This window comes from Hermetia illucens, chromosome 4 (assembly GCF_905115235.1).
Source record: "Hermetia illucens chromosome 4, iHerIll2.2.curated.20191125, whole genome shotgun sequence".
Lineage (NCBI taxonomy): Eukaryota > Metazoa > Arthropoda > Insecta > Diptera > Stratiomyidae > Hermetia > Hermetia illucens.
The window spans coordinates 43,395,312-43,539,490 of record NC_051852.1 but is presented as its reverse complement, the minus strand read 5'-3'; the positions used below and the strand labels follow the sequence as shown (position 1 = coordinate 43,539,490).

Genomic DNA, 144,179 nt, shown 5'->3' with positions numbered 1-144,179 from the left:
CTTATTTATAGGTCTCTACGTCCGTAGTGGGGACATTACAGGTTGATAAGTTTGCATGAATTGGAAACATTTTAAGGCAGCTTTAAGTGGGTTTCTGGAATTCACCATCAGATTTCGATCTTTGAGTATAAAGCCACAGGTGAAAACATACATTTTCGGAGGAATTTCACGAATGTGCTCAGAAAATCGTAGGATACCTTTTTAGAATGGTAGAGCTCGCCGAAACTTTGCGTAAGGATATTGCCAGTAACTCAGTACACCCCTGAGTTAAGGCAACTCGTGCAATGATAAAAAATCATGGCGACTGTTTGTCATCTTCTCATCATACCCCTTCTAGTATGGCGAAGAAGCCTGACGTTGTATTTATGAGAAAGCGGGATTTGGCATCGGAGGTAGCACATCATTGACAGAACTACTAGGAGGAACGCCTCAGCCTCCAATATGCATGCTGTGCATCAAACAATCTGGTAAACATGATTGGCGGAGACGCCAAAGGGGCGCACGAGGAGGGCAGATTACGCATAGTCATACTATCGTGTTAAGGAGACCCTACTCGTCGACTGTGACTAACTGCCAGTAAGGTTCGTATATGTATAAGAAATTTTCATATAGTAATTTTTTTTTCATATGCGGCGCACCTCTCTCACTTGAGGTGGAAGAAGTATAAGACAAGGACACGATCGGCCGTGGATCCCCTATCCATCGAACATGGAGTTCGGACTTTGGACGGAATCATTCACATTCATAGTCATTACACAGATTCTCAAATCGGACCGGAAGCATTACTACGGAAAGAAGAAGGAGGAAGCAGAGTGTCTCCACTCCTCGCGCTTTCCAAGTGGGTTCCGCCTCAGTCTTGCGTCAGTATTCCTCCGTCTTCAGAATCTCCCAGTTTTGAGATGTTACGCAAACCATGCATGGATGCACTTCCCAATATGGGAAGTCAATGTTTTCTCTTCTTCTAAATTGTGTATTTTTGTTATAGTGAAACCCTGCCTTGCATGCAGGTTTCTGAAAGCGCAGCATGGCTGAGCGATAGAACATGTTAACACTCTTGCTCTTTTGCGCTAGTGCTGTCTCCTAGACCGGTAACCAGTATAAAAGGATCATTCCATGAGTAATATGTACCTGTATTTTGAACCGCCAATATTGAGTATCATCCACGCAAATTAAATTTTTAATCCAGATGTTCTTTAGAATTGAGTTTTATAACCGCTTTTGAATGCAACAGGCGATCAAAACCGCCTTTATGCTTCGATCCGATAGCTCAAGATTGAACGCCTCCAATTACGTTTTTGTGGCTGATGATCTGCTTCGACATCTTCAGCTTGGTTGGCGACGACAACCACAGGCATTATCTGTGAAACCTTAGGTAAAAAAAGGGCGAAAAGCGCATTGCACGTCACGCTCTACATGAGAAGACTCAGCGTTAAGGCCTGTGAGACTTTTGTTGGGAAGGAGTATTTCTTAAGTTTTTCAGCTGTATTCTTTCGGAGAGTTAACCCTCGATTAGGAAAGTTAAGTAACTAGGGATAATCGCTTCAGCCAATGAGCTTTCAATTTAGCCTTAGTTGGCTGAATTGTATTCAGTTTTAGCATTCAACATCACTACGACAAAATCTTTGGTGGAGAAAGACATGCTTCCAGCTAGCTTTACTAGCACGTTTATGGTATTGACCATAGCGTGTCTAGCACTTTATATATTGTCCCTATAAGGTAGATTGGGTGGTAGATCTGCCGGTTGGTTATTGAGCTTCGGCAGTAAAACAAGTCTTTGCATTTTCCTTTGAGCGGAGATTACTTCTTCCACCATGCATGTCCAAATTGGGGTTTTATGGTTTTATGTTGTCAGCTAGGTCTGTCACTATCTTAATTATTTTCCACAATTTCCTTCTCAGTTATCAGGCCCAGTGCCGCTTTGTATTATTTGTGGCCTACTTTCTGTGGGGAAAAGGATCATCGTTACTATATTGAAAAGAAGATATGGGCAACTGAGTTGTGGCATTTTCTCCCCGTCCCTCAGGGATTCAAATTCGCCTCTCCACAAATTCCTTAGATTGTCTTAACTTTATTGGTGTTTGCTCCCTGCTTCTCGCTGAATTTCTCCGATCTTATCTTGGAATAGTTTGACAACCTATTTGTGAGTACCCATTGCCTAGCATGACAGAGTCATACGATCAGACTCGAGTTTGCAATGGGGCTTGTCTGAAGTGGTTCTTGAAGGAAGTCTCACCCTTAGATTTTCTGCTGGTGTGGGAACCGGGATGGCCTTCTGAGATCATATGCTCCGAGAGAATTCTTGGGGTATGTATTCTAAGCCCGGTTATTTGCGGTTGGCCCCCGTGTGGCACTTTCAAAAAGATTATGCCCATTTCTTGGGCAGAGGTCCTTATGGGCTCAAGCCTGGCTGTACAACTCGGGCGCCGTACCCCTTAGTTGCGAGAGAGGTCTTAGAAAGATCTCGTATCCACTGGTATGAATGTGGAGCCTGCACTATGTATAAACCAGTGCCGATGTGTCAGTTATGTGCCATGCCGTGCCGGCTCTGATTGTGGTCTCCAATTCAATTCATCTTCGAAGAGGACCGTTCCATTATGCCTACACAGCAAGTATTCTCGTTAAATCTATAGCACCTTCATTCCGTCAATATGTTGCTTTCTACACTTTTCTCAAATATCGCACCCGGTGGATAGGATTCCACAATAATGGTGGAAGACGTTTTCGATTTCAGCATCAAATATGTTTTAGGAATCTTTGATTTGATTGATGATTTCTACAAGCTCTACCAGCTCCAAATCGGACTTGATCTACTGAATAATATTAACATCCATTGAATTATTTTTCTTTTTGGTAATGATAACCAATTTTAGACGAAAGGTTCAAAACCTATTGCTGATATGGAGTGCGATGGAGTTATGTGAGACTCTTACTCACCAAAACCACCTTTTTCTCATAGCACTCTCCCCACGGGATTGTTATAAAGCATTGCATCGCGGGGTTGGATCCTTGTTGTTGACTCCAGCATGGACTCCACAATATTTTCGGGTATTAAGCGTCTGTCTGCGACTGCCTCCAGTCTAGTTCGGTACGCGGTAAACCTGGAACAATCAAATACAACATGCTCCGGATTCTCGACCACGTTACTACATCTTGTTCAACGACCATTTTGTGCCTCGTCTGATCTCTTTTGCTGTTTTGCAATGGATTCCCATCATACTAGTTGACGTCTGAATACGATAGACTCCGCGATTGTATACATTTTGTCGTAGAGACGCCGATCTTAATTCGTCAAGATGTCTTTGGTTACAGGAGCACTCAATGTGTCTTTTGATGTTGAGATTTTTGTCAAGTATTTAAGCAGACGTACAAACTGCCTTCATCCAGATCGAGCAGGCGGCGCAAGATCTTCGGCTGCACATCAATGAAGGCAAGGCGAAGTATATGGTGGAAACGTCAGCATCGAAAACCAACAACATCAAACCGCACTGGTCGAACAAAAGAATAAGGATAGGAGAATACAACTCTGAGACCGTTGACAATTTCTCCTATTTAGGGTCGAAAATCACAACCGATAACAGCTACGATGATGAAATCCGCGCACGGCTGTTGTCAGCCAACAGACCCTATTTCAGCTTACAAAAACTGTTGCGCTCGAAACGTCTCACCATAGGGTCAAAGCTCTTACTGTACAAGACAATGATCTTGCCAGTACTCATGTATTTTTCGGAAACTTGGGTTCTTAGCAAGAAAAATTGCGAACTCTTGGCCGCGTTCGAGAGAAGAATCTTCCGAAGAATTTTTGGCCCCCTACATGAGGATGGATATTCCGTAGTCTACCTAACGACGAAATCTATGAGCGGTACCATGACCGTCAGGTTGTGGATAAAATCCGGCTCAATCAGTTACGGTGGGCAGGTCACTTAATCCATATGGATGAGGATGATCCCACCTGGAAAGTCTATAAGGGCAATATCTATGATAGAAAAAGAAGACGAGGCAAACCCTGCCTAAGATGGAGTGATGGCGTAGGTTAGGTCGCCAGACAGTTTTTAGGGATATCGAATTGGTGGACGCGGGGAAGGATCAGTTACGAACTACGCCTCGAGTCGTTTTTTGTAACTTTCCTCCGAAGTTCCTCTTTGCTCATCAGATTGTGGATCGTCTTCATTAATTTTTCCATCACCTTCCAAGACGTTTCAGGGGCTAACATGTGCTCCACGGTATTTTCAGGTGTCAATCGTGCCCCGGCGTCAATTTCCGCCTCGCTCTGTGTGCGGCGAACCGCGGGCAGTTAAAAACAACATATTCTGCATCCTCCGGAATCATCACGCATGTCGGGTAATACGGGGAGTCGTCACGCTCGAAGTAATAAAGGTATGTACGGTATCCTCCGTGTCCGCTTAAGAATTGAGTTAGGTGGTAACTAACTTCACCGTGCCTTCGTTTGATCCATTTAGAGACATCTGGAATAATCCTTGGTGTCCCATCTTTTTTGCCATTCCAAAATGGATTGACTTCGTGCTAATTGCCGATGACAGGTATAGGACTCGCCGATTGCATATGATGGGTCATAGAGGCGTCGACGCTCGTTCGTCAAGATATCGATGGGGACCATGCCTGCTACCACATAGGCTTTCTTTGGCGATATCTGTTCTCGCAGTCGACAGCTGACCCAGCCGACGTAGAATGTGCCAGCAGAAATAGCCTTTTTCGCTGCTTCCAATGATAAGGCTATTGTGGCCGTCTGAATACGACCATGTGCATTACGGACCCTTATCACATTGGACTCAAGGATCGAATCAGGTCCGAGTTGAGTCTTTAAGGCCTCGCAGCTCTCCGCTTTTGGGGTGATCTCACCTTGGTCCATGCATTCAATCAGCATTGAATCCTGATTCACATTTACCTCCGCTGCTTTGCCCAGTGACGACTCGATCTTTTTATGTAAATTGTGGGACTTATTCTCCCCAGGCCTAAGCTCAAGGAGCAAATCGCCTTTCTGCGTGCGTCTTATCCGATTCACGTGTTTACCCAGTCCAGGAGGGAACTGTCTTTCTTCACTTTCCACAAGATTTCGCATATGTCATCTCGCTTGTTGATTTTATGATCAGTGCATCTGGCCACGACCTCTTTTGAGGCCTACCTTTCTTTTCTACTTTAGTCCAAGTAGAGTCACGGTAGACTTTCATCGGGTAAGTTTGCTGTTTGCATCTGTTGTGTTTTATCCTTCTTGCGCTTTGGAGTCCGCTCTTAGGATTCCCTATTAGTGTCTCTATGCCGTTTGTGGGGCTCTGCTTTTTCTTTTTCGTCACGAAGGCGATGATGTATTGATTTTGAGGACGTTTGTATTGCTACTTCTACTGTGGGTTTTTTTTAGAAAAGTGTAGCTCGTTTCGTGCCACGTACTTGGCTTTTTATTTCGCCGTGCACGTTGTGTCGGGGACTTACAAACCCCATCAGGTTCCCTTAACTTTGCAAATGCGGATTTGTCCTCACCATTCGCAACATTAACGCCGTTTGCCGCCGATTTCAGAAAAAATAACCCGGCTCAGTCTGTCACAAGCATATTTCTCAGAAATGGTTGCACCTTTGAACGCCCACGCATGCACTGATTTACATTCTTCTAAATTGAATTTAAGGGGCGTTCCCATACATACAAACGGGGGTGTAACATTTTTTTCCGCTGAATATAGTCATGTGGGGTATCAAATGAAAGGTTTAGATGAGTGCTTTCCTTAGTTTTGAAGCTAGATGCGAAACGGAGGAGTGAGGGGGTCATAGAGATGTTACTTAAATTAAGGGTTCATTGTCAGAAACTACCCTTCGAAAAAATCTGAAAAAAATCTTGATGATGCCTCTATTTGACATCTAGGCCCGAAATACCTTACATAACGATATCTGAATGAATGAATTGAATATTGGGTATATTCAACGGATATATGCTACGAGCTATAAATGAAACCATCGTGCACGGACATTTTTTTACATAAAATATCAACAAAACCTTTTATACCTGAAGCGCCTAGCTTCCGGTTTCCGACTTGTTTACACTTTCTTTCACTACTTTCCTACGAAGAAAATTGTTACTTTAAAAGGGTGTAGCACTTCATGTTTCTATGGTTTTATCATTTATTTCAGGGTCATTTGCTGCTAGCAACAGTATTATGGGGACAAAATTGCTTCAGTTTTATCGAGAACGGTTAAGTTGAAAAAGGTATTAAGTGGCCTCTCTATCGATTTATCGGAAGCTACATACCTTCGTCTGTAATACCGCTGATTAGAACTTATCAGTTCTTTAAAAGAAACCGATGAATTTCGCACATGTATCGTATTTTAGAAATAATAAAAATACAAATAGAACATGAATAATATACAAAGACTTCTATAAACAAATCGATACGATCACAATATGATTAATGTGATTCTGATAAAATCTTGTGTCGATAAAATATAGAAGTTATCGGGTGAGAGTTGTCGTTTTTTTTAGGAAGTAGCAACCTTTAAAGATACCAAACGTAACTGAGTGTGAATTTTAATGAATTTGAATTTTATTTGCGTGCTTTCTGGTGTCCCGAAGATAATAGTTAACAAACATCATGAAACATATTAAATAATACCGCGGTTTCCGAGCTGGATAATCCTGTAAGGACCTCACCAACACCCTTCAGATCATTCTGCCAAATTGTGCGGAGTTTTCCGCTGGTTTTCAAGCGTCCTAAAGGTATTGTTCACTTTTAACTTGATTAAAACTCAATCTCATATAGCAGGATAATCTCATGACTCTTGGCGAATTCCTTTTATGACGATATGCTATATTGACTAAATGTCCAACTGCACAACAAAAGCTTCTTCGAAATTAGCCGAGATAGGCAGCTAGAAATACCAAATTCTTTCAATCTACCTTTAATTCACATCCATACCGATTAAGTGACCGGCCCACAGTAACCTATTGAGCCGGATTTTATCCACAACCTGACGGTCATGGTATCGCTTATAGATTTCGTCGTTATGTACCGAGGAATACATGAGGACTGGCAAGATCATAGTCTTGTACAGTAAGAGCTTTGACCCTATGGTGAGATGTTTCGAGCGGAATAGTTTGTGTAAGCTGAAATAGGCTCTGTTGGCTGACAACAACCGTAAGCGAATTTCAACATTGCAGCTGTTATCGGCTGTGATTGTCGACCCTAGATAAGAGAAATTATCAACGGTTTCAAAGTTGTTTTTCCCTATCTTTATTCTTCCCATTTGACTGGTGCGGTTTGATGTTGTTGGTTGGTTGGTTTTCGGTGCTGACGTTGCCGTTGTATGCCTCGGGTCGTTCTTCCCATGATGTCGATATCGTCAGCATAGGCCAGTAGTTGCGTGGACTTAAAGAGGATCGTACCTCTCACATTTACCTCAGCATCACGGATCGCTTTCTCGAGGACCAGGTTAAAGAGAACGCATGATAAGGCATCCCCTTGTCGTATATCGTTGTTGATGTCGAATGGTCTTGAGAGTGATCCTCCTGCTTTTATCTGACTTCACACATTGGTCAGCGTCAGCCTAATCAGTCTTATCAATTTCGTCGGGATACCGAATTCTCTCATGGCTGTGTACAGCTTTACCATGACTATGCTATCATAGGCGGCTTTAAAGTCGATGAATAAATGGTGCAACTGATGTCCATATTCCAATAGTTTTTCCATCACTTGCCGCAGTGAAAATCTGATCTGTTGCTGATTTGCCTGGAGTGAAGCCACTTTGGTATGGGCCAATGATGTTCTGGGTGTATGGAGCTATCCGGCCTAGATAGATAGCGGAGAATATCTTATAGATGGTATTCAGCAACGTGATACCTCTATAATTGCTGCACGGTGTGATATCTCCTTTTTTGTATGAGACAGATGCCTCTTTGCCAATCGTCAGGCATTGATTCGCTGTCCCATACCTTGAGCAAAAGTTGATGAACCACTTGATGTAGTCGTCTCCATATTTAACTAATTCGGTTGTAATTCCATCGGCTCCTGGCGATAGATTTATTTAGCTACCGTTGGGTTTCTGATAGTCGTTGCAATGCCACCATAGGCAGGGCATTCACATTCATGTGGATGTGGATTCCGTTTCCTCATTACAGGATGGACACGTGACATCTTGTAGAAACCCTATTCTGACCATATATCCAGCGAATGAATTATGGCCAGCCAGAATGTCATGATACAGTTTGCAGTCTATTTGTTTGGTACTGCCTGGAAAACTTTGTTGGGTGTCTAGCAGCGTTAAGGCTATGCCACCTATTATTATAGGAAGCTTGTTCCAAGCTGGGACGTGAAGGAAATTCTACCTTCTTTTGCTAAGGAATCCGTATCTCCTTCCCCTTTACACCACAGTGACTATGTTCCCAGAGTAGTTTCACTGTATCGAATCTACAGGGTGCGGCAGCATAACTTCCTTTTTTAAAATGCGCGTCACTCAGTTAGTTGATGTCATAGCGGAGCGCTAGTGGTCTCGTTCAAGAGGGGATACTGTAAAGTTTTGTCCCGACATGGTTCAGCCGCCATTATGCGTTGGAATAGTGAGGAGCATGCCTTTGCCGTTGAGGTTTACTTTTCGAGCGGATGTTCGGTTATTGCAACACAGCGTGCATTTCGGAATCGCTTTAATTTAGCCCCGTTGGCTCCCGTCCCAGACCGCAAATCAATTATCACATTGGTCATTACATTCAGACAAACTGCAAGTGCGACAAAAGGAAGAACTGGAGTCCCTCGCCCGTTTGATCACCTGAGAATATTGAAGTAGTGAGAGCGTCAATGTTGCGATCGCCACGGCGTTCTGTGCGCAAACACGCATCTGCCCTTAGACTATCCGATCGTTCTGTGAGAAGAATTCTTCGTGATGATCTTCATTTTCATCCCTATAAGATGGCGATAGTGCAGGAACTTTCAGAACGTGACTTCAATTCTCGGATGAACGCGTGTGAGCTTCTTCTTGATGTCGTTCCCGAGGGTGCTATTGTTTTTTTTAGCGATGAGGCCCATTTTCATTTGTGTGGGTCGGTTAACAAACAAAACATGCGCTACTGGGCTGACACCAACCCTCGAGAATTGCATGAAAAGCCTTTGCATTCACCCAAAGTCACAGTGTTGTGTGCAACTTCCTCAGCTGGAATTATTGGTCCCTGGTTTTTTGAGGAAAATGAGGTTACAGTGACAGTGAATTCGGACCGGTATGTAAACATGCTACAGAGTTTTTTTTCCCACAGCTAGTAAATTTGGATTTGGGGGACACTTGGTTCCAACAAGACAACAAGACGGTGCAACAGCACACACTTCAAGAGCATCGATGGCTGTTTTGAGGGATCACTTTTCAGAGCGCCTTATCTCAATTAGAGGCGATTTGGAATGGCCGGCACGCTCTCCCGATCTGTCCCCTTGTGATTTGTTTCTATGGGGTTTTTTGAAATCCCGTGTTTATGTGAACCGTCCAAGAACCCTACAAGATTTGAAGACCAACATCCAAGAAGAAATTGCCAACATAACATCCGCTATGCTAACAAGAGTCATGACAAACGCCAGAAATCGGTTCACGCAATGTATGGAGAATGGGGGACGTCACCTAACAGATTTGATCTTCAAAACAATGTAAATAAAAACTTTAGACATGTACCTACATTATAAAAAATTAATAAATATTTTCCGATGCATACAATAGTTTTTATTGAGTTTTGAAAAAAGGAAGTTATGCTGCTGCACCCTGTAGAAATAGAGTTTAATCGGTTTTTACATTCCTGAAGGTTCTCAGTGTAGTTTGACGCTGATTGCTGCAGATTGCGATGTGCTTGAGGAGTGGTTCGTTAATCACCTAGGTTGCTACCCTAAGGATCGAACACACTTCAGCCTGAAAGATTGTTGCATCTTGTTCTAAGGGAAAAGCCCATTTCTTGTTTCTTTTCGGAAGGTTGGTTCTTGTTCCCGAACTATGTTCTGTTTTTGAGCCATCTGTGTAGAAGACGTCAATAATTTTGTGCCCTTCACTTCCGTTGCTTCCCCATAGATCTCGGGGGGGATCACAAACTTTTGATATATTTGATGCATACACTTAAAAGCGCCTTGACGTCCACGAACACCCCCATCGTGTACTCAACTTTCAAAGTTACATCCTGTATCTTTGAAACCAAAGAATAAAGAACACGGCCACAGGGCTTTCCAGGTTGGTAAGCGAGGGGAGATGAAGGAAATGATGTGTGATGTATGAAAGTATTATTTCCACAATTGCCATATTCCAGCAGATGGTTTTTTTTGTTGAAAAATCAGTTGAAGAGCATATTCCACATCCTTTCCAGTGAGGAGACTGTTTTAGTGAGCTAAAGGCAATAGACAGGTTACAATTTCCGAACACTCGTTCCGCGAGTATTATAGAATGCGGCCTAGCGTTATTGCGGAAACAGGAAGTACGTATGTTAGTACTGATTTGATTTGAATGACTGATAAAGGTGGTGAGGAAGACGGGGCAGCCACCTTGTCATCCAGACCAAAACCAAGTGGCCGAGGAGAACCTCCACGTGGTGACGCCGGGATATGCTGTATGCGCGTACCATGAGAACTGTGATAGCCCCTGAATTCATGAATGATCCAGGAGAATCGCTCATGTGCATTCAGCTCGATTATAGCCGCTGCCTACTAGGGGGAGTTTTATGGGCGTTGTGGTTACTTTCAAGCAAACAGAGACCTTCGGGCCGCAAACAGAAACCTCGAATGCCGTACTCTGTATTTCGGTAGAGATTTAGGTAGGTCTTGCATCCAATAATCTGAATAAATTGAGCCATGCACTCAGTATAGACTGGTACCGTTGTGCTTGTCCCAGCGGGGCTCTGATTTTTGCCGTAGCCAAGATTGAATGGGGAGAGAAAGATCGGAAAAGGTTTTCGCTAAAGAAAGTCTTTAGGTTGGACTAAACTGGAGGGACAATAGAGGGTCATTTGTTGAGCTGTGTTAAGATAAGGTACGGTATGTGTGGCAAGTAAAAGTAAAATAAAGTTTTATGGGAAGAAACAAAAACGGGTTAATTTTGTTACTTGCTCTCCGCTTCCCTGCATATACATATTTAGACTCAAAGATAGACAGAAGGTGACTTGGTTCCGTCCTTCTTTCTACGAAACCTCACGCCATGTAATGTGTAAATTAGTTCGGGAGCATAGTAAACATTTTTTCTTCAATGCTTATACAAACGGGATGGTGACTTTGTCTCCAAAGTGCTTTTTCGTCAACCTTCTCAGTTTATTCACTACGTCTCCCAGTTAGATATTCCGAACAGCGCTTTGCTGATGCCTTTCTAGGTCCATTTCCTTGGAAATTGTCTTTGAATGTGCTACCAGAGGTTTCCTTTGCCAGTAACCAGTTCATTGCAGTTTTCGTAGCTCCATGAAGATTCGTGAAAGTGGCTTATCTTGCAAATTGAAGACTTCAGCTCTGTTACCTATAATAAACTATGAGTTCTTTCTTATGGATCCTACATTTCGTTGTAAAATACGCCATTAAAATAGAGATTTTCCAAAGACTTTCACACCCATATATGTAGTAACACAGCAGCTAATGGCGTTTATAGGTTGGTACCATCAGTGTGCGGAAAGGCGCCCAATGTATGGTCATCCGCATAACTTTTTTCGTAGGTTCGGCCTACTTTGAGATAGCTTTATTTTCTGACTATAGGGAATCCTTAGTGGCTGACTTGACCATCGGATTCAGTTTTTCAAAGCCGGCATTTGTCCCAATTAGTCGTACTTCTAGGGCCTTGCGAAGATAATCAGTTATTAGAATCGGTGGCTATGGATGTCCTTAACAGAGCTTTCGAATTTGACTTGTGGCTTATATCGGTATACTGGGCATGTTTCCGTGATCAATATGTCGTCAGTAACTTTCTCCGGTATCTGAGAGATGATCCCCCACTTTCTAGGAAACATCTCAGATTTCACAGAATTTGGGCTAAGTAGAAGTGGAAGCTGCAGCCGCTGATAGAAAATTCCTCAGGGAGACCGTCAAGCTCGTTGGTTTTACTCCTCTGTTGGAAGGAAGAATCGGCATGTTACCATAACTAGTTATTTCATTTACGAGAGGTGGAATTTCAACGAATGTTGTATTATTCAGAATCATGGTAAAGTGATCCTTCTGCTTGTTAAGTTCACGTCATGGTGAATAATAATAATAATAATAATCGTTGGCACAACAATCCATATTGGATTAGGGCCTTGAAGTGTGTTAGAGCACTTCATTCAAGATTGTAACGGTACACTACAGTATACTATAGGAGGCAATGTGGTCAGCATTGCATGGTGAATGATCAGCGGTAACTACTGCCTTTTTGACCGACGAAACCGTATAATTGCACTTTACGTGGTTCGTCATAGAATCGTCCGCCTACATGGTCTCCTCAAGATATTTGCCCTGATCATGCGTCTTGTTTCTAAACTAGCGTGAGAGTAATCTTGCAGATTGGTATTGTGTTCTAGGAGGAGGAAATTAGACTTGGGGACTTGAGCCACAACAGGTCTACCAGATGTACACACCCTTGTGTGTATTTCAGGTGGGGAAGGGGCAAAGTCTCTGAGCACTCAGACTCTAATGGTCCATTGTACTCGATTGCCCTGTATAATGGAACATCTTGGTTTCGTTTATGTATCGCAGGATAGGCTAATTCTGGCCCGCACATGCCAGAAATTGAATTCCCTTTTGCTAAATTATCCGAGATTTCATTTCCTTCTACACCACAACGAGCAGGTACCCAGAGTAGTTTCACCGTATTCCTGAATGATTTTGGAAGTGATCAAAAGACTGTTCATCATCCTCATTGCAGCTTGACTATCGTCACAGATTGCGATACACCTGCCTTTCAACTGCTCGTTAATCAGCCAGATTGCCGCCCTTAGGATCGCATACACTTTAGCCTGAAAGACCGTTGCATATTGTCCCAAGGGAAAAGTTCACCTTTCGTTTTTATTCGAGAAGTAAGTTCAGGAGTAGGACTCTGTTCTGTTTGGAACCATTGGTGTAGAGGACGTCAGTATGTTTTCAGTCGCATTCTTTTGGTTTGTCCCAGTTTTCTCTTCGTTTCAAGATAACTTCATATCTTCTACCAAAATTAGAAGGCATTGCGAAAACGAAATTCAGTCCTCCCAATAACTCCATTGTTTCCCCATAGATTAAACCGAATTAGTCTATGAGTTACTCCCATTGCAGTGCTCTGAATAAACAAATCCAAGGGCTACAAATGGAGTAATGCATTTAGAGCTGCGTTGAATGTGGTGCTCTTGGTAATATCCAGACACACAGTTTTTTGCAGTGCGGCTAGTTTACAGCGAAAACTCTTTTGTTGCACCTTAACCCACTATACTTCGGATGCATAAACGAACATCGGCCTAATGACAGCAACATATATCCAGATTACTACCTGAGGACTAAATCTCCATATTCGCCGCTTGAGGGTGTAGTGGCAGATTCTAAAGATCGTATAGTAATGAGTCGATCAGCATACTACACGGAAGCGCAGATAGCACAATCCCTTTGGGGCAGTTCTTCGTTGCTTCGGTTGTTAGGTAGCGATCACTACCTGCTTCAGTATACAACAATCTCTGCGTTGGTATAGCAACACCATGCTCTTCGGCAGCATCACAGAGCTTTTGGCAAGGCGCAGAGTCGAACGTCAGTAGTATAAATATGTATGTTCTAATCCACTTTCATATAAAAATCTTGCGGTTTTGAGACGGCATGTATGTTCGAATCCAGTTTCATATGAAAATGTTGTGGTTAGGGGCGGCCGGTTTGGCGCGTGCCGGGGGCGACTTTTAGGGAAGCGTAGTTCGTAGGGCGTCGTCCGCGGGGGTTCGGGGAGCCTCGTTCCGGGCCGGGGCGGGGCGGGGTGGGGCGGGGCGGCGTGCGTTGTTGTTGGATGTCATGTGCGTATTGCTTGGGTGATGGGGAATTGCTTATCAGGTTGACGTATTTGGGAGTGAATATTAGACCGCGGGTAAATATGTAGTAAGTTTGAAAATGATGGTTTTTGTAGATTTTAAATGTACTTGGCTGATTTTGTTGTTGTTGTTGCTGAGGTTGCTGATAAGAGGCGATCGTTTGGGTGCCATGTGCTAATTGTTTGGGTGACTTGAAATCGCTTATCAAGTTGATATATGTTAGGGACTGTGTGAATATTAAACCGCAGGTGAATATATTGTAAGTTTGAAAGTGATGTTTGTCAGTTGTGAAGGAAAATTAGAAGTGTTAAGCGATAAGCCATGTTTTGGATTGAGCGGTTATCGCATAGAGATAAATATTGTATATGTGAACAAGTATGGAAGAGTTTTAAAATTATCAACGTGAAGATTGATTCGGGTTATCTGGAGGTTTATATGACACCTGAGGATGGTTCAAGGGTGCTTGTACTAAGCTTAAGGAATGGAGAGGATTGCAAACCTGGAAATTTCGATACGACATTTACATTTCAAATCTGGCAACATGTTAAGATTGAAGTATTTGGTGAGTGGGATGGTGATGAAGGGAATAGTGTATTTTTATTGCAATTTTGGTGTTGTTGTTTCAGGTAATGGCGAAATTACTATAATGGGAAAAGTGTTGCCAGGTTTGACTAGATGTAAGACGAAAAGCCGATATCTGAAGGGTTGTCCGTTCAACGACATAGATGGTGGTGATGATGTTGAATGGGTACAAAAATATGGAATAAATGAATTTGAAAAAGGGGAAGAGGAAAGAATTAAAGAGGTTCTTCGCCGAAATGGAAGTCATCATGATTATTATGGAGATGATATCATACGAATTCAGCGGGAGTTTGATCGATTGATTCGAAGAAAACAAAATAAAAAATCTTTATCGAGTAAAATTATTGCAAAAGAGGAGGGGGAGAATGGAAGATCTAAGAAAACGTTTCGCATAAGGAGTGGTTATCTGGAGGCTGTTGATGAGGGAAATCCTGAAGTTGATTTAGCTGAAAGAGAATTTTAAATAGTCAATGATAAATTTTGAAATGTGTGTATATCCAACCTGATTGTTTTTTTTTCTTGTAAATATTTGTTTATTGTTCATTCTTTTTCTTTATTATATAAGTTTGAAAGGCTTTCACTTGAGGATATTTATAGATGACATGACAATGTGGTTTTGAACAAAACCATCGAGACTTCAAAATGATTTTCACATTTTAATATAAGAATGGACGTAAACTAGAATAAAATGATTCATATGATAATAATCACATCCAGTAGACTAGGAAAAAAAAGTTTTCTTTCTCTCTCTTTTTTATGGAATAGAAGCAGCCGAAAGGGTAGGTAATTTCAATCGTTCAGAGTCGTATAAATAGATCTCATGACGGTAAATATACAATTAGTTGGTTTTCGCAAATCGATTGGAATAGAATGGAGTTTTTAAATATACTTCTTGTGTTAGGTTTTGGTGTGCCTTTTCTTTTAGGTAGCCCATTGCCAGTGGTTAATCTTAATACCAACGAAAGTACAAACAATTTAGCGTTTAATCTCGTGCTACCTGATAACAATACAGCGCAAGTGACATTATCTTTTCGACTTATGACTGTTAGTACAGTTTCAACAGAAACGAACACGTCGTTTCAAAATGATGCCGATGTTGCTATTTCATCATCATCATGGCTGACGTCGACGTCAACAACAACAACAATAACAGAACCGTCTAGAAGATATGTTACAGTCGATGAAGCAATAGAAGGATTTCGGCAAGCTTTGATTAAGAAGGAAATGGAAATAGCTGGAATTATCGAGAGCGAAAATATTTTTTACAGGCACTTTAAATTAGAGTTCGATGATGACAAAATTTTAACAGTTCGATGTACATATGATAGCAACTATTCCATGCGCTCACTGAAAATCGCATGTTATGAATACCATGAGTTCGAAACCGAAAGAATACTCAGTAATGGCGAGGTTGAGTATATAAAACAGGCAGATCCAGACTATAGGAGCAATATAGAATTTCTGGACTTGAAGAAAATGAAGCAAACCTATTCTATGAGTATTGCTTGAACCGCGAACCTGTGCACAACGAATTAAAAAAATGACGACGACGACGGCGAATAAAAACAACATCGATGTGGACGACGACCTTCAACGTTCTATTGAGGAGTTGAAACAATTTTTTTGTACCAAGAGATTGCTAATTCTTACGGAGCACTTTAACCAATTTATAAGCAGCTATACGTTTTTGAAACCATACGCTGAAATGTCGCAGAAAGTCAGCCAATTTGGAAAACATTACGTGAGCTGCCCGTGGGCATATGACGATGCAAAATGCGGACCAGACACTTGTGAATGTTATAGTGTTCGTAGGAGAATAAATGAAATGAAAAACCTTGTTCAGTTTTACAAAAGATTAAATAATAAATAAATTTGATTCTTCAATCAAAATTACAGTGTTTCATTGTGAATCTTAATATATCATATCCTTGGTATTTATCCAGGAATTGTGTTTCGTTGAGAACCCTAGCCACTTCACAAACGCTTGGTTACCATTCCTTTTCAATATTTTTTCCACAAGATAAATTGACGGATGCTCAGCTTTCAATAGTTCAGGCTCATAAAAACCACCTTCAATTTTATTTCCTTCGTAATCTTGTAATAGATATGTAACGGGATTGGTAATACGAATTTCGCGAATCTTGAAAATTTCCGTGGTCCAATTGGGTGTGTAGCCCTTTTCAAATACATGCTTGTATTTACTGATTCGAACATGATCACCCACATTATATTTAAATGGACCCATCACCTTAATGTTGTTGTATACGGTAGACAGGAGTAATTTTTCATTGGAACTATTCACAGCAGACGGAGCCATTTTAATTGTTCGGTGTTTTTTATTATTGTAGGCGTCAACTATATCATCGACTTGATTGATCCACTTGTAGTTTCCATTCATACTAAACTCTTTCCACATCATATTCTTTAGGGTACGATTGAATCGTTCAACAATTGATGCCTTAAGTGGACTATACGTGGAATAATGGTTTATTTGATATTTTGTCATAACATTTTTAAAATGTTTGTTGTAGAATTCTTTTCCGTCGTCTGTTTGTAGGTTTTTAGGAATGCGTCCTCGTTGGAGAATCTGTTCAATTGCTATAGCAACTTCTTTACCCGTTTTTGTTTTGATGGAAGCCGTCCACGCAAACTTGGAAAACGTGTCGATGATCGTAAGAAGGAAACGGAACCCCGTATTGTCGCTAACATATGCTCCCATTTCAACTAAATCGGCCTGCCACAAGTCATCCAAACCTTTAATTATGACTGATCGTCGGTTAAATTTTTTTCGAGCTGACCTATGTAATTCGTTGACTACTTGCCGTTTGCTCATTTTAGAATGAACTGAATTTCGTAATATGATTGATAGTTGTATTTGTTGTTTTTAAGGTATGACTTTGAACTGTCATCATCATTATAGTTTTGTAAGTTCGTCGATTTCAAGTTGAATTTGTCTGTCTATATATTCTTTGAGTTTCTCAATGTTAATATCAACGTAGTTCTTTGTAGAAGCATCAGCATCCTCAACGGGTTCTCCAAGATTCTTGAGTTGTTTGAATTTGATGTTGTAATCACCGCTTTCCGTTTTATTAAATCCCGCACCATGCAAACCTTGTAGACCATCCTTACCAGGTTTTCCTTCTGGACCTCGGGGACCCGAGGGCCCCTGCTGACCTATAGGACCTTGAGGACCTGGGGGTCCTTGAAGTCCTTGCAAACCACGTTTTCCTCCTCCAGTATCGTTTGAAAATCGACCAAATTTATCAACACCCATTTAATAAATGATGTGAGCTGCGTGTTTATTCTATTATTTATGATTCTTTCAATTCTTCAATGATTGATATAATTTCATTGTTATGATTATTGTGACCGGCTTGCTGTGACGCAATGAGTAACCGCAATCGACTTACTAGTTCATTGGGATCATCCCAATATATATAGTCAATTTGTTTGTTAGACGTTTCCATTAAATTAGGGTTTTTGCATTTAATATTAGGGGTTCGTGTTAACCCTTTTCCTTCTTTTCTATTTAACAATTTAGAAATTATTCTTGTATATTTAAAGCTTCGATTTCCATTGACTTGACTGCTACTGTCATAAGAACACCTGTGGGCATTAGAGTGTAGAAGAATACTTTTATAATTCTCTAAATCATCGTCGGAATATATTGTTTCATCTGGATACTTCATAAAAAGCAGTTCATATAAACCCCAACTTCCAATGTAAGCTTTTTCATCTACAATTATATGATTATCATCGATTGCGAAATCTGAATTTCCTATTTTCCACTGATTTCCATTATTGTCATCCCTATATACCCCATAAACACTGTCAATTACAGATGGTTGATTTACATAGATATCTAGATATTGCTTAGCAATATCTGAAAAATGATTTTGCTTCAGGTATTCTCCCAGATATTCTTGTCCTTCCGGAGTGGCAACATATTGGCGAACAGCTTTTGTAGAAGAAGAAGAAGTGTTGGTGAGGTTAAGTTTCCGGTTAAACTTTGACTTAGGAGTTTCAAAAATGTGTTCATTTTCTTCATAGACACGATCTCTCTTTAATTCCTCATCTTTACATTTAATACGAGCTGATGAAGACTCTTCTTTGATCTTTGGTTTTTTTATGTCTTGTTCCTGCAATACTTTAGCTTTTTTAACAAATTCTTTGAGGGGTTCCGTGATGGGCTTAAAGGTTTCTTCCAACTGAATCTCTGTTCCGGCTTTGTTAGCTTTCAGCTGTTGATATTTTTTCCTTATTGAATCGGTTGTCTTTACAATATCACTTAGCAACTGTTTGTCAAGCTTTGTTCTTTTCATTGTTTATGCAAACGGATGCAATCGGTCAAATTTCGAAATATATCTAAAATGTTTTGAAATATTCTTTCAATAGGTTCTAGTTTGATTTTGAACTGATTTTTGCAGCACCTAAATCGATTTGTTGTTTCTCTTTTGAATTGTTTGGAACTGTCCTCACTGTTGCTGCACTCAAACTGTATTGAACTGTTATCGAACTGTATTGAACAGCTATTGAGCTGCATCAAACTGGTCCTTTGAACTGAACTGCTTTGAACTGTTCGTGAACTGATTTTAACTGCTTTGAACTGCTCCTGGACTACTTTGAACTGCTTCTGAACTGCTTTGAACTGCTTTGAACTGCTCTGAACTGCTCCTGAACTGCTCCTGAACTGCTTTGAACTGCTCCTGAACTGCCAAGTTGGTAATGATGCTTTTAATAGATGTGGGGTTCTTTCCATACTGTGGATTTGCTTTTATAGTATTATGAATATATCGAATCCCTTTCGATATCGACCCTTCTCTAAAGAACTGTCTTTATCAATTACACAGAATCCATATTTATCATTCCAACATTCAGCACAAATGGTTCTAAACTGTTCGAAAGTCATATCGGTGTTTACGTGATCATTGTAAATGTGTCTTAAATTCATATCATCCTGTTTGAATATAATCAAAAAATTTGCGTTATCTCGAATAAGGTGTTTCGGTATTCTTGTATATGTTTGACACAGATAAAAGCTATCAATATTATGATGTCGTCCCATACAGAAATATGATCGAATATTCTCTTGTTTCTCGCTGGCAATATCATCGAAAATGAAAACAGAGTCAGATTTGGCTTCTTCAGGCGAAATCACTTCACTATTATTTGAGAATGTATGGAAGCCCAATCCGGAAATAGCTTTAACAGCCTGCTTCAAATGTTCATATTTGGGTTGATGTAATGATTTCGAGTAGATGTAAATATTTTCAAATTTTATACCATTTGGGTGCTTCAATAGAGAAAGCATAACGTTAGTTTTGCCGCAGTTAGAAGGACCCGTAATAATACCCCGAATATTATTAGGCAATAAATTGCTGTGTTTAGCTATACAGCTTTCATTTGTAATGTCAGTGTTTTCCACCACCAACCTTTGTTGTTGTTGTATAAACCGCATTATCAGTGCAACTAAACAACCAGACTGAAAGTAATTACGTTGTTGCAAAAAGTGTTATAGTCTGCGAGAGTTGTTGAACCGAGTAGGATTATACGCATACATAGACGCAAAGAGAACGGTCACTATAAAATGATTGATCATAAAAATAAATATACTAGTACAACACGAAAAGCGGTGAAAGGAAGAGGTGCGATTAATACCCTAATCAATAAACTTCCAATTGAACTACATCTACCTGGTTATCAATACTGTGGTCCTGGTACAAAACTAAGCGAGCGGCTTGCTAGAGGTGATCCAGGAATAAACTTATTGGATCAAGCCTGTAAAGAGCATGATATTGGATATTCAAAATTTAAAGAAACGGCTGATCGTCATATATTAGATAAAATATTAGCTGAAAAGGCATGGCAACGAGTCAGATCAGCAGACGCAGGATTGTCAGAACGAGCTAACGCACTACTTGTAACCAACATGATGAAAGCTAAAGTAAAATTAGGAATGGGAATGAAGAATAAACCGAAATTTGGAACAATTGTTTCCAAAGTCCGAAGGATTGTCAAAAGAAAGAAACCCGACACAATGAAAGCGAGTATTAAAGTAGCCTTAGCTGCTGCAAAGAATATAACAAAGGGACGGAAGAAGACTCTCAAGACTCCAAGGATAATACCCATTCCTAAAGTTGGTGGAGTTCTACCTTTTCTAGTTCCTCTTCTCGCAGGATTATCTGCTATTGGTGCTTTATCAGGTGGAGCTGCGGGAATAGCGAAAGCTGTTAATGATGCTACCAATGCCAAAAAGACCTTAGAAGAAAAACAGCGTCATAACCAGAAAATGGAGGAGATAACATTAGGCCGAGGATTGCATTTAAAACCGTACAGAAAAGGATTAGGGTTGTTTTTGAATCCTGCTTCAAAAAACTCGCCAGAGATTCGCCAGATTCTTGTCAAACTTCAGAGGAGTTTTCATGCGAAATAATTTACCGAGGGGAGCTGCAAAGCAAAACGAATGTGGTATTGTAAATCTGGATAATATGCAGGGTTCTGGTACTCATTGGGTAGCATACAAAAAACAGAATCGATATGTGGAATACTTTGATAGTTTTGGAAATTTACCTCCACCGAAAGAGCTAATAGATTATCTAGGTTCTAATATAAAATACAACTACAATGCATATCAAAGCTACGACTCATATAACTGTGGACATTTATGTTTGAAATTTTTTTACAATCTTTTGTAAATTTTCAATGCATCTATGTAAATATATATAAATACTTTTAAAATTGAAAATCAATCATTGTTTTATATACTGCCATGGCACTTACATTAACTCTAAGTGGAAATTCATCCATTCTTACAACTGAATATTTTCCACCAATCGATTTACAAGGTGGTTACGTATGCGGACTTGTTGATTTTCAAACATATAATTCTATACCTAACGTGGATGAAAAGAATAATTTATTTCACATTGGGAAGCACATCATAGAAATACCCATTGGATCGTACGAAATTGATGATATTGCCAACTATCTGTATAAAGAATTAGCGAAGATCAATGACAAAATAATTCTTTTAATACAGGCTAATAATAATACACTCAAAAGTGAAATAAAGTCAAATGCTCCAATTTACTTCAATGAAGAAAGATCCATTGGTCAATTGTTGGGATTCGCTAAACGAGAATTGAAAATCAATGAAAAACATACTTCTGATCTACCTGTGAGTATAAGTAAAGTGAACGTAATACGGATTGAGTGTAACATAGTTGGAAATTCTTACATCAACAATATTCCCTCACACACAATCCATGAATTCTCACCTGAAGTAGGACCAGGTTATAAAATAGTGGAGGTTCCTAGTAACGTCATTTATTTACCGGTAAGCCTTAAACGAATAAGCACGCTAACTCTTAAGCTGATTGATCAAAACGGAGATATAATAAACTTCAAAGGGGAAACAATAAAGATTAGACTTCATTTGAAGCCCCAGGATGCTGCTATATAACGATGATAAATACCTGCCCGATAATGTAGATAGAACCAGTTCAATCAGAAAAATCGAACGAGCTAGACCGCGATTAACATTGCAAAATAAACAGTATCTAAAGTTATTGGGATTCAAATTGAAACAAAAATAATGAGCGATATCCTGAACGTTACACGTAAAATCAGTTTTGATAATAGTATATCAAAAATCAAATACCATAGCTACTCTCCATTCTTATCATCATACAACTCCAGTGATGAAATCCGAATACCCATACAACAACAGGATTTGTGTATTTTGCCGAGTCAGAGTTTCATTTACATTGAAGGCGCCTTAACTAAAACAGATGGAACAATATCAGCACTAGCTAAATTGACGAATAATAGCGTAGCTTTCCTATTTGATGAGATAAGATATGAACTGAATGGAGTAGAAATCGATCGAAACAAAAATGTGGGAATAACATCGACGTTAAAAAATTATGTATCACTTAATGAAAACGAAAGTAAAATGCTTTATAATGCCGCTTGGTCACCGAACGAATCTATCACACCGTCAAGTGGTTACTTCAACTTTTCTATTCCGCTAAGAAAACTTTTGGGATTTGCCGAGGACTACAAGAAAATTATTGTAAACGCTAAACACGAGCTAATTTTGGTTCGCACAAGAAGCGATGAAAATGCATTTATTTCATCCACTGATAATGTACACATCAAAATTTTTAAACTACAGTGGAAGGTGCCCCATGTTAATCCCGATGGCGCTGAAAAATTGTCAATGTTGAAATATATTGAATCGGGACATCCGATTCAAATAAGCTTTCCAAATTGGGAACTGTACGAATATCCGGTTCTACCCACAACAACAGATCATGTGTGGAATGTGAAAACCACAGGTCAACTCGAAAAACCTCGATATGTTATTTTAGCTTTACAGACAAATCGAAAAAATCTCAAAGACAAAGATGCCAGCAAATTTGATCACTGTGATTTAACAAATATCAAAATACATTTAAACTCCGAATCGTATCCTTATGACGATATGAATATTAAATTTTCCCGTGATCGATTCGCTCTTCTCTATGATATGTACTGCAATTTTCAACAATCTTATTACGGTGTACAACCTCAGCCACTACTTTCACGAAGCGAATATAAGGAATCTGCACCAATTATAGTAATTGATTGTTCACGTCAAAATGAATCCATGAAATCTGGCTCAGTGGACATAAGGTTAGACATGAAAACATCTGTAGATGTGCCTGCCTTAACAACAGCTTACTGCTTGCTCCTACATGATCGTGTGATAGAGTACAACCCACTCACTTCTTCAGTTCAAAAACTTGTATAAAAACTATGGAAACCATAAATATTAATCCAGTATCACGTTTACATTCTGCGCGCAAGCAAACTGCACCATTTCATCACCATGACGACGATTTTCGTTATCGATATGCAAGGATTTAGAGGATGCAACAATACTTTCATCATCAAAGAGTTAGCTGTCGTAAATGTAAATGAAAATTTTCATCGACACTTTATACTGAAACCTCCCTTCAGTTTTTCAACACTATCAAGAGAGCTGCAATCCCAGGCACACTGGGTATACGAAAATCATCATGGATTGAAATGGGAAGGTGGACTAACAACATTTTGGGAAGTGAAAGAATATTTACTTCTAAACATGAAAAATACAACCATCTACGTCAAAGGAACAGAGAAGAAAAAATGGCTGGATGATTTGCTGGGAAATATTGCACTAGTATTCAATGTGGAAGATCACAGCTGTCCGAATCTAAAATCACTGAAACAAAATTATCCCGACATGTTACGCTGTAATGCCCACAGCGGATGTTGCGCGCTACAAAACGCATTCCTTCTGAAAAAATTTATAACTCAAAATAATAATAATCAAATGTAATAAAAAGAAGTTTTCATTGTAAATAATAAATTTTGTTTTTTTCTTTATTGTAAGTAATTTTTCTGTGAATAATAATAAATGTTCACATCTAAATCTACATTTTCATGGTTTATTATTATATATGAAGATGGAATTCCAAGTTTTTGGAATTGGCCACACCGCTGCAACTCAAGGACAACTTCCCTGTATTGAAGTCGTCTAACACATTATCGCTACATTTACTATAGCGCGAGGGTAAAAATAGCCGCATAGTACCCTCCAAATCCACGACGATAGTCTGTCCATATCTATAGAAAAAGCAATGAAAAAAAAGAACTTGTTAGCAGAAGAAAAGTTTAATTTTAAATTCTAACTTACCGTGTTTCCATTCTCTCGCCTCCAGTGATGTGGTACTGCTTTCCCACTTCCAACTCTGACGTTTTAATATAAATGAGCGGTTTGCAGCCCAATAATTCGTTAATCGAATCCATCCTCTACGGCAACTTTTCACTTATAACAAAATCTTTTCACAAATTCCACTATTTATATTAATTTGTCATCCAAACAATTAGCACATGGCACCCAAACGATCGCCTCTTATCAGCAACCTCAGCAAGAACAACAACAACAACAAAATCAGCCAAGTACATTTAAAATCTAGAAAAAACCATCATTTTCAAACTTACTACATATTCACCTGCGGTCTAATATTCACACGCTCCCAAATATGCCAACCTGATAAGCAATTCCCCATCACCCAAGCAATACGCACATGACATCCAACAACAACAAAAACGCACGCCGCTCCACCCCGCCCCGGCCCGGAACGAGGCTCCCCGAACCCCCGCGGACGACGCCCTACGAACTACGCTTCCCTAAAAGTCGCCCCCGGCACGCGCCAAACCGGCCGCCCCTAACCACAACATTTTCATATGAAACTGGATTCGAACATACATGCCGTCTCAAAACCGCAAGATTTTTATATGAAAGTGGATTAGAACATACATATTTATACTACTAACGTCCCTTTAATGTCCCTGAACACCCCCATCGCCTTTCAGAGTTGCGTCCTCCTTGAAATCAAAAAGTGAAGGACAGACTTACAGGACTTTTCACACTGGTAAACATGTTGGTTTTCATTTAGTGGGTGCGAACTTAGTGTCATCCCACGAATGTGACGCTCAACCAGCCTTTTCAGAAATTCCAGGGAAAATGATCTTAAACCAACTGATATTAAGTTCTTTGGACTTGAATAGTCAACTTTTCCTGGTATGAAGATTACTTTAACCTTCTACCAAAAGGTAGGTACCTAACCGAGAGCAAGACATCCTCGAAAAATATTTCTTATAAGCTGCTCTAAACCTTCCTTTAGTACCGGTGGGTAGATGCCATCCATGTCAGGTATTTTGAAGTGTTCAAATGAGAGTATAGCAGTTCTTGCCTGTTCATTGCGAACAACCACTCCCGCAGTGTCTCAATTTCTTTTGCAATACCTTCATGTTGAAAGGTGTACAGAAACCGCAATTCAGTCCCTCCGACTTCTGAGACCGGTTCTCCCGGGTGGTGTACTTTCAAGAGAGTCTGTATAGACTCAACTCTGGAATTCGTGAGAGTATCATCCGGTTTTCCAAGAGAGCCCAACTTCCCTAACTCATCCTTATCAAGGACTCTGCACAGTCTGGAAGCCTCCCTTTCACCTTCCAGCTCCTCATAGTATGCTCTAAATCAGACTCATTTCCGACGTTTTAGGAGCCTCTTATATTCTTACTGTGATTTCCAGGAGTTTAACCAGTTTTCGTCTATATTGGCAAGCACGATTTAGAAGTGGTCTGGTTGATTTCCTGAGTCTTTGCATTTCTATGTTCTACCATGGAATAATTTTCCCGCGTTGACGTCAGGAAATAGGGAAAGTTTCTTTAAAGCACTCAAAAAGTGTGCGATTTAGAGTTTTGAATTGGAGTCTTTAGTCACCTAGGGAGCTTCATTTTATTGCTAAGAAGTTTACTGAACTTTATTTAATACGTTTTCATAGGATTCCGTCTTTGTATTATAGACTGTTCACCTGCAATAGTCAGATTAAATTCTAAGTAATGGTGGTCTGAGAGTGAGACTTCATCTAGCACTCGCCAGTCTCTAATCAATTCTAACAACTTTGAAGTGCAGATTGTTAGGTCAATTACTTCACTTTCTCTTGGCTCCACGAACGTAAGGGCGCACTGTAAGTTTGCGATCATCAGCCCAGCTGAAGTGATCAAATCAAGCAGCTCCTCTCCTCTAGCATTGCATTTGCTACTAACCTAGCAAATATGCTGAGCGTTCACATCACAACCTATTAAGATTTCAAGGCCATTTGATTCTGCATACACTATCAAATCCCTTTGTTCTTGCGCCAGCCAAGGACACAAAGAATCACAGGGTTAGTAAGCAGAGGCAACTATGATGTGCCTCCTCTTGCCATTAACCTGGTATTGTAAGTTGACCGCGACTGGGTTCTGGGAACATAATTGTCTTAGCATGGTTGCCTCTAATAATTTTGGCATCAGCATGTAGGCGCTCGGTTTCGTGGATTTTTCATCGAAGAAGATCCTAGCTCCCTTGGCTGATCCAATAGAACAGATTTCGTTAAAACGAATCCATGGCTCTTGAACCAGGAATAAATAAGGACAGTTCTGAAACTTTGCTGGTCTTGCTGCCAGTAGATAGGAAGAGGCTTTGGCATGCTGCAGGTTAATTTGACTAACTCTTATGGTTGTAGACATAAGAGTAGTCTAAAGTAAAAACCGCCGCTAACTGAAGACTCTGCTGCATCCAGTGTCGGTCTCACTAGGGTTAGATTGGCCTCGACTTCAACCGAAAGTTCCCGTTTGTTGCGTCCATTTTCTTGGTTGTGTTGCACAAAACCCATGTCCTCATTCGCCTTGTTCCGCCGGGCCTTCCATTGTCGTCGGCTGGAGACCCTTCCAAGCTTCCGGTATTCGAGCTGCATGGATTCCTTTAGACATACCGGAATTAGACCAGTTGAGTCCACATCACCAGCTTTTTTTTCTTTCGCTTTTCTAAATAGACGTCGAAAAGAAGGTTCTGAGAGAAAAGTCTGTACTCCTTTCTCCTTTGCGGAGTTTGCTTCTGCCGAGCCTTACTCTCCCGTTTTGCGGAAGAGTTAATCAACGGTGTCACCGACAGGCTGACCGTACTATCCTTTCTGGCTGATCATGCCGTAGACACCTGGTACAGGTTTTCTATTGAAGTGGAGAGTCTGTCTTCCAAATTTCTTTCTTTAGAATCTTATGAGGCTTTCAAAATCCGTGCCTCGGCCAGTCGCGGATTCGAAGTCTGTGACTTCTTACTACTTGGAGAGTTGTTTTTGTTAATAGTAAACTACCACAGGTTCCCAGACCACAAGGAGGTGATGTCTGAGAAGAAGTGTGCTAATCCTTAATAAGGAACGCAACTAGGTACACATATTGTCGTCCTTTAAAAAGGGGGTCTTTTTAGGGCCAATAAAAAAAAATCGTGATCATCTTGGCTATATGCAGCCAATGTGAGAACAAGAAATATACCGCTCTGTATCTTATACGCGCCTTCCGGGCCTTCTCAGATTTTAGGTGAAAGTACTTTGGCAATGATTTCTTCAACGAAAAATTTCCGCATTCTCTACTTCTAGAAGAGTTTCTCAGATTTACTAAAGCTTGCGAAAGCCGCAGGCAGGAGGCCGTTGAGTAGGTGGTAGTACAATGGGCTTAATAAACTTCATGATTATTGATCCGCTCCGTAAAGTCTCTGAACCAGGGTGAAATATACATCACTCAGTCCCCCTCATTACCTTTTGAGGGGACCAGCTCGTTTTTGATGAAATCCTAAATTACGGAAGTGAAAATTGTTTTCCTCCGATGACTTCTGCACTGCATACGGCGCACCGTGTGTTCATCATCAAGTAACAGGTGAACACGTAAGAGAAATTCTAATATTTTCCTCTGTACAACTGAATATTTTTAAGACCCAAATCAGATAAGTAACCAAACAGTCACTACATAAATATTTCCATAGCGTGCATATTCTTAAACTACCTCGACAACCCTTTATCCATATATCCACATATCCACATTCTTCTATGAATGATTACAAACTCAGTAGATAGCAGGCACACTAGACTGAAATCACAAAGGTGTAATAAGATAACCGCAGGTTGTTTGTAATTTGCGTTAGTCATATGCCAAAATTCGTGAGCCAGTATCACTCTGGTTCGCAGCAGGTTCAGCATTATCTTATCATGTCCACAAACACACGAATCAAATTTGGTTCAACCTAAGCCTGATAAGAACTCTTGGAAATTAGCGCAGAAAGTTGCTGTTCACCTGAAACCCGTACCGAGTGCAATCCAAGCTAAGATCTCGATCGTGACCTCAATATGCAGCTAAGAACGATGCAATCTACTCGCGAGTGAATCTATTAGTGGGTGCTGTTAAGTGATAAGTGCTGCAGCCAAAATGCAGTCGGACAGAAAGCCTCGGAGCTTAATCGATAGTTTTAGAAACCGTTCAGGACATTCGCCGCATCCTGGGCCGCTCTCGGATGTTTTGCCACGAAATGTGATTCAACAATTTAACGCCCTAAAGGAGAGTGTATCCAAGCTGCAGGATGAAAACGAGGCTTTGAAGCTGCAGCTGAAGAACCTGCAAACGCTAGTTGCAGACATAAGTGCCAAACTGCAAGCCGTCGAGGAACGTCTCGACACCCCAAAACCGACCCTTTGGGAACGCTTGAAAGTCAGTTTACTGAACCGCCCGCCGATAGATGTATTGAAAAATCAGAAGATCTATAAGAGTAAGGCTAAACGATCGTGGTCTATATTAGGCATATTTTTCATCCCTTGTGATGACCTTAAACCTTTTCCAGACGAACCTTGTTTCAATACGGAGCTGCAAAATGTTCCCATGGACCCTGCGACGGGCGTTCCCCAGATAGTGGTGCTCTGTTGCTTCCTCATTGAGAAACATCTAATGGAATATAACACGCAAGTGAATGATTCAGAGGAAGATATTATGGAGGCGGCAAAGATTATCAGCGGAATCTATCGCGCACCTGGCGACTGTGTTGAGATACAGAAATTGAGGTTCAAAATTAACGATAATCGATACGATTGTCTGGAGTATGAGCGGAACGTCAACACGATAGCGAGTTTGCTGAAGTTGTTCTTTTTCGAATTAAAGACACCGCTGCTGAGGGATATCGATTTCCTCAAGTCCTTGGATGTCAATCCCCATATATTTGGTATTGGATCTTATGTAGTTTGGTCAGTCCAAGTTAGTTATTCATGAACGAATTTTTCAGGCACGCTAACTATGGATGGCAAAGTATCCGCCCTGAAGAATTTTATCGAACAAATTCCAGAGGAGAATTTCAGAACTCTGAAGCATTTTATACTACACTTGACCAGGTAAATTGCGCAAAATATGAGCATGTGAGTACGTAGTGAAGGTATGTCATTAAATTCTTTGTTAAGGATTTTTGCATATCTCAATTCGTGCTCCTCTGTTCCTACATGTAGTCATCAATAGTAATTGGAAAGCATTTGATAACGTCTTTCTGATTTCTTCCAGATTGACATTCACGTATAGTGACCTCATCACATCAAAAGGTCTTTCGATATCGATTGGGCCTTCGATAATTCGAATAGAACGCCATTTTGAGAACTTAGATCATCGAGCGGAACACTTTAGCATTATGAATAACTACTTAGACTATCTTATTCAATATAGCGACTACATTTTCCCCCAGATGGCGATTATATCCACAGAAGTGTGAAGGAAGACAAATAAATTTAAGTTTGATACGTTTTCGATGTGATTTGGCGTTACCATTATTGGTCGTGGCCGGACTTTTGCCGGAGGCTTGATACTTTGGAGGACGCTATCTTAGGCCCGGATGGGCGGATCGGGAGTGACTTCAATGCTAGGGCACTTGAATGGGGCATGCACAGATTCCAGAGGGAAACGAATTCTGGAAATGGCGGCGAGAACAGGACTGGTAGTTCTAAACACCGGATCCACCCCAACGTTCCGGCGCTCGGGCTGCATTCCAGACGTAACCTTTGCGTCGTAATCATTGGTGTCGCTGGTGGACGGGTGGCGAGTTCTGGAAGACTTCTCGACAAGTGACCACCAATACATTGCTTTCGAAGTGGTGGACACAAAATCTCGGTGTGCGCCACCCCAGCGATCTTTCTGTGCAGGGAACGTCGCGAAAGTGAACTCCGGGAAGTTTGTCGAAACTCTAGGAATAGGTGGGGCCACGCTGGAGGGTACTCCTATAGGCGGTGGCGCCGCAGCGGACACTGTCGTAAATTCAGTTATGAACCTGATAACGACAGTCTGCGGAGCCTCCATGCCCAGGCAGACATCGAGGCGCGACAAACCTTCCATGTATTGGTGGATAGTGGAAATTGCAGAGCTCCGGAACGAGTGTCACAGGCTCCGCCGCTTAACACAACGTCTAAGCGACCAGGAGGAGGCATGTACCATAACGATGGAGTACAAATCAGCCAAAAGGAGATTCCGCAGCGCAATAAACAGCAGCCAAGCTTGCTGCTGGCAAGATCTGGTTGACGAGGTGAATGGGGATCTGTGGGGACTCGGTTACAAACTGGTAACCCGAAAAATCGGGGTTCTGCGGAAACCCTGTTCACTTAAGGCCGAGTAGATGGATCGTATTGTAAGGGCACTATTCCCTGCACACCCCGTATGGGATAATGACGTCGGCGCGGAGAGCGGAGACGACTGTCCACTTTTCTCTATAAAAGGGTTGGAACAGACAGTCCTCTCTATGAAAAACAAGAAGGCGCCAGGATCCGATGGTATCCCAGCAGAGGTATATAAACTGGTATTCCAACACCGGCCAGACCTACTCCTCGGCGCATTCAACGCTTGCCTGAAAGAGGGCGTTTTCCCTGCTCGCTGGAAAGTTGCGAGGCTTGCGCTGATCCATAAAGGGAAAGGCGACCCCGAATTGCCGTCTTCATACCCCCCACTATGTATGCTGCTGGGAAAGTGCTCGAAAGGCTCATCAGAAGCAGACTCGCTGACGGAAATTTATCACCCTGGCAGTTTAGTTTTAGGGCAGGGAGATCCTCCATTGATGCTGTCATGCAACTCGTGAACGCCGTTCAACGAGCAGAGGCACTTAGCCGCCGAACTCGACGGGTGGTGCTCCTCGTAACGCTTGACGTCAGAAACGCCTTTAATTCCGTAAGATGGAAAGACATTCTAGGCACACTAGACAATACTTTCAACATGCCGAACTATCTCTTACGGATATTGAGGGACTATCTGAACAACCGCTCCCTGCTCTATGAAACACTAGAGGGTCAAAGGTGGATGGAGATCACGTCGGGGGTAGCACAGGGATCCATCCTAGGGCCGAACCTCTGGAACGCTACCTATGACAGTCTACTTAAACTCGGCATGCCAGAAGAGTCGCGCCTGGTCGGCTATGCAGATGATGTCGCAGCGCTCGTTGCTGGACGTACTGTCGAACAGACGCAAAGCAGACTCGGCATATTGATGCGACGGGTAAGTGGATGGATGACTACTCATGGTTTCAACCTTGCAAGGGAAAAAACCCGAAGTAGTCATCCTGACTAAAAAGAGAATTCCGACCCTGCGTCCCATATCGTTCGGCGAGTCGATAATCGAGTCAAAATCAGCGAGTTGACTCTTGACTCAAAGATGAGCTTTTCTGAGCAAATCCAAGCAGCAGCGAACAAGGCTGCGGCTGGAGTTTCGGCGTTAAGTAGGCTAATGGCAAACATTGGGGGTCCTACGTCTAGTAGGCGACGTCTTCTGATGAGCTCAACGCAGTCTGTCCTGGTCTACGGCGCAGAGGTATGGGCTGGCGCTCTTAAAAAGGAGGTATGTCGTAAACGCCTTGCGCAAGTACAGAGACGGGGAGCTTTACGGGTGGCGTCTGCGTACCGCACTGTCTCTGAACCGGCCGTGATGGTGATCGCGGGAGTTATCCCCGTTGCCCATCTTGGTAGAGAGCGTCAGGCCATATACAATCGCAAGGGAGATGAGCCAAGGGAGGTGGTTGCTCGCGAAGAACGCAACACACTCTGGACGAGTGGCAGCTCCCTTGGCAAAATGAAACTAGAGGCAGATGGACTGCGCGGCTCATCGGCAACTTAGGTGCGTGGCTGAATCGGAAGCATGGTGAGACTGACTATTTCCTTACCCAATTTTTAAGTGGGCATGGAAGTTTTCAGTCTTACCTGCACAAGATTGGAGAGGCGCGATCTCCGGATTGTGTGTTTTGCAATGGAGCTGTGGACGATGCCCACCACACTGCTGACAGGTGGAGCCGTGTTGCCCATTACGTTCGGGTCCTTCTCATTGCTAAGAAGATAGAACTCGACCGGTGGGCGAGCCGGATGGCAGGGGGTTCCTTGAACTGACAGTTTCCTTCCTCCTCTCCCTCCCGTTGGTGAAAGGAATTCCCTGATTTGAAGGTTCCGCAAGGCGGGAGAGTTCGGGGACTAGCCCGAAGTAATGTAACAAACGGTTCCAGGCTAGCTTTCTGACAATGGGGTGGTGTTTAGTTGGTAGTCCGACGACGTACCGAACCGGGAGTCCAACACTGTGCGCGTAAATGCATTCACCCACCCTACCCCAAAAAAAAAAAAAAATTGGTCGTGGCCGTTAACTTCCCTGTTGGAATTCAGGCAAGTTCAAGGATCCCTAAATAGTAGTCTGTGCTAGCGTCATTCATTTGCGTGTGCGTGTTCAGTTTAGTAGGAGCTAGGTGTTCAAGGAAAGGAGAAGCCTTGATGAGGTCGTCCTATAATGCTTTAGCAATAAATGACATTGGAGCTGCTGAGCAATTGAAGATATTTTCAACGTGGTGGGTGGTGCCATTGTACCCAGGGCAGGTATTTTGGAAGCTGCGGTCGATTGAGGACACATATGAGTTAAGGTGAGAGCACCGCCCCAATGGAAGCTAGACAAGAGTAGCTGTCGTTAATTGTAGTATGGTTTTCCAGTCTGGTGATATGGCAGGTACTTGTTCCGTTAGTAGATTAGTAGATTTGGTCTATTATTATTCTGTTAAGGGGGAGTCGCACCGCGTCCTTAAAGAACTATTGTGCCCCTGTCTTTTAACTACCTCAAGCAAGCCTATACGTGTATTCCTTACATTCAAATTTTTCAATCAAATCAACTTTGCATGTGGTATTAAATGTTCTCCCAGGTGCCTCGACCTACTTTGCACAATTACCGGACGCTGCCCCAGAACGTGTATTGAGATTACGCACAGAATCTGCAGGCAGTGTTTGTAGATATCCCTAGCTTCCCTAGGTGATAGTTCAGCCGGCAGTGACCAGTGAGAATTCCCACTGTGATTCGGAGGTTCTTTTTGATGAGGTTTAAACAGTCCTTTGTCTGCTTGGGTTCGTATTCCAAAATAAGCACCCTGGACTGCTCTATTCCTGGTAGATCCGTTCAGTATAATTCCCTCAGTCGTTCCTTTTAATTTTTTAATGTCGTAGTCATGAACCCGATTCCGATTCCACAGAAGGGTCCTGGCTTGTGTAAAGGTGTCCCTAGTCTGTTCTTGGCTAGTTCGTCTGCTGCCTTATTACCTTCCAACCCAACGTGGCCTGGAACTCAGAGTATCTAGACCTTATTGAGGGAGCCGAAGATATTCAGTCTCTCGAGGCATTCTCATATCAGTTTTAGAGTTCACCTGGTTGAACCTAGGTGCCTTGATGGCCGCTTGGCTGTCAGTCAGAATAGCAATGTCCCCCTGTAGTTCCTTTGGAGATAAAAGGAGGCACATCTGTCTATGGCGTATATTTCCGCCCATTGGTATTACTATTGCAGTGTAAATCCGAAGTAGTATCTTTGGGGCGCAACGCTATTTTTTTTCTGCTATAGACCTACAAGTCGTTAGAGCCCTTGTAGCTTTCCAACATGCGTCTTCAAGAGTGAGTAGTATTCATGACAAAAGAATTTGTATCTGTCGGTACTTCTATTTGCTCACTCTCTAACATTTTGCCCATCCAGAAAGCCAGTGTGTTTCCCACTCTCTTGCGGATCAGAACATCTTTTATCTCTATGTGTGATGTGTTATTGAATGCTCCTTCGATATGCAAAAACGCACACAGTGCTGTTTCTTTTATTTCTATGGCATCCTGTAGGACATCCGTCAGCTGATTCAGAGCAGTTTCGGTTGACTGTCCTGGGCGGTAAGCGTGTTGACACTGATATTGGGGACTAGAAAGTTTGTTCTAATATAGTTGTCTACGAAATTCTCCATCGTTTGGAGAACGAACGATGGTCAGGACAAATTTTTACCCGCTTTCGAAATAAAGTCCACTTTTGCCGCCCCCATGTCCTTGGTATACATTCCAGGGCTATACTGTCCCTTACCACCTACAGAAGAGACTCTAAGATGATTTCTTAGCCTCTCTGGATTAGTGTTGGGAAAGTGCCATCTACTCCGGGTGATTTCAGTGGTTTAAAACTTCTTACTGCCCATCTTACCCTAGCTTCCGAGTATACCTCTTTTGCCAGTTTCCAGTTCTTCTTTCTCAACCTTTAATTCGTTGTTGGGGTGGCAGAATTTGGTTGGGAAACTGAGCAGGCGATATTGTCGAGCGACTTAGATTTTCGAAGATCCCTATCGAAGTCTTTCATGATATGTCTGTTGCTACGAGAAGGTGGTGCTTTGTCCACTATTTAGTAGTTGAGGTGATCATTGGGCTTTTCATTGGTAGTGTTTTGGTCTCCTGAGCGACATGTTATTTAAATAGCATGCTGGTCCGAAGCCCAGATAGGAGGACGGTTTGAGGAAACGTACTTTCTACTATCCTGAGTAAAACAAAAAAAAAAAGAGATAAATTAAGTATAATTGGAGTGGAATGGAATACAATGTGCGAAACCCTACCTCCTTTCTCTTGGTGGCAGATCCAGTAAAAGGCCGATCAGGCAAATGAATCCAATGTCGTTAAAGACAAAATGATCGTGTTGAGAGAGGACGGGTCCCGGTCCTGTTGAGAAATGGGCAAGGGTTCTTGCCGCATTCAAGGCGTCAGGACGCAGGTTACCAAAATCGAATCGAATATCTGTCTGTACGCTAGATATTGATACTCTCACTGGAAAGACTGAAGAACTCGCAAGAGCCCTTCGGAAAAGTTGCATTGAAATTTGCGCTCTGCGAGAAATGCGATAGTCTAATGGCAAAAGCTGCAACACAAAAGGCGAACGCGATAAATATGGCTATACACTCTTCACTTTTGGTAGCCCACACACTCAATATGGTGTTGGCATTACCATCTCTGAGGGTATCCTTGCTACCAATGAAGACTTTGAGCGATTTGATAACCGGCTGATGAAGTTTACAGTTATATCAGCTGCTCGCAATACTCACTTCTTCATCGCATACGCACCGCAGATAAGTCGATCAGATACCAAGAAAGATGTCTTCTGACAACTTCTTTATACAAAGGCATGTAACGTTGTTAGTGCCTATATCGTCATTGCGGGTGATCTTAAATTTCATGTGGATGACAAGGCAAACAGCAATAGCTGCCATGGGAGAAAAGGGTTTAGAGTACACACTGAGGGTGACGAACGCATAATCAATTTTGCAGACAGCCATGATTTTGTACTTGCGAATACATGGTTCATCAAACGATTGTCTCATCTTCCTACATCTTCTTTCTATATTTTACATATTAGGCACTAGGAACAATTATGGAATCAAGTTAAAGACAAGATCCACAAAACGGTCTATACAACCCTTGGGGTCATCAAGCCAGGTAAGCGATTCATCAGCCGAGATACTTGGCCTGGAATGGCGATGTCTAAATGAAGATCTGTAAAAGGAAACTTTTTTACAAGTTACAAGTTTATCGACGTTCAAACGCTGGCAGTTGAGTGGACCCTCGGAGCCTGTCCCAAGTATGATATCAAAATCATACTTGGAGATTTCAACAGTCAAGTAGGGACGGAGCCCGTATTCAGGCGATACGTTGGCCCCCATAGCTTACATAGGGATACCAATGATAACGGACTGCGGTTTATTCACTTAGCAGTATTGCACGGAATGGTTGTTGGAAGTACCTGGTTTGCGCGAAAAGCGGTCCACAAACAAACGTGGGTCTCTCCAGACGGGACCACTTTCAACCAAATTGACTACGTGCTGATTGGACCTCGCCATTTCTCAGCCTTGATAAATGTCAGAACATATAGGTCAATATAGACTCGGACCACTATCTCGTTGGCATACTGATCCGAGCTCGAATTACGACACCACCTACAATCCCCTCTGACAATCAGGTGAGAGTCAATACCGAAGCCATTTACAACACAGCCCTCTGCAATACCTATAAGAGGGAAATGGATGCTCCAATAACCGCAGTCAACAGAGATCCTGGAGATGAAGCATCAACAACTGATCTTCACAACTATCTGAAGAACGTTATCATTGATTCGGCCACAAACATACTTGGCCCCAGCCGCAAGAAAAGTCGGGACGGCTGGTTTGACGATGAATGTAGCTAGCAACGGAACGGAAAAATGCTACATATCGAGTCATGTTGCATTCTCAAAGACCACGGGCACGTGCAGAGACTTATCAAGAACTCCGTCGAATGGAGAAGCGATATAACAACCAACAAATCTGTGAACTAGAAAAGTACAGGGAGTAACCGCACCAGGCGCGTAAGTTTTACAAACAAGTCAGCAGGATGAAGCCTTATACACTTAGATGCTCATCCTGTCAAGACAAAGAGGGAAATATGATTTCCGACAGAATGGGCATATTGGGCATTGAGCGATGGATTGAGTATTTTGATGAACTGCTCAACAATCAAATATAGAAGAAACAGTTTGTGGAATTCATAGACTTAAAAACCCTAAGTCGCCAGGAGCCGATGGAATTAGAGTCGAATTGGTTAAATATGGAGGAGACCAATTACACCAAGTGTTTCATCAACTGATGCTCAAAGTATGGGACAGCGAATTCATGCCTGACGGTGATAAAACTGTATACCGCCATGAGAGGATTCGGTATCCCGACGAAATTGATGAGGCTGACTAGGCTGACCCTAACCAACCTGGCCAGATAAAAGCAGCAGGATCACTCTCAAGACCATTCAACATCAACAACGGTCTAAGACAAGGGGATGCCCTATCATGCGTCCTCTCCAACTTGGCCCTGGAGAAAGTGATTCCCGATGTCGATGTAAATGCAAGAGGCACCACCCTCTTCAAGTCCACCCATCTACTGGCCTATCCTAACGATAGCAGCCGAGTAATGCTCGAGGAGTCGAAGTGAGAGTATTGTTAGATATCCACAGTTTAATCGATTCGTACGATTTTACTAGATGCGCCAGTTTATTTCAGCGGAGGTACTGAAGATACTGTAGGCTTGTCGATATTTTGGGCAGGATTCGAGCTCTTAGTTGACAGCAAAGTTTCAGAGCGAATACACCCCGAATAGTCTGAGCGAGGGTTTTTGTCATACTAAGGGAACGAAGATCTAACAACCAACCTCTATCAAGAGAGCGTTTGATTTAGACACGTGCAACTGCATACTGGATTATGGCGGTTTCCGTGGAGCAGCGGCAGCAGTCTTAGGACTTTGCGATATCGAAGTGGCACAAAACAGCGGTAATTGGGTGTTTGGAGCGGCCACTGACACTTAGTTACCCTGACGCTTATTAATTGTATGGTTTTCAAATTTGATTTTGAGAAAACATACTCTACTGGCATCACCGAAAGAGAAAAGTGGTCAACAAATGGCCACGGGTCTTTTCGGATTATAGGTATAGTAATCTTTACCGTTGGCTCAGTTATGGAAGATGGGTCGGATTAAGGGGCGTTTTTGGATAGTTCAATCCTGCAGCTGACCTAACTTTTTGGAAAAATGATGACCATATTCCACACTCAGTTAAATAAGCGATTTTAGTGGATAATAAAGTGGGCCTCAATTTTCCAACCGAACCTAACATTCTTGAGTTCCGAAATGAGGGAACGACATTTGAGTCGATACTTGGCCGTAGGCTGTCGTATCGGAAGGTTGCAGTTCAAATCTCACTGGTGGCAAGGGGATTTGCTATCGTGACTGGATGTCAAATACTAGTGGACTCAGCTGTGAATGAGTATCTGAGTCAAATCATGGTAATAATCTCGGGCGAGCGCAATGCTGACCACAATGCCTTCTACAGGGTGTTGTAATCCTGTAGTGCGCCGGTACGGTCTTGAATGAAGTGCTCTAATACACTTCAAGGCTCTGATCCAATATAGATGGTTGCTATATATATATTGAAAAGATGAACCACACTGAGAAGGACTGAAGCATAGTATTGATTGAGGATCTTCCTTTGAAAGAATGTAACGATCAAGCATCACGAATACCAGATCAAATAAAAAATAGCTGCGGGCACTTATCGCTTACGTACATATCTTAAATTTCTGAAGAAAAGTATGTTACATAAGAGAATAACTAAAAGTTGCGTACCTGATTGTCCAGCTCCCGGTTGGGGGTTGAATTTTTGGTTTCTCTTAACTCCACTCTAGCACATAAGGATGTCTAAGTTCTCGGTCGTCAGTGCTTGGTAAAGTTCAAATTGCTCGAATAATGCTCCAGGAAAAACCATACGCAACGCGGCCTTCATTCCGAGAACAAGGGATTATTTTTGAGTGACAAGACATCACTCCAGCAAAAATCAACCCATTCTCATTCAAAACATGCATTATTATTAAGCACAATATTTTTGTCACTATCTTATCTTTTTCGCTAACAAACACCCCTTGCCAGCAGCAGCGACCAGATACATATATCGATGACGCGCTTCCAAGCTCAATGAGTGAGTTTCGCGACAATTCACGAAACCCCGTGAAAAGTATCAAACGGTTTTGATATCTTTTTCGCGAAGAAGTAATTGTCCGACTGAGAGAATGTTCGTTGGCGGTGATAATGGAACATACACTCAATCTCCGCCAAAGTCTATTAAAGTAAAATAATGTTTTCCACAGTAAAAGTTCGGTGAAAACAACAAGGTCGTACTTCCGCCAGTCCAGGTCCGTACATGTGTCTGGGGACATAGTGAGTGGTTTTCCTGGAAAGTAGCGTCGCGAAAAGGGACTCGCGTTATGGAAAATAGAAAGTATGCAACGCTGCAGCTACCCCGGCGGGCTCCAGCCCCTCTACGTAACTCCGCAAGTGATAGTTGCCTCGAGTCGGAAGTTATCAGTGTTCTAGTGCGGGAAATCAATGATATCTCAACGGAAGTGAAAACGTGTAAAATTCGAATTGCAGAGCTGGAAAAGGCAATTGAAGACTTGCACCAGAATCGACGCAACAATGTTCGATCCAAGTTCGATATTTTAGCGGATTTTCTCAAATTGGGGAGTTGGCGAGCACCTCGGCATTTGCGTAAGAGTCGAATGTTCTTCCAGCGGAGACGATCGTCAGATTTGATAGTAAATATTCAGCACCTTTGATTTTTGGTGAAGGGTTCAGTGGAAAATCCAGACTTTTTTCTTAGACATAAGTGGGAGAAAGTATCTTGGTACGCATATACTCTCGTGCCGAGCTTAGCGACAATCGAGCATGTTTAGATAACGCAGTGTAATTCAAACGACGTCGCAGTTTACTACCGGTCTAGCGAGTCGTCTCGTAACTCCACGCTTGACTCACCTCAGCATCTTATGCACGTACAATGGGACGAAACCTGTGAAAATAGTGAATAGAAGATGACATAAGAGTGCGAGTGTTAACAAGTCTTGAAAGAAAATAACGTTTTGCTTCATTAGATACCAGTTCTCAGATACTTTTCGATATTTACTCACGAGCTCGGTCAATATGGAATTTGCGGCCATATGATGGGTATCGTGTAAACATTGGCTAATGGAATTCTTTGACTCGAGGAAGGCAACATTCCAGCATAATTTGCGGTGAAGCTAAAGTTAAAATGGAGAGTGTTTTCACATAGAAATTCGCACAAAGTATCTTTCCCTATGTTATTGCAATTGTTACCTACAAAATCATATCAACTTTTTCATATCAACAGGAAACGACTACTGTAAATTGCAGATATTGGAATTTAATCTTTGAAAACAAAATCTTAATCGATTATTAAAATTTGGAAATAAACTTTCTCACGTAGGTAATAGGTGGGAGAAATTATTAATTATGCGATAACAATGAGAATTTCATATGTACATATATTGCGTGAAAGAAGAGGATCGTTCTGGAATAGAGATTGCAAGAGGTACATAGGAGAAGTGTCTAACGCGAACTAAGAAAGTTTCTTACTGAGCCTGGAGCTATGTTTATTCCGTTTCTCTAGTATGGGTTAGACAGTCTCCCTTTTTTGGTAGATGGTCGTTCCCCAAAGTAGAACACAGTTAGTACCTTGTGCTGTGTGTGTATGATGTGGGGAGAGGATTTGCCTATATCCTAGTTGTCCACTGTACTCGATTCCTCCGTCTAATGAAATATCCCGGATTCGTTCAAGTGTCGCAGGATTTCCGTTAGGGGATGTGATGCTACCTACTAAAGCTGGAGCACTTCAGCACCAAAAATCCGTAGTCTGATGCTTCCATATGCGGGACACTCAAATAGAAAATGTTGCGTGGATCCCGCTTCCTCATTGCAGGATGGATACATATCATCTTGGAGAATTCCTATTCTGAACAAATGCTCAACTAGTGAATATGTAGTCAAAATGCCCATTATACTCCTGAAAATCTTCCTGCTTTCTAACAGGAAAAGTTTGGTGTGTTTAGCGGCATTAAGGATCTGCCACTTGCCATCATGGGAAGCTTGTTCCCAGCTTTTGATAGCTACATTAGCGAATGCTACTTACACTCCAATGGCTCGTAAGGAACAATATCACTTCTCGCTTTTATTCGAAAGATGGACTCCAGCTCCAGAACTCTGTCTCTGTCTCTGCAAAGTCCGTCTGGACAGTCCATAAGCTGTGAGAGCTTGTTTCATCCTGACCTCTATATGTTTATTCCAAAGGAGCTTCTTGCCTAGAATAACTCCCAGACATTTTACTTCGCAGAATTGAACGGTTGTATGCACCCCTCATCTCTGAGAAGCAAAGACCATTCAGTTTCCTACTTTTTGAAAAAATAATGCCATTGTAGTTTTATTTACTAAAAATCTTTGCCCGAGAAAAAAACAGTAAATCAAATCAGCGGCGCGTTGTATAATTCTACACACCGTTCAGAGGTCCTCCCCCCAAAAAAGCTAGCACAGCCACCTCATTCGCATAACCTAAGGCTTACGAGTTTGCATAGTAGTGAGTCAGTCAACAAGTGGCAATAGCACACCCCCCTGAGGGCAGCTTTACGTTGCTTTTGTTGTTAGGTAACAATCAATACTTATTTCATCGAACGGCAATCTCTGCGATAGCATAGTATAGATCAACTTAATTAAAATTTCATCAATACCATCATCATCAATACCAATACCGGTATCACAGAACTTTTAGAAGAGCGCATAGTCAAACGCATATTCGTCTTTCAGGGTTCCCTTCTCTACTTTTGAAACCAAAGAGTGAAGAGCAGGTAGGTTGGTAGGTAGGTATCAGTGGCCGCTTCGAGGAGCCCAATTACCGCTTTGGTGCGCCGTTTTGATGCCACAAACTCCTAAGACCGTGACTGTTGTTATGGGAGCAGAGAAGCAGAGTCCAGAGGCTCGGATCTTCAGAGGCAGCCCGTAGCATTCACGAAGGAAAGCAGCTCTCCGACCCTGCAGCTAGAAACCTCTCTGAGGTTCCCAAAGAATGGTTCACCCAGTGTCCGTAGCCTGACTCTAGCCAGAGCTGGGCAATCGCAGAGAAAGTGCATGAGGGTTTCCCTTCCTTCTCCGCAGCTTCGGCAATCCGAGTTGTAGGGCATGCCGAGCCTAGCGGCATGGTCCCCTATGAGCCAATGCTCCGTGCAGACCGCCGTAATCTTGAATGCATTTGCATGCGTCTGGCACAGGAGCTCTTGTGATCGGGCTATGTTATAAGCGGGCCAAATTCTCCTTGACTTGGCACAGCTTGTAAGCCTTCGCCACCTCAGGCCCGCGGCTGCTAGGTAGTGCGAGTAGACTCGGCCCCCGACAGCCGCCAGCGGAACACCGACTGTATTCGCTGAGGGACTGCCAAGAGCAGAGCCTTGCCTGGCCAATCCGTCAGCCCGCTCATTCCCCTCTATGTCCCTATGCCCGGGAACCCAGAGGATAGTGGCGTTGAGCGTGCCACCCAGTTGGTTGAACGCGTCTCTGCACTGCCCCAGAAGCCGGGAAGATGTCGTCGTTGAGTAGAAGGCCTTGATGGCCGCTTGGCTGTCGGTCAGAATGGCTATGTTATGCTTGGGGCTCGTATCACGCTCCAGCCATCGACAGACTTCCAATATCGCCAGTACTTCCACCTGGAATATACTGGCGAAACCTGGGAGACAATACGACTTGGATACACCGCGTGTATTCGAGAAAACCCCCGCGCCGACTCCATACACCATCTTTGATCCGTCCGTAAAGAATACCGTGTCATAGTCTTGCAACACGCCGCCGGTCTTCCACTTTGCCCTGGTTGGAAGGTCCACAGCAAAGTTTCTCGTGAAGTTCAGCTTGCGTATGACATAGTCCGTGGGGGATACCCAGATTTCTCGAGGTATTTCATCTAGGATGTTGCTGTAGCCGTAGGACTTCGCTGTCCAGCAGCCGGACTCACGTAGTCTGACGGCACTGCACGCTGCAACATATTTGATGTGGAGTTCTAGGGGGCGGAGATGCAGGAGTACATTGAGAGCATCTGCCGGGCAGGACTGCAGAGCCCCCGTAGCACCTGCACACGCGGTTCTTTGAAGCCTATTAAGCTTCGTTCTATTGTATTTCTTCTTCAAAGAGTTCAGTTCTATGTTTAACCTCCAATTTAGCTTAGGATCCAGGATTACACCCAGATACGAGTACTTCACGTTAGAGGAAAGAACCAATCTTTGTTCATTCAGCCGAGGTAGATGGAATTCAGGTATCCTTGTCTTGGTGGTGAATAGCATCAGTTGCGTTTTGGTTGGGTTTATGCTGAGTCCGCATCTTGCAGCCCACAGGCACACCTTTCGCAACGCTCCTTCCATGATGTCGCTCATAATGGGCAGAAACATCCCTGATACTAATATCACCAGTCGTCGGCATACGCCACTACCTTCACCCCGCTGCTGTCCAATATACGTAAAATTTTGTCCATTACTATTAACCAGAGCACCGGTGAGATGGCGCCACCCTGGGGCGTGCCTCTGTTCACAGTTCTGGTGAAGTGGTTGCCTCCCAGATTGGAGTGAAGAGCAGACTCGCAGAACTTTCCACCCTAGTACGCCTGCTTTAGTGGATGCGAAATAAGCGCCTTGCCACGAATGTGACGCTCAACCAGTTTCTCCAAACCATTCAGCAAGCATGTTGTCAAGCTGATTTGTTTGAAGTTCTTTGAATTTGAATAGTCATCTCTTCCACGCTTAGGTATGAAGATTACCTTATCCTTCTGCCAGGAGGAAAGCACGTAGCCCGGAGCAAGACATCTTCGAAAAATATTTCTTAGAAGTTTCTGTAAGTGCTCTATACCATCTTTTATCATTGCTCGGTAGATACAATCCATGTAAGGTGTTTTGAAGTGTTCAAAGGACAGTATAGCAGCTCCCACTTTTTTATAGGTAACCACCGCTCTCGCAGTGTACCAAAGGCTTGCAGAAACCGCCAACTCTCTCCCTACTACTTCTGTCACCTGTTGGTGTACTAGTGAAAGTTCCAACCGGTTTTCTAAGAGAGTCCAACTTGGCCGACTCATTCCTTTTAAGAAGCCAACACAGCCTTGTAGTCTTTCTTTTGCCTTACAGTTTTTCACAGTATGCTTTAAAGTGGTTTTGATCCGAACGCTTTACGATCCTCTTATATTCACGCTATGAGTTTCGGATATTTAACTAGTCTTTATTCTTATTGCTTTTACAAGTACTATGTCTAGGGAGTTGCGCTTTGTCGAATTTTGTCACACCCTTATCTGTTCACCAATATTTAGACTAAATCCTAAGTTACGGTGAACTGAGAATGAGACTTTGCCTAACACCCGCCAGTCTGTAATCAACTCTAACATTTTTGATGTGCAGATTGTTTGCTCAATTACTTCACTTCTTCTTGGTCTCACGAAGGTATCAAATAGCTACCTTCGTTTGTATCGCAACTTGTTAAGAGCTCGGGGTCACTTGATGCTGTATACAAAATAAGATCCTTCAGTTGTGGCCTCAGTGGAGGACACAAAGAATCATGGGGTAAGTATGCAGGGGCAGCTATGAAGTTTCTCCTCTTGCTAGTTACCTGGTATTGTAAGATTTCCGCAACTAAGTATATGGAACAGAACTATTCGTCTTGAGGATCTCTCATCGAAGAAGATTCTAGTCCCCTTTTCTAATCCACTACCACAAATTTTGTTAGGACGAGTCCATAGTTCTTGTTCCAGAAATATTTAAGGACAGTAATACAATTCTGCCAGGCTTGTTGCCAATAGATATCAGGAGGCTTTGTTATGCTGTAGGTTAATTTGACTAATTTTTGTAGATTAAAGTAACTTTAATGTGAAAACTGCCACTTAGAGTCCTGCATCCAGTGTGATTATCACCGGGATAACCAGCTGATCCCCATCTTCCACCGAAAGTCTCGTCCGTTGCGATGTCTTTGGATACTGCCGAATTCGCTGGTGCAGTAACGCCTAAGTCCTCCGCTTTTTTTGGTAGAGGCGTTTTTGTACTCTCCTTGTTGGCTGCCCGCACCGTAGACACTGGGTTCAGGCTCTCGATTAAAGTGGAGAGCATGTCTTGCGATTCCTCCGGGGAACATGAATCTGCCGAAGCAGCGACTTGATTCCACAAAGTCATGTGTATATCGGAAGTCCACAATTCCTTTACCGCTTGGAGAGTTAATATCTGTTACATCCTTCTACATGTGTTTTGAACACCCTTAGTGTAGTAATAAACTAGTAGAGACTACCCCACCACGACAAGGTGGTGTCCGAAGGGAGAAGTTCTGTAGTAGTCAACATAAATTAAGAAATACTGATTGATCTATAATTTTTGAGGAACTCCACAGTCACATCTGCGTCTCCAGGTATATACCTGACTATTTAGAAAAAACATGTATTGTTCCGACAGATGACCACCAGTTGCGACCTTTCCTTGTTGTTTCTTTATGACACCGAGACTAAGACTTTTTCCTTGTCGCATTAATGTGGCTAATCGGCTGTGGGTACGTGATCAGCAGGAGTAGACTCGACTAATCCCCAAGGCAACTCGGGTTCAGAGTGGAGAGATCCACGGATATTGTTATGGAGGCCGGGACTAGCACTGAAATCCTACCTAGGATCGGATTTGTGAACGCTTTCACTAAGGCTCGCCATGAGGGAGGAGTCGTGCCTGGTCGGTTATGCAGACAAGGTTGCGGCATTTGTTGCTGGACGCAAAGCAGACTTGGCATATTGATGCGACGGGGGTATGAAGGTGTTACTTATACAAGAATGGGAAAAAATTATCTCTTAATTGTGTACTATAATGGAGTGATGGACGACGCCGAACACACCTTTTTCTCTTGTGAAAGAATGCGTTTCGTCAGCAACTTTATGCAGACCCAGGGGAGCTCGCTCCAGACAACATTGTCAGAGAGATACTGAGGAGTGCTGGCAGATGAAGTCATATTTCGCATTACGTTCGGGTACTTCTTGTTGCGAAGAATATTGAGCACGTTCGGTAGAGGGACCGGTTTCTTGAAGTTACAACTCCTTTCGTCCTCTCCCCTCCTGTTGGTGAAAGGAATTCCGTGACTTGAAGGTTCCTTAAGGTGGAGGAGCAGGAGGGCTAGCCTGAAGTAATGTGTCAAACGGTGTCAGACTTCTCTGATGATGGTAAGGTATTTAGTTGATAGTTCGACGTTGTACCGTCGCGGGAGTCCAAAATTCCTTGTGTGAATGTATCAACCCACCCTTATCCAAAAAAAAGAAAATTCTGGTGATGGTGTCCTTTTGCTGTATGTTACAGTAGACGTAAGTAAGGTGAAATCAAAGGCCTCTTCCTAGTTAACGTATTTTTTTTCAGTTGAAAAAGCAGAAAGTTGACTAACTGTTCTTGTGGGTCACAGATTTAATTTAGTTTGTTGATTTGAGCCCCAAAGTTTGAGCTTTGTGCTACTCTTGCAGCCTATCAATAGGTTAAATTTCTTCGATGTGATTTCTCACGCGGCCTTTTAATCATTCTCAATAAAGAGTGCGATGTTGCATTGACCATGAACAGTTGCTGAAGATTTCAGGCGTTCGAAGTGATTTGATGGGGCCTATTACCATTTGTTGAGAGCACTGATCGAGATCTTTTGAACTTTTGACTAGCTGTTAGAGATCCGCAAATTGCTTGGAAAACTCATCCGCATAGATCAAGACATAGGGTGTTAGCGGTTAGGTGCCTACTCTTAGTCGATTTTGAGAAGTTATTAGCAACAAATGCCGGCACTGAATGTCAAGTGCTGCATTGAGGTAAAATCTCAGAGGAATTCGGAGGAAGTCGAAAGTGAAGTTTGCTAGGGTAGCATGTTGTCAACAATACTTTTTCTTCTCATTAGGGTTAACTCCTTTATGCTGCCGTCGAAGGGTTCAGGGGAATAAGTCGTCTTTCCTGGAATCTGATTGCTTTTTCACCGAATCATCGGTTCCCAAAATTGTCAGCTTGATTGGTCTTTGCTTTTTTCCTAATCCTAACACCTTTGAACAATTTGTATATCTGGGAAGTTCCTGTCGACACAGAGTTTGATGTCCTCCAGCGAATTATTCTGTTAAGGGAAAGCGAAAGAGCGTGAAGTTAATATGATGTTTCTCCGTCTGGCTAATAATAATATCATCAGCCGTTCTTCTTCATTTTTTCAATTTTGTAGCTATGAACCCATTTCTGACTCCACCGAATGGTCCTGGCCCATATAGTGACGTCGTTACTCCTTCCCTGGCCGTTTGTTCGTTGCCTCATTGTCTTCTAACTCATTGTGGTCTGGAAACCAGAATGTCCACAATTTATTGACCCAGCCGTACGTGTTAGACCTAAGTGGTAGGACCTAAGTGTCTTAATATCCGCTTGGCTGCCGGTTAGAACAGCAATATTCTTCCCCCATTGTTCCTTTTGAGGTTGGAGGAGGCACATCTGTCTATAGCGTATAATTTCACCTGAAATATGCTGGTATGCCTACCTATTGGTTCAAAGTGCGTTTTCCTTGAACAAGTGATGCTGGCGCCTGCTTCCTCTGCTGTCAGAGATCCATCAATATACCAGCTTATCAATTGCTGATTTAAGGCAAATGTCAATGGTACGCTATCCAGTATGCCCAGATGTGCAGATGGAGAAGAGCCAATCCAAGGAGGACCTCTGGGGATGCCGTTGGGCAAGTTAGTTCTCATAATTTCATGATACACACGCAACATCTACGAAGTTTGTGCAACTCCCTGGCTGTTGTGCTGAGTTCCGTTCTGTTTGCCCAGGTTACCGCCCGATAGGAAATCATTGCCCTTACTATTGCAGTGTATATCCAGTGCAGCATTTTTGGTATAGTGTGATTCCTAAATATTTGACTTCTGTTACTCATTTCACTCCATGTCATTTAATCTAATCATGGCTGATTGATCGATCAATTGTCGATAGCTTCCGTCTAATTGATGCATTGTGTTCGGGAACCCTTTCTGTACACATAATGTAAACAACTTTTGGAGTTGGGATGGCATTTTTGTCATCCGTGAATTTCGCATGCATTGCGTGGCTCGGCCATAGATTTGATTTTGCTGTACATTAGAAATGCATTTTTTGTATTTGTTTCCGAATAACTCGAAAGGTTGTACGTGCAGCCTATGCTGTGGACCGCTATTGCTGTCGAACTTTTATTGTAGTTGAAGACTAGTTTGAGAAAACACAGCTGATAGCGAAGACTTCCTTCTTGTCCATAGTTGGAGTAGGATATTCCCTAGCTTACAGGCTTTAAAATTGGAAACTAAAGAAAGGGGTTTGTCGATGTCTGCTCCTGAAAATTTGAAAACTCTGAACTTTAGTGGAGGGAGAGATTTCTGTCATGAATTTACTCTGAGGAGGAGGACTTGGTTATCGTCAGCATAATCCGTGGACTTTAGGAAGGAAAAGAAAATAGATGGGTGATTGGGAGTTAGAGCTTAAAAACTTCGGCGTCTGTTATCTTTAGTGCAAGCTCTCCCGAGAAATCAATCTGACTTTATAGTAAACATTTCGTTCGGACGCAGTGGTGTCGACTATCGGATAATGCAGAAATTTAAGCTCATGTTTTTTCATCACAAGGCTACGCTGGATACTATTAGCTTTCGCAGTCCGAAGATTAATCGCTACCGAAATGTTACCTTTAGAACGACTCGATCGAATCCAGTTGCTCATTTTTTTTTGTGTATCGGAAGTCCTTCTTGGTGAGTAACTACCTTAGTATCTTTTCTGAAACATGGTAATGAGAGCATGCTTGTGAATTCGTCTCCCATAGGTAAAATCTCAGAAATATGTCTCTAGTTATGCTAGTTGTTTGTCTTTCATTAATCTTGTCCTTTTGGAGGTCGAAGTGGCATAGTGGAGTTCTGGCTCTTCCGCGATATGATCCATTTGCAGCGTTGGTGCGTTGTTTAATGCGACAAACTGCTAAAACAGTGACCTATGTGGGACGTTTAAAAGGAGCAGAATTTAGTTAATGTAGATCTTCAGAGCCCGCTTATGAAAGATATGAGCTCTCTCCTCCTACAATTAGATGTGAGGTGCTACAGTAAAATTTTTATTCAAGTTCAGTATGTGTGTAACGTAATCAGTTGTCAATATCGAACTTCGCATATACGATTCTTTGGATCCAATTAGCTTAGTTCTATTTCATTTCTTGCTCAACCATCACACAACTGAATTGTGTGTTAAGATGGAGTGAACCATGGCTGTGCCCTTCTAAAGAACTTTTCTCGATCAAAGATCTCATGATGATGATGAAGGTTTTCTTGCGCAGGCCTTCTAACCCTCAGTTTTATGTTTAGTTTCCAATTTAACTAAAGATCCATGATTCAACCAGATGCTTAATATTTTGAGGAAAGTGACCACGTTTGTTCAATAGCCTCAGGATTTAAAATTCGAGTATCTTTGCCTTGATGATAAATAGCATCAGCTCCGTTTTGGTTAGATCTGTTCCGAGTCTGCTTCTTCCAGGTCACACACACACTTTTCCCGAAGTGACCACCATGAGCTCACTCATAACGAAGCGAAACATCCCTGATACCATTATGCCTAATTCGTCTTTGATACTAATATACTCAATTCGTTACCATACACCACTTTTACCTCGTCCCAGTTCAGTATCAGGGAGCAAGCACCGGAGGGGTTGCATCACCCTGGATGCTTCCTCAACTCACAGCTCCGGTCAAGTTGCCGTTTTCGAAATCAGATTATATTATCCTAGTTTTTAGCATGGGTCCTATCCATTGCGTTAGACTTTTCTCCAATCCTCTCCTGGTTAGAGCCTACAGGATTGTTTTGATGCTAATTTTGTTGAGTGCTCAATCTATAATATATCCAGGAAGGCAGGTAAGGTATGTTGCTTGTAGTGTAATTTTTCTTTGAGGTAGGCGTTCTGTGGTCTGGGGAAGAACGACTATTTTATGATCATCCTCGAGTAGATGCCCAGGATGCGCTTTCCGCTGTTTTAACTGACCAGTGCTTAGCATGCAACGTGGCCATAATCTGTTGCAGCTAGGTCCTCTGGATCCATCTTTTGCTGCATTAAAAACAAAAGTTTCTCTCTTCGTTGGTATGGTCACATAATTCACATGCCAAGATTGGTCTGAACATCGAAGTCGATTGTAAGCGAGGAAAAGCCGGCCGAAAGCTTGATACGCTGCATGTGGATTTGAAAGCCTCGTGATTGCATCCAGATCAGGCATTTGATAGAACAAAATGGCGAAACCGAGTCGACCTTGCTTGAGAACGGGAAGAAGAAGAAGACATGAGTGCGAATTATATCCAAGCGAAATCCGTCTTATATATTCAGGCCCAAATTAGGCCGAAGCGAAATTATTTTTGTTTGAGGAATGAGGAAGTCCTAAGTCGGCATCCAGTTGATGTCGAATCGGACCAATCAGAAAGAAACTTTCTTCCATATTTATGGTGCACCCAAAAATTTAAAAAAGTGACTGACGGTTTCGTCCTTTAATCAATTTGAAAACCTCTGGTGGACGCACAAATGTCAAGGTGATTGTGGACTTCCATTTAGAAAAGGCCAAAATTAGACAGTAAATTATAGACAGTAAAGATTCTAGGCGGGAGTTCCGTTTTAGTCACAGTTCCCTAGATTTTTAAAGATTAGGCTAGGTATCGTTCAGTTACCGAACTAAAAAGTATAGAAGCATGTTAGCGAGGCTGTCAAAGGAGACGCTGAAAGTGCACTGCAACTAGGTTGTGAGAAAATTTGAGCCCCGGGGGATAAATATGCGAACCCCCTAATACTTTTTTATTTCAATAAAGTCGCATTTTGTGGTAGAAAAAGAAGTTGTGGCAGACCCTGCTGAGATAGAGCGATAGCGTAAGCCTGGACGTCGAACCGATTTTAAGGATATTGAATTGCTTGACCTCGTCCCAAAACTGGGTTGCTTCGAGTTCCTTACTAAGACAGACCTAGCCTGGGTACTGGTTGATGCGCTGTCGATAATGATGAATTATTTCAGACTATAACTAAATATATTATTCAAAACATGAACTTTGGCTGAGTCCACATTGACTTTTGTCAGTTTTAGTAAAGCTACTTTTACAATAGATTCTTTATTCGAATAATTTTTTCGCTAATCCAAAGTATATGACACGTTTAATTTTCGTACTTTACCTTTTATTTACTTATATCATCGCAGATTTCCGAAGAACTAAGTTACAAAACAGACCTTTCTTCCGTCACCAAGGATAAGCTATACTGTCATGTCCCTAGAATCGTTGTCGCCTGCTGCGAGCTTATAGAAGAGAAATCGAAAAACCAAATGGTCGGCGGTCTCTACCGGGTCCCTGGAGATTATGCACAAATCAAACGTTTACGTCGGAAAATCACCTTCGAAAATAACTACAAATGCTTACAAGAAGTGCATAGCATCCACACACTGGCAGGTCTGTTGAAAATATTTTTTCGTGACATCGATCCACCGCTGATTAAAAGTGACGAGATCGAACGATTTCCCGGCCTGGACACCGCAAGATGGAGTAAGTTTAAAAAAGCTTAGAAAACACGCAAATGTCCTTTCCCAAGCGCTTTTCTTATCGTGTAGATTTTACTTAGCGATCTGCTTGCCACGAGCCAGGGTACGGTCGATGCAGAAATTCATTGCAACATTGCCGGATGAATATCGGGAGACACTAAGATACTTTTTGTGTCATCTGAAGAAGTGAGTACCTTTTAAGACCAATAATTCAAACGCCAAATTGTTGTAAATAAATCTATAAATCTTAATATGTTTCCTGAAGTCATGTTCGATAATCTTTTCTAGTTCGTCTTATATCATTTTCTAAGTTCAGACTAAGTAAACATGACACTAGTTAGTAAAACTTGCAGATATTCGTAGTTTTATCTTCTGACATTAATTGATGTTGTTCAATTATGTTGTTTTAAAAATATTTTTACTGACTAATCTCGATGAACCTTGAGTGGGATAGTAGAGATAAAAATTGTTATACCATTCTACCAAGATACTGGGAGCACGCCTAATAATTTTTATTATAAACAATTTAGCGAAGGGGATGAATGAATTGAACTGGATAGTGAAATTCTTTATTTATTTATTCATTGTCTGAATTTGTGACATATTGAAATCTAGATAAGAAAGTTGCTACAAGAGTTTACGGTTTAGTATGTTATAGTATTTTTTCCGTGAATTGAACGTAACGCGATAACTAAATGTCAATATAGGAGTTCAACAATGCCTTTTCTAAGTTATCTGTTCTCAATCGGGCAAACAGATGCACTTATGCATAAGTAGTCCGATAACCAAGGTAAGTACGTGACTTTCGATGTCATGAGGAAAGTCACGTCTATTTATTATTTTGCACACCTTGCATCTGCTTCTACTTCAGCTGGGAAAATTTAAGTCGCCATAATTATCGTTTTTATAGCGCTCCAGTTATGATCCGCAGAATAATCAAGGATACAGTCAATCCTTTGCCTTACGCTTAGATCGGATGCAGATTCTAATCCGTTTTGCATTATTTGCACTGCTTTGACCACTCTTTCAGTAGTTATCGCGTCATCAACGGTGTAACAACTAATATCAGGTCTACGGCTGCATGAGTAAGGAACTGCAGTGATCTAGGATTATGACCTACGCCATCGTTGCTTCTTAGGCAGGGTTTGCCTCGTCTTGTTAAGGAGTGCATAATTTGTTTTCACCGAATTAAGCCATGTGGGGTATCAAAAGGAAGGTCTCGATTATCACTTTTCCCAGCAGTTACTAGTTTTTCCATTGGTCGCAAAGGGGAAGAGCGCGGGGGTCCGATAAGGGTCAACAATTTAAAGGACCCATTTTCAGAAATCCCCCACTCGAAAATTCTAGTGGTCTATGCACATGGTATCTAGGCTCGGTAATACTTTTCGTTTTGATATATGTTCAGGTAAAGTTGATAATCATCATCATCATCAACGGCGTAACAATCGGTATCCGGTCTTGGCCTGCCTTAGTTTGGAACTCCAGACACCCCGGTTTTGTGCCGAGGTTCACCAATTTGATATCCCTAAAAGCTGTTTTGCGTTCTGAACTACGCCATCGGTCAATCTCAGGCAGAGTCTGCCTAGTCTTCTTCTCTATCATAGATATTGCTCTTATAAACTTTCCGCGCTGGATCATTCTCATTCATGTGGATTAGGTGACCCGCCCACTGCAACCGATTGAGCCGGATGTTAACTACAATCAGACGGTCGTGGTATCGCTTACTGATTTCGTCGTTTTGTAGCCTACGGAATTGTCTATCCTCATGTAGGGGACCACAAATTCTTTGGAGAATTCTTCTTTTTTGCTAAGAACCCAGGTTTCCGAGGAATACAGAAGGACTGGGAAGGTCATTGTCTTGTACAGTAAGAGCTTTGACCCTATGGTGACACGTTTCGAGCGAAACAGTTTCTGTAAGCTGAAATTGGCTTGGTTGGCAGGATGTTGGCTGCACGGATTTCATCATCATAGCCATTATCGGTTGTTATTTTCGATCCTAGTTTGGAGAAATAATCAACGGTCTCAAAGTTGTAGTCACTTATCTTCATTGTTTTCGTTTGACCAGTGCGATTGAATGTTGTTGGTTCTTTGTTCTTTGGCGCTGACAATGTTTTGCTTTCATTTATGTGCAGCCCGAGATCTGCGCCGCCTGCGCGATCTGGATGAAGGTGGACTCTACATTGTCAGCGTAGGTCAGGGTGGACTTAAAGAGGATGGTGCATTTCGCATTTACATCTGCATCGCGAATCACTTTCTCCAGGGCCAGATTAAAGAGGACGCATGATAGGGCATCCCCTTGTCTTAGGCCGTTGTTGATGTTCAAAAGTCTCAAGGGTGATCCTGCTGCTTTATCTGGCCTCGCACGTTGGTCAGGGGTAGCCCAGTCAGCCTTATCAATTTCGTCGGAATACCGAATTTCCTCATGGCCGTGTACAGTTTTACCTTAGCTAGGCTGTTGTCATAGGTGGCCTTGAAGTCGATGAAAAGATGGTGCAACTGATGTCCATATTCCAACAGTTTTTCCATCGCATGCCGCACAGAGAAAATCTGTTCTGTTGCTGATTTGCCTGAAGTGAAGCCTCTTTGATATGGGCCAATGATGTTGTGTATCACTGATAGCGCCCTTGAAGTGGTTATGAAGGTCATTTGTTGATGCATCATCTCCAGGACATCTGTTGGCTGCGGTTATTGCGGCATCGATTTTCCCTTATAGGTGTTGCGGAGGGCTGTGTTGTGAATGGCTTCAGCATTCACTCTCACCTGATTGTCAGAGGGGTTTCTGGGCGGTGTTGTAATTCGAGCCTGGAGCACTATGTCAACGGGATAGTGATCCCAGTCTATATTCCGTTTTCTTTGCCAGGTTCGCCGTTGTGTGTCGTAACGTCGGTGTTCTGTGTAGGGTTTGTCCCGTTTTTAGGTGCGGGAGACTCGCCTTTAACCTTCGTTCCTCCGTCTGCAGTTTTTCGTTAAGCGATCACCATGTGGAGGTGCAGATAAGGTTTGATAGTAGAGCTGTTCAGCAGGCGTTTCCCGGGTTTCATGCTCCTCTTTGACCGCCAGAAGTACGGATGGTCGGGAGAAAAGTAACTTTCTTGTGGCAAATGATGCCCAATAAGTTTAGAAGCATCCACGGTTGTGGTTTAGTACGTAGGCGTGAACTTACGTCGACAAATCGTGCATGTCATCGGTTTCTACTGTCTTTGGAAGATTTCACATCCTGGCTTTGCCAAAAAAAATCGTGGAGTAAGGTCCAAAATTTCGAAATTTCAATCCAAAGTTGTGGAAATAAAATTATTATTATTACATCATTCTATAGGCTCCGTTTCGGCTTTCATTTAGCCTCATCGATTCTCGGGGTCGCTGGGTTCGTATAGTCCTTTTGTCTGTGCTTGGAAGCATTCAGTCGGCGATTGCCTGATGTTATCATTTCGCTAGGATTTCAATAGTCTGTGGGGCCTTATCTCTGCACCTTGGCAGCATAGGCCGTGACAACGTTGTTGCCTGTTTGCCGGGATTTGTCTTACATTAAATTTCTGGGCGTGTAACTTTCTTTACTTACATACTTCAGTTACCTCTTCAAGCTGCACTACTCGTCCAACATGACCTTATGTCTCCTAAGGGCAACACTCTTTTATTGCGTAGTGCATACCAAATAAGGGGTGAAACAAACACTGAGTGTAGTTCTAGAGGTTTGAAACTGTCTGTCCCATCTCAGTAAAGCCTCCATTTCTTGTAACGGCAACGGACGTTTTGTTTGGGTCAACGAATTTGAAGCGAGTTGGGATATTTCTAATAATTAGGGAGATTTTCAAATCAAATTAGCAATATATTGATGCTGTCATCGTCGATGTCTGACAGTTCTTCCGTAATGTGCCCATCAGATTCATTGCCATCACCAATATCTAGCCTCATGTTCGTTTTTACGGATGAAGGCAGGGCTTAGTACCCTGAAGGGATCCTAATTTTTGTTGTTTTATCTACAACGGTGTTCAGATAATTCATAAAAGCAGTGGGCATATTCTCTTCGTCCCTCAACTGTATTTTTGATTTCTCATTCATGGTGGATATTTACTCTGAATTTAGGCGCAGGCACAAGTTCACGGAGTAAATTTGTGACGATCGCTAGCTTTTCGCCTCGGCCTGAATGACTTCCATCGAAACATTGATCGATCTCTTTTGGGCGTTTCCAAATATCATAGATAACAAATACATTGTTCTGAGCCCTTTAGTGCCATTTTTAATTTTTAATTCTTGGTTTACTTTCCAACCTTAACTATCCCAAAAACTATTTATTATATTCGATTTATTTGATAACATTTCAGAATGTGTTCTGACTACCCGAAGAATTTGAGTTCACAAAGTGTCGCCATTTCAATCGGACCGTCGATACTACACATAACCGCGGAATACCGAGGAAATATTCAAGAAAGACTGAAAGAATATGGGACCTTAAATGAGTACTTACATTTCATGATTGATTATTGCGACGAAATATTCAGGTAAGATATTAAGTACTATTGATTGAGATACACTTATTATGATTACAATTTATTGTCCTTATCAAATCAGAGTTCAAACAATACTGCTAAACTGTTTTTGGGTAGGATACGTTTAGGCACTGAGTGAAGGACTTCCGCAGCAATAAGCATGTGGACTACTAACTCAATATTTCCATGAAGGAATTACCTTGGAACAGTTTGACAAGTTGGTTCGGGTTAGCTCTCTCGATCTCCTGCCGAAGGTAGCCTTCAAGTCAAGGTAATCCTTTCACTAACGGATGAGGAGAGAACCGCCTCACAAAAGGTACCCTTGCCTACTAGCTTCGGATATAATTTAACGTAGGTTCCATCTGCCTTTCACGATTTTCCGTATAAAAGATACTTCTGGCCCACTTATCTAATAGCTTGATCTCTTAGGAAATCTCGTTGAGGACTTCCAAATGTTGCCCTCCGTAATTTTAATGAGCAGAGCTAGTGATTATCCGCATTAACGGACTGTTTTTTGTCGTCGCGGTAATTTTTTTGTCTTTCTTTACTTTCTTTTTAAGGCAAAACAAAACCTGTTTGTCTGCCCGCCTGTCTGTCGGTCTGTCTGTCTGTCACACGTACTTTTCTTAGAAACGGCTATTCCCATTGACACGAAATTTGGTGAGGAATATCCTTTCTTCGTTGAGATTTAGGGGGGGTCCCCATACATGCAAAACGGGGGTGTAACATTTTTTTTTTACTGAATATAGTCACGTTGGATATCAAATGAAAGGTCTCGATTCATATTATAATCGTACTATTACTAACAAAGTTACAGTAACTCAAAGTTGAGTTTACTGTGTAAATTTATTGCAACTAAATATCAATATCACACTAAAGTGAGTAGTGTGACACGCTAAATGCATACACATAATGAGACGAGCTACCTACAAATGGGGTAGTTCTGCACTCAAATATACTCATAGAAGAAGCAAACAACGCCTTTCATACCTGAAGCGCCGAGCTTCCGGTTTCCCGACTTGTTTTTTGATGTTCTGGAGACTGCCTCAACGACACCTTTTCCAGGTACGTTTTCCTCTGCTCGATTTTTCTCTAGTTCGCTCTATCTCGGACTATCTGCGGTTTTTCCTTTATGGTGCTTTGAGTACGAATTACTACTCCTTTCGCTTTTCGTGGCCCGGCTTTTACTATCCATGTCCGCCTATAGGAGGGCCAATAGCTCTCCTACATAGTTTCATCAGCCCCTTTGCTGACGTTTTTGGAAGGAAGGTAGCACTGTATGTGCTGTTGCAGTCGACTGGGCTCTCACTCGGCGCCTTGAAGATTCGTCGGTCGTTAATGCTGCCTTCGCTGGACGCTGCAACATGGGATGCGTTTTTGTCCAGTTATATTTTCAAAGCCGATAACGACGAGTTCAATTTTTTTGTTGACTATGACTATGACTAATTCCAAACACACGGCCTACTGGATGACAGATATAATATATTACATAGTCGAGAGGCAGAGAAAAAGTTTAGTAACTGAGCCACTGGTGTTGGTTCAGCAACCGTTCCCCAGGTTTTGTGCTCCAACGTGGGTAACAATCCGCGTTGTCACTGTGGGGTCTAAATTACCTTTTGACCGCCTCAAAGTCATAAGTAAGAGATGAAGATGGTTTCCTTCGGGGTAGATCGTAATCATCAACGCACAACAACCGGTATCCGGTTTAGGCCTGCCTTTAAAAAGAACTCCAGACATCCCGGTTCCGAGGTCCCCCAATCCGATATCCCTAAAAGCTACCTTGCCTCCTGACCTACGCCATCGCTCTATTTCAGGCAGGGTCTGCTTCGTCTTCTTTTCTACCATAGATATTGCCCTTATAGACTTTCCGGGCTGGATCATCCTCATCCATACAGATTAAGTGACCCGCCCACCGCAACCGGGTCGGATTTTATCCACAACCTGACGATCATGGTATCGCTCATAGATTTCATCGTTATGTATGTATGTGTTTCCTTTTTTTGGTAATTCGCTTGGAGTACGGAGATGTCATCGTGATTGGGCAACTACGAAAACACACTTCTTAGGCACTTTAAATGCTTTTCTTGACGTTACGAACGTGTTCTTCATCTTTCAGTACTTAATCTTAGGTGATTTGAACGTTTGACCAGTCAAATATGAAGCTGTGTGGGTTCCTATATCTGAGTTCGTATTGTCAAGAGAAAGAGTGAAGCTGAGGGTCATGGTATTGCTCAAAGATTTCGTTGTTATGTAGGCTACGGAATCGTCCATCCTCATGTAGGGGGCCGAAAATTCTTCGGCGAATTTTTCTCTCGAACGCGACCAAGAGTTCGCAATTTTTCTTGCTAAGAATCCAAGTCTCCTAGGAATACATAAGAACTGGCGAGATCATAGTCTTGTACAGTAAGAGCTTTGACCCTATGGTGAGACGTTTCGAGCGAAACAGTTTTTGCGCGGATTTCATCATCGTAGCTGTTATCGGTTGTGATTTTCGACCCTAGATAGGAGAAATTATCAACGGTGTCAAAGCTGTAGTCTCCTATCTTTATTCTCTACCCTGGGGGATGTAAAAACCTAAAAATTAAACGGTAAATTGTTTGAGGTATGCTAAAGGGAAAAGGATAGGGAACTCCATTGCAATGGAATATTTATTTCATGAAAGGAGATGAAAAAGCTCACGTGGAGCCTAACTCTAACGACCTATAACCGGGTGATGCACATTTCTATGATTTACTCTTTTCGTGTCCCACGTTGGGCGCCCAATGGCCAAACGGATGAAATTGATTGTGGAAGGACATAGGTACATAAATAACAATTGAAACAACTAAATAGATTTACTCGGTAGAAACAACAGGTGAAGATGTCGGAAACTTGATAGCTGGCGAAAAAACCGAACCACATATGTTTTGGGAGGAGTCTAAATGTCAATTGGTGTTTTTAGAATCTTTTTGTCCTATGCCATTATCTTACTTTACTTTTTTAATGTTATTTTGATGGAGTACCCCTCCATCGAAATGAGATCCTCATTGACACTTAGGGAGACGGACGTTCCTTCCCCAATTACCTATCTAATCGTGGTGAGGGAGCTCAGTAAGGAAGATATGGAACCAGAGCTGAAGCTGTAATCGAAAACCCAAGCTAAAGTGTGACTACTAGTTAAGATATGAATGACAAACTCTGGGTGCTGAGCCAACCTCAGTTTTAACTAGCCTTATTCCGGCCAAAAAGCGGCTATGCTAAGATTGACTTTACTTTCCCCGGTAAAAAGGCCCAGTAAATTTCGATCAAAATTATTCAATTCTTAGTGTGTGGATAACTCTGAGCTCATCGATGGAGAACCTGAGTCTAAAAGCTGGCTAAAAGTTCTGTTAACACTCCCGACCTCGGATTTTAGTCCTGTTGAAGCTAAAGTTTTACTCACGGGTAAGCATCTGCCTTCGGGTAAAACATTGTCTCCGGGCACGGGTTGTACCGAGACTGCGGAGACTGAAGCACTCCGAGGATCTGCTTCTCGGAGCAAACGGAAGTGACAGCAGCCCTCTAAAGATCCCAACTTTTCAGCCAAAGGGCAGCAACGAGGGCTCGGGTGGCTGTGGCTATGTTTTCTTTTGCAGCCAGAGCCAGCCAGAGATAAGGCCGACGGGTGGACCTTATATGGCGACACCAATTCCTTCAGTTACGGTAATGAACAGTACGAACAGCTTGAGGGCTACATATTCGCAAGGCATCAAGCTTTCATTAAATGCTACGTCTGAACTTTGCCGGTGAAAGCACGAATGTTTGCCTCAGCGAGTCCGGTTCCTTTTGGAAGGAAGTGCGAGGACATCCATGGCCAAACTTGATCTCTGAGCTAGTATCATTCAAAAACTGGCTTCAAAATGAGGAGCGCTGAGACTCTGGAACCGCTTGGTGTTCAGAGTAACTTCAACACCTCCAACAAAATAACCCCAACTCCACCATTTGGAAAGCAGAGAATATCGGTCGACTGAACTAAATATTAAGAAGGTTCGGAAGCAAACGGGCTACCGATTCTAGTACGGGCTTAGGACCGTTGCGTTATAAATGTTGGCTCCTATGGTAAGTGAATGGAACGCGCAGCTCACGGAATCTTTATTTGAAGCATAGATAATTCGCCATGTTTTCTAAAGAAATTTGCAGCATTCTAAAGCGGCTAATGTATTAATTAGTCGAGATCAATAGCTGCAAATCACTTACTCAGCTCATGTAAGAACCTTGGATGATTAGTGGGGAAACCATGTGCTCAAAGTGCACTTCCCAAGCGGCATCCAAAATCTCAGCTCAGCCCCATAAAGCTCTCAACTATGAGATTGGATTTTGGTATATAAAATAGAATCACTTGAGCGGGTAAAGTTAGTATTTATGGTATTTATAATGGATGTGTTGGATCTACATAGTTGGAATGTATACCGCGCGTGCCTGAAATACGCTCATGTTCCAATTACCTGTGATGTGAAGATAATATTCATTTTCACATCCGGGAAACTCACCTACATGGACGCAAAAAAATGTCCGACCGATTAGCCTTCCATTATGTCATGCCTCATTCGCCGTCATTTGTGACGCAGTAAGAAGGAATGGAATGGAGTTTGACCCTTCATTGATTGGAGTAGAGGAAGATCTACATGCTGATCGGACGGAAGTCTTAGGGGCTGTCCACAGGGGGAGACTTTCTCTACTCTGTGGACGATCTAACCGTAAGAATTATGGGCAAGCTTGTGACCTCTTGAATGCAACTCTGAAGATAATCCACAGTTGGTGCCATCGTATTGGACTCATAGTGAACATTAGGTATATCGGACTAGTTATGTTCACTGGGAACATTAAGTGAGGCAGGTACACCCCGCCCACCTTAGCGGGGGCTGAAATCCGGGTATAAACAGTCAAATATTTAAAAGTATGTCTTGAATCCAAGTTAATGTAGCAGCATTCTACCCAGGAATAATGTCAGAAAGCTCGGCCGATTGGTTTGGTGCTGTAGGACTGCGATAAGCATGATCTGGGAACTTTCATTGCAACGATAATAGATCCCATTTTCCTGTATGAATGCATCGTCTGGTGGCATAAACTGGATTTTTCTAACAGCAGGAGGCGCAAATTCAAAGAATCGGTTGCCTAATTATTACTGGGGCAATGAGTATTATGCTGATCGCGGCACTCGAAACTATTGTAGATCTACCCGCCATTCATTTAGAGGTGGAACAGGAACCAGCTAGCGATGCATATTGACTCGATAAAATTGTTGCGTGGAAAGGTGATCAATCATACGGCCATGCGATCATCTGGAAACCTCTTGGCAGACATCAAGTAGCTCGGACGCCTGCCGATCTTATGGTTTTCAGTTTTGTCTCTATGAAGACATACTTCAGCGTAATCACTGAGAGAGAAGAATGGTCGACAAATGGTCACGAGTCTTTTGGGATTACATGTGATGTCGCACCATTTGAATATGTTAGAACAGCCCGGCATCGGTGTCACTAAGTAGCAACAATATATCGATTCAGTATCTGTGAAGTTCCCCACTTGGCAGGCTGCGGAAGCTTGCCAAGAATCTGAATTCACAATGGTAGGACCAGAGCCAGCATTTGACATTCGGCCATCTACTGTCAACTCCGCTGTGAAAGTTGAAGTTGCAAAGATTCACGCGGCTGAATGGAGAAACTCAAATTCCTGCCGCAGGCAGGAGAGCCAGGAGCTTTTAGAGGAGCCTTTTTATTGACCCTTAAAAAGTGTGACATGAAAACCCTAGTAAAGCTATTAACCGCACACTGTTCTTAAACTGCCATATGAGAAAAACTCGCGTGGTGGTATCAGCTATATGTAGCCAATGTGAGAAAGAGGAGGAGGCGGCTTCTTCAGACCTCAGGTGAAGATACCTCGGTGAGGTTTTCTTCAATGAACAATCTGCGCACTCTCTTGGAATGACGATTATATCCCTTGCTGATGGCAGTTTTAAATTAATTAGAACAACGGTGCGATAAACTAAATAGTTCAAGCATTCAATAAACTAAATAGTTCAAGGACTTCCATTCTCCCTTATCAGGGCTTAGATGGTCCCTACGTTGAAACTTTGCATGCTTTGTAAGGCGTCTGGAAAAACGCAATTAAAAACTATGAAGGTAGCTATAACCTTGGCTTTGAATTTGTGGCCTTCAGAACCTCTATTTCTAAATATGCATTTAAGCGGAAACCAGGTATGATTGTTGGTTATAAGAAATAGATAAAGATAGTCTCATTTTTTTCTGTTTTTTAGTCAAATTCCATTTGATATTATGATAGTAAGATGGATACATACTTCAATGAATTTCTTAAAATCTTATCTTTTCAGCTGCAACTTCACAGCGCGAGCGCTAAACGACTCCCTACTAAATTCGATGTTTATTGATTAGTCGTTCCTTCGTTGATGGATCTCCAGACAATGCAGTACATGAATTATTACCATGAATTACTAAGTACTTACAAGTATATCTATTTGTATTGTAAATAAATAATTTGTCTTACATTATTGTTGAATTAAGAAATAGTTTATATAGAGACATATGTTCTACAAATTTATTATCTTATTGTTGAATATAAATAATTTGTTTGTGATTAAATGCATTTTGCATACACAGTTAATCGTAGCGCATTGGTTCATAGTTAGACGTTTTAGCCCCCGCAGAACTTTCCAATTGTGTGGACTTTTCATAATTTCATCATCATCATCAACGGCGCAACAACCGGTATCCGGTCTAGGCCTGCTTTAATAAGGAACTCCAGACATCCCGGTTTTGCGCCGAGGTCCACCAATTCGATATCCCTAAAAGCTGTCTGGCGTCCTGGCCCACGCCATCGCTCCATCTTAGGCAGGGTCTGCCTCGTCTTCTTTTCCTACCATAGATATTGCCCTTATAGACTTTCCGGGTGGGATCATCCTCATCCATACGGATTAAGTGACCCGCCCACCGTAACCTATTGAGCCGGATTTTATCCACAACCGGACGGTCATGGTATCGCTCATAGATTTCGTCATTGTGTAGGCTACGGAATCGTCCATCCTCATGTAGGGGGCCAAAAATTCTTCGGAGGATTCTTCTCTCGAACGCGGCCAAGAGTTCGCAATTTTTCTTGCTAAGAACCCAAGTTTCCGAGGAATACATGAGGACTGGCAAGATCATAGTCTTGTACAGTAAGAGCTTTGACCCTATGGTGAGACGTTTCGAGCGGAACAGTCTTTGTAAGCTGAAGTAGGCTCTGTTGGCTGACAACAACCGTGTGCGGATTTCATCATCGTAGTTGTTATCGGTTGTGATTTTTGACCCTAGATAGGAGAAATTGTCAACGGTCTCAAAGTTGTATTCCCCTATCCTTATTCTTGTTCGTGCTTGTGTTTGACCAGTGCGGTTTGATGTTGTTGGTTGATTCGTCTTCGGTGCTGACGTTGCCACCATGTATTTTGTCTTGCCTTCATTGATGTGCAGCCCAAGATATCGCGCCGCCTGCTCGATCTGGATGAAGGCAGTTTGAACGTCTCGGGTGGTTCTTCCCATGATGTCGATATCGTCAGCATAGGCCAGTAGTTGGGTGGACTTGAAGAGGATCGTACCTCTTGCATTCACCTCATCCTCAATTCCCTCCCTCAATTTCATCGTTTATTCTGCATAAAGCAGCCTTAATTTATCTAAGTTGTAAGCCTTAGCTGAAAATGACATGTAAAACTTCCTTCTATGTGTGACCTATGTACTGCCACTTTTGCCTAATCTGTTGTTATTTAACCTCTTTCTGTCTCTGAAAAGGGATTAAATTAAACGAAATACTTCAAATTGTGCTAAATTATTGTCCTAGATAGCATCATCAGTGTAGAAATTTCGCTGTGATGTTTAGCGTTATAATGGAGTATTATAAACGTGATGCCAAATTCCGCACATAATGCAGTCTGTAGTGACCAGCGGATTTTGTGAAATAGCCAACTACGAGAGCTAAACTACCTCGCAAAATCCATTTGCCATTACAAATGGTGCTTAACTTTGAGCTAACCCGTGGCCTCCAAAATTATTAAGACTAGAGCGGGCCAAGATAGGGTGCGGACTCCAAAAGCTACATCTCCTGAACGTCTCGTTCAGATGTTCCCTTTCGATCGCGACACTTGGGTATTGAATTTTTCGCCCATTTCCATTTTCAGTTTCGCTACTGTTTCCGTTTCTATTTAATGAGCTATCCCGTTTAGGTTGTACTGTAGGTTTTGGTATGTTGCCAATACACATTAAGGCCACGTTCCACTTTGATTTCGAGAAAGACTTCCACAGCTACATCCCCGAGTTTACTTGGAATGAACTAAGCAGGAGGGGCCAACCAGAGAAACTAACTATTCAAAGGAATATATGATGCCTCAAAACCCAGGATCAAGATATCTCAGAGCAATATGAAGTGGAAAGCGGCATTTGGCACAGTTGTATTTTGGTACCGATACTTTTCCTTTTCGTTACTGATGACGTTGTGCCCTTTTCTCAAACACGTTGAGGATCACCAGTCTCAAATCACAGGCCTTGACCAAGCCAGAATTTTTAAGGGGTGGCAAAGGCTAACTCCATTATTTACGATCTCTGAGAGTCTGGAATTTTTACCCGCTAAAACCACCTCCCCCCACGCTACGACTGAGATTTCAGTATCGAGCAGCTTTCGCTACATATTTAAGTTTCGCTTTTTTTGGAAGAAGACTCTATGGTCAATCCCAGCACTTTGGTTGGCTTTGCTGAGAAACTGGCTGTTCCTTAGTAGCTTATATTATTAGGCATCCTTTACGTTGGCAAGCCATTTGGCTTTACTTTTTTTAGTCGTCTCATTATATTAGAGATATCAGTCAATTTCCGGGCCTCGTTATTTTCATGTACTCGTAGTTGACAGCTATGTTTAACTGCTTAGTATTTGATGACTTCAGTAACCAACTGTACTTTCAGGTCCCTATGCAGATTATGAATGAATCAGGGAGCGTCTGTTATGCTGTAACCACTTTATTTTGGAAATTTTGTATGAATGGTTGTATGACCTAGGGTTTGATTCTCTGCACAGCATCAGAATTGGATCCCGTACGTCGATATGGACCTTATGGTCCGTTTATCAATTAGCAACTTTTTGTGATGGTTAGCTGGGAATTCCTCCCCAATAGCCAGTAGATCTGTCTGTATCTGGCGTTTAACTCGTCCTTCTTTTTTAGGAAGTGTCTTTTCTAGCTGAACTTAGCATTGAGTGTCATACTTAAATATGTGACCTCACTCGCCGGTTCACCTCTTGTCCATTTATGATGATTTAGTTCGATTCTCTTTTTTGTTTGTGAAGTTAATGTAAGTTCATTTGCCTTCGTTTAATTTTATTTTCCATTTCTTGGTCCATTCTGCAATGCTGTCAATAGTTGTTTGTAACTTCATTTTTGTTTTTTCCATATTTTTGCCCGTGGTAAGTAGTTTCGCCCGCAAGTGTCGCTATTTTGGCTTCTTCACAGCAAGGTATATCATTGGTATATAAAAGAAACAGTATTGGACCCAAAATACTCTCCAGCGGTACATCACCTGTAATTATTTTTCAATTTAGTGTAGGTTCCTTCATTTTTCACACTGAATAGGCGCTCTGGTACATATAATTTTAAGATATCGAAAACATCTTCTGGAGAAACCCTTTGCAATTTATACGATATACTTTGGTGTCATACCTTATCAAACGTTTGGGCGACATCGAGGAAAATGGCTGAACACACCTGTTTTTTTTGAGGATTCGGATTCGTGATCCTGTTGGATTGTGGAATGCTTTACGCGGAAATCGAATTGGTAAGGTGGTATTAGGCTCCGATCTGCAATGATTTGCCTCAGTTTCTTAAGGAGAAGCCTTTCAAATAGCTTGAATATAGTAGGGAGTAGCCATATTTCTCGATACGATTAGACTCTACTTGACTACTTCCCTGGTTTGGGGACCATTGTTAGTTCGGCCACTTTCTACTAATATTAATCATCGGAGGAAGTTTCAATTTAGTTGCGTTTTTTGCTTCATCGATTTTCGTGGGACTTTGCCTAACGATTTCCGGTGATAAGTCCGCCTTTCTTTTCTTTCACGCTTATCTTGTTTTCAAGATCCAGTTAGTTTCTCTGACCAATTCTTCTTCATCTGTGTGTATCCTTTTAGTTCATTTACACTAGGGATGCGGCACTTCGTTGGGAGTGAACTAGCCTGAGGATTTTGTTTTTTAGCTGTTGTTCTTTAGTTTGCTAGCTAAACTGTAATATAAGTTACTCTAGCTTAATGAACTTTTCGCGCAGTTCCTCACTTTCCATTTCTTGAGGTATTTGCGCTACATTACCAGTTGGCTCCTACCTAGAATTCATAGGACCGACCTGTTGAGAGGATGGATTTCCCATGATAAATGGTCTGCCACCGGGGGTATATATTCCATTATTTTGTGGTACTGCATATGGGTGGATGGAATTTATACATCTTGGCAAATTCAGCGGTTTCTGGATTAGAGTGAGTGCTGGGACATTCTCGTGTTTATTCACCACACGGCGGTTGTCTAATGGTTATCTAAACCTACCAGTGGGGAGTGTGAATCGACTTAATCCAGATATGGACAGGGATCGTGATTGGCCGTTGCTGAATTAAAAGCGACCAAAAACTTTACCTGAACTCTGAGATCCCCGTAGGATATCGGTGGTGGATTGTGTTTATGTGTGTGTGTGTGTGGTGGGGGAGAAGCGATAACTTCTGAGCACTAACGCCGTGTTGGCACAATGTACTCTCACCACCCCCATCTAACGGAATATTCCGGATTCGTTAATGTATTGGGGGATTTCCGTAACTGGATGTGATGGTACCCGTCGCAACTGGAGAACATCGGCACCTAATATCTGATGCCTGATGCGTCCATAGGCGGGGCATTCACATAGGAAATGGTCCGTGGATACCGCTTCTTAATTACAGGAGGGACACGTATCATCTTGAATAATTCCTACTCTGAATATATGTCCAGCTAGTGAATTATGGCCTGCCAGAATGTCCACAGTACTCATGCAAGTCCTCCTGCTTTTCTACAGGATCAAGTTTGGTATGTCTAGCAGCGTTTAGTCTGTGTCACCTGTCATTGTGGGAAGCTTGTTCCCAGTTTTTGACGACAGGCTTAGCCAATGCTACTAATACTCCAATTGCTGGTTCCGGTCCCGGCATGGGGGAGATTGACCCGTCTTTCGCTAAAGCATCACAGATTTCATTTCCCTCTACACCACAGTGACCAGGTACTCAGAGTAATTCCACTGTATTGAATCTAGAGATGGAGTTCAAACGATTTCTGCATTGCTGAAAGAATGTCAAGGTAATCAAAGGACTACACAACGCCCTCAATGCAGCCTGGCTATCACTGCAGATTGTGATGCGCATGCCCTTTAACTGCTCGTCTATCGCCGCCCTTAGGATCGTATAAACTTCGGCTCGAAAAACCGTTGCATATTGTTTGAAAGAAAAAACCCACTTCTCGGTTTTATTCGAGAGGTAGACTCCGGCTCCAGAATCCTCTTCTGTTTTTAAGGCATCGGTGTTGAAGATTTCCGTATATCCCGCCACGCTTCAGAATAACTTCATATCTTCTACCAAACAGATGTAAGGGGATACGAGAATCGGAAGGCGCTGTAAAAACTGGAATCACTACTCCCAGTAACTCTTCCAATCCTCTATGCCTCCGCATCCGTTGTTTCCCCATAGACCTAATCGCATTACTCTATAAGCTACTCTCATTGCAGTGCTCTGAATAAATATATTCAGAGGCTGAACATTGAGTAATGCATTTAAAGCTGCGCCGGATGTCGTGCTAATGGTACCGGTGATACTCAGACACATAGTTCTTTGCAGAGCGGCTAGTTTACGGTGAAAACCTTGTTGTCTTTCCTTAACCCACCACACTACGGATGCATAAGCGAATATCGGCCTAATGATAGCAACGTATATCCACCCTACCATATGAGGCCTGTGTCCTCACGTCGAGGCAAAGATCCGTCTGCACAGTCCATAAGGTGTGAGAGCTCGTTTTATCTTTACCTTCACATATTGTTCCAAAGAAGCTTTTTATCTAGAGTGACTCCCAGATATTTCACTTCTTCGGAGAGTTGAAGGGTAGTACCCCTCATCTCAGGGTCGCAAAGTCTATCCAGTTTTCTCCCTTTTGTGAATGATACCATTGTGGTTTAATTGAGTTAACCGAAAGACCATGTCTGAGGCACCAATTGTTTATCAGATCAACGATACGTTGTATATTTCCACACACCGTTCCAAGATCCCGATCAACAGCAAGCACAGCCACGTCATCAGCAGCTTGAGCGTGTATTGGCAAATTTTTGCAGTTCGTATAGTAGTGAGTCGATCAGCATATTCCATAGAAGTGGCGTAAGCACACCTCCTTGGGGGCAGCCTTTTGTCGCTTCTGCTGTTAGATAGCATCTTTTAATTAAAGCATCATCAATGCCATGCGCTCTGGCGGCGTCACAAAGTTTTTGAAAAGGCACACAGTCAAACGCCCCTTCAATGTCCACAATCACACCCATCGTGTACTCATCATTCAGGGTTGCATCCTGTAACCAAAGAATGAAGAGCAGACTCACAGGACTTTCCACGCTGGTAAGCATGTTCGTTTTCATTAAGTGGGTGCGAACTAAGTGCGTTTCCACGAATGTGACGCTCAACCAGTTTCTTCAAACCTTTCAGCAAGAATGAAAAGCTGATCTGTCTGAAGTTCTTTGGATTAGAATAGTCATCTTTCCCAGGTTTCGCTATGAAAACTACCTTCACCTTTTGCCAAGACGAAGGCACGTATCCCAGAGCAAGACATCCTCGAAAAACATTTCCTAGTGGTTGCTCTAAGTGCTATTTACTCTCCTTTGTCATTGCTGGATAGATGCCATCCATGCCAGGTGCTTTGAAATATTCTAAGGTCAGCCTGACAGCTCTCACCTTTTCATAAGTAACAACCGCTTTCGCAGTGTTCCAATTCCCCTTGCAGCAATGGCGTGTTAAAGGATTTGCAAGAACCGTCAAATCTCCCCCTACCACTTCTCCCACCAGTTTTCAAGGGTAGTGTACTTTCAGGAGGGTCTGTACTGATTCCAGTTTGGAGCTTGTGCGGTGGAATACTTCAGGACCCATTAAAGAGAAGCACGATGATTCTGTTATCTACCCTAATGCCAAAATCGGTGAAAGGTGGACAGTTCTCGGAAAATTAATAAATGCGGAATTGCACGGATCGAAAACCAGGCAGAGGAGCAGTGTCCGAATATGGACTCATCAACTTTCGTCCTGCTTGGTAGGAAAATAATAGAGTTGTCAGAGAAAGGATAATGTACACCAAGCAATTTGCATGGTCATAGCGATTAAAAACATGGTTAGAGTTGTTAGGGTTATATATGATAGTGTACTGAAAAAATGCGACACCTAGGCGACATAAGTCTTCATCATCAGACTTCAAAAGGTAAGTAGAGAGGAAAGGTACATTCCTTTAGAAACCCTGGAAAAGATGAAGCAAAAAAAAAATCGTCAAAGACGCGGAAGCAGCCGTTCTAGCTTTGATGAACACGACGGAGATAAAGCATAAAAAAGGGAATGGCTGAACCCTGGTAGAAAACTTTAGCCGAGTCAGACCCTCCCGAAAAGAAGATTTAATGATCTTTTAAACAGTTCGGACTGCCAAGTTTGCGAAAATGCAGCAATCGAGAAACTCAGGAAGGCATATAGAGGAATACATTTATCAATTTACTGGCTAAATGAGAGGTTCCAAGTGCTGGCAGTTGCTGAAGTGAAAATAAGTCAACTGAGACAGCAGGCTTCCTTCAAGCACTCTTGCAGATATCTTGAATTGAAGCTTGATTTTAGCCCAGAGGTGGGTTTTGAAACTAGCGAGCGAGGCTATGTCCTTCAATAAATGCTGTGCTTTTGAACTACTGCGTTCCATTCGAGCAGCTGGGAATGGATGTAAAGCTTATTGGTTCGAGGTGTCCCAGCTTACTTGACTAACGTGTCTGAGAAGTTACCTCTCCTGAAGGACACTTTGGAACGGTTCGGATGCACTGTGACGGTAGGAGTACCACAGGGCTTAGTATTGTCTCTTCTTCTGTGAAATCTGATGAACAATAGGGTTCTTGTTTTTCACGCGCCGCAGGAGGCTACGATAATCGATTTTACGAAAGACTTTGCTGGGGTTGTCGTCTCGAAACATCCTCAAGATATTGAAGTTTTTGCTAATGAAATCAGCGGCGTAACAAGAATGTGGCTGAAAATGGTCGTGACCAATTGGAACACAAGATGGAGGTATGTGGAATACGATTCCACTCGCGTTGGCGGGTACACCATCACTTCAAACTTCATTATCATATACCTTGGGGTAATGATTGACAAGAGGCTATTGGGGACACCTGGGCTACGCCTACCAGAAAGTGGTGACACATCTGACACAATTCTTGACAGGGTGTGGTACTTGTGGAAAGTATCTGTACCGACTCAGGTTCTCTCTTTTGTCCTGAATGTGATTGCACAGATGAGCATAACATGTTTCACTGTCAGCGATTTTGTTCAAAGAGAAGCCTCTCCGAAAGCCAGTATAACTCGCTTAAAGCGCCGAAGTAATGTTTTTCGGCAGTTACGCGGGGATGGAAAAAGGAGCGAATAGGGTTTTTTTTAGTGAGTGAGAGTCTCACAGAAAATTACGCAACAGGTCAGAATCGTTAGATACAATGGAGTATTTAGCGACGTTATTGCCTTTTATCTAATCACAGGCCCACAACGACTCCTGAAGCGATTACCAGAGTATAACTGTATAGGAGACGATTCTACCTTGAAATACTGCAGGGGGGTTAGTTATTAGTTACGCAGCGGTGCGCCATTCTGATACCATAAATTTCTAAGACCGCGAATGCTTTGCGAAGGGCATGGGGCGCAGAATCTAGTCAGCTCATATCTTCGGAGCTGGCCTGAGGTATTTACGATAGACAGTTGCCCCCCCCCCCCCCACCCTCTCTAGATCTCTTTCAAGTCCAATTCCGGCTGAGTAGTCCCTATAGAAATCCTATACACATTTGCACCCGTCTGACCCTTGTTATAGAAGCGGATTTCTGACCTTCATTGGTTGACTGAAAGATTCCGTTCAGAAGCTTTGCGATTTGAATGGGTCTCAATGTTCCTTTCAATGTTTTGGTAATAATCCAGCCGTGACCGCCTCCGGCAGTTTTGATAGCCGACTTTTACCTCTTCAGGAAGTGTTTGTTTGGTTGTCAGTATTTGTGCCTACAGACCTGCTAGTCCGGGTTCTTGAGATTGGGCAAATTTTTGCTCCACCACGGTGGCAATGTTTTTTACTCTATTTGCAGTTGTTCAGAGCTAGCGAGCAGGCAGACGGGGCAACCATGCTGTCGTTACAGTCAACACCAATACCTCCTTGAGGTGGCAAAGAGAAACGCTGCATTGGTATTGACTTGCTTGTCATAATTCAGTAGGTCCACGGGCTTTATCTGAAGTGGCTTCGGCCACGAAGCCTCACCAGAGATTATCAGGTACCAGGGGAATCCCTGGGGGTTATCTGCAGTTGGCTCCTTTGTGGGGGTTTCATGATGGTACGAATGATACCTACACTCGGTTTAAACCAGTACTGTTGTGCCAGTCTACTTGCTGAGCAAGAGGTTCTAAAGTGAATTTTAATGCTTTTTCCAGAGTCCGGTCTACTACCTCAGGTTGTCTGCCGTACGGTTGGAAGCAACGGAAAGTTTGTTCTTGATCATTTTACCAGATTTCCGCCAGTTGATCCTACTGGGGTCTCTGAAAGGTTGGCCCGCCTGTAAAGATAGATAAGTATTCAATGGTGATGTTATAAAGATCTCTCATCAGGCAGTTTTTGTTATTCACCCTACATAGATATCAAGGACCTCCTCTTAACCATCACAGTTCCTTCGAACTGGGAATATAGAACTTTAGTTTACTGCCATGTTGCAGTACTTCGCATAACCTCAGGGCACCCAGCTTAATCTGCATAAAGCGAGAAATCTTCCGGGAATGATTACTAACATTTACATCCAAGGTATGAATAACGTTTCGTTAACGATAAGATTGTCATTCTTTAGCTGGTTCACAGATTACTAATCTTTCAATTGAATTTTGAGTAGGGAAATCTCCGTAATGACCACTTTACTTTCGGCCCAGTCCCCTGTTATTGCTTTTTTGACCCCGTATTTTTGTGGATTTTCTTTCATGGAGATTCAAAGTTGAAATTGAATGCATCTGAATTAAAAACACAAAGAGATTTCATCCTGCACTTTTTATTGTACGTTATATGTTTGCGACATAAGATAAAAAAAATATCTAACTTTTTCTATGACGACATCATGAACGAATGCATTTTTTACCACATTCTGGTTACTTACCGCAAACGCTTATATCGTTAATGCTTACCTATCATCTGTCTTCGTATCTAGCTCTCCATACGAGTGTGGGACACTCAGATATCGCTGGCGTATTGTAGTATTATTGCAAAATTCTACGCAAGCCACTTAAACTTGGGGGAAAAAGTCCAAATTTTTTTATCACGAAATTTTACTGATAAGTCGCATTCCCGCGATAAGAACCATTTTGGCAGTCAGATGAGTACGGAACTTCATAAAGCAAGGCTAGTGGATCAAACGTAGTGTGAAATGATATTAGATTTGTGATTGCGTAGAATATATAAGTATATTCAAAGAAGGGAAGATAAGAATTTTTACTTATGCCAACATGAATTGCCTCGGTGACTCGCGAAAAGACTTAGCCGGCGACAGATATTCGAAATCCACTGGTAATCTCCACGACACGCTAATGGCTGAATTACAAACGCGCCTTCAAAAAGCCGAAGTGAAATCATGTGAAAATCTAATATCTGATCGTGAACCTGTTGTGAAACATTTAATGAAGAAAAGTCAATCCTTCCGGTCCGAGAAACCAACCACGAAACTCAAGAAAAGTGAAACTTTCTCCGCTTCTCCCAAAGGAAGTAAGTTCTTAGTGGAATTTCTTGTTTAAATATTGACAGGCTTTCTGCGAAGTCGGGGGAATTGTGTGTGGACTTAGTTGACGTAACAGTGCTACTTGGTGTGCTAATATTATGGCGAATCTAAATCAACAAAACAAAGCATATTTGAACGCTTGCGAACCAGTTTATCACATATGCGTTTTATATATCTCCAACCTCCGTCAAAATATTTACCATAAAAATAAAACCTGGAAAGTCTGATATGACGCAGTGAATATGTTGATACAGTAACTCCATATTATCGTGAAAGTTGGTTCATTTTTCGTGGAAATTGGACTGCATCCCCAACTTCCAGAGAAACAGCCTCATAACAACTTCCTAATAATGCACTAATAACCCTTTTCAGATGGTACTATCTATGGAACCAAACTTTCTGGCAACCAAATGGACTATGTTTTTAAAAATGTACCAAAATTCCTAGTGGAATGTTGCAAGCGTATCGAAGGACGAATGGATCAGTTAGACGAAGTCCAAGGAGTGTACAGAGTCCCGGGAGAATTCAGTAAAATCCACAAAATCGGAAGAAAGGTTGTGAAAGGTGATTTCGACTATCTCGATTCAGTTGACTGTGTGAATATTCTGGCTGGAGCTGTTAAGTTATTCCTGCGGGAAAGCCAGACACCGCTGGTATCTAGTGAGGAAATTCAACAGGAAGTTAATCGAGAGAAATGGTGTAAGTAGGACTCAATAGTTTTAGGAAATTAATTAACTCTACCTTCCTATGCATTTCCAGGTAGCTCATCAGATAAGGCTAAATGTGATAATTTAAGGATGTTCTTTACGAATTTAGATCCTGTTAGAAAAGGAACTCTGGAATACATTCTGAGGCACTTGAAAAGGTGAGTATTAAATTGTCAAATTGATCAAGAGCTATGTTGTTGTTGGTTAGTATTTGAATTTTCCATATTTAGAGTTGTTCCTCTGATTTCGTTGTTTGTTCACTTGCATTACGATGAATCAACAGCATGACTTTGTCATACCATAGTTCAGCGCTATTGACGTTCTGCAACTAACAAATTAGCCAGTCATTATGACATATCTTATATCAATTTCTTCCATCCAATTGACGCATTAACATACATCACGCAATTACTTTATCTCAGCTAGTTTCAGTCAAGTTTCTTTTTGGGTTCCCTTTTTGCTTTTTCTCCTGCCATTTGAACTCTAATTGACTCCTTTAGAGGGTCGTTTTAAAATCGGTTTACTGCCTCTGCGCTTTTTTTATAGACGTGGAAAGCATCGAAAGCCACAGTGTAGGACTTTCACCCATTAAAACAGCTTCTCCTCATTCACTATACTCCACGGAACTATCAATAGATACATCGTGGGGTGGGTTTGAAAGCCCTAGCGGCCTTCGGTCAAACGCCTCAAACCTTCCCCAAAGAGCGAAGAATGATTCTCATTGCAAAAGAAATCGTCAAATCAAAAACCTTCAACAGGAAAGTTTTTGAGAATATCTATCCAAACCTTGCGGCTGAGAATGGTTGCAGAGTCTTTGGAAACATCTTCATTAAATCAAACCTGATCGAACAAATCCAAACCACATTGGAACACAGCACTCCAACTAACCCTTCTCGACTCCAAATTGCATCACAAATTGCCGAGTTCCAGATGAGCTCACAAATCGTGGCTTCCATTTGCTTGCAATTGATGCAGTACGCTCGGCGGATTCTCGGTGAAGCTTCGATCCTCGCTGCTGAGTTACCCGACATCAAATTTGCAATTCGTGCAGCACAGAACCAAGATTTTCAAAAAATTATCAGTATGGGAGCATGCAAATGCATGGTATCACCGATCACCTTACTCTCCTTGGGAAAGTTCAACTAATTTGGACTCGAGCGCACAGCGAGGTTCCTATTAATGAACTAGCACACACGGCTGCCAAAAGAGCAACCTTAGCGGCCATATTCACAAACCTCCTCGCGTCCTCTCACGACGGACTGACAATAATCAGCAAATTGGTCATGTACACATGGTTTCATTCCACCTCTACTACAAAAGGAAAGATTTCTGCCAACATCTTTTCACGAATTCCAACCAAGCCTTGGTTTTCCACGCTAGAACTTAAATCTGAAACCACCAAATTGGTTAACCGCTTAATATGGAGTTGCTACAAAGGGCCCAGTCCAAAATACTACAAATCAACCCCCGGGGCACCTTAATATGTGGAAAATGTAAACACCCACAGATACCTGAAAATAGCGACAATAAGAAATCTTCTTCCAGGTGACAAGGATGAAGGAAGATTAGCTTCACATCCTAACCCCTTGGTTAGGGTTTCGAATCGATTACAGCCAATTTAACAAAATGTTTGTCGGGGATAGATTCTAATACAATAATAATAAACTTTGTGGACCGAATTTTTGCCACTTGGGCTAGAATTAGATTTTTCGAGCCAGCTTTGAATAGAAAGTAGACTCCATTTGTTACAAGTGAGAGTCTGTTCCAGTTTCGCGAGTTCCCTTTCCACGACCTGGACGATCAATCCAATGCCAATTGCTGAAAGAAAGGGTAGAATACCTTGGTAACGTCGTAAAAGGCAGAAATTTCTTGCCTTCACTGGCAAAAGCAGCAGCAGGGCTGTGTTACCCAGAATCCCAAATCAATCAAACACCTTTCAAGCGTTTTATACTTCAAAGGGTTTTTCGAGACGCTCATTCCAAGCTACGCTGATTCCCAAACCAATCATGAATTTAGATTTGATCAAGAGCGAAAAATTGCGTGGGCTACTTTCAAGAACTTCCTTATGAAGAAGCCTATACTGAGCCTGCACGATCCAGCTCTCGACGTAGAATTACACAGCAGGCGTGGATTCAGTGCTGGTGCAAAAACTACCAGAAAATAATAAATAGCGGGCCATATACTACATGAACAAGAAAGCGACTCCACAAGAAGAAGAATCTAGTAGCCATGAACTCATCTTCTAAATGCCCTGTTCGAATATACCTGCCAGGTTCGAAATTCAGTCACCGCTACAGAAAATCGTGAACGTCGAGGGACTAATCAAAGATTCTTCAAAGTTTCAAACTTTTGACACACCGTGCGAGGCCCGTGTACAAAAAGCTACCAAAGGAGTGGTTTGACCTTACTTTATACGCGAAGAATTATTTCCATGGAATTTATTACTTAATGAAACCGTTATGTAAAGAGAACCACCGACGGGGAGGGGCCAAACCTCCAAACTCCCATGGGCACGGGCCTGGGCCAACTGAAACTCAAACTCTCACTTATACCAAATATCAAAGTAGGAAATAATAGTGTCGAATCTAGTGTGCTGCATAGAAGGGCGAAATATAAGATGGGTAGGTAGTTACATGTCAGTTACCACTCGGAGTAGCCTAATTAACGCTGAGATGCGCCATTTTTGGTGCTACAAACTCCTAAAACCATGCTTTCGAAACTTATCTCGAATACAATTTATGGTGCCACTAATTGCATTCCATACTTCTTGGGATTTGAGCATTTGCGGAATAATCGTCTCCAGGCAGTCTCCTCAAGAGATGTTCAAGCTGCTCCCTCTCACTTACAAACCTCGGCATACGAAGAGAATGTGCTCCAAGTCCTCATATACTTATACGTTTAGGACAGAAGGGGGAATCATCATGTCCAAAACGATGTAAATACCGGCGATATCCGCCATGTCCAGTCAAAAATTGAGACAAGTGATAGTGGACATTCCCATGGCTGCGCATAATCCATGGCTGGATATTTTGAGTCAGCATATGCGTCCACCTTCCTTTGTGAGAATTATCCTAAAGTTCCTGCCACATCCTGATTGTGCGCGATCTATCCTCCATTCGTCACTCTTTGGCAATATCACAGTTGTGTACAATCTTACAGTTGTTCAGTCTCTGCAGCTCCTCAGTCGAAATATTAAAAGGCGCCATTGCCGCGTTAACGACTCTTAACGTGCTCAACCGATATACAGATACAAATGGTGCTGCATACAGTAGAATGTATGAGCAAACTCTGGATAGCAACAATAGGGAAGCTTGTCGCAGTAGTTTGATGTATAGCACATGGTCATACATCATGCGCCAAATTAGTGGGTCCAGTACCGATTTTTAAGCCACTCCGCCGGTTATCAAATATTCAATGGGCCTTCGTCGGTACCATAGAGAAGCTTTCTACCCACGAAATTGTCCTTGATACATTCAGCTGGCTTATGGATCTTGTAATATGCTGCCATTGCGCAGAATTCAAAACATTTTTCACATCAAGGATGTATCATCGCAGTATTTTCTGGTACCGCCCTTCCTCTTTTCATCTGCAATTGCTTCCTCTGCCAGATTGACCACTGCGTTGATAGTATCCACTGTTCACCGGCCAGACATGCCTCTTGCTTCCTCTACAATTGGGAGCAACTTATTGCATATAGTGCACTCCAAAAGCTTTCTAATGCTGCCCAGTGAAGAAATGGGACGATACGACCAAGGCTCACCAGGTGGTTTGGCACTCTTTGGCAGCAACACCAGCGTCTTCTTTTTCCACAATTTCGGGAAGATGCCTCCTCCCAAAAAAGTATTAAAAGTGGAAATGAACCACTCACTGGTGTTGCCAGAAATTCCTTTATCCGCACGAAAGGACGGACTTGATAGGAGATCTGGCAACTCCTCATAAGTGTCTGCCTGTACCTGTCTCCGGAATGGTTACACTTATTGATGCAAAATTTGGAACTGTGAACCTCACACTTGCGATGAATTACATTGCGTTACGTTGGGCAGGTCTGCATACACGCAGAAGAGGCCTGCAACATTTTCTTCACAGAATACTAGAATAGCCATGTGAGGTGTCAAATGAAAAGTCATATAGTTGATCAGTACTTTTCGAAACAGGTATTAGTTCCGGAGGAGTCCGAAAGGGTTCATTTACTTCAAGGACCCCTCCTCCTCCGAAATACTCTTCATTACGATATCTGCTCAAAGTTAATAATAGTATATTACCATATTTTGAAAATTTACTGCAAATCCCTCTTAAGTTCATTCTAGATCCGTAAAATTGTAGTAATATAGGTTTTAATACGAGGCAGCTTACTGGAAAGTTTGGTGGAAATCCTACTATTGTTAATCATCATCAAATTACTATTTCCTAGAAGGTATAAAATGTGAGTACCACACTATACTACTATCGCGTACCAAAATATTCTTACATAAAAAATCAACAAAACCTTTCCTAACTTAAGCGCCGCGCTTGGCTTTCCGACTTATTTTAAGGATATATACCTTTTCCTCCTTTTCCTTCATCACTTCTCACGGCTCACCAATAGGACTTTGAAGTATCGCAGTTAGTAAGATTGGGCCGATATTAGCTGCGGTAGGTAATGGTTTAACGATTCGATTCACTAAGCGGTCCCGCCGCATCGGATGCGAATGGACGATGTTATATTTGTGCATCGTTTGAATCTGATTAATATTGAACTTAGTGGTATCAATTATCGATAATTTGTATAGAATTACATTTTGTGGCAGCATACTGCGTCCTGTCAGCAAGCATTAAAAAGGTGCATCCTGATAAGCTTTTTTCCCCGGCTTGTTATTCCTCATGTAATATACTTTCAAAGATCAAGGCAGTGCAGTCTTGCATGATATGAAAAACCTTCTCCTCCTTATAGAAAGATCTGCGCTTTCCAGGGTAGACATCGTCAAGTGCAGATATTTCCGTTGAGGCCAGTGATTAACGATTTCTAGGTCACTCGGTGTCCTCATTTCTAGATCTCTCGGTGTCCCCATTTTGATCCATTTGGGGGCATGAACTTTCTGTACCTATTGCCCATCGCTGTTCCCCATCAACGGAGTGGTTGTTCGCCTTCTCAGTTTTTCGTGTTTTTTACAGCTGCGGAGCTAGTCGGGTTTGGTCCTTCAAATTGTGACTGGGATCCCTCTCTTACAAGTGAATTCGTTTTTAAAGTTTTGTGTAAACACAAAACCTTATTAAAATCGGTTTACTGTCTGTCTGTCCGTCTGTCTGTCCTTTTTTTTTTTATGGATGGAAGTGGAAATCTTAGAAAGACACTGCCGCGCCAGGTTGCAGCAGCGTGTGGGATTCTCACCCACTAAAACCACTCCCACTTTCTCCTTGTTCCTTCCCCGCGGGACCGCCGCAAAACATTACTTCGCGGGGTGGACTGCGCTTTACGCGACCACGTCTTCCGTTCTTCGCGTCCTCCTTGCGGGCTCCGCTCTTGTCAGTTCTTCTTGTATTCGTTTGATGGCGGTGTTCACCGCACACCAGTTTCCCTCCGATTTCAACATTTCCCCGACGATGTTCTGCGGGCTTAAAGTGGTTTTCAGGGAGTCTTCCGGACTCCTCCTTTTTGAGAGAAATCGTGGACAGTGGAACATAACATGCCCCGGGTCCTCAGGTGTGCAACCACATTCAGGACACAAGGGAGAATCATCCAGCCTGAATTGGTGCAGGTACTTCCTGTAACCGCCATGTCCTGACAGGAATTGCGTCAGATGGTAGTTAATCTCACCGTGTCGTCGCTGGATCCACTCTTCAATACGGGGAACCAAAGTGTGGGTCCAGCGACCCCTCTGCCAGTCATCCCACCGTTTCTGCCACTTCTGCAGCGACTCTCGCCTTGCCGCCTTTCGGGATTCTGCATCCTTTTCAAGAGGATTCATTTTCCTTGTCTCGTACAGGCAGCGTGTCTCACTTGCCAGAATGTTTATCGGGATCATTCCCACAATAACACACGCTGCCTCGCCTGATATTGTTCTGAAGGCGCTGCACACCCTTAGCGCCACTAAGCGGTAAATCACTCTCCTACGATTACTCTCACACGCTAATGCTTCCTCACAGACTGGTGCCGCGTATAATAGTGTGGAGCGAACCACTCCGGCCACAAGTAATCTGCGACTGTACCTTGGACCTCCAATGTTAGGCATCATCCGCGCTAATGATACGCTGGTATTTGCCGCTTTCTCACAGGCATAGTCCAGATGTCCTTTGAAATTGATTTTAGCGTCAATCATCACCCCTAGGTATTTGATAACCGGCTTCCAATGATAACGTGACCACCAACGCGAATATTAATCGTATTCCTCTTCCTACGATTGGTAATCAAGACCGCCTCCGTCTTTTGTTCCGCAAGGTCAAGCTGAACCATCTCCAACCACGCTTTTATGGCGCTAATGGTTTCGTTAGCGTACATTTCAACGTCTTCAGGTTCTTTCGCGACGACAACCACAGCTAGATCATCTGCGAAACCGATTATCGTGGCCTCCTTTGGCACGGGAAGGACAAGGACCCCATTGTACATGACGTTCCACAGGAGAGGACCCAACACTGAGCCCTGCGGTACTCCTGCGGTGACGGTGTACTGCTTGGATCCCTCATCCGTGTCGTACCACAGTGTCCTCTCCGAAAGGTAACTGTTGAGGAGCTTAGTCAAGTAACTAGGGACACCCGTGTTAGCCAGTGAACTTTTTATCCACTCCCAGCTTGCGGAATTGAACGCATTTTTGATGTCCAATGTCACTACGGCACAGCATTTTTTAGACGACATCGCGTCTCGAGCCAGCTTCAAAACAACGTCTACGGCGTCGATCGTTGAGTGGGCTTGACGAAATCCAAATTGTCGCTCCGATAGTCCATCCTTATATTCGATGATAGGGAGCAGTCTGTTGTAGATGACCCTTTCGAGCATCTTTCCTGCCGTGTCGATAAGGCAAATCGGTCGGTATGATGATGGGTGTCCTGGGTGTTTATTCGGCTTCGGGAGCAAAACTAGTTTTTGCCTCTTCCACCGGTCGGGGAAAACTCCTTCTATCATACATGTTTCAAACACGCTGATAAACTAGTCGGGTCTGGTCTTAACGGCGAGTTTAAGGGCTTTATTGGGAACAGCATCCAGACCGGGTGCTTTGTTATCACCAATTCTCCGGCAAATTTGCATAAGTTCCTCCTCAGTTACCGCAGGTATGGTATAGTCGTCCAGTGCTCGTTTGTGTTGCCTGCGCTCCCCTTTATCCGGGGGGAAGAGCGCCGTCATGATATCGAGCAGAAGATGCGGGCAGGTCAATTGTGGTGTTCGCCCTCTCATCATCTTCATAACTATCCTGTACGCTGTTCCCCAGGCGCTTTGGTCTGCCTCTGTGCAAAGCTCCTTGAAGCATTCTCGCTTGCTGGTCCGTATAGCCTGTTTAAGCCTCCCTCGAAGCTTCATATATGCTAGCCTTTTCTCATCGAAGTCTGGTCTTGCTCTAGATCGTTGGCAGATCCTTCTAGCACGAAAACATGCATCCCATAACACCGCGATCTCTTCATTCCACCAATAGTTTGAGCGCCTTTTTGCGAGAACTCGTCGCCTCGGCATAGCAGCGTCGCATGCTCTTGTTATGCGTCCCATCATTTGCTCTACCTTTTGCGTAGCCGCACCACCGGGACTTTGGCCTCCCAATAGCATCTCTATGAATACATCCTCCTCAAGCCCTTTCACGGACCAACCCCGGTTTCCAGCCTCACGGGAACACGCATCGACGCATGGCCCATATTCGATCTGGAGGAAAATCGCCTGGTGGTCGCTGTGAGTATAATGCTCACTGACAAACCATGTCATTCTCCTCGCCAATGGGTACTCACATATGTCAGATCGACTATTGAGCCCGACCCTGTCCCACGAAAGGTGGAAACGTTTCCCGTGTTGGCAAGCACCAAATCTAGCTCCGCGAAAGCCTCGAGCAGAATACGGCCCCTGGTGTTCGTAGTGCGACTGCCCCAATCCACGGCCCACGCGTTGACATCACCAGCTATGATCTTGGGGTTTCGACTTCTTGCATCCGAGACTAGCATCCCTAGCATTTCTTCGAATTCTGTTACCGTCGCGCTTGGTGGAGCATAGCAACTATATATATAGATACCAGCTATTTTTGCCCTGACGAATCCAACTTCTGGAAACTCCATCACTTCTTGAATGGCCTGATTTCCACACGCCCATATTGCCGCCTTGCCAGTTTCATCTGCAGTCCAGGCACCGCTCTTATTGTTGTGATAAGGCTCGCTGATTATGGCAGCTTCGATTCCCTTCTCATAGATGGTCTGCGAGAGAAGGTCTTGCGCTGCCTCGCAGTGGTTGAGGTTGATTTGTATCAACCTCATTTTTTTACTGCATTCAAGGCTCGCCTAAACACTGGGCATCTGCTGCTGCCTGCAACGTGCCGACAGTCGACGCCCTTTTTTCCCTTGCAGAGCATGCATTCAGGCTCAGCCTTGCACTCCCTGAACATATGGCCTTCTCCCCCACATTTTCTGCAACATTTTGACCTGTCACAGTCACCGGTGCATTTCGCCGCTATGTGGCCGAATTCCAGGCATCTAAAGCAGCGCTTAAGGGATACCTGCTCCCTGAGTCGGCAAACGACCCAACCTATTTTTACTTTCCCAGCCGCCAGCAGTTTAAACGCTGCTTCAGTTGGTAAGCTTATGGTTGCTATTTGCGTGCCTCCGTATGCCTTCCTCAGTCCCCGGTTTCCGAATTTTGCAAGCCAAGTGGTCCGAACTGCTTTTCTAAGGCGTCACGGATATCCTTCTTGGTCGTGATTTCGTCAATGTCCTTACATTCTATGACAAGCTCCTGCTTTCTGGCCCGTACTTGAGCTTCTTCTCCTAAGGACTTCTCCACCTTGCCGAGGAAATTTTCCACCGTTTTGCCCGGAGACTTCTTCAGCTCCAGCATCAAGTCTCCTTTCTGGGAGCGTCTAATTCGGCTGACGTTTTCTCCAAGGTCCATCAGCTCAGGATCGGATTTGACCTTCCTAAGGATATCGGCGTAAGTCATATCCCCTTTTTTGGAGATGATGATTAATTCGGGCCGTAATCTTTTTTTCTGCGTCGTATTTTTCCTTCCGCCAACCTTGGTCCATGCTTCCTTGGTCCCTTTTTGAGGCTTTGCCTCCCTTGGGTCAATTGGAGCCGGCGCCGCAATTTCCAAGATGTTGGCAACTTTGTTTCCCTTGCCTTTTGCCGGTGAGAGGCCTTTTTGCCTTTTCGCGTCCTGTGAGGATCCGAAAAAATCGTTCGCGCACTCTCTACTCCTCTTTTCAAGTTTACCGCCCTTTGGCTTTTGAGGGGGTGTCACTTGTGTTGCCTGGGTGACGCTTGATTTCTTCGAGGCGTTTTTTTCTTCCTTGGCACCATTGTATAGTACCCGAATGGTACGGACCATGTTTTTGATGGCCTGGTGCACGTTGTGTTTGTCCTTAATAAATTCAGACAACTCTACTATTTTACCTCCGAGTAGGGTAAACGATGATTCTTCCGGACTCTGACATAGCTCCTCCGCTTGGTTTTCACATTGGGCGCTAATGTACTTATTAGCCTTCCGGGAGCTTCCCTGATTTCCTTCCTTCATCAAGGTTGATTTCGGAGGAGATCGCACGATCGTCGAGCTTCTCTTAAATGGATCAACCACTAAGTCCTGCGACATGTTCCGACCAGGTGTAGTTACGCCGCTATGGGCTAATAACTGACCAGTTTGTGCCCCATCTTTTCTTGCGTTTTGAACAGGCGTTCTCGGGAGTGATGTACTGCCTCTTTCTCCAGGCTACTTGTAGTATTTGATGCAACGGTGGCCAAGTAATCCACCACCGAGGCACTGCAGTCGAGGGATATCGACGGCCGGTAGCCTGCTTGCCCACTCCCAAAAGCCGCCGGTACTGGGTTTCCGAAGCCCTGCACCGTAACTTTATTCTCCTTCTGTTCCCCCATGTTTGGTTTTATTTCTCGGTATCCTTCCCATAGCCAATTTTTATCCACGGGCGGGCGTTTACTTCCCACCTACCCGGCCTGCGCATAAGCATGCCCATACACGCACACCTCCAAATGCGTATATGTGCATATTCCTACGCATCCGCCGAGCATTCCCTTATCCGCACGAAGGGACGCGCCTGATGGGAGATTTGGCAACTCCGCACAGGCCCGTCTGTCTGTCTGTCTGTCTGTCTGTCTATCTGTCCGTCTGCCTGTCTGTCTGTCCGTCACACGCATTTTTCTTGGAGACGGTTATAGCGATTGACACCAAATTTGGTAGAAAGGTGGGAACTGTGAACGCTCACGCATACAGAGAATTACATCCTTTTATGTCGAATTTAAGGGGGGGACCCCATACATGCAAAAGGGAGGTGTAAAATTTTTTTTCATCAAATATAGTCATGTGGGGTATCACATTAAAGGTTTCGATTAGTACTTTTCCAAGCCGATCTTAGTTTTGACATTCGTTGGAAGGGTGGGGAGCGCGGGGGGTCGAAAGTGATCACTTCTTTAAGGGGGCCATTCTCAGAAACTTAACAACTGAAAAATCTGAAAAAAACAGAAGGCTGCCACTATATGGTGCCTGGGCTCCGAAATACCTTCCATGCCGATATCTGTTTAAATAAAGTTAATAATAGTATATTACTACAATTTTTTGTAATTGATTAGAAACCCCCCTTAAGTTCACCCTAGTACCATGAAATTTTGCAGTGATATATGCTATAATATAGAGCATGATATATGCTATAATATAGAGCATGATCTTACCAAGTTTGGTTGAAATTGCACTATTACTAACAAAGTCATAATACCTCAAATTTGTTGCTTCTTTGAAAATTGAAGACTATGAATGTCAATATCACCCGAAAGTGGATACTCTCACATAATATATGGATATATTACGTGCTACGTACTAAGAAATACAGAAAACCTTTCGTACCTGAAGCGTCCAGCTTCCGGTTTCCCGACTTGTTTTTACTGTGTTTTTAGAATTTTTTCCCAGTTAGTATGTATGTTCCGTAGGATTCTGCAGCGTTCTTACGGAATTCATCAGATCTTTCACTTGCTCCTTTGAAAGTGCATTCCATCCTACGTTGTCGTTGTTTAATTAATTTCTTTGCTTTACAGATTTTATTGTATTGGACCAGTATTCGGTAATGTTTATCTTATTAACGTGTTTTTCGTGTCGTATTGAGTAGTCGGTCACGTTTACACCCACTTCGACGTTATATTCAGTTTTTTCTATCGCCTCTGCTTCGCAATATTCTTAGGCTTTGCTGGTAGTGCTCCAAATTCGAATTTTGTGGGTTTTGATATTTTTTTCGGATTTTTCAAATTTTTTTTATTGTGTATTATATTTGATAGTAAATACCTAACTGTACTTTTTTTTTCGGGTGGAGGAACTGTTGCGCTAGGTTGCAGTAGTGTGTAAGATTCTCACTTACTAAAATCATCCCCATTGCTACGACCATAACACCGCAGGACACCGTACTTTTCGAATGGGACTCTGGTTTATACCAGCACGACTAAGTCACGCGTCCGTCACGCTGTCTGCGCTCCATCTAGTCCCTGCAGCTTCTCCTGTATCGCAGTTACGGTTGCGTTCATCACATTCCAATTTGCTTCCGACCCCCTTGACGAATTTATGGGATCCGATAACTGTGTTGAAGGTGTCGTTTAATCTTCTTCTCTCAATTGCGAATCTCAGACAATGGAGCATGACATGCCCCACGTCCTCAGGTGAATCTTTGCATTCGGGACAGCCGGGGGACTCGTCCATTCCGAAGTGATGCAAGTAATTTCTGAATCCACCGTCTCCCGTAACGAACAGTGTTAGGTGGTAACTCAATTCTCCGTGTTTTTGCTGGACCCATCTCGCAATGCCCGGGGTCAGTGTATGGGTCCAGCGGCTTTATTATCAAGCTTATTATTATTGCTACTACAGATAATTTTCCGAGGTCCAGGCGGTCAATTCTTTTCATCCGCTTGAATTTTCGATGAGACAAAATACTCCTAACCATTGTGTTGGGATGACTCTTCAGTCTGGCTAAGTGTTTATTAGCGAAACGCACGATTTCTTCTACTTTTGACCTGGTTTCTAAGTCTTTATGAATATCGACGTGGAAATACCAGCGATTGCCGGATATACATCTCAGAATTTTAAACTGAAACCGCTGAAGCAGAGTACTGTTGGATAGTTTAGCAAAGCCCCATAGATAAACCCCATAAGTCCATACAGGCTTAAGTTAAGTTAACTATAACATCCACAAAAATTTGTTGAACTTAAGTTAACGTTGTTGATTTTTCGCGTCTATGTGCCGTTTCCAGGTGAGTTTTTTTTCCAGGTATAGCGATGTTGTTGATCTTCACTTGTGGACAATTTCCTTTTCGCAAAGTGAAAGTTACTTGCACACTCTTCGACTCCTTAACTTTCATCTTCCACATTTGAAATAAATTTTCTACTTCCTTTGATGCCATTTCAATAGCGAAAAAGCCAGTTTTGGGTCTACATGTGAACTGAAGGTTGCTATGTCATCAGCAAAGGTAGCAGTGGCGGTTAACCCGCTAACAAGAACGCCGGCAGTATAGATAAGGTACAGTTCAGTACCGAGTACACTCCTCTGAGGAACTCCTGCTCTGATCTTATGTTTTTCACTGAGAATATCTTTGTAGTTTACATGGAATCGGCGTTTCGTTAAAGATGATATTAACAGATTATAGAAACAATCAGGGAGTAGACGTTTGTCTTACCGGTCTGTACGAGTAGACTTGCGTGGCATCCTTTCCAGGTTTTGGAATCATTCTTACGATTACATTCCTCCAACAGTTTGGAAAATATCCGATTCTCTAGATTGTATTGAAGATATAGCACAGTAATTTGAGGGCTTTTACTGGCAGCTGTTTCAACATAAAAGAAGTAACTGAATCATACCCAGGAGCCTTTTTAGGGCTGACTTCTGTTCTTTAATGATACTTTCAACATCTATCAGGGAAGTTTGTTGGCTTGGTGCTAATTAGGTATCTGGGAAATTCAACTGGCATTTGGAGATTGATTAGTTGAAATACTTCTTCCTAGTGGCCTGCAAATGCTTTGGCTTTCTCTTCATTAGTTTTAGCCCATTTTCCTGCGGTTGTTCTTAGCGGGGCCATCTGATCGTTGGCCTATTAATCTTCTTAGATACTTTCCACAACAAATAGCCAATGGGCTTGCAGCAGATAGCCCGCCCAGAATCGTTGAATATCAAATTCCTGATCCTCTATAAGCGCCGATTTGAGCTGTTTTGTGGTTTTGTTGAAACGATTATTATCTTCACAAATTCAATGCAAAAAAATTGAAAAGTCACTGCTGACTATGTTTGCCAATTTAAATGTATTTTAACAGTTGTTGTTGTAGTCAATCGCGTTCAGATGCTTATCTTTAATCGGTACAAATCGGATTTTCTTCTTTGTTACTTTACTTATCACAATGTAATAAATATACTTTTACTTTTTCTAGGTGTGTTCACCGTCGCGGTTGGAAACAGAAGAGACCGGCTTATTTCCATGCAGTCCTTACTGTCCCAACCAACGGCATTTTTCCACCGCTAATTCTCCACTCCCTTGGTGCGTTCTAAAATGAGTGAGTGGAGAGTTCCGCGCCATCTACCCGTCCGCATCCGCAACATTCGAAATAAATTTCGAATGCTGCAGATCCTGCCGCGCCACAGTTTCATTGAGTCTGCTTCTTGCTTGGGGAGGCCAATGTAGGGACCATTCTGCAAAAGTTTTAAAAATGCTAACGAATAGACGTGAATTCGGCTCGAAATATTTGGTGCTACTATAGAGGCAGCTTCCAGTAAAATTTTGGTGAAACGCTCAAACACTTCATCGATGTCAGATTTACTTTCAATTGAACGTCCAGCGAAATACTATCGCTGATTTCCTTTTTAGATGTTAGTCAATTTGTGGATTTGTTCGTCAGTCGAGCTTTAGAGCTATTGAACCTAAACTTATTTTGCATCGCGATAATTACGGGAGTGTTGTCCGACCATAGCTTGTAAATTGTTTGCGTCATTTTACAGTGGCGTTGGATTTGACACCCCAAAGTCGATTAGATCTGGAATTTTGTTGATATCAGTCGACTAGTGAGTAAGCTGGTCTGCTGATACATGGTCAAGTTTGCTGTCTAACACTAGCTCATAAAGTTCTTTGCCTTTAAGAGAGATTACACTTGAAGCCCAGTTGGTATGCTTTGCGTTGAAATCTCCAGCGGCGATGAATTTGTTACCTAAATTAAACTGCTCCCTGACTCACCTCTGGCTTTCTCTCCAGGGTGTTTAGAATCATAAAAAATATAGCTGGGAACATTGAGCTTGTTACTTTTTTATGTGAAAAAGAGGATATCTTCAGCTCTGTGTTGACTTAGGCCGTTTGCATTCCAATGAGCAATTTTGATGGTACTTATTTTTATTTAAAAGAATCTGCAACAACATATTTTGGTTCTTTATTAGTTCCTGGATCATGGTGCTGATAGTATTCATGAACTGATTCAGATTATTTGACAGTGTAGTAATAATCGAAGATAGTTCTTGCCGAAAATTAGCAGCGCCAGGTTCGGTTTGGCCTTGCTTTTTCACTACATCAGCAAATCGCACTCCAAAATGAATAGATGGGTCTGGTAAGCTAACGGAGCTAGCCAGAGTTTCTGTTTTAGCCACTGAGTTCATTTTTTGTTTCTCTCATCTTTGAATAGGCAGCGTGTTTTGTTTCATCCTTAATAATTGGCAATATGGTTTTGTTAACAGTTGCTGCATTTTCTGGCTGTAGAAATTGTTTTATTTTTGGTGCATAGTACTGTTTTATGGAATTCCCTGCAGATTTCGCGCACATTAGAAAGTGAACAATATGAACTCGTGTGGACAAACTCCTGCCAGTTCCTGGACAGGACCATTGCGTTTTTGTGTGCCTCTGAATTCAACTCAACTTTGAATAAGGGTTGCGGTATTCTGTTTCGATTCATTATGACATATCAGTTAGATTTCACTGTATATCCTATTTCAGTAAGTTCCTCTTTTATTTTATTGGGGTAAACTTCCGGTTCAATGCCCTTGATAACAACGTACAGGCCTTTGTTGTTCTTATTCTGGTATGCAAATGTATGTATGTAAAATGTTAATATATTACAAAATATAAGATAAAACCACCAAAGTCTCTTCGCATTTTCTATGAGTCCATTGTTCGATGTTCTCGTGTTGTGTTTATTCAGCTGATCGAACGTTTACTTTTCTTGCCACCAGATTTTCAGTTTACAGGACCTGAACTGATGAGGGCTCGATGACAAACACGCGACGAAATGCTATTCTGATTCTTTTTATTTGGCTGCTCAATCTTTTGTGACTTTGACAACCTCCGAGGTTACGTTCTTGACCTCCATCTCTAAAAAAAAAAGAAAATGGTGGACGCTAAAGTGACGATACACTCGAACCTGGTGCGGTTACTCCGTTGTGGAACATGTGTGGGGCCCGCGACCACTGACATATTTCACGGTTCTCACGAAATTACGTCTGGAGTTCCAAGCATACCATTTCATAACTATTCCCGAATTCCTAAATAGCCATTCATTTTCACGATTGAATAGATTTTCTCAGCTTAGATTTTCTTTATACATCCAAAAAATAGAATAAATAAAATCAAAAACTGTTAATTAAGTAAGCCAGCTTACTCGCTCAAAAACCCTGCACCTCCACACTCTTCTTCCCAAAAAAACCATTCATCATTTTCCTCTCCAAAGGTCAAAACTGTTCTCCTCTTTCTTCGAAAGTAAGAAACTCTGTCTCGCTGATCAACTGCCAACCCCATTCTGTTTCGATCCCACTAATCCTCACTTTTCCGATCCTGATTCTGAAATTCAAATTCTAGGTCGATGCCTACAAAAGTAGACTTACAAAAACACTAACCATTGCCCCGTTCAGAAAGAACGTTTAGAGCATGCACCCAATCGATCCCTTCGCTCAGTTTGATCAAAAACGGCACCAATTTTCCAAGCTAAGAACATTTTTCCTGTCTAATATTCCCTTGTACTATTCGGAAATTATTAATAAATAAAATTTGGAATTGTTCAAATAAGAATGGATTCTTGATTTTAGGGGAAAGCGACCAATTGATAGGTTTTTTTTGGAAAACAAAATTAATCGGTTACAGTATTAAATGTTAAGATTGAAAGGAATAGATAGCTAAGGGTTGTTTCAACAGGAGAAAGTAATGGAATTTTGCATATCGTGAAATGCATTCTCCCGCTAGATGGTCCCCGGACAAGCCAAAGAAAATTTAGCACATGTTGCAAAGCGGTCCACACTGCATGTGCTTTTAATTATGGAGATCTGGTGTTTCAGTTACTAACTATTTTCATCTTATCCGAGAAGGAGACGATACGCTGAAGAAGGGAATAGTTGGATCTCGAAATAGGTTATATGCAAAGTGCCTTAAAAAAAGTTTTAGTCCAAAACTGAAAATATTTCTTTTATTTTCCAGTAATTTTTTACCATGATTTTCTTCTTTTGATTTTTGTGTCTGTTTTTCATAAACTATTTCTGACAAGCTTCTTGCCTGAATCGTGAAATCTGTTAAGTTGTTTTCATTTCAAAACCATTCCTTGTATTTAGTTTGTAGTATCCTGTTCTATTATATTTGATACCACACCGGATCTTAAGATCCAAACGCTTCACATTCTGAATTTTAGCCGTGATACGATTTATTATATTGTATATCCCATTTGGGGTACAGCATTGTAGTCGCACATTGTGGAATTATTATCTGTTGGATTGAAGCTGACTATATCTCTGTTGTATTTTCTTCATTAATTCCATAACGTTCAGTTAATCCTTTCTTTCTTTCCAGACTCTGTGATACATATCCGGAAAAATTGAACTCTAAAAACTTTGCAATAAGCATTGGACCAGCGATAATTCATATAAACAGTAAAGCTTGCCTGAACGTTACAGATACTTTGATAGAACATGATATTCTGAATGATTACCTGGAATTCATGATTGATAATTGCTTCGAAATATTCAAGTGAGCTACCGTAGCATAGAAGCAGTAACACATGAGCCTTAGGAGTATATAAATGAATTTTGAATATGGTCTTTTCAGGGAGAGTGTAAATCAGGATGATGACTATGGTGAAGAGTTGATATTAGAGACGACTTTATAAGTATCATTTTAATTAAGGACAAATTTCAATGTGATGATCAATAAAACTTACAGTACAAAATGATTTTCCAGAATGAAGATAGTTTCATTTTTTCATTCAATGCTTTATTGCATTTTATTATTTGGTTGTGAATAGTTCGCTGCTTTCTTAGTCCGCATGGTTGAGTTTTCTTGCCCCTAATGCATATCTATATATATTTTTCGCATGGAATGAGGACATACTTCTATTTACAATACCTGATAAATGGCGAGAGGAGGAACGTCATAGTTGCCTCTAGTTATTTACCCTACGGTTCTTTGTGTCCTCCGCTGATGTCGCGGGTCTTTTTCCTGCTCTAACCGCGGTGCCACCATTGTGGGTGCTCCTACGCCCGCTGAATGACTTGCTCACAGATTTAACGCTTGGCGACCGTACACACAGCCAGCTGCTTCCGGAAATGAAGGTCCTTGTGGCTTCATCGGCTGCCGGAGGACACGCACGTTATCCTATCGTGTGCACACGACAATTTCTCTTGAGGTGTTACCCGCGATTGCGGATAACATACACGAGGAGCACGCGCGCTCCATGGTCGTAAAGGTGTCTCGCGAATCCGCTGACGTTATGGAACTTCGGAGACAATTGGCCGCGCTTACGAAAAATATAGCCACACTGACGGCATTCGAGGCAGCGGTCTCGAACTCGTTCAACGGCCGCCTTTAGAAATGGGCGTTTGGGTAGCCGCGCACTGCGATCCACATTGAACTTCGGCGTACGCTGATACCACCGTAGGTTTACGTATCTAGCCGTCAAAGCCAAATGGCGAATGGCAACCATGTGGAAATTATAGGCGCCTGAATGCGCAGACGATTTTTGACCGGTTCCCTATTTCATTTATCCAAGACTTTGCGCATTGTTTGGCAAACTGTCGTGTTGTCCTGACATGTTTCGACCATGGATCGCGCCAAGGCCTACCATCAAATCTCCGAAGATCGTAAAGACATTCCAAAGAATTTACACACTTTTTACACGGATGATTCTTCGTCTGTGCAATGCGGCGCAAACCTTTCGAAATTTATCTACTTTGTATAATATTATGAAATTTGGATTTTTGTTTCTGGATGGTGTTCTGGTCGCATCTTCCGCACCGCACCGGGTCTGAGTATGTGGCACATCACATTTATCAACGCCTCCTTGAAATAATTCTCAACGCTGGGAAATGCAAATTTCTCTACCAGTAGGTGAAATTTATAGGCCATTCCATCACCATTGATATTCAACCCTGCCTGGACAAGGTGCAAGCGATCGGAGGTTTCCGCTGCTAAAGAAGGTCAAATAGTAAATTTCTAAGGTCGTTTTCTGCCCAAAATCGCTAACGATAAGGCATTACTTAACACCTTCCTGTCTGGTCCTAAGACCAAGGGTTCGCAAGTGGTTGTGTGGTCTCCAGTAACCAAAAAACAATAGCTGGTAGACGCTACTATTTTGGCATTTCTTTAACAAGAAGCACCCCTAGCTGTATTCGTCGGTGCCTCAGATATAGCAGTGCGCTCATTACCGGTCATTACCGGTCCTGACAAGACAGCCAGCCAACTTCTTTATTGCGGGGAAATAGAGATCATCTTCAGGATAGAAGTCAAGGGTAGTTCCAACCTGCTGCTTTAAGCGGTAAATCTATTGTGAAATAACCCGGGTTTAGTAAACAGACAAGACATACAGAAAGTCAGAAACATTTTGCATCGTAAGTATGACGTACCCAGAAATTTCCACGTCGAGAAAATGCAGTGCCCTTTGTAAGGCTTGCGGTGTGCAGAAAAAGAAGTGGCTCATGTCCCTGATTCATTTTCGGTACCCCAAGTTGCATCATCTTTTTTTAACGTTCACCTCATACCATACGAATTTGTGTTCGCTTTTCGGTCTTACTTTACCTTTACTACTATATTGGTAGAAAAGTTAACAAGTCGGGAAACCGGAAACTGGACGCTTCAGGTATGAACCGTTTTGTGTATTTCTTATATAAAGACATTTAAGTGTGCATTTGCCCCATTTTGGTCCGCAGCTTTGGAATGCCACATGCGATATTCTGCTACGAACCTAGGTGCCTGACGAATTGCATCTTGTTGGATATGCGGATGATGCCACGGCACTGATTGCGGCACACAACCAGGGAGTAGGTGACGGCGGTGAAAAACCTCATAATCATGAAAGACACGAAGATGAAACTTTTCGAGCAGATTCGAAATACTGGCAGCAAGCCTGGAAAAGAGAATTGAGAAGTAGATGAACCTTTTATCTTATCAATCACTTGCGGCCGTGAATCAATGGAAAGCACGGTGAGGTTAACTTTTACCTAGCCTAGCCATTCGGCGGATATGTGTATTCTTCTCAATTTTCAAAATATATTCCTATGAGTTTTGTAGCCTCCGCGGATCTGAAAAATATTTGAAACTTCAGCTTCGTTCAGCTCAAAGAACTGAAACTTGGAAATTTTAGCAACCAAAGACACCACGAATCCAGCCTCGAAAGCCGAGCACTGTTGCAGAACATAGTTAGTCTATCTGGTAGAATATGGCACACTCTATTTATCTTCAGTACGGTCGAGATTTTCCGCTCAAAATTAGTCTACCCTGATACTCGAATCGACAGTATTCCCTGCTGATACTGTGATGATGACACCTCTCCACCTAAAAGCAGTAGATTAGGTTCAGGGCCATGGAGGAAAAACCCGAGGTGAAAATTCTGCTTCTCCGGGGAAAATTCGGCTCCGAGGGAATCTTCCCTTCCTTTCTCTCTCTCTTTCTTGTCAGGCCTAATTGGGTTACATTGGCCAACATTTCCTACTGGGAGGTAACAATTTTACCTTACTCGCTCCATTTAGTATTCGCAGCAGGATGCGTTACCTAATTCTTTTTACTTGTGGAAACGTCGGAATTATGCTAACTTGAAGGTTTGTCGAACTGAACCTAAAAAAACCTATGATAGATATAAATAAAACTGCTGGATGCGAAATTTGATAACCTTCGTGGTTTCAATTTTTTCGATGCCGTGTATTTGCATCACCTTCTGTGGTTGTCACGTAGGCAATATTATTTCGAATGTTGAATTTATCTACTTTACATTTTCTGGGAAATTCAACGATTATTGATAGAATGAGCACTGGTTATTATATATTAATTTCATGAGAAACTTTATGTATAGAACTTTGCCGTATGGGATGCTAGTCGATTGCGGTGAAGTACCGGCAGTGAGATTTCCGTATTCTGATTACCCGATCCACCTATTATAAACCTTCATGTTTCAAAGACACAAAACAGATACTAAAGTGATATCGATAAAAGCATTCCTATTCACTGTACTGTGCAATTTAAGTAGATTCCACTTGATAATAAAGATGCAGCACTGCAATGAGTGATTTTATTCATATCTTGAATAGTGCAACCGTTAATTTACTCAATTGCTGCATTTTTAATTAATTTCCACAGATGCATATAAGTGCAAACAAATAAACCTGATACTTACAGTCACGTTGAGTAGAATTTGTGTTTACCTTGCATTTTTTCAGGAAATCAGCTGCTGCTATTCTATTTACGGAATGGACGAATAGAGAAGGAAGATTGAGGTGGAGTATATAAAGCAGATACCCTGAGCTTCTGAATTCAATAGATACTACCAGAAGTAGATATTGCCGGTTCAGGGATAAAATATAAATACAGTAAATAGTGAACACAATCACTGTTATCATTTCTTTCTTATTTTCTTCTAATGTAGATGATCCAAATTAAATAAATTGTACCCTACTTAATTACAGGCAAAAAAGCAGCAAATAATCAAAAGGATAGATAAAAATTATGCTACAAAAGATACTTCCTCTGTTAATGGCCATCCTAGGTATTATTCTTGTCCTGGCTTCCATGACGTATATAAATTAATCTCCAGAGTTTTATTTGCAGTGATCGGACCAGGCATAACCCAGGGGCAGCAATGTGGGGAGAATGCAAGTTTTACCGAATGCGGCTCCGCATGTCCATTGACATGTGAAAATCCAGAGCCAAGGATGTGTACTATGCAATGTGTTATGGGATGTTTTTGTAATCCGGGTTTTGTGCTTTTGGATGGTAGATGCGTCAAGCAGTCTGACTGCTAGGGAGGCTAATGGATGTATTTGCAGAAAGAAATGAATATAAAGGGAAAAGTTCAGAAAGTTTTTAAATATTTTAAATTGATCGTCCATTCAGGAGAATGCATTGTAGACACCCAGTGACTCTATGTAAGATAAGCAGTTGTCGAGTCACCAACGATTCGATCTATTTTATATTATAATATCGGGGAATACTACTTGTGCTATGGTTGTGGAATAACCGAATGATAAACGCCATTCTGCTTGAGGGGAACTAGAAGGGCAGATTCGAATCTCCGGCGGACAGCGGATTGTAAAGGAGTTATGAGAATGAAAATTAGATCCAATAACTTCTATCCTCCACAGGAGTGGAAGTACGCGAAGTAAAAAATAGCACTGGATGTTTCCACTATAATAATAATAATCGTTGGTGCAACAATCCAATTGGATCAGGGCCTTGAAGTGTGTTAGAGCACTTCATTCAAGACCATAACGGTAGATTACAAGATTACAAGGGAATGTGGTCAGCATTGTGCTCGTCCGAGCTTCTTATCCTGATTTGACGCAGGTACTCATTTGCAGCTGAGTTGACGGCTAACACAAGGCATGCTCTCTTGACCTGGGAGTTGGTTTCTCACATACTTCTATCTGCAAGATTTCGGTCTAGCTTAAGGAGCATCACAATTGTACAATGTTACGCACCAATGGAGACTTCCGTAGTAGAGAAGGATGCTTTCTACGAGCGACTAAACGCCGTTCAGGTGAAGCTTCCTAAATGTGACATTGTAATTGTGATGGGTGATCTGAATGTCATCGTGAGATTTGACAACACTTTGCTCGGGCATGTGATAGCAAAGCATGATCGTGGCGAGCGTAACGGTAATGGTGGAGGGTTCGTGGATTTCTGCAACTTGCACCGCTGCGTCATTGGTGGCAAATTGTTCGACCACAACCGACGCCATACGAGCAATCAGCAGTAGATTTTGGAGTTGTCTTCTGGATGTGCGTAACAAGAGAGGCGCTGACATCTTGCTGATCTAGCTGTAGATCTACCGAGAAACGCGCTTGAAAATATCAATGAGCATTGGACCGTCATAAAAAACGCTCTTTTCTTGGACTGCAGAGTCGTAGAGGCGAATCGGTGAACGGAATAGGTTGAAGCGTCATGGGAAATATGTTGAGGTCGATTAAATTGTAGAAAGCGGTGGAAGAAGCAATGAAGGATATCGACGGAATACTACGGCAGAGGGAGAAAGGGTGGGAAAGGATCACCATCATGAATAACAGTTTCCAGGTAGTTCAATAAGTTTTGCGGTTCGATAAGAAAAACACAATTTTATGGTTTGAAATACACTTTGTTATTCAGTATAGTCTCCGTGAACATCAATACACTTGTTCCAACGAGATTTCAATTTATGAATTGTGTCCCAGAAGTAAGAACCTGGAAGGGCTGAAAAATACGCTTCCAGAGCTGCTATGACCTCATCATTTGATGAAATCGCTTTACACGGATGATTTTTTTGGGTGTGGAAACAAATGGAAGTCGGCAGGGGCCAAATCTGGTGAATACGGTGGATGCTCTCTAATTTACGGTAATACCTTCTTGGCCCATTTGTGGACACGAACTCGTTTCGGAGCCGAAGAACCAGGTTCACTTCACTCCTTGCCTCTTTTTTTGATCCAGGATCATGGTGATAAGCCCAAGTCTTGTCTACAGTCATGAATCGAACCAGAAAATCCGTTTTATCCTGTCGAAAACGTTCTAAATATCGCTGAGAAAATCGCATCCGAATGTGTTTTTGTTCCATTGTTAGTGAATGCGGCAAATATTGTGTATACAGCTTTCTGTCAAAATATTGCTTACACTGTCCAATGAAATGCCAATACGATATCCTGTATTTTTTCTACGATTTCTGGTGTTGTTGCTGTTTTTGGATGTCCTTGACGTGGATCGTCTTCAAGGTTTATACGACCACGTTTAGATTCAGAAACCCATCTTTCTGCTGTACTAATTGAGGGCGAAGAGTCTTTATACAATTGCAATATTCGTTCATAAATTTCCTTTGCTTTTAAACCTTCCAAAAATAGAAATTCAATCACTGCACGATACTTGATTTTTTCATGGTAAAAAATACTGTGACACGTTGATACTTGTAAACAAAGAATGAATTGACAGATTGAAATGAAACTTCATATAATAATAATCGTTGGCACAACAATCCATATTGGATCAGGGCCTTGAAGTGTGTTAGAGCACTTCATTCAAGACCGTAACGGTACACTACAGAGCACTGTAGGAGGCAATGTGGTCAGCATTGCGCATTGCGCATTGCTTCATATATGTTCACATGAACGCCCTCTCTTATGGAACCGCAAAACTCATTGAACAGTAAACCCACAGTGAACCCATCCCTTCACACATTTCCCTGAAGTTGCTCCGGCTTGCTACTCTGAACGCCTTGTCATACATTGTTACTACATTTTTGTACCTTAACTAGTTCCCAGTGTGTTCGCCCGGTAGAAGACTTTTGAATCTTGTCTTGAATCTTGTCGTATAGCTGGCTCCATATGCGTTAATTGTGACTTTGTTGTCTTCCACCAGGTAGATAAGCCATGTTATTTCTCTGGCGCCTTATCTGTTCTCCCACGGATGCTGAAATCCGCCATTATAGCACGCGACGATCCGTCCTGGACCCAGGTCTTGCCTCTCGTCCTACTCGGCCTATGTACAACACGCCGAGAGGAATTTGCTGTCAGCCCCGCGGAGCTGGTATACGGGGAGAACCCGAGACTCCCAAGTGATCCGATCTTCGACAAAAGATCGGGTCTCATAGAGTCGGGGTTGGTGCGTCTGCTGAGAGACAATCTCCGACGCATCAAGGTCACCTCTCCCACCCAACACTCATCCGAACCTGTCTGTGCGCCCAAGGAATTGGACACGTGTACACACGTCCTGGTGAGGACGGATCATCATCATCATCATCATCAACGGCGCAACAACCGGTATCCGGTCTAGGCCTGCCTTTATAAGGAACTCCAGACATCCCGGTTTTGCGCCACCAGTTCGATATCCCTAAAAGCTGTCTGGCGTCCTGACGTACGCCATCGCTCCATCTTAGGCAGGGTCTGCCTTGTCTTCTTTTTCTACCATAGATATTGCCCTTATAGACTTTCCGGGTGGGATCATCCTCATCCATACGGATTAAGTGACCCGCCCACCGTAACCTATTGAGCCGGATTTTATCCACAACCGGACGGTCATGGTATCACTTATAGATTTCGTCATTATGTAGGCTACGGAATCGTCCATCCTCATGTAGGGGGCCAAAAATTCTTCGGAGGATTCTTCTCTCGAACGCAGCCAAGAGTTCGCAATTTTTCTTGCTAAGAACCCAAGTTTCCGAGGAATACATGAGAACTGGCAAGATCATAGTCTTGTACAGTAAGAGCTTTGACCCTATGGTGAGACGTTTCGAGCGGAATAGTTTTTGTAAGCTGAAATAGGCTCTGTTGGCTGACAACAACCGTGCGCGGATTTCATCATCGTAGTTGTAATTGGTTGTGATTTTCGACCCTAGATAGGAGAAATTGTCAACGGTCTCAGAGTTGTATTCTCCTATCCTTATTCTTCTTCGTGTTTGTGTTTGACCAGTGCGATTCAATGTTGTTGGTTGATTCGTCCTCGGTGCTGATGTTGCCACCATATATTTTGTTTTGCCTTCATTGATGTGCAGCCCAAGATCTCGCGCCGCCTGCTCGATCTAGATGAAGGCAGTTTGTACGTCTCGGGTGGTTCTTCCCATGATGTCGATATCGTCAGCATAGGCCAGTAGTTGGGTGGACTTGAAGAGGATCGTACCTCTTGCATTTACCTCAGCACCACGGACCACTTTCTCGAGGGCCAGGTTAAAGAGGACGCATGATAGGGATCCCCTTGTCGTAGACCGTTGTTGATGTCGAACGGTCTTGAGAATGATCCTGCTGCTTTTATCTGGCCTCGCACATTGGTCAGGGTCACCCTAGTCAGTCTTATTAATTTCGTCGGGATACCGAATTCTCTCATGACCGTACAGTTTTACCCTGACTATGTTATCATAGGCGGCTTTAAAGTCGATGAACAGATGGTGCAACTGTTGTCCATATTCCAACAGTTTTTCCATCGCTTGCCGCACAGAGAAAATCTGATCTGTTGCTGATTTGCGTGGAGTGAAGCCTCTTTGGTATGGGCCAATGCTGTTCTGGGCATACGGGGCTATCCGGCCTAGCAAGATAGTGGAGAATATCTTGTAGATAGTACTCAGCAACGTGATACCTCTATGATTGCTGCACTGTGTGATATCTCCCTTTTTATGTATGAGATAGATAATGCCTCGTTGCCAATCGTCAGGCATTGATTCGCTATCCCATACCTTGAGCACAAGTTGATGAACCACTTGGTGTAACTGGTCGCCTTCATATTTAACCAATTCGGCTGTAATTACATCGGCTCCTGGCGGCTTATGATTTTTTAGCCGATGAATTGCACGGACTGTTTCACCTAAACTTGGTGGTGGCAGTATTTGTCCGTCGTCTTCAGTTAGCGGGACCTCCAGCTCGCCGATGTTCTAGTTGTTCAGTAGCTCATCAAAGTACTCAACCCATTGCTCCAATATGCCCATTCTGTCGGAAATCAGATTTCCCTCTTTGTCTCGGCAGGATGAACATCGAGGTGTATAAGGCTTCATCCTGCTGACTTGTTGGTAAAACTTCCGCGCCTGGTGCGGTTGCTCCCTGTACTTTTCTAGTGCACACACTTGTTGGTTCTCCCAGGCTTCCTTTTTCCGTCTGTGAAGTCGCTTCTCCGCTCGACGGAGTTCGTGATAAGTCTCTGCGCGTGCCCGGGTTCTTTGAGAATGCAACATTACTCGGTATGCGGCATTCTTCCGTTCCGTTGCTAGCTTACATTCATCGTCAAACCAGCCATTCCGACTCCTTTTGCGGCTGGGGCCAAGTATGTTTGTGGCCGTATCCATGATAACGTTCTTCAGGTGATTGTGAAGATCATTTGTTGATGCTTCATCTCCAGGTCTTCCGTTCACTGCGGTTATTGCGGCATCCATTTCCCTCTTATAGGTGTCGCGGAGGGTTCTGTTGTGGATGGCTTCAGTGTTCACTCTCACCTGATTGTCAGAGGGGATTCTAGGTGGTATTGTTATTTGGGCTCGGAGCACCATGCCAACGAGATAGTGATCCGAGTCTATATTGGCCCCCCTATATGTTCTGACATTGAGAGGTGGCGGCGTTCGATCAACACGTGGTCAATTTGGTTGAAAGTGGTCCCTTCTGGAGAGGCCCACGTATGTTTGTGGACCGCTTTCCGTGCAAACCAGGTACTTCCAACAACCATTTCGTGTGACCCTGCTAATTGAATAGTCCGCAGTCTGTTATCATTTGTTTTTTCGTGTAAGCTATGGGAGCCAACGTATCGCCTGAATACTGGCTCCTTCCGTACTTGGCTGTTAAAATCCCCAAGTATGATTTTGATATCATATCTGGGACAGGTTTCAAGGGTTCGTTCTACTGCCTCGTAGAAGGTATCCTTCTCCGACTCTGCAGTCTCCTCTGTAGGGGCGTGAACGTTAATGAGGCTTATATTTCTAAACTTGCCTCGGAAACGCAGAATGCATAGCCGTTCGCTTATGTTTTCAAAGCCGATAACAGCAGGTTTCATTTTTTGGCTGACTAAGAAACTTACTCCGAGCACATGGTTTACTGGATGACCGCTATAATATATGGTGTAGTGGCTCTTCTCCAGGAAACCGGTCCCTGTCCATCGCATCTCTTGCAACGCTGTTATATCAGCCCTATATTGGGACAGGGTATCGGCTAGCTGCTCATCAGCTTCATCTCTGTACAAGGAGCGCACCTACCATGAGAAAATGCGCAAATCGTTGATCCGTTGTCGTTGCCGGATCCGTCGTTTTAAAGTCCGTCCTGTCCGAGGCTCCTGTTGTGGCTTCGTAACAAGTTGTTTTCCGTGTAGGGTTGTCAGCCTTACCCAACCCCCAACCTGGAGGACCGGTTGGTACAATTTGTCCCGTTTTTAGGCGCGGGAGAGTCGCCTTCATGATTCTCCGTCTGCAGCTTTTCGTTAAGAAAGAGCTCCCAGCGGTCACCACGCGGAGGTGGAGATAGGGTTTGGTAGTAGAGCTGCTGGTGTTGGTTCAGCAGGCATTTCCCAGGTTTTATGCTCCATCGTGGGTACCAATCCACGTTTCGCCCCGGGACCCATACTACCCTTTGACCAGGACCAGGACCAGGACGGATGCCGTCCGGAAGTCGCTGCAGCCACCTTATGAAGGCCCGTACCGCGTTCTCGAGCGGGGAGAACATTTCTTCCAGCTCAAGATCGGTGGGCACAGAAAAGCGGTCTCCCTCTCCAGGCTAAAGCCCCTGTGTACCCCTAAACAACGGCGCTTTCGCTTCAAGGACTGATGGGGAATACAGTTCCGGATTCGGTCGCTGAAACCCCTCGGTTTCATCTGGGGGAGTAGTGATGTGGCGCGGCAGGATTCGCGGCATTCGAAATTTATTTCGACGTCATCGGCGCTCTCCTCTCAGTTCAGACCTCGCTACAAGAGTGAAAAGCAGAGTAGGTGACGAAAAATGTCAGATTTTAAGTAGAAAAAAATGAAGACAAAAATGTCGAGTTGGGACTGGGAATCCTAAGGAATGATTAATTACAATTATATTGCAAATAAATATAGTGTTTTTAATCTCAAAAGTACTATCCCCGAAAATCGCCTATTCAATAGTTTCCCGTCTACGGCGTTTACAGGATTCAGCGAATCTGAGAACATTCTCCAGAGGTAGAGAGTGTGCAGATTCTTCATTGAAGAAAACCTTGCTAAGGTGCCTTCGTCTGAGATCTGAGGAGGCCGCATAAAAAGTGCAGGGCCGTGTCCTCTCTAACATTGGCTGCACATAGCTGAAGCCATCACCCCAATCTTTTTCGTATGGCAGTTTAAGGAACAGTGTCTCGTTAAAAGCCCTAATAGGGTTTTCATGTCCCACTTCATAAGGGACAACAAAAATGCCGCTCTAGTGAGTCTAGACTCTTTCACAAGGATTTTCATCTGCCCTCAAGAGTCCAAATTTCCTCATTACTAGCGATGTTAGAGTGCGCCGGCATCCATATCAGGAATATTTCGGTTAGTCGGTCAAGTTTCAGCAGCAGCTGATGACAACTCCATATCAACTGGCTTGATATGTTGTTGCTGTTAGGTGCTGATAATGCCGCCCGACTGTTGGTGGGGTGCGAACCCTCAATTTTTGTCGCAGACATTCTTCTGTTGCCAATGAAATGCCATATATGTATGTCCACCTCCATGGCTGACCCGTCGGTGAAGATCTGAAAAGACGCGGGAGCCACAGCGGGGTATCCATTACCAAGAGCCATAACAGTGTACCCCTAAAAAACATCCTGCTTCAATAGACTTCTGGCCGACCGATATGTGGATTTTTTTCCACTCTAGCATGTGAAGGATCCAACTGATTAGCAGCGGTTCGATTCAATGCTGTCTTACCGCATCACAAATTGCCGAGAATGAGGCATAATTGAAGGCACCTTCGATGTCCATGAATGCGCCTAAGGAGTACTCCTTTTCGAACATCGCCTTATCAATTTTTGTCGTAACTTCATGGAGTGCTGTCTTCGTGGATTTGCCTTTCTGGTAGACGTGTTGCCTATGGTGAAGTGGCCGCTTAGGAATGTGTGTATCCCTTATGAACAGATCTAGTCCTTTTAATAGAAAGAACGTTAGACTGATCGGTCGGAAGCTTTTTGCGTCTGTGTAGGTGGGTTTCCCTGGTTTGGGAATGAATAATATCTTCACATCACGTCAGTTAATTGGAATATAAGCGTGTGCTAGGCATGCGCAGGAATGATGTCATCCGGACCTGCAGACTTGTATCTATGGAACGAGTTAAATGTCCATTTCACTCGCTCCAGTGATACTACTTTGCATGCCAGATTCCGGTCTCTCGGTTGAGGGCTTTATGCACCTGTTGGCCCCGAGATTCGATTTTGGATGCTGCCTGGGAAGTGCACTTGAGGCAAATGGTTGTCCTTTTCTTCATCGCTTTCTGTGTACTTGCTGTTCTGTAAACGCCCAGTTTCTAGCTACGTTCTTTAACCAGAATCCGCTTCAGGTTTGAGGTTGCCTCAAGAGAGTTAGTCTCTTCGCAAAAGCGTCTCCATGATGATCATTTAGCCGATCTTATGTTCTTCTTTAGAGTCTTCTGTGCCTCTTTATAGTGATTCCAGCTCTCTGAATCACACTTCAGAGCACGATTGAGGAGCATCCTTGTCGTTCTCCTCTGTTTTGCCAAATCTGAGTTCCACGATGGTGTTTTACCCTTCTTTTGCATTTCGAGGTAACAGCTTTCTTCGAAACAGCTTTCTTCTCTCATGCTATTTGTGATTATCAGGGTTGTCTTCTCATTTCCAGCAATGGATTTGATGCGTTTCCCAGGGATCGTGACTCGGGTGCTCAATTATATTTTATACATCACCCAATCTATCTTCCGCGGATTCCGAAATGGAGTGGTTGGAGGTGGATCCATGCACATTACGAAATCAATGCGTCTCTGATCCGAGAGTATGATATCGTTTGATACTCTCCACTATCTGACTAGAGCCGCGATGTGAGGAGATGCCACCGTGATGTCGATGACCTCTCGCCTGACCACGTTGAAGAAAGTGGGTTCATTATCCAAATTAAGGATCTGCGAATCGGTTTCTACTAGATACCCCAGTAGTCTCTATCCTCTTGCATTGATGTTGGAACTTGCCCAGTATATGCTGTGAGCATTGACATCACATCCTGCTATTATCCCCATGCCTATACTTTTGGCATATTGGATAGCTCTGATGAATGTTCCACTGGGAACACTATAGTATCTCTTAATCTCCCTGATGACTTTTTATGGTTAGTTTAGCCGATCTGGTGTCGCCATCAGATAGGTCGTTAACCAAATTAGCTTGGAAGTCTTTTGAAACTACCATGCAGGAGCGGGGTCGATCACTTCCATTGGCATACAACAGGCCAGCATGTTGGAAATGTAGGCCTCTGACTACCTCACCAGCAACCCACGGTTCTTGTATGGGATATATAAATGTCTTGCAGGTGATTATGACCCGACGACTGATAAGTGCAGTCGCCGCTTTACAATGCTGCAGATTTATTTGGGAAATATGGCACCTTGTCTACGTTTCAGATGAAGATGCCGAGGGCTGCACGTCCCCTTCAATGGTTTTAGGAGCCGAAATTTGAAACGTGATGGTGCCTATTCCGTAGTTGAGCCGGCTTAATTTTTCCTGAACCTTCCTAACATCGGGTTCGGGAACGCCGATAGTGAGAAAAGTTCCCGGCCTATCGGCTCTCTCTCCTGTTTTGCTGCCAAAAGCATCCAGGTGGAGGTGTTGATGTTATTCTGCACAATTTATTCCAGGACCTCAGCACCATTCCGCTTTTCTTCTGGAAGCCAGAGGAAGCACGTTTTTAACGATGGTAGCTCAGAAACCCTTTCAGTTAGTCTCGCACCTTCCCATATATCGTTGAGGGAGGAGCAGTACTGCCCGAGCAACTCGTGCGTGTCTTCGTCGGCAAAGTTTAGTTATAACATTTTACCTGCCTTGCGAGGATGCACTCCTTGCAGCTAGGAGGAGTTTCCTCCTAAGCGTCTGAGTCTAGACTCAGGTTCTCCATCGATGAGCTTGGGGTTGCCCCTTCACTTGGGGTTGGATCGTCACGATCGAGCTTTAATTGTGTTTTGTTTTTTTATAATTGGACTCTGCCATGGCAGAGCTCCTTTTCGCCGAGACAAGGCTAGTTGAAACTGTGGGTCGCCTTGTACCCAGAGTTCACCGTTTACGGTCACGTCTAACCCCTGTGACCATTCAGCTCTCGGCACGGTGTCACCTCCCGTTCCCTGGAGGATCTTCCTTACTGAGCTCCCTCATCACGACAAGGTAGGTTATCGTCGAGGGAGAGGAAAAGTTAGCAAGTGTGTGAAAAATGGAGAGCCAGATGAAGTTGAGAAGGAAATAGGGTCTTATCTCAAAATACAAAAAATAGTAACAAGTGACCGCACTTGTTTTTGGAAACACAAAAAGTATGAGATTCCCAACACGTTTAGGAATTTGATTTCTTAAATTGCTGCTATATTTGGTTCCTTTTGTGTATTATAATATTTCCGAGGAGAGTTCTCCACTTGAATTCTGTACATCATTGATCATTAAATTAGTTCTTGTTACGTCACTCCTCTTGAAGAATCTTTCGGCTTTGGTGAGGGACCGGGATCCCTGTCTACAATAAACTGATTTTGAATATATACCATACAACTATTCAAAGCCTGCACTGTTATTTTAAAAAAGCCAAGGTAAGGCCTAATTTCGATAGCATTCAATTCATAAAAGAAATTTGGGGAATTTTATATTTTTTGTTTGTTTTTTGTTGCTCCGAATAAATCACTGTGTGATATTTCTTGTATTCACATCTGTAGTCGTTTGATAGGTGATGTTACCATATAACGTACTTCCCAACAAATTTAGATATTTTTTGCTTTAAAGACAATTTACCGACAATCACAAAAATTAAGTCCAATAATTTTAACATATTTGAAGAGGAAAAACTTTGTGGATGAATTCAGCATGGAAAGAGTCCTGAAAAAGTACAGATAATGACACCACCGATTTTCCCAAACCATATCCATATACATATATATTCACGTAGTTATTAGAAACTGGGGTACTAACATGATATTGAAGAAAGCGTTATTTATTGCATTCTATAAAATTAGTTGATAGCACTTTATGAAAACATAATGAGGTAAGGAATGAGTCTATTCATACCTTGAGTATTCCAATCACTAATTAATTCTATTGCGAATAAAACCGGTACCGAGAGCCACCTTGGATATAATTGTTTTTTATCTTGGGTTTGTTCAGGAAACCAGTTAGTGCCATTGGTATCTGTTTTATTGCTTCCTTCAATAAAACAGAGAAACAGAGAAGGAAGATCCGAATAAAGTATATAAAGCACATAGTTTGGATTGATTAATATGACAACTGCGAATAGAAGAATAGAAGTGAGTACTGCACCACCAGAAGTACAATATAACAAATTGTGAAACTAATTACTTCTATCTAGATAATATCATTTTATTTCACTTAATGTAATTTAACTATTATTTTTTACTTTTGGTCAAAAGGGATTTAAGGAAAACACGACGTATCTCATTACAGGCAAGGACTGTCTCAAACCGAAAATAATTTAACAGAAAAAGGATAAAATAAAATGATGCTCCAGACCTGGCTACCTCTACTAGTAGCGATTTTAGGTGATATTCACACCAGGCCCATCATAGAATGCACATTTAATTTTTAAAACTTTTCTTTATAGTGGTTGGTTCGGCGGTTACCCAGGGACAGCAATGTGGGCAGAATGAAAATTATACCACCTGTGGAACCGCATGTCCGTTAACTTGCCAACGTCCTGTGCCGACTATATGCACTTATCAATGCGTCCGAGGATGCTTCTGTAATGATGGTTTTGTAAGATCGGATAAGGGTAATTGCATCAGACCGTCGGAATGCTAGAGAGGACTTTGTACATTTGAAAACTCTGAATTATAAATTCAAGAAATTCGAAAAAAGTAAGCAACAGAAAATTATTAAATGCCGATCTTAATTTAATTGAGTTAATTAAATATTGTTCTGAATGTTAACGGATTACAGAATTCGGTGCCCCCTCCCTTCTTTCACCTTGATGATCCTTTCATACACTCTTGCGAAACCTTTCCGTAGATGCTAGATGCTTCTTTCCTTTCTGCTTCTATCCTGAATGAGTACTTTTCATTTTCCCTCTGCACTCTCATTCAAGGCTTCATGTAATGCCAACCCCTTAGTTGACAATATACCTGCCTCTTAGGTCCTAGGCTTTCGGTAAGTTTTTCGGTGAAAAGTGAGCCGAGAGGGACTCACAGCTGTCCGGATACATTGGGATTCCCTGGAGTCGTCAACAGTTTTCTGCAGAAGTCGATGGGGTGACGTGGCTCGGCTTACTTCGTGAAGTGTGTAAGCCCTGCTCGTGCAGTGTGATATAACCCAGTGTTAGTAGTTAGCTGAGCGTAAGTTACGCCTCAACAAACGTTCGTGATTACGATTTACTGATATAAATTCCATGAAACATTAAGAAAACAAAACAAATGGAAGACGGAAGAACTGATTGCGCTTGAATGCAGTAGAAAAATACTTTACTCGCTATACTGCTCGGCGAAGGGAGTATAAAAGGTTGAAACACCCGATTGAGTGTGGGGGGGGGGGGTCGTACGAAGCTGGAAGAGCTATCCGACTGCATTTCTTTCTACGGATGCACACGGCCAGCATCGGAAAACGCATAAAAAACAGAAACTACTGTACTCCCTGCTGAAAGCACCATACGTGTCATGAGGGGGTCCGAGGAGCAAAAACAAAAGGAAAAAGACGCATCTGACTACTACAAGGACAAGAAGAAAGTTTGTGTTAAGACACAAACACTCCAAAGCTACAACATTACATTTGAAGAAACGGGTTGCTAGTGCAGTTCCTTACGAAGGCTGAAGCTGACGATTGTGCCAATCAGCGAACAATACTGTGATAATGACCCAGCTTCGTGCCATTTCGACTCATCAGGCATCGCTAACATCTTAATTCGGGACAGTCACCTGACTTCGAGTTCAGGCCCAAGACCGTGCGGATTAGTTTGACTGAATTCGGTGTTCAGATTTGTCAGCATTTGTCAAATACCAAATGAGACAATGCCGAATTGTCGGTAGGTTTAATGCCCTGGAGGGGTCACTATTTTGGGCGCGTAGTGACGATCCTGGTTGGGGGAGTAATTATTGTCTTTGATGCTTTTTCTTTTTTTCGGTCGTTCGTTGATATGTCGACGCCATGGTTTGAATTAGGAGGTAGTTTGTTAGTCGAAGTCTTAAAATTAAAGATTGCCTTTGAAAATATTTTTCCTTTTTATTGGCTAAAAGTATTTGGTAAATACAAATACGTAATTCGGGGACCAACTGTCCCCTTCTTCAGTGTGGTATATATTACCAAATACTTTTAGCCAATAAAAAGGAAAAATATTTTCAAAGGTAATCTTTCATTTTAAAGAACGACAGCTGTGGAACGCCACTTCGCCCAAGTTGCGCTAATTCGAAAAGGAATTTCATGGTGCCTTTTTCATTTGTTGATAGCATCAATTTGAGATATTTAAATCGCTTAGTCCTGTTCAGGTCACTGCCATTGACAGTGGTAGTACCTGTTTCATGGGTATCGGTCTTCGAAAATTCAGTTTTATTCAGGTTCAATCAGAGACCGCGTTGCATGCGGCGGTCATTCTATTTTTGAACTGGCTGCTCGAGGTAATTTTTGCTTTGAGACGTTAGGAAAACATCATCTGCATTAAGCGGGGTATAGGGCGCTGGACATTGGATGTCCCGTATGACAGTGTTCATAACAAGAACCGACTGAGACATGAAGTGGTTTTGAAGTACCCGCTACACTTCGGGTTCTTCTGGTACTAGGTGATGTCGTAGAGCATACCAGATGAGTTCCTGTGGCACACAGTCAAACGCTTTCCCCAGATCCAGAAATCCAATGTAACGAAGGGGATGTTGCTTACGGTATATCTTCATGAGCAATCGTGGAGTGTGTGTTACGTCAGTAGTTCCACAGTTCTTGACAAACCCTGATTTCACGAATACGGTTGTCAAGAGTGAGTTCCAAAATCTTTAAGGTATGGTACAGCAAACGAATCCCACGGTAATTTGAACATTCTGCTTGACTACCTTTCTTTTTCCATATTGAAACTGTGGTACTTTCTTGCCATTAGATTCTACCTTCCTCAATAATTCGATTGACGAATTTACTGGGCTAGAATATCTCAGTTCTTCGCTTTCCTGAGCTCAGATGCGATGCCATCAGGTCCTGTGGCTTTCTCCAATTTCCTTCGATTCATTGTTGCCTCGACTTCAGTTCCGCTCACAGGTGGAATTAGCCCTAATGTCGGCAGTGCTTGTGGAAGTGGCGGATGAACAAATTCTTCCGTGGAAATCTATTCGAGATATTCTCTCCATCAATCCGTCGCGGCTTGTTGGTCGGTAAGCAAAGTACCGTTCTTGTCATAAACAGAACAAAAGTGTTCGATATCGTTTGTACTTTGGTGTCGGCTTATGACAAGTCTACTTAGAGATCTGTATCGCCGTCCCGAGTAACCAGTTGATTGTATAGATTTTTGTAATGGACCGATCGGGTGACATCGTTCGCTATCCTTTCTTCCCGGTTGGCATTCTTGTAAATTTGTCAACTGTCCAGCGTTTTATTGTTGAGAAGCTTGCGGCAGAGGCGTTATTTTGCACGGACCTTCATTCGGATATCGTCATTCCAAAGCCAAGTATCTGGGTTAATGAATCACTTACCCGGCTTGGTAACTCCGAGGATTGCATAGGCCCCTTTGTGGATCGTGTCTTTAACTTGCTTCCACGATTCTTCCACCAATGGTTGGTAATCGCGTAAGTGAGATCATTCCTTCTTTCTTCTCATGAAATCGCGATCATTTAATGTGCGGCAGGCCAGTGCATTCCTCACGTTGTTTTATCCATAACTTGATTCGCAATACGGCAATGAAAGGCTGATGTTGAGGTGCGGTGGTCTCATAGGGAACAGCTTTGCAATCAGTGACGGTGGTAAAATGTCGACGTCTTATGTGAATATAGTGGATTTGCGTTTTACTGTTCCCACTTTAGATGAGACATAAGTGCAGGGGTATCCACAAAATTGGCAATAGGTTCGCTATTCTGACCATTCCTGCCTTCCGACCCGCTTTCTCCCATGTCACCTTTAGCCGTCTGCCTTTTCACCTACATGACCGGATACCGGTTATTGTGCCATTGATGATGACCACTAAGGTCGGCTGCAATGATGATATAGACATCAGCAGGAACTTTTATGTTTTTGCATAGAGAAATTGCCAGAAGACATCATTGTCGGCAGCAGGTCGACTTGTCTATGATGCATACGCGGTGGAGAAGGGAATAGTGCGATCAGTAATGGTGACCTTCATCAACCGATCATCAAATCGGTCGCCTTCTTTAATCGCATCACGGAGACCCTCAGAGATGGCAATGTCAACACCATATTGAGTGTGTGGGCTACCAAAATAGAGAAGTTTATAGCCGCGCGTTCTATGTCGCAGTTTTTGGCAATAGACAATCGGGTTTCTTGTAGAGTGCACATATTAATGCGGCTTTTCCTCGGTCTTTGATTTACTCCGACTAATTTACTTACGTCCTGTTGCCGTTCATGCATCAAAAGCTTTTCCCCAATTCTCGAGATAATCTGGGCCTGTCCTGCCGTTTCGATTGAGGTGAACGTCCTAGGATTTTTCTGAGGCTTATAACGCAACAAGATCATTTCATTTTTATCGATATTCCACGCATTTAATTGATCGGACTGTCGAGGGTCCTGCCACCAAAAGCGATCAGATAGGATTTAGCAATAGGTTTAGAGATCCTGGAGATGAAGCATCAACAAATGATTTTCACAACCACATGAAGAAAGTTATCGTTAATATGGCCAAAAAATACTTGGTCCCAGCGGCAAGAAAAGTCTGAACGGCTGATTTGACGATGAATGTAAGCTAGCTACGGAACGGAAGAATGCCGCATATCGAATAATGCTGCATTCTCAAAGAACGTGGGCATGTGCAGAGACTTATCATCAACTCCGTCGAGCAGAAAAGCAACTTCACACACGGAAAAAGGAAGCCTGGGAGAACCAACAAGTCTGTGAACTAGAAAAGTACAGGGAGTAACCGCACCAGGCGCGCAAGTTTTACCAAAAAGTCAGCAGAATGAAGCCTTTATACACCTCGATGCTCATCTTGCCGACACAAAGAGGGAAATCTGATTCCAACAGAATGAGTATATTGGAGCGATGGGTTGAGTATTTTGATGAACTGCTCAACAACCAAAATATTGGCGAGTTGGAGGTCCCGAAAACTGGAGACGACGGACAAATGCTGTCACAACTAAACATAGAAGAAAGCGTTCGTGAAATCCACCTGGCCCTGGAGAAAGTGATCTGTGATGCAGAGGTAAATGGAAGAGGTACGATCCTTTTTAAGTCCACCCAACTACTGGCCTATGCTGACGATATCGACATCATGGGAGAAACCACCCGAGACGTACAAACTGCCTTCATCTAGATCGAGCAGGCGGAATTCGGCGCGAGATCTTGGGCTGCACATCAATGAAGGCAAGACAAAGTACATGGTGGCAATGTCAGCACCGAAAACCAACCAACCAACAACATCAAACCGCACTGGTCAAACGGGAAGAATAAGAATAGGAGACTATAACTTTGAGACCGTTGTAAATTTTTCCTATCTAGGGTCAAAAATCACAACGTATAACGGCTACGATGATGGCATCCGCGCACGGTTGTTGTCAGCCAACAGAGCTTATTTCAGCTTACAAAAACTGTTCCGCTCGAAGCGTCTCACCATAGGGTCAAAGCTCTTACTTTACAAGACAATGATCTTGCCAGTCTTCATGTATTCCTCGGAGACTTGGGTTCTTAGCAAAAAGAATTGCGAACCCTTGGCCGCGTTCGAGACAAGAATCCTCCGAAGAATTTTTGGCCCCCTACATGAGGATAGACGATTCCGTAGCCTACATAACGACGAAATTTATGAGCGATACCATGACCGTTCGGTTGTGGATAAAATCTGGCTCAATAAGTTACGGTGGGCGGGTCACTTAATCCGTATGGATGAGGATGATACAGCCCGGAAACTCTATAAGGGCAATATCTATGGTAGAAAAAGAAGACGAGGCAAACCCTGCCTGAGATGGAACGATGGCGTAGGTCAGGATGCCAGACAGCTTTTAGGAATATCAAATTGGTAGACCTAGGTACAAATTCCTTATTAAGGCAGGCCTAGACCGGATACCGATTGTTGCGCCGTTGATGGTGATGATGATGACTTTGGTGATTCCTTTGGTTATGATTTTTAATTGCCTCCAGGGATAATATATTCCGGTTGCGAGCTCGCCCTTGCACTCCACCTTACTCTTAAAGACTCTCCAGAACCACTTGTGAAGATCTTTATTGTGAGCATTTAAGAGCCAAAGAAAATTTTCCATTTCTGCTGTATTTTTAGGTAGGTACGAGTAGACTGTCATCATGTGCGGCCATAGTATGTCATTCCTACCACACGACAGTTTTGCTCCCTTTTATCCTGGCAATTTAGGGACTATTGTTCTAAGATTGTACGTTGTGTTCTCGGTTGCGTTATACTGGTAGATAATTTCTGATCGAAAGTGTATGGTAGAGAATACGAGCTCTGCACGCTATGCCTTACACATCTGCATGACGATTATTACCTTGTTCTTTACAAGTGAGTATTTACTTCGGATATAACTTCAGCAGTATAACCAGCCGAATGCCCTTCGTTCATGAACGCTTAGATCTATGATCACGAGATTTGTCTGCTCTTTCACGGATTCATGGACCTTGGGAAAATGGCCCTAGATATGAAAACCGATCCCTGCGGAATCTGACTGAATATAAACACCGAAAAACCAAGTTCGGTCGGTCCTTACACTCTGCCCATCTATATTAACGGGCAGAAAACCGAGGATATCCAACAATTTGTCTATCTTGTTGTTGCTCCAATCCTTTGTTAACTCCATTATTCGCCGCTTTGGCGTGCCAGATCCCGGTAGAGTTACGCCTTCCAACGGAATCTACAATCCTATTATAGAATGGCTGCGCTAGAAACACATGGCGGGCAACTGCAGAGGAGGGATTAAGCATCTTGGAAAGTTCTGGAGAGAGATAAAGCGCATTTCATCAAAACGCCAACGATCGCAGATGGATATTGTTGGCGATATACGCCGCCATATATAATCTGCTTCCAATTAGGGATCACTTAATGAGTGATGGGGCAGTTATAACTTATGTGTTATAAGTTTCGACGTACAATTTCCGCCGACTGTGATTACTAACTTTTTCGAGTTGTTTAGTAAGATTCCCAACGTGCAATGTGTGATGCTTATTTACATGCCACATTAGTGTTTTTCTTGTTACCCAATGTCCCTTTTTGATAATTTGCATTGTCATCGTCAATCTAGCTGTACTGGCTCTTCGTATTTTACGATATCCGGCTTCCTTCAGATTTTCTTGAAACCCTTTTCTTGATGAGTCGTTTCATTTGCCCTAATTTTGTGTGAAACAAAACCTTATTAAAATCGGTTTACTGTCTGTCTGCCTGTCCGTCTGTCTGTCTTTTTTTTTGTGTAAGGAGGTGAAAATCTTCAAAAGACTCTGGCCTGAGCACGCCAAAGTGTGGGATTTTTACCCACTAAAACCACCCCCGACTCCTCCCCTACCACGTGGAACCACCTTTCGGTATTACATCACGGGGCGGAGTTAGCTTACTTTAGCTAGGTCTCCTTCCGTCTTCCCGCTTTTTGCAGTTTCTCCTGGATTATTGCGATCGTGGCATTGATCGCATCCCAGTCTTCCTGACAAGCTATCATTCTCCGGACAAAATTTTCCGATGATAGCAATTCACCTAGAGTTTCCTCTGCTTTTTGCAGTTTCTCCTGGATTATTGCGATCATGGCATTGATCGCATCCCAGTCTTCCTGGCAAGCTATCATTCTCCGGACAAAATTTTCCGATGATAGCAATTCACCTAGAGTTTCCTCTAGGTTCCTTTTTTCTTCCACGAACGTAAGACGTTGGAAGAATACGTGTGCTGGGTCCTCTGGGACCTCGCAGTTTGGACAATTAGGTCCAGTGTCCCATTTAAACCTGTACAGGTACTGACGGTATCCTCCATGGCCGGTGAGAAACTGGGTGAGATTATAATTGATCTCCCCATGCTTTCTCTCCAGCCACACCCTGATGCAAGGGATCAACCCGTAAGTCCAACGACCCTTTTCTGACTGGTCCCATCGCTGTTGCCATCTGCTTATGGATCCCTCTCTTTCGGCTTTTTTCCCCTGCGATAAGGGAGAGATGGACCTGGTGTTATAAATGTTCATCATTTCGTTTGCCAGGATGTCAATCGGCATCATTCCCGAGATGACGAACGCTGCATCGTCTGAGACGGCCCTGAAGGCAGAACACACCCTTAAGGCTTTTCTTCTGTAAACCGTACTCAGTTTATATGCATTTCCTAAAACCTGCAGAGCGTTTCCCCAAACTGGGACTGCATACAGCATGATAGAACTCACCACCCTGGCTATGAGTGGCCTGCCAGTATGCCGCGGTTTCCCTATGTTCGGCATCATCCTTGCCAGAGCAATACTCGTGGTGGATGCTTTTTTGCAAGTATGCTCTATGTGCTGCTTAAAATTGAGTTTTCCGTCTATCATCACTCCTAAGTATTTGATGGCAGGCTTGGAAGTGATGATACGATTCCCGATTCTAATACAGGCGTAATTTCTTTTACGGCGCTTAGTGATGAGGACCGCTTTCGTCTTTTCCTCCGCGAGTGCCAGTCCAGCACTCTCTAGCCAAGCCTTAACAACACTGATTGCTTCGCTTGAGTACAACTCAGCATCCTCGAGATGCTTTGCGACCACAACCAGTGCTATGTCATCGGCGTAACCCACCAACGTGGCCTCTTCCGGAATCGGAAGGTTAAGCACATCACTGTACATGATGTTCCACAGTAGTGGGCCCAGTACAGAGCCCTGTGGGACAGCCGCGGAGACAACGTACTCCTTGGGTCCATCATTGGTATCATACCACAATGTTCGCTCATGCAGATAGCTATCTATAATAGCGGCGAGGTAAGTGGTCTGCGCATTTTTTCATTTTTTCACTGCAGTTAACGCCTTCCTAAATTCTGGGCATTTACCACTTCCGGAAATATGCCGGCTATCCCCTCTCTCCTTTTCTTCGCACAAAATGCATTTGGGGTCTCTATTGCACTCCTTGGCAATATGTCCTTTTTTCCCACACCTTCGACATCGATCGGACCGATCGATGCCGCTAGTGCATGCCTTCGCGAAGTGTACAAACATTAGGCATTTGAAGCACCTTTTTAAGGAGATCTGTTCCCTTAGACGGCAAACAACCCATCCAATCCGAACCTTCCCCACGGCCAACATCTTCTGCGCTGACTCCACTGGCAGTCGCATTGTGGCCGTTTGAGTACCGCCATAAGCTTTTCTTAGGCTCACGATAGATTCTTCCCTGAATTCCTCCAACTTGAATTGTTCCTTCAAGGCAGTGCTGATCTCTTCTCTTGATGTCACCTCATCGAGATCCTTGCACTGGATGTAGATCTCATGTTTTTGGGAACGAACCGCGACATTCTCCCCAAGTGAGTTTCAAACTTGATTACGAAAGCCGTCAGTTTTCCTCACGCTGGATTTTTTCAGTTCAAACATGAGATCCCCTTTCTGGGTCCTCCGGATTTTGCTGACATTTTCGCCTAGGTTTTTTAGGTCGGGGTCAGATTTCACCTTCTTCAATATCTCCGCATACGTTAGATGTCCCCTGCTGGAGATTACAATTGCCTCCGGGCGAAGTCGCATCTTTGGTTTCTTGTCACCGCTCTTATTTTCCCTCGGTTTCGCTTCGCTAGCCGACGTTCCTACTTTGGGCACTTTGGGCCCTTATGAACTTTTAGTTCCGTTTGTTGGACTGGTCGAGACTCATTTTTTCCTTTTTGGTGCCTGTTGATTCGCCAAAGCTTCGGCCTCTTTGTCTCGCACTCGCTTACTTGATCGAAGATCGGTGCCTTGTGCTTTGGTGTCACTTGGGTCGCCTGTGATATTGTTGGGGCTGGAATGTCTGGCTTTTCCTTAGGCTTTCTTACTTCTTCCTGGGATCTACTGTAAAGCACCCTAATGGCTCTCACCATGTTCTTAATGGCTTGGTGCACGTTGTGCTTGTCCTTGATGAATTCGGACAGCTCAACTATTTTAGTCCCAAGCTGTATAAAAGGTAGTTCTTCTGGATCAGGGCTCTGTTCTCGGTGAGTCATGGCCAGATTACTCCTTTTACTGACTCCTTCGCCTTTTTCAATTACTGAGTTCCCATGGACTTTCTCTTTTGCCGGCTTTGGTATTGGAGGCGATCGTAGAATTGATGAGCTTCTCCCGAATGGATCTATTTTCTGCTGCTGGAGTACTTCTTGATCAAATCTGATGGGTGTCGAAATCGCCTTTTTGGCCAGCTATCTCCTTTTAGCCCATCATTCTTTGCCTTTGCAATTGGTGTTCTTGGTAGAGTTGTGCTTCGTTTGAACACCTCCTTCTCCAAATCTAAAACACTTGTAGTATTAGATGCAACGATGGCCAGGTTGTCCATCACTGAGGCACTGTGGTCGAGGGATATCGACGGCCGCGAGCCCGCTTACTCACTCCCAAAAGCCGCCGGTACTGGGGTTCCGAGCCCCTGCACCGTAACTTTACTCCTTGTCAATTCGTCCATCTTGGTTTTAGTTTCTGGGTGTCCATCCCATAGCCATTTTGGTCCACGCACCAGAGATGAGCAAACACTAGCCCATGCACAGTCAGAAAAGAAAAGTGCATGAAGACATATTTACACATCAAAAGGTATGCCCCAATCCGCCAGCTGGGGTCGCGCCTGATGGGAGATTTGGCCGCTCTTCACAGGTCTGTCTGTCTGTCCGTCACACGCATTTTTCTTGGAAACGGTTATAGCGATTGACACCAAATATGGTAGAAAGGTGGGAACTGTGAACGCTCACGCATATAGTGAGTTACATCCTTTTACGTCGAATTTAAGGGGGGGGGGGTCCCCATACATGCAAAAGGGGGGTGTACATTTTTTTTCCATCAAATATATTCATGTGGTGTATCAAATAAAATGTCTCGGTTAGTACTTTCCGCTCTTAGTTTTGACATTTGCTGGGAATATGGGAAGGGCAGGGGTCGAAAGTGATCATTTCTACTACGGACTCATTCTCAGAAACTAATCAACCGAAATATCTGAAAAAAATCAGGATGCTGCCACTATATGGTGCCTGGGCTCTGAATTACCTTCCATGCCGATATCTATTTAAATAAAGTTAATAATAGTATATTACTACAATTTTTTGTAATTGGTTAGAAACCCCCCTTAAGTTCATCCTAGAATCACGAAATTTTGCGGCAGTGTAGGCTACAGTATAGAACATGATCTCACCAAATTTAGCGAAAGTGAAAAGTGGATATTTTCACATAATATGTGCATATATTACGTGCTACATACTAATGGGACAAATGTACAAATCTCTTTATTAAAGAAATACACAAAACCACGTGAATTGTCTTTGGCAGCTATTTGTCGATTTGTGTTTCTCGAACAGATGGCTGTGTGCTGGGGAGCTTTCTGTTGAGGCGTATTCATATGTGCCATTCAGGACGGCGTGGTCGCCACCCGAGCTAATAAAAAGCGCGTGATGAAAGAACGGGCGGAGAACGACGATTGCAGAATGTGCGCTTCCGCGTTAAATTTAGAATTTGGATCTACATGGGGGACAAGTGTGAATGTGTCGGACAAATTAGTAACCTTTCCGTGTGACCTGGAGGCCGTTGCACCCACGAATGAACTGAACGACTTTGTCACCTGCTGCGAGGCTCATGACCTCCAGGCATGATGGAGTTTAGGGCAGCACCTGGAGTGCTGAGTATCTTTCTGAGTGTATTACTAAACATAACTCATTAATACATAATAGGGCGCCGAATCGTCCTTTTTTACAAGACAACGTAAAGAGGCAGCATTTGTCTTATATATATAATAAATAATCAAGTGAATGTATATCGGAACCAAGAAGCCCACACACAGAACATTTGTCTCCCGGCGCATTGGTTGAATTTGTATGATGGAAGAAAATCATTGCAGATGTTCGATTTTTCACGAACAATTCCGCGCATTTACTCTTTTGCCGCCTGAATGCCAGCACATGGCTGCGAGCGTGCTACATTTTACAATCCTTTATCGCTTACCACATATGATAGAGAAACATATATAAGAAAACAATCTAGGCGCCATCGGCACGCCGTTAGCTACCGTGTACCTACCCCACGAATACTCAACAACTACTATACTATCTACTATTCAATAGAGCAACGAGTACAGAGAGGTGAGTGGAATATAACCATCTAGTGCAGTCATGAGCCAATCCCACTTTTAAACTGGGTAAAGGCTGAAGAAGAAGAAGATTTATCTAGTAGAACAAAGAGACCCGCAAAGGTAATGCTATTAATGAAATGGAAACACTTTTAGGAGGAATGTACCTTTAGAAGAATTTAGCCAAGGATCGACCTAGTCCCATCAAAACACTGAAGAGACCCGAAGCAATATGCACTATTCCACTGAAATCAGTTTCTAGGTCTTGAGATAAGAATGAGTGACGAGATGTCGCTATGTGAAATGGTTATGAACCATAGGGTGAGTGCAAATTATTGAAAACTGGTGAAGTTGATGTCGACATGAATAAAGTGAAATTTTTGATAAAATCATTTGAAGAGTATAAGTGACCTCGCCAACCCCCCTCCCCTCAGCAGAATAATATCTTGTCAAACTCTGTAGATCCGAATAACTCTAACCCTTTCCCTGCCCCTTGCATCGCAATCAGCATGGTTTTCAATGAAGTGGCATTTCAACAGCTAGTATTAACGAACAAAGAGGCGCTTCGAAGTCCTAAGAGGTATAACCACCAGAGAGCGCTGTATAGAGGGCACTATATATAGACTTCTACAATTGATACTGAATATACTAAACCGTTGTGAAGCCCGTGCTTATTTATGGAGCACTAGTAAGGTGGTAAACAGTGGAGCAAAGGTAAGTTGTTTGAAAACTACTCTCGCTCCAAAGATTCGCCTGCCTCTGAATTAGCAGTACCTAGAAGACCACATCTAAATTAGTCCTGGAGACGCGGCTTGAATCACCACTCTTGGAACTTCTAGTAAGGGGAGATGCAAGATTTGCAAGCCGCACCTTTCAGTTAACCAGCATGTAGGTGTCAATGTCATATGGACATAGCAAAGTTATCAACGGAATCACAAATCTCACTATGAAGATAGGCTGTGATTTTACATCACTGAAATACTGTTTCGATTTCAAAGCCGAGATGATAACTACTAATGAACTACTAACGAATTTAACGCGGAAGACGAGATTGGTGTTGGAATCATGTAGTGAATCCGACACACGTCACAAACCCTAGGCAGTCCATCACTGTCCTTTAGGAAGAAGTACAAACGTGGTAAATTCCATATTGTCGATAGTTAAGTGGCATTAACAGCTATTGCAAAGACAGATTGACACTGATATGGGAACTTTAACACTTTAGTTGGCCAAATTAAGTAACTTTCAAAAGGATAGCGGGATGGTAGTTACACTGCGGGTAAAGTTGCAAGTGGGGGATCCAATTTTCTGCCAATTATGCCAGAACTATGCAAAAGCGGGATCTCAAGCCACTTGCCCATCGGAGAGACACACCGGTGGGTAATATGCGTTGCAAATTACTACATCGTTGACTTCCTTCAGTGAATGCTATGGGTTGGCTCTAAAGATCTGAGCTGGTTGGACTCTACCTCACTGCTATCATACCAGCATTCATTGTCTTAAGAGTTTGTGGCGAATTCTTGGGTTGGTAACATACTACTTAGGAAAACTTGAAGAATGCACACATAGACCATCTTCTCAGCCCAAGGACTAGGAAGGGATTTTTTTTATATAAATGAACGTTGGTAGGGCATGTAATAAACTAACAGACTGTACTGCTAGTACATAATCTAATTTTTCACAAAACGCCCCAATCATTTATCTTCTTTCGACTATCTTTGTAATGAGATGTGTCGTGTATTGGACTTTGTGAGTAGCATGTGGTAAATGCTGTTCAAGTTCCTTTCAAGACAAATTATCCGTACCAGAGACAGTTTCAGTTAATGTGTATCATTTTGTAGTGGGCGCGGGTTGGCGACGGGACCGGAATTTCATTCACCTTTTTCTGAATTAATTTGCTCAATTAATGCATTCTATAGTGTGCAATTACCTTAAATTTCGCCGCATATTTTTTGTACATTATTGAATGCATTCGAGACTGAGGTGAATGATCTACCGCATCCGTATGCGCATGAGTATGTTGTTGGCAGCATCGGGACTTGTTCGTGGGGGACAGCTGATTAACGGCCGATGGATTGTGAACTTCGTGAACGGGGCGGGGGATGACAGGAGTCTTCTGAGAACTAGTGGCTCCAAAATACAGTTATAACAGTGAATTTGTAGTGATTTAAGCATATTTTTTCAAATTGATGTTGTGTTCCAAAAATATCATATTACATCAATATGACAATTACATCAGTATTTAAAAAAATAAAACTGGACTTGGACAGAAATTGGTTAATACCAGTATTTTAAAATTTCGTCGTTTTTACTAGAACCATTTACCGTGGAATTCATTCAATCGCTTACGTTTAAAGTACAGGTTGCGGCAGCATAACTTCCTTTTTTCAAAACTCAATAAAAACTATTGTATGCATCGAAAAATATTTATTTATTTTTTATAATGCAGGTACATGTCTAAAGTTTTTATTTACATTGTTTTGAAGATCAAATCTGTTAGGTGACGTCCCCCATTCTCCATACATTGCGTAAACCGATTTCTGGCGTTTGTCATGACTCTTGTTAGCGTAGCAGGCGTTATGTTGGCAATTTCTTCTTGGATGTTGGTCTTCAAATCTTGTAAGGTTCTTGGACGGTTCACATAAACACGGGATTTCAAAAAACCCCATAGAAAAAAATCACAAGGGGACAGATCGGAAGAGCGTGCCGGCCATTCCAAATCGCCTCTAATTGAGATAAGGCGCTCTGGAAAGTGTTTCCTCAAAGCAGCCATCGATACTCTTGAAGTGTGTGCTGTTGCACCGTCTTGTTGGAACCAAGTGTCCCCCAAATCCAAATTTTCTAACCGTGGGAAAAAAATTCTGTAGCATGTTTACATACCGGTCCGAATTCACTGTCACTGTAACCTGATTTTCCTCAAAAAACCAGGGACCAATAATTCCAGCTGAGGAAATTGCACACCACACTGTGACTTTGGGTGAATGCAAAGGCTTTTGATGCAATTCTCGAGGGTTGGTGTCAGCCCAGTAGCGCATGTTTTGTTTGTTAACCGACCCACACAAATGAAAATGGGCTTCATCGCTAATGTTCGCTCATCGCTTCAATGTTCTCAGGTGATCTAACGGGCCGAGGGACTCCAGTTCTTCCTTTTGTCGCACTTGCAGTTTATCTGAATGTAGTGACCCATGTAACAATTGATTTGCGGTCTGGGACGGGAGTCAACGGGGCTAAATTAAAGCGATTCCGAAATGTACGCTGTGTTGCAATAACCGAACATCCGCTTGAAAAGTAAACCTCAACGGCAAAGGCACGCTCCTCACTATTCCAACGCATGATGGCGACTGAACCATATCGGGACAAAACTTTACAGTATCCCCTCTTGAACGAGACCACTAGCGCTCCGCTATGACATCAACTAACTGAGTGGCGCGCATTTTAAAAAAGGAGGTTATGCTGCCGCACCCTGTAGATTCGTTACCTCCGGAATTTCCGATTCGTGCATTTGTTTGTTACTAGGTGGATCCTAGTGGGTTCAGGGTGTTGCTCCACTAGCAACCAGGCCCAGGAAAGACCTGATCGCAACGTAGCAAATAAGAATTTAATTTCGGCACTCGAAATCCGAACAAATCATGACGTCGAGATGCTAAATCTTCATTAAATCGTGAGTACGTTAAACTGTTTCCGAATTCATTCGCACAAAAACTTGGTGGAAATTTATTGTTCTTCGACTGGGTGCTATCAGAAAAAATGACTGCTATTTTGGATGTTGAATTATCCTTACAGCGGTAAACTGCGGTTCATCATCCGCGCTTTCTGTGGGTGCCAAGTGCATTGTAAAATATGCAAGAAATCCTCCAATCCAATCCTCTCAAATAATGGCCTGAGGATATCGAGGAAGGGAGGAAACTTCAGGGGCCGCGTCTCATTGAAAACCTAAGGCGGAGGAATCAATGATTTATGCTGTGATCCATCGTGGATCTTTCACTACCGCGGCACTCGGATCTGGAGGTTTACGGCTCCATTCGCGCGATCCAGCCGTTTTTTTTTGCAAGTTTAGCTCGCTTTCTGTTCTAATTCCGTTAGGCCGTCGTGAATTCCCTTGTTTATTCTCCCATGATGTCGATATCGTCAGCATAAGCCAGTAGTTGGGTGGACTTAAAGGGGATCGTACCTCTTGCATTTACCTCAGCATCACGGATTACTTTTTCCAAGTCCAGGTTAAAGAGGACGCATGATAGGGCATCCCCTTGTCGTAGACTGTTGTTGATGTCCAATGGTCTTGAGAGTGATCCTGCTGCCTTTATTTGGCCTCGCACATCGATTAGGGTCAGCCTAATCAATCTTCTCTCTCTTCGGGATACCGAATTCTCCCATGGCCGTGTACAGTTTTACCCTGGCTATGCTATCATAGGCGGCTTTAAAGTCGATGAAAAGATGGTGCAACTAATGTCCATAACCCAACAGTTTTTCCATTGCTTGCCGCAGAGAGAAAATCTGATCTGTTGCTGATTTGGTATGGACCAATGATGATCCGGCCAAGCAAAATAGCGGAGAACGTGATATCTCTATAATTGCTGCACTGCATGATATCTCCCTTTTTATGTATGAGACAGATAATGCCCCTTTTCCCGTCTTCAGGCATTGATTCGCAGTCCCACACCTTGAGCACAAGTTGATGAACCACTTCGTGTAATTGGTCGCCTCCATATTTAACCAATTCGGCTGTAATTCAACGGCTCCTGGCGACTTATGGTTTTTAAGTCGGTGGATTGCGCGGACTGTTTCTTGTATACTTGGTGGTGGCAGTATTTGTCGGTCGTCTTCAGTTAGCGGGACATCCAACTCACCGGTGTTCTGGTTGTTCAGTAGTTTCTCAAGGTACTCAACCCATCGCCCCAACATGCCCATTCCCTCTTTGTCTCGGCAGGATGAATATCGAGGTGGGTAAGGGTTCATCCTGTTGCCTTGTTGGTAAAACTGGTGCGGTTGTTCCCTGTTCTTTTCGAGTTCACAGACTTGTTGGTTCTCCTAGGCCTCCTTTTTCCGTCTGTGAAGTCGTTTCTCCACTCGCCGGAGTTCGCGATAAGTCTCTGCGCGTGCCCACGTTGTTTGAGAATGCAGCATTACTCGGTATGCAGCATTCTTCCGTTCCGTTGCTTGCTTACATTTATCGGCAAACCAGCCGTTCAGACCCTTTTTGTGGCTGGGGGCAAATATGTTTGTGGCCGTATTTATGATAACGTTCTTCAGGTGATTGTCAAGATCATTTGTTGGTGCTTCATCTCCAGGATCTCTGTTGACTGCTGTTATTGCGGCATCCATTTCCCTCTTATAGGTGTTGCGGGGGTCTTTGTTGTGGATCGTTTCAGTGTTAACTCTCACCTGATTGCCAGAGGGGACCCTGGGTGGTGGAACTCGGAGCACCATGTCAACGAGATAGTGATCCGAGTCTATATTGGCCCCCTATATGTTCTGACATTCATCAAGGCTGAGAGGTGGCGGCGTTCGATCAGCACGTGGTCAATTTGGTTGAAAGTGGTCCCGTCTGGAGAGGCTCACGTTTGTTTGTGGACCGCTTTCCGCGCAAATCAGGTACTTCCAAGAACTATTTCGTGCGATACTGCTAATTGAATAATCCGCAGTCCGTTATCATTTGTATTTTGATGTAAGTTATGGGAACCAATGTATCGCTTAAATATGGGCTCCGTCCTTACTTGGCTGCTAAAATCCCCAAGTATGGTTTTGCTATCATACTTGGGACAGGCTTCGTGGGTTCCTTCTACTGCCTCTACCTTCTATCCTTCTCCGACTCTGCAGTCTCCTCGGTAGAGGCGTGAACGTTAATGAGGCTTATATTTCTAAACTTGCCTCGCAAGCGCAGAGTGCAGCACGTTTCATTTTTTGGCTAACTAAGAAACATACTCCTAGCACATGGTTTACTGGATGGCCACTATAATATATGGTGTAGTGGCTCTTCTCTAGTAATCCCTGTCCCTGTCCAATGCATCTCCTGTAACGCTGTTACATCAGCCCTATATTGGGACAGGGTATCGGCTAGCTGGTCAGCAGCTTTCGGTCTCTACGGGGAGAGCACCTTCCATGAGAAAATGCGTTGTCGTTGCCGGGTTCGTCGTTGTAGAATCCGTCCAGTCCGAGGCTGCTGTTGTGGCCTCGTAACTTCGGTTTTCCGTGTAGGGTTGTCAGCCATACCCAACCCCCAAACTGGAGGACCAGTTGGTACAATTTGTCCGGTTTTTAGGCGCGGGAGACTCGCTTTCATCCTTCTCCGTCTGTAGCTTTTCGTTAAGAAGAAGGAGGTAGGGTTTGGTAGTAGGCTGTTGATATTGGTTCAGCAGGCGTTTCCCAGGTTTTACGCTCCATCGTGGGTACCAATCCACGTTTCGCCCTTGGACCTGTTCTACCCTTTGACCGATCAGCAGGATGGCTCTCTCAAATTCGAGTAACAGCTGGATCGTTGAGACGGTCGATATTGAACTTGTGGAATGACAGCTCTCTAGTCCTCTGAAAAGTGGCGATCGCAACACGCAAGCGAACGTAAGCGACCATTAGACGGTAATACTTTGTCAAGCCGATGAAGGCCCCTATCTTGTTACGTACATCGAGATGACAACTCCTAAATCTATTGCTGATGATAATGTGGTCAATCTCGTGACTGGTGTGGTGTCTGTCAGTTGAATCCCGAATGGAAAGCTCTGTGTCAGCAATGTGTTACCAATGACGAGGTGGTGGCAGTTGCGGAAATCCAAAAACCTGCCACCATTATCGTTATGGTCGCGAAAACCATGCTTTCCCATCACTTGTCCGAGCGAGGTGTTGTCAGATCCCATCTTGGTATTCTGATCACCCGTCACCTTTTTTTTTTTTGGTTTGGGGTAGGGTAGGTGAATGCATTTACGCACACAGTGTTGGACTCCCGATTCGGTACGTCGTCGGACTACCAGCTAAACACCTCTCCATCGTCAGAGAGCTAACCTGGAACCGTTTGTCACATTACTTCGGGCTAGTCCCCAAACTCTCCCGTCTTGCGGAGCCTTCAAATCAGGGAATTCCTTTCACCAACGAGAGAGGAGAGGAGGAAGGGAACTGTCAGTTCAAGGAACCCCCTGCCATCCGGCTCCTCCACCGGTCGAGTTCTATCTTCTTAGCAACGAGAAGGGCCTGAATGTAATGGGCAACATGGTTCCACCTGTCAGCAGTCCTCAGCATCTCTTCGACAATGTTGTCTGGAGAGAGATCCCCTGTGTTTAAATAGAGCTGCTGACGAACCTCATCCCACCTTCCACAAGAAAAAAAAAGTGTGGTGGGTGTCATCCACAACTTCATTGCAAAACACACAATCCGGAGAACGCGCCTTTCCAATCTTGTGTAGGTAAAACTGAAAGCTTCCATGCCCACTTAAAAATTGGGTAAGGAAATAGTCAGTCTCACCATGCTTCCGATTCAGCTACGCATCGAATTTTCCTTTTAGTCAGGGTGACTACTTCGGTTTTCCCAGCGCAAGGTTGAAACCATGAGTAGTCATCCATCCGCTTACCCGTCGCATCAATATGCCGAGTCTGCTTTGCGACATCATCTGCATAGCCGTCCAGGCGCAACTCTTCTGGTATGCCGAGTTTAAGTAGACTGCTTTGCGCCTGTTCGGTAGTGCGTCCAGCAACATCATCTGCATAGCCGACCAGGCGCGACTCTTCTGGCATTTTGAGTTTAAGCAGACTGTCATAGGTAGCGTTCCAGAGGTCCGGCCTTAGGATGGATCCTAGCACACGACGTGACCTCCATCCACTTTTGACCCTCTAGTGTTTCATAGAGCAGGGAGCGGTTCCTTAGATAGTCCCTCAAAATCCGTAAGAGATAATTCGGCACGTTGAAAGTATTGTCTAGTGTGCCTAGAATGTCTTTCCATCTTACGGAATTGAAGGCGTTTCTGACGTCAAGTGTTACGAGGAGCATCACCCGTCGAGTTCGGCGGCTATGTGCCTCTGCTCGTCGAACGGCGTCCACGACTTGCATGACAGCATCAATTGTCGATCTCCCTGCTTTAAAACCAAACTGCCGGGGAGATAAATCTCCGGCAGCGGGTATCGCTTCAGCGAGTCTACTTCTGATGAGCTTTTCGAGCACTTTCCCAGCAGTGTCAAGCATATATAGTGGGCGGTATGAAGACGGCAATTCGGGGTCGCCTTTCCCTTTATGGATCAGCGCAAGCCTCCTAACTTTCCAACGAGCAAGGAAGATGCCCTCTTTCAGGGAAGCGGTGAATGCGCCGAGCAGTAGGTTTGGCCGATGTTGGAATACCAGTTTGTATACCTCTGCTCACCATCCCATACGGGGTGCGCAGGGAAGAGTGCCCTTACAATGCGGTCCATCTGCTCGACCTTAAGTGAACAGGGTTTCCGCAGAGCCCCGATTTACCAGTTTGTAACCGAGTCCCCACGGATCCCCGTTTACCTCGTCGAGCAGATCTTGCCAGCAGCAAGCTTTGCTCTTGTTTATTGCGCTGCGGAATCTCCTTTTGGTTGATTTGTACTCCATCATTATGGTACATGCCTCCTCCCGGTCGCCTAGATGTTGTGTTAAGCGGCGGAGCCTGTGACACTCCTTCCGGAGCTCTGCGATTTCCACTGTCCACCAATACATGGAAGGTTTGCCGTGCCACGATGTCTTCCTGGGCATGGAGGCTCCGCAGACCGTCGTTATCAGGTTCATAACTGAATTTACGACAGTGTTAGCTGTGGCACCACCGCCCCCAGGAGGACCCTCCAGCGTGGCCCCACCTGTTCCCAGAGTTTCGACAAACTTCCCGGTGTTCACTTTCGCGACGTTCCATGCACAGAAAGATCGCTGGGGTGGCGCACACCGAGAGTTTGTGTCCACCACTTCGAAAGCAATGTATTGGTGGTCACTTGCCGAGAAGTCTTCTAGAACTCGCCACCCGTCCACCAGCGACACCAGTGATTCCGACGCGAAGGTTACGTCTGGAATGCTTCCTTCGCAGCCCGGGCGCCGGAACGTTGGGGTGGATCCGGTGTTTAGAACTACCAGTCCTGTTCTCGCCGCCATTTCCAGAATGGCCTTTAGGAAGCCTCCGCTGAACTGCGTGTAATTGCTTGTAGAAAGTTATGGTATTCACCACTCTGACTCAGTGAATTTTTCAACTGGGTTATACTGAAAAACTACTTACGCAATACACGAGCGCGGTTATGGGTGTGTATGTTTGTGGTGGGGGAGAAGCTATAGCCTTTGAGCACTCAGACCGTGGTGGTCCATTGCACTCGGCTCCCCCATTCCAACGGAATATCTGGAATTTGTTAATGTATTGCCAAAGAACATCGGCACCGAAGATCTGTTGTCTGGTGGATCAATAGGCGGGGCATTCACATAGAAAATGCTCCGTGGATTCCACTTCTTCATTACAGGATGGACACGTATCATCTTAAATAACTCCTAATCTGAATATATGTTCAGCTGGTGAATTATGACCTGTCAGAATGCCTCCTGCAAGTCTTCCTGCTTTTCGACAGGATAAACTTTGGGTTATGCATGTTTGGTATCGACAGAAAAAGTTTGGTTTGTTTAGCAGCATTTAGGGTCTGACACCTGTCATTGTGGGAAGGTTATTGCCAGTTTATGAAGATAGCCTTAGCTAATGCTCCGAATACTCCAATTGCTGTACCCAGGTACCCAGAGTAGTTACATCGTATTGAATCTGGAGATAGAGTTCAAACAGTTTCTATACTCCTGAACGATTTTCGAGGTGATCAAAGGATTATTCAACGTCCTGAATGTCCTCATGTCATTGTGTAGGCTACGGAATCGTTCATCCTCATGTAGGGGGCCAAAAATTCTTCGGAGGATTCTTCTCTCGAACGCGGCCAAGAGTTCGCAATTTTTCTTGCTAAGAACCCAAGTTTCCGAGGAATACATGAGGACTGGCAAGATCATAGTCTTGTACAGTAAGAGCTTTGACCCTATGGTGAGACGTTTCGAGCGGAACAGTCTTTGTAAGCTGAAATAGGCTCTGTTGGCTGACAACAACCGTGCGCAGATTTCATCATCGTAGTTGTTTTCAGTTGTGATTTTCGACCCTAGATAGGAGAAATTGTCAACGGTCTCAAAGTTGTACTCTCCTATCCTTATTCTTCTTCGTGTTTGTGTTTGACCAGTGCGGTTTGATGTTGTTGGTTGATTCGTCTTCGGTGCTGACGTTTCCACCATATATTTTGTCTTGCCTTCATTGATGTGCAGCCCAAGATCTCGCCCCAATGGCCCCCTGCTCGATCTGGATGAAGGCAGTTTCTACGTCTCCGGTGGTTCTTCCCATGATGTCGATATCGTCAGCATAGGCCAGTAGTTGGGTGGACTTGAAGAGTGATCGTACCTCTTGCATTTACCTCAGGATCACGGATTACTTTCTCGAGGGCCAGGTTAAAGAGGACGCATGATAGCGCATCCCTTTGTCGTAGACCGTTGTTGATGTTGAATGGTCTTGAGAGTGATCCTGCTGCTTTTATCTGGCCTCGCACATTGGTCAGAGTCAGCCTAGTCAGTCTTATTAATTTCGTCGGGATACCGAATTCTCCCATGGCCGTGTACAGTTTTACCCTGGCTATGCTATCATAGGCGGCTTTAAAGTCGATGAACAGATGGTGCAACTGTTGTCCATTTTCCAACAGTTTTTCCATTGCTTGCCGCAGAGAGAAAATCTGATCTGTTGCTGATTTGCCTGGAGGGAAGCCTCTTTGTATGGCCCAATGATGTTCTGGGCGTATGGGGCTATCCGGCCTAGCAAGATAGTGGAGAATATCTTATAGATGGTACTCAGCAACGTGATACCTCTATAATTGCTGCACTGTGTGATATCTCCCTTTTTATGTATGAGATAGATAATGCCTCGTTGCCAATCGTCAGGCATTGATTCGCTGTCCCATACCTTGAGCACAAGTTGATGAACCACTTGGTGTAACTGGTCGCCTCCATATTTAACCAATTCGGTTGTAATTCCATCGGCTCCTGGCGACTTATGATTTTTTAGCCGATGAATTGCACAGGCTGTTTTTCCTAAACTTGGTGATGGCAGTATTTGTCCGTCGTCTTCAGTTGGCGGGACCTCCAACTCGCCGATGTTCTGGTTGTTCAGTAGTTCATCAAAGTACTCAACCCATCGCTCTAATATGCCCATTCTGTCGGAAATCAGATTTCCCTCTTTGTCATCTAGGATGAGCATCTAGGTGTATAAGGCTTCATCCTGCTGACTTGTTGGTAAAACTTGCGCGCCTGGTGCGGTTGCTCCCTGTACTTTTCTAGTTCACAGACTTGTTGGTTCTCCCAGGCTTCCTTTTTCCGTCTGTGAAGTCGCTTCTCCGCTCGACGGAGTTCGTGATAAGTCTCTGTGCGTGCCCGCGTTCTTTGAGAGTGCAACATTACTCGGTATGCGGCATTCTTCCGTTCCGTTGCTAGCTTACATTCATCGTCAAACCAGCCGTTCCGACTCCTTTTGCGGCTGGGGCCAAGTATGTTTGTGGCCGTATCCATGATAACGTTCTTCAGGTGATTGTGAAGATCATTTGTTGATGCTTGAGGCTTGATGCTTGATCCTTGATGCTTCCATCCGCCTTAGTGTTCGTTTTTCTATGGGAAATGCCAGCTTCGTTGGGATCTCTCTTGCTGATTTGATTGCCTCCTGCCACACTGGTCCTAATGCCCGCGGGACGTGCGGTTGTAGGGCCCACTAAGGTGCACAAGTAAGCGTTGCTCACCACAGACTTGTTTGTCTTATGCTTTTGGCTGTTACCGCTGACAGAGGAGTCTGGTGTCTCCAGTGTGGCTCACACGGGGTTACCAGTTTATCTCCACCTCCCGCCAAAGATTCCGCTTCTTTGTGAACTACTACAGGCTCCCCCACCAGGACAAGGTGGTGTCCGAGGGAATTGCCGGGCGGTTACTCATGGAGAAACACCGTGAGAAGGATGACCCCCTTAATATTGTATTTCGGCATCTAGAAAAGGCGTTCGACCGTGCGCCACATGGACTCTTTTGGTATGCTCTGTGGCACCTCTGCCACGATCCGAAAAGTAAAGTTCTTGTTATGGACGCTATAACATGAGATATCCAACGTCTAGGGGCTAATTCATCGCGCCAAGGAGATGATGCTTTCCGAGCGTCCCAAACAAAGCTGATTTTGAGCAAATTGTTTAAAAATAGAATGATCGCCTCATGCAACACGGTCTCAGACTGAAACTGAATAAAACAGAATTTTTGACAATTGATTCCAATGAAACAGGCACTATATCTGTCAGTGGCAATGACCTGTCCAAAAGTGAGCAATTTAAATATCTCGGATCAATGCTATCAGTCAAAGGTGAACTGCACTATGAATCGAAAAGGCTGGAGAAGAAGGAGAAGAATTAGGAACGCCACTAGCTCATTTACCAGGACTGCTCGCCTGATTGTTTTTCGAAACCACTATGCAGGAACGGAGTCTAAGGCTTTCGTTATCATGCAGTAAAGCAGCATGTGGGAATTTTAATTCCCTAATCACTAGATTAACTTGAAACAAAACTTGACACCGTGCGATGATGCAGTCTTTACCCTTAGTTGGAATTTTTCGTGAAGCTCTTAGCAACGGTCTGTATCGTAACTTCATGGTGTCGTCCAATTATATCCGTCGATGGGCGTTGACAGGCTTGACTTGAAGTAAAGATGAGCGGTTATTGGAAATCCTTGCTGTTTGCCTCTTAGATTGAAGATTTGAGATTGTCAGAGGAACGCTGCAGGCAGCAAGGCTTTGACTTCCCTATATGGTGTACCTGAAGATACCAGGATGTATTCTCAGAGAATGTGATGTATGCGCAGTTTTATGGTTTTCGCCCTAAACTTGCCTGTAGGCCAACATTAAATGCGACAATGTTACTTGTAGGAGGCATGATCCTATTCGATTTACTTATTATTATTATTCTGTTAAGGGAAAGTCGCACCGCGTCCTTGAAGAACTATTGTGCTCCTTTTACTGGTAATAGTGTACCTGTTGATCATAGTATCTCAAGCAGGCTTGTAACCGTTAGGAACTTTAGTATGTTCCCCACTTCCAGAAGTTTCAGCTTTGCATCTGGTATTAAGTGTTCTCCCAGATGTATCGACCTACTTTGCACAAGTGCCGGACACTGTCCCAGGACGTGCATAGAGGTTTCGTCATCCTCCTCACAGAACCTGTAGGCAGTGTCCGTAGATATCCCTAGTTTCCCTAGGTGATAGTTCAGCCGACAATGACCAGTGAGAATTCCCACTATGATTCGGAGGTTCTTTTTGGTGAGGTTTAAGCAATCCTTTGTACGCATGGGTTCGTATCCCCCAATAAGCACCCTTGACTGCTCCATCCTTGGTAGGCCCGCCCAATATAGTTCCCTCAACCGTTTCTCTTCGTTTCTTAGATTCATAGCCATGAAACCGTTTCCGATTCCACAGAAGGGTTCTGGCTCGTGTAAAGGCATCCCTGCTCCCTTCTTGGCTAGTTCATCCGCTGCCTCATTGCCTTCCACCCCAGCATGGCCTGGAACCCAAAGTATTCAAACCTTGTTGGAAGAGCCGAGTGTATTCAGTCTCTCAAGGCATTCCCATACCAGTTTAGAGTTCACCCGGTTGGACCTAAGTACCTTGATCGCTGCTTGGCTATCGGTGAGAATAGCTATGTTCTGCCCCCTGTAGTTCCTTTGCAGATTAAAGGAGGCATATTTGTCTATGGCGTAAAATTCCGCCTGCAATGTGCTAGTGTACCAGCCCATTGGCTCAAAGTACATTTTTCTTGGACCAATGACACCGGCACCCGCTCCCTCTGCTGTGAGGGATCCGTCAGTGTACCAAGTAATCAGTTGCTGGTTTAAGCCGTATGTCGCAACCACGCTCTCCCAGTTTGCCTTGTTACTCCAACGTGTTTCAAACTTCTTATCGAAGTGAAACCTCGTTGTCATGTTGTCCCTCGGTATCAGTAATTCGGGATAGCGCCTAGAAAGGATATCAATCTTCCTTCGATTTAGGCAGCTCCCCGCCTCACTCGTATTCCCGGCCATCCTGAATATTGATATCTTTGCCTGCATCTGTATGTGCAGATGGAGAGGGGTTAATCCCAGAAGGATCTCCAGGGATACCAAGCCAGCCTTTGGAGCTTATGTAATTCCCTAACTTGTGTGCTGAGTTGGGTTCTTTCTGCCCAAATTACCGCTCCATAGGTAATCATTCGCCTTACTATTGCAATATATATCCAAAGTAGTATCTTCGGACTGCAACCCCATTTTTTTCCTGCTATGGATCTGCAAGTCATCAGAGCCCTCGTGGCTTTTCGACAAGTGTTTCCGACATGTGTCTTCCAGAGTAATTTTTGGTCTAGCGTGATTCCCAAATATTTGGCCTCTGTTTCTCGTTTCACCTCCATATCACGTATGTTATAGCTTTCAGGTGATCCAGCTTACGCCTCCTAGTGAATGGTACTATGGTGGTTTTGGTTGGGTTGATCCGTAGTCCCACCTTCCTGCACCAGGCACTAGTAACCCTTAATCCAGTTTGGATTCTATCACATAGGGTATCTTCATATTTGCCCCTACAGATTAGAACAATGTCGTCCGCGTAGCCCTGGACTTGTATTCCAGTATTTGCTAACACGTTCAGGAGTTCATCCACTACCATACTCCACATCAGCGGCGATAGTACTCCACCCTGTGGACAGCCTTGAGTGGTGTTCATGATAATAAAATTTGTACCTGTTTGTACCTCTATTTGTCTGCTTTCTAGCATTTTGCCCATCCAGAGTGCCAGGGTGTTTCCCACCCCTTTGCGGCCCAGGGCATCCTGTATCTCTGTGTGCGATGTGTTGTCGAATGCTCCTTCGATATCCAAAAACGCGCACAGTGCAATTTCTTTTGTTTCTACGGCGTCCCGTAGTACCTCTGTCAGCTGATACAGAGCAGTTTCAGTTGACCGTCCTGCCCGGTAACCGTGTTGACAGTGATGTAGGGGATTACGCTTTAGAACGTTAGTTCTAATATAGTTGTCTACGACCTTCTCCACCGTTTTGAGTATGAACGATGTTAGGCAGATTGGTCTGAAAGATTTAGGGTGAAAAGGATCCTTTTTACCCGCTTTCGGAATAAAGACCACTTTTGCCCGTCTCCATGCCCTTGGTATTTTGATTTACTTAAGTGGAAGATTCATGTATCGTAGAAAGCAAATAAACTCATGGACATTGCGACTTTTATGTTGATATTATTCAACATCCGTGTGTGTCCGGATGGCTCAAGTGGTTAGAGCGCTGGGCTGTCGTAGCGGAAGGTCGCGGTTCAAATCTCGCTGGGGGCAGAGGAATTTGTTATCGTGATTGGATGTCGGACACCAGTCGACTCAGCTGTGAATGAGTACCTGAGTCAAATCAGGGTAATAATCTCGGGCGAGCGCAATGCTGACCACATTGCCTCCCACAGTGTACTGTGGTGTACCGTTACGGTCTTGAATGAAGTGCTCTAACACACTTCAAGGCCCTGATCCAATATGGATTGTTGCGCCAACGATTATTATTATTATTATTATTCAACATATAAAAAAAATGACAAATGAAACACTGGTTTGATTCGCTTTAATTTATTTATTTCTTAGGAAATTGACTATTTCACAAAAACGGTGTTAATTGTTTGCGACCGCTGGAAGGTGGCGGGCGCGTTTTTTAGCCCGAACGGCATTCTCACGTACTCGTAATGACCGAAAGGAGTGGAAAAAGCAGTCTTTTTTCGATCTTCAGGTTTTACAAGGATTTGGTGGAAGCCTTTCGCCAAATCCACTGTGCTTAAATATTGTGCATGGCCCAGCTTGTCGAAAATACCGTCAATATTTGGTGTTGGAAATCGATCACTTATAGTCACTTCATTTAGGCGACGGTAGCCAAGTTTTTCGGGTACGATCCACAGAGGGCTGTTATAAGGAGAACTGCTGGGCACTATTATTTTTTGGTCCAATATTTCCTTTATTTGTTTTTCGATTTCACTTTCGTGAACGCGAGGGTACCTATAAATTTTGAAGTAAATAGTGGCGTTAATGGTGGTTACGATTTCATGTTGTACCTTCTTGGTATAAGTTAATTGTTCTCTTTAGATTTCAATCTTCGTTAATGACGAACGAGTGGTCATTGTATCAAAAAATATCAAAAAAGATCTTGTTATTATTAATTTCTAGACATACTTTCTCTAGGTTAATTTTAGCGTTCGGGGGGACAAGAAAATTTTGGCCAATGATCGCATCGTATTTGAGAGCTGTTAAATTCATTAATTTCCACGGTAGTGTTCCGGATATTTTAAGGGGTCTATCTCGTGTGTCGGATCCGCGGAATCGATTTTTTATATCAATTGTATCTAGATATAGTGTAGAATATATAGGCAAAGTAATTTCTCGACATTCGGAGGCGTTCGGAAATGGTAAGTCACATGCCAGATTTATGTCGATCGCCGTAATAAAGCTCGTATTTATCGGTCCGAGTGACGTTCGAATGACTTCGCGAAAAGGGCAAGAATTGAAGCCAAGGCTGTACATGTGCTCCTTGAAGAATCCTAAGGTTTATGGACTAGGTATAGCAGATTAATGGTCAATTAAGGTTTTATGGCTAAAGATCGCATTCTACTTTTTAAATGCGTTTTTTTCGAAACTGTATGTTGAAAATCGGCTGCCACCTTAGCCCAAAATCCATCCAACGAAATTCTTTGAAATTTTCACGACTTATTCAGAACATATTTCTACGGTCCGCAAACTAGAATAATTGCGATTCATTCGGCAGTTTTTTTTTATTCATTGAAGAAGCCTTGAAAAAACACCAAAATTTACAAAAAAAGTTTAACACGGATTTTAATAATCCTAGTTTGCGGACTGCAGTTAAGTCTGCACGTTGAAATGCTGTTTACATTTTTTCTTTAAGATGATCGTAGCGCCCTCTAGCGGGACAGCAGAAAAACACCTTTTTTGGGTGTATAAATTGCTCTGTATTTCAATAACGAACTACATGATCGGGCTGGCAGTATTTGGCATTATCTGTCTCATATATAAAAAGGGAGATATCACACAGTGCAGCAATAACAGAGGTATCACGTTGCTGAGTGCCATCTATAAGATATTCTCCGCTATCTTGCTAGGACGGATAGCCCCACACACCCAGAACATCATTGGCCCATACCAAAGAGGCTTCACTCCAGGCAAATCAGCAATAGATCAGATTGTCTCTCTGCGGCAAGCGATGGAAAAACTGTTGGAATATGGACAGCAGTTGCTACATCCCTTCATCGACGTTAAAGCCGCCTATGATAGCATAGCCAACGTGAAACTGTACACGGCCATGAGAGAAATTAATAAGACTGACTATGCTGAACCTGACCAATGTGCGAGGCCAGATAAAAGCAGCAGGATCACTCTCAAGACCATTCAACATCAACAATGGTCTACGACAACGGGATGCGCTATCATGCGTCCTCTTTAACCAGGCCCTTGAAAAAGTGATCCGTGATGCCGATCCTCTTTAAGTCCACCCAACTACTGGCCTATGCTGACGATATCGACATCATGGGAAGAACCACCCGAGACGTACAAAGTGCCTTCATCCAGATCGAGCAGGCGGTATTCGGCGCGAGATCTTGGGCTGCACATCAATCCAGGCAAGACAAAATATATGGTGGCAACGTCAGCACCGAAAACGAACCAACCAAGAAGAAGGATAGGATAGGAGAATACAACTTTGAGACCGTTGATAATTTCTCCTGTCTAGGGTCGAAAATCACAACCGATAACCCCCTTACATTCGGAGGGTATAGCAGTTATTATCCCCTCGTTGACTTCACTGATTCCGTTAAGGGTGGAGAAAAAAAGGGGTTTTGGAAGGTCTTTCTCTGGGTAAGTTTCAAATATGCCGGGTTTGAGGAGGCTTGTTTCAGATCCTGTAATTATTAGTGCTTTAAACGTTTCGGCGCCGATTGTTAGTAAGACTATGGGCAATATGTTTCCATAGGCCCTATTGAAAAATTTACCTATTTTTGTTCGATGTTATCAACTTCCATCGATTCGTGGGAGTTTTTGCCTTGGCTGTATTGTCCGGAATTGTTATAGTTATTATGTCTTGTGTTACTGTTACTGCACTGTCCATATCTTCTAGGTTGATTGTTGTCAAAATGTCTATAGTTCTTGTTACGATATTGATCAGAATTATTTGATTGTTTTGGTTGGAAGCTATTATTTTTATTTTGGTCCGAATTTAGATCACTGTTAAGGTTTTTCGGATGTTTAATATTATTTCCCGAATGTCTCGGTTTCCCGTTTTTGGGATTGGGACCTCTAGTATTTTTATTGTTATTATGGAGTTTGCTTTTCCTATAATAATAATGAATAACATCTGTTCCTCAAGGAGGCCGAGATCGTCAAACTTATTGTAAGCTTAAATTAAAGACATATCTCTGGTAATAAGGGAACGGTAACTTCCGGCTAACATGTCCTTTACAAGATCCATGAGATTCTCAGGACAGTAATTTTGTGGTTTAAAGTCATCGAAATAATACAATTCATTAAATTTATAATTTATAAATCTAATGCTACTGAATAACTCTCGAGGAGTACTAACCTTCAAATTACGGCTTTGGTCCATCAGCTTCTTGTAATTGTATCTTGGTTGGAAATGTATCTTTAACTCTCCTTTGATGAGGTCCCAGCTGGCATTTTTCCTTAGCCGGCCTATACACTGTTTTGCTTCTCCCTGGATTTTCTCTTTTACTGTTGTCGATAATCCGTAAATCAGCAAGGGCTTGTTGTTTTCGCACAAAGCCACTACATTCTCAACTGCCCAGGTGAACTCCTGGAGTGAATATTCCGAGTCTTTGGCAGTAAAGGTTCTTATCTGACCAAATTTATTTAAAATTTGGCCGGGTTTAAGTTCAAAGTTGCTAATAGGGTTCTGTTGCTGTTGTTGCACTATTTGCTGTTGCTGCTGTTCTAGTTGTCCCCGCAGTAATTCCATGTCCTGTTGATATCTAGCCTGCAATTCCTGCAAGGCCTGTCTGAGTGCTACATTTTCACTATTTGGCATGTTTATTCTCCTGTTCGAATCGAATGTTAAATTTCGCGCTGATTGCATTCAATATTCGGTACAATCGATTCCGGAATTTCTTTACACTTGCTTACTGAGTAACACAGAAAAATGCATTTTCTGAATAATGGAAATATTAAACTTGCAGACTAAACATCTGTCAGTCTGGAATGTTCCAACTTGATTCTTTGGCCATGTTGCTGACACAAGTGTGAGAAATAATTTCTGTTGGGTCAGGTGTTTCAGGTAACATAACTTGCGCGCAGAGTACAGGTGTGCAGTTTCGATGATAGCTTGAGCCCTAAAAGAGCTGATGGACGCAGTACCTCATCCTTGGGGGGGCTGACAAACCCCCCACGCAAGCAGATCATGCTGAGGGTAACGCAGATAAATCTGCAACACTCGAAGTGTGCCTCGGCTAATCTGCTCGTCTTCCTCTTAGAGGAAGAAATCGACATCGCATTAATACAGGAGCCCTGGGTCGAAAGCGACCGAACCATCAAAGGGCTCCAAAGCAAATATTTTAAAATATTCCACAGCACAGGAGACGCTGATCAGGCTAAACCTAGAGCATGTATTCTTGCGAGGAAGAGTCTGCACGCTTTCCTGTGCCCGGATCTGAGTTCCAGTGACCTAGTTGTGGTCAAGTTGGAGCAGGTGGGGGCAGAGAACGTGTATATTTCCTCGACGTACATGGCTCACGACCGATCAGCTCCGCCAGAAGAACTACAACATCTGACGAACACCATAACACCAAAGAAAGCCAACCTGCTGATAGACTGCGACGCAAATGCAAGGCATACGCTTTGGGGCAGCTCCGAAATCAACGAAAGAGGTGAGTCATTCTTTGATTTTATTATTACATCAAATCTATCGGTGTGTAACAGGGGCAGTACACCAAACTTTCATTTCCCCTGCTCGGAGAACTATGACGGTTGGGAGGAGGTCCTTGATATCACCCTAATAACCGACAACGGGATTCTTAGGGTGGAGGACTGGAGAGTCTCTGACCAGAGATCCTTCTCTGACCACAGTTGGATACTCTTCAGTCTAGATCTCGCCGCAGAGTTCTCCAAGCCCTTTAGAGACCCCAGGAAGATCGACTGGAGAAAGTTTGGTCAGGTAATTAAGAACAAACTCTCCGGTGCGCAAATTGGTAGGATTGGCACGACAGACGAACTGGAGTCAAAGGTCGGGGCTCTGGAGAAGGCTTTTGATACCGCCTTCAAAGTCCCGTGCCCTGCTAAGTACAGCAAAAAGACCCTGCCACCGTGGTGGAACGAAGATCTCTAGTCTCAAGAAGCTGACCAGAGAAATCTTCAACATCTGCTACAGGCAAAAATACTGGCAGCCATACAAGGACTGCCTAAAGAAGTACAAGTCGGCCATCAGGACCGCCAAGAGGCGGTCTTGGCTAGACTATTGTCAGAACATTGAAAGCACTAGTGAATCCGCGAGGCTCAATAAGATTCTGTCCAAGGAACATAAGAGTCCATCCTTCCTTAAAAAGTCGGAAGGCTCCTGGACGGAATCTTCTAGTGAAACCTTGGAGCTGCTGGTGCAAACGCACTTTTCCTCCAGTGAGGAGGACTGTGAGTCAGAACCTCACTTGGAGGGTTTGCGGCAACCCCAGCTGTGCGAGACTATCAAACAGGTAATTACCGGGGATAGGATCGGCTGGGCTATAAACAGCTTCTCCGCATACAAATCTCCAGGCCCAGATGGCATAATGCCAGTCATGCTACAGAAGCAGCAGGAAAGGGTTGTGCCGTGGCTTGTTGAGATTTACCGGAGCTGCATCACTTTAGGATACGTACCGCAGTCCTGGAGGCGCGCACGGGTGGTTTTCATACCGAAAGCGGGCAGGCGAGGTCATGAGTCCGCGAAGAACTTTCGGCCAATGAGCCTGACCTCTTTCGTGCTGAGGACCCTAGAACACGTCCTGAACATTCACTTAAGGACGATTATGGAGAGAACGCCTTTCTCTAAGACCCAGCATGCCTACCTCAAAGGAAAATCCACAGAAACCGCCCTCCACGAGGTAATTGGCACGGTTGAGCGGTCGCTGCAGTACAAGCAGTATACCCTTGCTGCCTTCTTGGATATAGAAGGAGCTTTCAGCAACGTCAGTACCAACGCCATCAAGAAAGCCTTGACCGGTATTGTATTGGAGGGGTATGTCACGCATTGGATTATATCCATGCTGAGTACCAGAATAATCCAGTCCGATCTGGGAGGCAACCACTTGACCAGAGCTGTGAACAGAGGCACGCCCCAGGGTGGTGTTATCTCACCGGTGCTCTGGTTAATAGTAATGGACAAAATTTTACGTACATTGGACAGCAGCGGGGTGAAGGTGGTGGCGTATGCCGACGACTTGGTGATATTAGTATCAGGGATGTTTCTGTCCATTATGAGCGACATCATGGAAGGAGCGTTGCGAAAGGTGTGCCTGTGGGCCGCAAGATGCGAACTCAGCATAAACCCAACCAAAACGCAACTGATGCTATTCACCACCAAGACAAGGATACCTGAATTCCATCTACCATGGCTGAATGAACAAAGATTGGTTCTTTCCTCTAATGGCAGTCCCTCGGGGAATACAGTCGGTGTTCCGCTGGCGGCTGTCGGGGGCCGAGTCTACTCGCACTACCTAGCAGCCGCGGGCCTGAGATGGCGAAGGCTTACAAGCTGTGCCAAATCAAGGAGAATTTGGCCCGCTTATAACATAGCCCGATCACGAGAGCTCCTGTGCCAGACGCGTGCAAATGCACTCAAGATTACGGCGGTCTGCACGGGGCACTGGCCCATAGGGGACCATGCCGCTAGGCTCGGCTTACCCTACAACTTGCATTGCCGAAGCTGCGGAGAAGGAAGGGAAACCCTCATGCACTTTCTCTGCGATTGCCCGGCTCTGGCTCGAGTCAGGCTGCGGACACTGGGTAAACCATTCTTTGGGGACCTCAGTGAGATTTCTAGCTGCAGGGTCGGAGAGCTGCTTTCCTTCGTGAATGCTACGGGCTGGCTCTGAGGATCCGAGCCAGCTGGACTCTGCTTCCCTGTTCCTATAACAACAGTCACGGTCTTAGGAGTTTGTGGCATCAAAACGGCGCACCAAAGCGCTAATGGGGCTCCTCGGAGCGGCCACTGATACCTACCTACCTCATCCTTAATTGCATCATTCAATTTATAGGTCTCATAGGAATACAAATTTCAATTCGACATATAGCTGCTGTAGGTGGTGCTAGTGCCGCTTGATTTGGATAATTATCCGAACTGCCTTTGATGTAACAGAATCTTGATGGTTTCAAAATACGCCCTGGTCTATTACCCAGCATTCGAAGCGAGATAACGTGCTGAAGCCGAACGTCCCAAGCAAAAACAACAACAACAATTCAGGGCTTATTTGCTTACAGGGGTGCAATCCTTACCTCGGTTCATCATTCTCATTTAGAGTTACCGCGGGAATAACTTTTTAGGTATCTCACAAATTATACTAGAATTACTTCTAAAAATGTATAACCTTGAGAGACGGAAAGTCAGGTATTCAGCATAGAGTTACGAGCCTCATTTAGGTTTTGTGCGGTGAAGTACCGGTAGGGAAACTACTATACATATCCGTAAGTGTTACGAATTAGATACTTAAATTATATTGAAGAAAGTATTTTTATTTATTGCATTTTACAATTTAGGTTGATTGCTCACGACCATAAAGTCATAACGCAGAAATGGGTATTTCTAGCTTTTGTATTTCAACTTGCTAATGATTGTAGAATATTCCAGAAAAGTCTTCCAACTTGAGGTTTTTTGCTAGTGAATTAGTTCCTGTCATTGATATCTGTTTCATTATTCCCCGCTTTACAATGGCGAAACAGAGATAAGATATGAATGCGAAGTATATAAAGCAGGCACTATGGAGTGGAACTAGATACTGCATGGTAAGCCCTGATAATATAATTATAGTAAATAGTAAATGCATTGCTCCCAGATATCTCTTTTTTCTTTAGTGTTATGCTAGTAAGATATTAAAAAAATGTAATCTATTTAATTACAGACCGCAATCCAGAGCTGAAAATTACAAGACGAACAGAAGAAGGCGATGCTTCGAACGATACTTCCATTGCTAGTGGTGATTCTAGGTTGTTTGTTATCAATATTTTCGTGGACTATCTATTTTAATCTTCAGTGCCACTAGCAGATTATTGAGCTTACATTACTGTGTTTTTTTGATAATTTTTACCTTCCGACTTAAGTTAGCACTGTATGTCTGTCTTGGAAAATTTTGTCTGTTTAAATACTTATATCAGAAATCTTTCTCTTCACATATGTTGAGATCACTCTGAGTAATACCAAAAAAAAAAAAATCATTAGTCTAAGCTCAGTAAATCTTCATGCAGAATAGATAGAAATTGTCATAACTTTATGCCTAGAAAATAACATTCAGAATTTAACAATACTTTATAGTGGTTGGACCGAAGATTACACAAGGATACAGATGTGGTGAAAATGAAATGTACAGTAGCTGTGGTACTGCATGTCCATTAACATGTCAACGACCACAACCCGGCATATGCACTTTACAATGTGTTATGGGATGTTTTTGCAAACAAGGTTTTGTGAGGTCGAATAGTGGAAAATGCGTTAGATTGTCTGATTGTTGACGGGGATAGTGCCTATTTGAATGTAGAAGTTAAATATAAATGTTATATGTGACGTGTTTCTGCTTCCCTTTTCTCCCTTCCTTAAAGGATTTGACCAAGCCTAAAACTTTCAGGTAATGATGGAGATCATTTTCATGTGTTCCTACTATTAACCAGCACAAAGACGACATTAGCTATGTTTCGAAACCTTGCACAAAATAATAACGTGTCGGGAAACCGGAAGCTTGACGCTTCAGGTATAAAGGGTTTTGGGTTTCTCATGTGAGGAGCATAGCGCAGTTCTCCATTGGTTGATAGCATTGACTCGAAATTTTTAAATTGCTCAGTTCTGTCAATGGGAGTAACCTGGCCAGAACTGAGCGATTTACATATCGTGGGTCAATGCTATCAACCAATGGAGAACTGAGGATGAATTTAAGAGGGTTTTTCAGTAAATTGCTAAAAGTTGGTAATATACAATTAGTAAGTTTATTTTAGCAGATATCGGAAAGGGACATATTTCGAGGTCTAGATTTCAACTAAACCCACTTTCCTGATTTTTTTCGGATTTTCGGGGTGAATAGTTTCCGAAAATGAGTCCTGTCTCACTTTAGGTGCATACATTTTGACTCCTTAGTCAAGGAGTTTGCAATTCACGCTAAAACTAATATCAGTTTCGGAAAGCACTAATCGAGATCTTTGATACTCTACACGACTATATCCGTTGAAACATTTTTTCAATCCCTCCTTTGTATATATGGGGAGCCCCCCCTTTAAACTCCATCTAAATTGTGGGATTTCATAGTTCCCGTCTATCCACCAAATTTTACCCTGATCGGTTTAGGTTTTACACAAAACCTTAAAAACAGATTTTGAGTTGTTAATGTATCAAGTTCGTTACCACTTTTGGTAAAATGCATGTTACCAAGATATAGAAATTGATCGACGACTCCAGTATTCTGCTTATTGTTAAGGTTTCGTGTTTTTTGTTTTTTTTTTTGTGGGGGGAGGTGGAAATCATCAAAAGACATTGGCCTGGATACGCCAGCGTTCCCAAAGCTCTCGGTATCCATTTACAGATCTCTCCCTTTCGGTGTTCTTCGCCTGCAACAAAGAAGAGATAGACTTCGCATTGTGTATGTTCTTCATCTCATCTGTCAAGATGTCAATCGGTATCGTTCCCTAGATGACGAACCCAGCATCTTCTGAGACAATCCCAAAAACCCACACCCATAGGGCTGTTCACCTGTAGCCTGCATTCAGTTTATGAGCGCTACTTGTGATCTGCATTCCCCAAACTCAGACTGATAGAGCAAAAGCGAGCTCACTACCCTGGCTATAAGCAAACCAGAAGTATGCTTTGGTCATCCCACGTTCGACATCATCCTTGCAAAGACCATACTTGCAGCGGATGCTTTGTCGGAACCATATTGCACGTTCTGCTTATAGCTGAGCTTTCTGTCTATCATCACTTCCAAGTATTTGTTGCCAAGCTTTGAAGTAATGATATGATTCCGAATTCGAATACGGACATAACTTCTTTTACGGCGTTTGGTGATGAGGATTGCTTCCTTTTTTCCCTCGCAAGCGTCAGACCAGGTCTCTGTAGCCAACCCCTAGCCGCATTCATTGCTTCGCACGAATATAAGTCAGCATCTTCAAGATGTTTCGCGACTACAAAAAGCGCTCTATCGTCTGCGTAACCCACTACTTTCTTCTGGAAACGGAAGGTTAAGCATTGGGCTTATTACGGAGCTCTGTGGGACGTCCACGGAGACAACGTACTCCTGCAATCCGTCATCGATGCCATACTAAAGCCTTCCTTTTTAGCTGTTAACACTAACAGTGAGATAGGCGGTAATAACAACCTTTATCAGACATCCCCGTATTAGGTTCCAATTGGCCGGATTGAATGCATTTCTTACGTGTAGGGTCACTTCCAGGCAATATTTGTTAGTCCTACCCTTTCCGTGAATTGCGACTTCGACCAAGACAATAACCATTTTAATGGCATCATTGGTTGATTTGGTTTCACCGAACCCATACTGTCGATCTGAGAGGCCTCCCTGGTTCCCAACGGAGTAATTTATTGTAGATTACTCTCTCCAGCATTTTCCCCACAATGTCTAAAAGGCGGTCAAAGGATAATATAGGGCCCTAGGGCGAAACGTGGATTGGTACCCATGATGCAGCGGCTATGCACTCTTCGTTTATGGGGCAAACTTAGAAATATAAGGCTCATCAACTTTCACGCTGCACTGCAGAGTCGGAGAGGGATATGTTGGATAGACATATGGATAGGCAGTTGAGCGGACCATCGAAGCCTGTGTCAAGTATGATATGAAAATCATGCTTGGAGATTTCAACATTCAAGTAGGGATGGAGCCCGTATTCAAACGATACGTCGGCTCCCATAGCTTATATAGGGATACCAATGATAACGGACTACCGATTATTCAGTTAGCACTATTGCACGAAATGGTTGTTGGAAG

The 144,179-nt window shown here is 43.2% G+C and overlaps 6 protein-coding genes and 2 long non-coding RNA genes across 10 annotated transcripts; 7 read left to right on the top strand and 1 right to left on the bottom strand.

The window, feature by feature from the left end:
- Positions 1–17,438: 17,438 nt before the first annotated feature.
- On the bottom strand, positions 17,439–17,798 carry LOC119653516 (collagen alpha-1(XXV) chain-like). The gene has a single exon (XM_038058183.1). The coding sequence runs from the start codon at positions 17,796–17,798 to the stop codon at positions 17,439–17,441; it is 360 nt and encodes a 119-aa protein (XP_037914111.1).
- Positions 17,799–22,118: 4,320 nt separating this feature from the next.
- Positions 22,119–23,318, top strand: LOC119653511. The gene has a single exon (XM_038058172.1). The coding sequence runs from the start codon at positions 22,119–22,121 to the stop codon at positions 23,316–23,318; it is 1,200 nt and encodes a 399-aa protein (XP_037914100.1).
- Positions 23,319–28,094: 4,776 nt separating this feature from the next.
- On the top strand, positions 28,095–29,700 carry LOC119653530 (rho GTPase-activating protein 15-like). The gene is made up of 4 exons (XM_038058203.1): positions 28,095–28,691; positions 28,764–29,138; positions 29,199–29,304; positions 29,468–29,700. The coding sequence occupies exons 1-4, from the start codon at positions 28,355–28,357 to the stop codon at positions 29,670–29,672; spliced, it is 1,023 nt and encodes a 340-aa protein (XP_037914131.1). The 5' UTR covers positions 28,095–28,354; the 3' UTR covers positions 29,673–29,700.
- A 9,044-nt stretch (positions 29,701–38,744) lies between these two features.
- Positions 38,745–62,264, top strand: LOC119653531 (WW domain-containing protein tag-325-like). 2 transcript variants are annotated; one of them, XM_038058204.1, is made up of 5 exons: positions 38,745–39,349; positions 50,821–51,160; positions 51,237–51,342; positions 55,479–55,655; positions 61,990–62,263. In XM_038058204.1, exons 1-5 carry the CDS (start codon positions 39,020–39,022, stop codon positions 62,048–62,050), a joined length of 1,014 nt encoding a protein of 337 aa, XP_037914132.1. In that variant the 5' UTR covers positions 38,745–39,019; the 3' UTR covers positions 62,051–62,263. The 2 variants fall into 2 exon arrangements, with proteins under 2 accessions (XP_037914132.1, XP_037914133.1); XM_038058205.1 differs by lacking the exon at positions 38,745–39,349 and adding an exon at positions 39,463–39,823 and having other exon boundaries at positions 61,990–62,264.
- A 9,955-nt stretch (positions 62,265–72,219) lies between these two features.
- Positions 72,220–90,731, top strand: LOC119655968 (WW domain-containing protein tag-325-like). 2 transcript variants are annotated; one of them, XM_038062200.1, is made up of 5 exons: positions 72,220–72,675; positions 73,061–73,387; positions 73,448–73,553; positions 90,343–90,543; positions 90,598–90,729. In XM_038062200.1, exons 1-4 carry the CDS (start codon positions 72,420–72,422, stop codon positions 90,521–90,523), a joined length of 870 nt encoding a protein of 289 aa, XP_037918128.1. In that variant the 5' UTR covers positions 72,220–72,419; the 3' UTR covers positions 90,524–90,543; positions 90,598–90,729. The 2 variants fall into 2 exon arrangements, with proteins under 2 accessions (XP_037918128.1, XP_037918127.1); XM_038062199.1 differs by having other exon boundaries at positions 72,221–72,675; positions 90,343–90,519; positions 90,598–90,731.
- Positions 90,732–93,971: 3,240 nt separating this feature from the next.
- LOC119654951 lies at positions 93,972–94,616 on the top strand. The gene is made up of 4 exons (XR_005249866.1): positions 93,972–93,986; positions 94,197–94,346; positions 94,443–94,522; positions 94,585–94,616. It is a non-coding gene; the product is annotated as an uncharacterized LOC119654951 (long non-coding RNA).
- An 11,145-nt stretch (positions 94,617–105,761) lies between these two features.
- Positions 105,762–141,760, top strand: LOC119653503 (serine protease inhibitor swm-1-like). The gene is made up of 5 exons (XM_038058159.1): positions 105,762–105,881; positions 106,005–106,133; positions 106,196–106,389; positions 141,120–141,186; positions 141,512–141,760. Exons 2-5 carry the CDS (start codon positions 106,091–106,093, stop codon positions 141,706–141,708), a joined length of 501 nt encoding a protein of 166 aa, XP_037914087.1. The 5' UTR covers positions 105,762–105,881; positions 106,005–106,090; the 3' UTR covers positions 141,709–141,760.
- On the top strand, positions 140,559–140,979 carry LOC119654631. Its single transcript, XR_005249835.1, has 3 exons — positions 140,559–140,667; positions 140,740–140,779; positions 140,831–140,979. It is a non-coding gene; the product is annotated as an uncharacterized LOC119654631 (long non-coding RNA).
- Positions 141,761–144,179: the final 2,419 nt, after the last annotated feature.

Coding starts and splice junctions, on each gene's coding strand:
- LOC119653516 (XM_038058183.1), bottom strand. CDS start 17,798: ATGGGTGTTGATAAATTTGGTCGATTTTCAAACGATACTGGAGGAGGA.
- LOC119653511 (XM_038058172.1), top strand. CDS start 22,119: ATGAGCGATATCCTGAACGTTACACGTAAAATCAGTTTTGATAATAGT.
- LOC119653530 (XM_038058203.1), top strand. CDS start 28,355: ATGCAGTCGGACAGAAAGCCTCGGAGCTTAATCGATAGTTTTAGAAAC. Junction 29,139..29,198: donor TGTCAATCCCCATATATTTG/GTATTGGATCTT, acceptor CGAATTTTTCAG/GCACGCTAACTATGGATGGC. Junction 29,305..29,467: donor TTTATACTACACTTGACCAG/GTAAATTGCGCA, acceptor GATTTCTTCCAG/ATTGACATTCACGTATAGTG.
- LOC119653531 (XM_038058204.1), top strand. CDS start 39,020: ATGGAAAATAGAAAGTATGCAACGCTGCAGCTACCCCGGCGGGCTCCA. Junction 39,350..50,820: donor GACGATCGTCAGATTTGATA/GTAAATATTCAG, acceptor ATATCATCGCAG/ATTTCCGAAGAACTAAGTTA. Junction 51,161..51,236: donor CCTGGACACCGCAAGATGGA/GTAAGTTTAAAA, acceptor GATTTTACTTAG/CGATCTGCTTGCCACGAGCC.
- LOC119655968 (XM_038062199.1), top strand. CDS start 72,420: ATGAATTGCCTCGGTGACTCGCGAAAAGACTTAGCCGGCGACAGATAT. Junction 73,388..73,447: donor AGTTAATCGAGAGAAATGGT/GTAAGTAGGACT, acceptor ATGCATTTCCAG/GTAGCTCATCAGATAAGGCT. Junction 73,554..90,342: donor ATTCTGAGGCACTTGAAAAG/GTGAGTATTAAA, acceptor CTTTCTTTCCAG/ACTCTGTGATACATATCCGG.
- LOC119653503 (XM_038058159.1), top strand. CDS start 106,091: ATGATGCTCCAGACCTGGCTACCTCTACTAGTAGCGATTTTAG. Junction 106,134..106,195: donor TCTACTAGTAGCGATTTTAG/GTGATATTCACA, acceptor TTTTCTTTATAG/TGGTTGGTTCGGCGGTTACC. Junction 141,187..141,511: donor ATTGCTAGTGGTGATTCTAG/GTTGTTTGTTAT, acceptor AATACTTTATAG/TGGTTGGACCGAAGATTACA.